This window comes from Puntigrus tetrazona, chromosome 2 (assembly GCF_018831695.1).
Source record: "Puntigrus tetrazona isolate hp1 chromosome 2, ASM1883169v1, whole genome shotgun sequence".
Lineage (NCBI taxonomy): Eukaryota > Metazoa > Chordata > Actinopteri > Cypriniformes > Cyprinidae > Puntigrus > Puntigrus tetrazona.
This window is the reverse complement of record NC_056700.1, coordinates 21708625-21830520: the sequence shown is the minus strand read 5'-3', so window position 1 is coordinate 21830520 and position 121896 is coordinate 21708625. Positions and strand designations below refer to the sequence as shown.

The 121896-nt window shown below is 37.7% G+C and overlaps 7 protein-coding genes and 2 long non-coding RNA genes across 11 annotated transcripts; 3 read left to right on the top strand and 6 right to left on the bottom strand.

Annotated features, from left to right (window-relative positions):
- Nucleotides 1-3288: 3288 nt before the first annotated feature.
- On the bottom strand, nucleotides 3289-11639 carry nlrp1 (NLR family pyrin domain containing 1). The gene is given in 12 exon segments (XM_043259004.1): nucleotides 3289-5314; nucleotides 5398-5508; nucleotides 5767-5856; nucleotides 6079-6234; nucleotides 6329-6472; nucleotides 6570-6644; nucleotides 6724-6801; nucleotides 7161-8904; nucleotides 9116-9218; nucleotides 9425-9481; nucleotides 10039-10139; nucleotides 11527-11639. Coding segments are annotated over 11 exon segments (3819 nt in total). The 5' UTR covers nucleotides 10102-10139; nucleotides 11527-11639; the 3' UTR covers nucleotides 3289-4116.
- Nucleotides 11359-15321, bottom strand: LOC122358999 (PYD and CARD domain containing). The gene is made up of 5 exons (XM_043259049.1): nucleotides 15171-15321; nucleotides 14381-14624; nucleotides 14254-14310; nucleotides 13480-13578; nucleotides 11359-13315 (listed from the first exon to the last, which is right to left on the bottom strand). The coding sequence occupies exons 2-5, from the start codon at nucleotides 14532-14534 to the stop codon at nucleotides 12903-12905; spliced, it is 723 nt and encodes a 240-aa protein (XP_043114984.1). The 5' UTR covers nucleotides 14535-14624; nucleotides 15171-15321; the 3' UTR covers nucleotides 11359-12902.
- Nucleotides 15322-17617: 2296 nt separating this feature from the next.
- Nucleotides 17618-19592, bottom strand: LOC122359002. The gene is made up of 2 exons (XR_006252672.1): nucleotides 19012-19592; nucleotides 17618-18194 (listed from the first exon to the last, which is right to left on the bottom strand). It is a non-coding gene; the product is annotated as an uncharacterized LOC122359002 (long non-coding RNA).
- A 1596-nt stretch (nucleotides 19593-21188) lies between these two features.
- wdr47a (WD repeat domain 47a) lies at nucleotides 21189-35833 on the bottom strand. Of its 3 annotated transcripts, none has more exons than XM_043259016.1 (15): nucleotides 35672-35833; nucleotides 34190-34356; nucleotides 33116-33199; nucleotides 32855-32939; nucleotides 31458-32248; nucleotides 30641-30758; nucleotides 28799-28980; nucleotides 26195-26437; nucleotides 26004-26064; nucleotides 25477-25634; nucleotides 24968-25137; nucleotides 24203-24373; nucleotides 23975-24106; nucleotides 23328-23546; nucleotides 21189-22490 (listed from the first exon to the last, which is right to left on the bottom strand). In XM_043259016.1, the coding sequence occupies exons 2-15, from the start codon at nucleotides 34345-34347 to the stop codon at nucleotides 22348-22350; spliced, it is 2715 nt and encodes a 904-aa protein (XP_043114951.1). In that variant the 5' UTR covers nucleotides 34348-34356; nucleotides 35672-35833; the 3' UTR covers nucleotides 21189-22347. The 3 variants fall into 3 exon arrangements, with proteins under 3 accessions (XP_043114951.1, XP_043114971.1, XP_043114962.1); XM_043259036.1 differs by lacking the exon at nucleotides 35672-35833 and adding an exon at nucleotides 35319-35596; XM_043259027.1 differs by lacking the exon at nucleotides 35672-35833 and adding an exon at nucleotides 35402-35596.
- Nucleotides 35834-36930: 1097 nt separating this feature from the next.
- camsap2b (calmodulin regulated spectrin-associated protein family, member 2b) lies at nucleotides 36931-76116 on the bottom strand. The gene is given in 20 exon segments (XM_043219111.1): nucleotides 36931-38499; nucleotides 39236-39354; nucleotides 39915-40027; nucleotides 41549-41614; nucleotides 41808-41904; nucleotides 42183-42403; nucleotides 42881-43017; nucleotides 43668-44822; nucleotides 44824-45496; nucleotides 46064-46312; nucleotides 46391-46460; nucleotides 46835-46860; nucleotides 46967-47051; nucleotides 47141-47231; nucleotides 48725-48864; nucleotides 50023-50164; nucleotides 51808-51879; nucleotides 57882-58043; nucleotides 70305-70564; nucleotides 75446-76116. Coding segments are annotated over 20 exon segments (4314 nt in total). The 5' UTR covers nucleotides 75585-76116; the 3' UTR covers nucleotides 36931-38202.
- Nucleotides 51217-57702, top strand: LOC122324569 (sterile alpha motif domain-containing protein 9). The gene is made up of 3 exons (XM_043219100.1): nucleotides 51217-51400; nucleotides 52150-52218; nucleotides 52697-57702. Exon 3 carries the CDS (start codon nucleotides 52698-52700, stop codon nucleotides 57408-57410), a length of 4713 nt encoding a protein of 1570 aa, XP_043075035.1. The 5' UTR covers nucleotides 51217-51400; nucleotides 52150-52218; nucleotide 52697; the 3' UTR covers nucleotides 57411-57702.
- LOC122324586 lies at nucleotides 59458-65356 on the top strand. The gene is made up of 3 exons (XR_006247202.1): nucleotides 59458-59773; nucleotides 61472-61577; nucleotides 65219-65356. It is a non-coding gene; the product is annotated as an uncharacterized LOC122324586 (long non-coding RNA).
- Nucleotides 76117-114230: 38114 nt separating the features above from the next.
- ccl20a.3 (chemokine (C-C motif) ligand 20a, duplicate 3) lies at nucleotides 114231-115838 on the bottom strand. Its single transcript, XM_043224622.1, has 4 exons — nucleotides 115045-115838; nucleotides 114739-114838; nucleotides 114548-114625; nucleotides 114231-114442 (listed from the first exon to the last, which is right to left on the bottom strand). The coding sequence occupies exons 1-4, from the start codon at nucleotides 115121-115123 to the stop codon at nucleotides 114400-114402; spliced, it is 300 nt and encodes a 99-aa protein (XP_043080557.1). The 5' UTR covers nucleotides 115124-115838; the 3' UTR covers nucleotides 114231-114399.
- Nucleotides 115839-118428: 2590 nt separating this feature from the next.
- On the top strand, nucleotides 118429-120721 carry ccl20a.4 (chemokine (C-C motif) ligand 20a, duplicate 4). Its single transcript, XM_043256889.1, has 4 exons — nucleotides 118429-119237; nucleotides 120087-120195; nucleotides 120328-120405; nucleotides 120571-120721. The coding sequence occupies exons 1-4, from the start codon at nucleotides 119159-119161 to the stop codon at nucleotides 120590-120592; spliced, it is 288 nt and encodes a 95-aa protein (XP_043112824.1). The 5' UTR covers nucleotides 118429-119158; the 3' UTR covers nucleotides 120593-120721.
- The last annotated feature ends 1175 nt before the right edge of the window (nucleotides 120722-121896 follow it).

Here is a 121896-nt window from a genome sequence, read left to right as displayed (position 1 = left end):
AGCGAAATTACCCCAGAAGCCCAGTTCTCTTTCAGAACGACCAGCTTCAGATCCAATATCTTCAAACCCACAGAATGAAATGAAGACAGCAGCAAACTGATATGCTCATCAAGAGCTGGAGCGCTGCAAAAAAAAAATTGACCACAGCCCATTTTAAAAAACAGATAATCTGCCGGTTAACAAAATCACAAAATCATTATTGTTCTTACACTTTTGCTAATTTTCCTGCCCTGCTGAGTCTCTGTAAGAAGAGTGGCCAGTCAGTGCTGGATATCTCCGATTGTGGACATGTGATGTTTCAGACTGTTGGAAATGATGGATTCTTCTCTGAGGAGCTCAAAGACAAGCTGTAAATAAGAGACATAAAGGAACAGTTGATAACTACTCTACACTCACTATAAGTTATATGCAATTATATTGTATGTGTTTCTTACAAGACATCTTCATGTGTGACTGAGAGGTCAAGTGACCATTTGGGACTCTCACCACTTTCATTCTCTTGAACTCTACCAGTCAGAACAAAGATGCAAAATAACATAAAATAAGTTCCTTATTTTGAAACTTAAAATAACTTAAATTATCAGAATGAAAATGAATGCCATTTACTATAACCCTGTTGGAAATAAGATATTTACTATTATTTAGAAAATTACTTTAATTTTCTCAAGATTTTTGATTCACCAAGAATCTGGATCAAATCTCCAATGTTGTAGAGGTAGTCCACTTTCAGCTTTATGTCGTAAACAAAAATAATTTATAATACATAATACTGGCCCTTTATTGTAAGTCATTTCTTAAACATGAAATATAGTACAATGACCAATCGAAATGTGCTAAAAAAAGGAAAAAAACAGTGTTCAAAATGTACAGACGTTTAATAAAAATGTGTTAAATACAGTGGGTACGGAAAGTATTCGGACCCACTTAAATTTTTTCTCTTTTTGTTATATTGCAGCCATTTGCTAAAATCATTCAAGTTAATTTTTTCCTCATTAATGTACACACAGCACCCCATATTGACAGAAAAACACAGAATTGTTGACATTTTTGCAGACTTATTAAAAAAGAAAAACTGAAATATCACATGGTACTAAGTATCACATGATCCTAAGTGCTGTGACACTCATATATTTAATTCAGGTGCTGCCCATTTCTTCTAGCCCTTGAGATAGTTCTACGTCCAGCTGTGTTTGATTATACTGATTGGACTTGATTAGGAAAGCCACACACCTGTCTATATAAGACCTTACAGCTCACAGTGCATGTCGGAGCAAATGAGAATCATGAGGTCAAAGAAAGAATTGTGACAAGGCACAGATCTGGTCTCTGAGTACTTTCTGTACCAACTGTATATGACAAAATAACTTTAACACAATAATTGTATTTTAAGAAGAGTTAGGTTTTAAATTAGGTTTTATACTCTTCTACATACACACTCACCTTAGAGTCTTACACATACAGAGCACTGGCTGAAGAATCTTGAGTTTCTCAGCTGTTAAATCACAGTTCATGAGGTTCAGGTCTCTGATGTTTGGAGAAACAGTCCTATCAATCTTTTCAAGGAATGAGCTGCTCACCTCTTAAAAAGACCATAGTGAAACAGTATAACTGAATGTATGGGATTTGATCCTCTTTCTCTCAAATCTAAAGATGGCCTGTCAATTATAGCCTCCCATTCCATCAAGTTAAACGGCTTGCTAACTTCACTATAAACCAGAAGGGAAAAAGGCAAAGACAATGGCGTAGAGTGTCAAGGTAGAGACAGGAAACTTAACAGAGGCAGAGAAGCCTGATCTAATATGTTGAGCACAGGCCGGCAAAGGAGGAAGTGCCCGGGAACTGTTTGGGACTAGACACTCATTAAATTTCCTCAAACAGTGACAATAACCAACCAGCCAACTCATGATGCAAACACAGAGCAATATGGGAAAACTGTAACAACAACAGGAGAGACAGGTGAATAACATAGTGAACACAGAAACTAACAACGAGCTGTAGATATTATTCTGAAGCTTCTGTTAAGATATACAAAAAAGCCTAGCAACATAGCAATCACTAAAGCAACATTATAGTAATAATAATTATTGTTTTAAAAAAATTTGGAATTTTAATACTGAGCTGGTCATTAGGCTGGTTTTAGTTTCAACTGGTATGTCCTCATAGTCAAAAGAATCTCAGGCTCTGACCTAGAGAAACATTAACATTAAATAACATAATAAAACATTAAATAACATTTAATAAAACAAAATATCCTAAATTAACTAGAAATAGAGTAACAAGGAAGTTATGCTGTTGCCAGGTCTGTGTGACAATTTTTTTATTTCTTTATTTGTCAAACAAGTTCTTGTACCAATTCAAACAGAAATAAACTCTACAAAGTCTCTAGTATCCAATGTATAATCAAAAGGTATGGTCAAAAAGCAACCTCAATGCATGCAAAAATAATTAAATGAAGAAATATTTACTGTTATTTAACACATTTTGGTTAAAGCTAGCTTTATTATTAATAATCAGATTTTTTTTTATTATATGCACACTGTATGACAAACATAGATTTACAAAGCCTGTTATGAAGTGCCACATTGTCTGAACCAAATACTCAGTGAAAACTCTTTGTGTTTTTTTTTTATTTTATTTAGTTTGATCATTTGAAATGTTCAGTTATTTATATTAAAGAATATTAAGCATATATATAAATATTAAGAATTTGACAGTTTCAGGAATTAGCAGCAGTGCAACAAAACACTTACCGTTATCTGACATAATTCTTCTCATCCAGTATCAAAATTTAAAGTTTACAGTATTATACAGCTATTTTACATGCAGAGAAATGTTTGACTTCATGCAAAAGTACAGAGAATTAAATATGACAAAATTGGTATCAGCTCTCTGTAGAAATCACATTCTATCCACTTTGGTTTATGTCAGTTCAAATTTTACACACTGTAGAGACATACAACAGGTGTACAACTCTTATGTTTCAGTTTTTCTTTCTCTACTGTGTTGTTGTTCTTCTCTTGGATTTAATTTGCATTCAAATGTTTTGCACTCTACTGCCATCTTCCTGCTTTAACTCTTTAACTTTATTCTTTTTCCTGTTAATTCACCCCATTCCAATATACCCTTTAATCTTTTTTAATCTCCAATTTTTACGTAATGTTTTCACCTCTGTTCTTTACATTGTCTGTCTGAACCAGTTCAAGGAATGAAAACAATAACAACAGATATTTTGATAGGAACACAATCAGAAACAGAAATTAAATCAAATTCAGTAATTCCAGACAGTTCCAGCTTTTGAATAGCCAGTAACTGGCTAATAACTTTATTTTATTACCCCATCTACCAGTCATGAATTCAAATAATGTGGCCTATGCAAATGTGAAACTGACACATCCAACATGAGTGAAATGTCTGCGCTCAGCCATAAGTTCATCACAATGGCAAATGCGGAGTTCTTCCAAGGATATGCCACTGTTAAGTATTACAACAACACAACTGTATAGAAATAAACCTTTAAAGAAATATTTTGCGTTCAGTGTTATCAAACAGGAAAATATACTGCAACATTTGTTCTCCTTTCATTTTTAAAGGTGAGCAGAGGATTTGAATGTTCTTCAAAAGGGAATATGATTCACACACATGAAGTCCTTTACACAATATGACAGAGCTGTGTTTAAAATTGAACTGAAAATTAAGTGCTGGTTATCCGGTTCAGGAGAACTGGCCTCAACTGAGCCAGGTTTCTCCCAGGTTTTTTTTTTTTCCTCCACAGATGGGATTTTGGTTCCTTGCCACTGTCGCCTCTTGTTTGCTTATTTGGGGACACTTAATTTCTAGCGATTACCATTCATTTGATTACACAGACCAACTGCATTTAATAAAAATTAAGTGTTTAATCTTGTCATTATACTTTACTATCTCCTATTTTATACTGTTCATTGCTTTAAAACAATCTGTATTGGTAAAAGTGCTACATGAATAAAAGTGATTGTTTGATTGATTTGCTAAAATTGATTTCTCTAAAAACTCCAGTATATTACTTTAGGGAGCATTGTAGTTTACATGTTATTTGTCAAAACATGTAAAACACAACATAGAGTCTCCAAGCAAAAGTTGTTAAGAGTCAGGTAAAGGAAGATGATTTAAAAGGTCGGGAACTTCTTTCAGAAGAATGGAGATGAACATTTCTTTCACAGTGTCACTACCTTTACGCACTACGCTACAGATCTTCCTCATGCTGGCTTCACTGGTTGAAGTAGGACGTGTGATTGCAGAATATAATTCTTCATGAATGATTTGCTTCTGAAGCAGTTTGTCTGCAATTTTATTCACATTCTCAACACTTTTAATAAGAGCACACCAGTTTCTATCAAAAAACTGAACTTTATCAAAGCTGACAGCTAATTGTGGTGTATTTTGGTTTTGTCGCGTTACAAACAAGGCCTCAGTCCTGTTTGGGTGAATGTTGATTAATTCTTTCCAAATTGTTGCAGTCCAAACTGATTTCTGATCATCCACTCGACTGAGAGACATTTTGATGTCATCGACCACAGGATGTTTCACCTGAAAGAAGTTTGGATCGACGTCTCCTCTTAGTTTGATCTCTTCAGGTTGGACAGAAGCACCAGGAACCTCAAGACTGTGTTGTTTCATCATCTGCAGTGGGGTTTCAGGTCTCGAACATTTAATTTGATGACAACATTTTTCTTCTGTTTTAATCTTTTCTTTAAAAAGTGAATCAGATGGGAAAAAATACACATGGAGAATGATGGGGTTCTTTTGTGTCATGAAGATCAGTAGATCACAGTGCACTTTCACTGGTAACCCTAATTTCATAAGCACCGTTTTAGGAGAAAAATATGGCTGGATTAATTTGGCATGAAAACGAGTCAACTCCACCGATTCCAAAGATATTCCTTCTTCTTCAACACTGAGGACCTTTACATCATCTCTGAGGGAAGGATCCGACTCTGCTAAACAGGCATAATGAGGCAGATGGGCCTCCTCCAGTTTCCCTGAGATCACCGTCACATCAATCACAGGACCGATTCTCTCACACCGAAGCCTCTCCAGCTCTGCTCTGAGGAAACCTCCATCCACTGCACGGTACTGGAGAGTGACGTCACCAGCACAGACCCATCGCATTCTGGTCCTGCTGCACTCGAATCGACCCGCCGGAGTGCTGATCCTGAACTCTGAGCCTCCTTCATCTGTACAGACTGACGGCTCCACTTGAACCCACTGATCAGAGTCAACAATGTGAATACAAGACTGACAATAAAGATTCATGGCAGATGGTTCAGAGATGTTCAATCTAGAAAGCAGAGACCATAATGGTAAATGACGTGACTAATATCAAAAACAAACAAACTTTTTACAAAATTAAACTGATCTTACTCTCTCAGCTTTCCCAAAACCTTTGGTTTGAAGTGAATCTCCACTTTGTCATTACAGCTCTGACTCCAGTCCTGTCCTTTGCACTGGTCAGTGGGTTTACTGCATTTCCACCTTGATTAATAGGAAGGAAATCAGAATACACATATACACACACAAAATATACCTACAATATGCTTTTTGTAGGTTTTTGTTATATTCTCAGGGATAAAGGTTTTGTAGATTTTATACTCCATACTTCACTTATTATTATAATTATTATTATTAACATATCAATTCAACAGTTTTTTATTAAAATAATAAAAAAGAGCTTCCATAAACTATTTATGATTGGATACAGTCAAAAACACAACTTTTGAGCAACACACAAACCCTTCAATGTTCACAGCGCAGTGTGGATCTTCCAGTGATTTCTTCAGTAAAATGAGTCCCTCCTCCAAAAGCAATCCGGTGACATTGACACTACAATATTGTACATAAGAAATAACACATAAAGTTACACAAACAGTAATGAGCCAAAAACGTTAAAAATGCATGCTTTATTTTAATAAGTGACATTTCAATTATCTTGCAGCATTGAGAGTGTGAGTTTAAAGTATTGTTTATGATGAACAACTCTATAACGTGGAATAAATTAATAGTATTTTTCAGTCAGTCATCATTTACTCATGCAAATGCATTTACCTGAGCTTGTGTAGACTGGTGCAGGTCTGGATGAGGGAAGTGATCCCAGAAGCCCAGTTTTTATTCAGACTGACCAGCTTCAGGTCAAACGTCTTCAAACCCACAGAGTGAAAAGAGGACAGCAGCAAACTGATATGCTCATCAAGAGCTGAAGAGCTGCAAAAACATATTTGACCACAACATGTTTGAATAACAGAAAAATGTAATGATTCATTAAAGCAAAGAAATACAAAAAATTATATTTTCACACTCTTCTGCAACTTTTCCTGCCCTGCTGAGTCTCTGTAAGAAGAGTGTCCAGTCAGTGTTGGATATCTCTGATTGTGGACATGTAAGACTGATGTTTAATACTGCTGGAAATTATGGATTCTTCTCAGATGAGCTCAAAGACAAGCTGAAACAGACACAAAGACACAGAGGAACATCTGACAACAGCACTGTACAATCACTAACGATATCAAGTAAGATTATGTTGTGCAATTGTTTCTTACGAGACATCTCCACCAGAGACTGAAAGGTTAAGTGACCATCTGGGACTCTCAGGACTGTATTCATCCTCCTGAACTCTTTAAAGTCAGAAGAACACATCACTTTTCTAAATAACTAAAAATATTATATTAAAAATGTCAATATAAGTAAATTTACTGTAGCTCTCGCAAGATTTTTCCTTCACCAACAATCCGGATCAAATTTCCAACTTCTGACAGATGATCTACTGACAACCTTGAGTCAAAAACAAAAGTAATGTATATATATTTATTATAGTATATAAATAATATATAATTATAATATATTACTACTTATATTATAGAATGTAGACAGTCACATAAACATATGGCTAAATAAGCAAAAGAATGACAAATATCTGAAAATAACGAAAAGGAAAGCTCTTTCATATGTATAGAAATGTCACTGACCAATAGAGACAAACAATTGCAGGTGCAGAAACAATTGCAAGGGCAAACAATAAAAAGTATTTAATTCTATACATTTATATATAGGCCTATGTATATAGATTTATGTAAATATTAAAGTACAACAAGCAATAAATTGTATGTTTTTCTACATACAAACACACTCACCTTAGAGTCTTACACATACAGAGTGCTGGCTGAAGAATCTTGAGTTTCTCAGCTGTTAAATCACAGTTCATGAGGTTCAGGTCTCTGATGTGTGGACAGCACTGAAGACAGTACAGCAGCACACGACAGTCTGTGCTCCTCAGAGAAATGTTAGACAGGTTCATGAACCTGTGTTTGTTCAAAGCTTCCCTGACAAATCTTTCATCCTGGAGCTCATACAGACAGTGGAGAGCAAATAACTCTAATTCATACTGCCGTGTCATTGCAGGAATCCGTTTTGCCAGCTTTTTCTTTAGTTGCCTTTTTTTCAGTTTGGTGATTTGAGGAACAGTCCACTTGATCGTTTCAAAGATTGAGCTTGTCGTCTTCTTATTTAAAAAACCACAGAGAAACATCATGACTGAAGGGATGGTATTTGATAGTCTAAGTCTCGAAATAGGAGACGACCTGTAAATTATAGCTTCTGAATCCATCAGGATAAACCGCTCACTGAGTTTCCACCAGGGCTCTTCCTCATCCAGCAAAACACAATAAAGCGCAGCAAAGAACTCCTGAAAGCTGAAATGGATAAACTTGAAAATTGGTCTGGTTTTTTTGCCTCTGAAATCATCTTTATACAAGAACAAAACAGTAGCTGGATCTAAACCAGTCTTGGCTACATCCTTATAATCAAAAAACACCAGACGGTTCTTCTTCCCTTCCTCTGCCAGTTGACCCAGACTCCTCAGCATGGTGAGGACAGACAGACTCTGGTCATGATGATGATCCAGTAGAGTGGACACAAAGTGTACATATATGGAGGTGGTTGTCTTTAGTTCTTTCATTACATGATCATCATCTGTAACGTGTTTCTTCAGACAAGCACAGACCATCCAACACAGAAAAGGCACAGAGCAGGCAGTCAGGAGGCTTTCATTAGTCTTCACGCTATCGTATGTTTTCCTGAAGAGCTGCTCATCCTGAAAGAACTTCTGGAAGTACTTCTGCACTCCTCTCTCAGAGAAGCCCATAATCTCAGTGAAACGCTGAGGACTCTTGAGGAGATTCATCAGCGCATTAGCAGCTACAGATCTTGTGGTGACAAGCATGAATGACTCAGGCAGCAAGAATCTTCTAAACAAGTTCCTAAGAATGACCATAGGTGGCGCTCTCTTGAATGGATTAGTGTGTAGTAACAAGAAGTGAATGGGTGGACAAGATATATACTCATCCATTCCATCAATGAGGATGAGGACTTTCTCTGGTGTAAACTGTAATATCTGTAAGATCTGATCTGATGTTAAACTGCAACCCCAGCTCAAGAGCTCAAATAAGCTCATCTCTTCAGAAACACATTTCAGCTCTTCACATTTCAGAAGAAAAACTGCATCAAAGTTTTCAGAGTAGAGCTCTCCAGAAGCCCAGTCCAACATGATCTTCTGTAACATGAAGGATTTCCCTCTTCCAGAATCTCCACTGAGAATCACAGTTTTTGGTCTGTTTCCATCACAGTCAGGACTGAACAGCTGGTCTATTCTGACGCTGTGACTCTTGTCATTTGATAACAGATGAGATAAAGCATCCACAGACCTCACATTCTCCTGATAGTATTTCTCAGTTTGATCTTTGCTCCTCTGAATGATCATTGGCTCAGTATATCGGGCGGCCAGATCCACAAGTTCATCAGATGGAAGATTATACTCTGTTACAAACTTAAACCTGTCAATAACTGAAGACTTGTACTGACGGACCATGTTGCTCTGCTCTAAGGAAAAAATATGCAAAAACCAGTGTAAATAATCAAGAACAAATTTGCTTAATAAACAAAATGTGCAACAGTGGCACATTCTAAATAACACTTTAACATTAGTTATTCACAGTATACATTAATAGAGGCTATGATGAAATGTGTATGCCTTTTCATAGGCTATTACATAGATTTAATGTAACAGTAATGTAACAGTACTTAGCATTACCTCTTCTGCTTATTGGCATCACCTCACTTCCTATGTCATGTTTGAGTTGAACATTTGTTAAACTTTGTAACTCAAATTTGTCAAAGTCAATGACATCACAAGACTGGAATCACAAAGAGAACAAAAATAATTAACCTCAGTTTGCTCATTATAACTGAATGCAATTTTTAAATAAAGCGTTTTTAGGATATTACAATAATTTAGAGCTTGAGTTAATTAATAATATATATTCATAGTAATGACATAGTAATTAATAATAAATTACTCTTTAAAATAAATCTTTTCAATAATATATTGTTCATTACTTACAGCAGCCATGCATCTGATGTAAGCTTCTCCTTTTATCTTTGAATCTTGAGATTTCCTCTGTGTGGGAATTTTTAAAAGCAGAATGTGTTTTTAGTGGTGCACTAAAAAACTAAGAATCTAAAAATATAAACATACATAAAACATACACATTGTTCCTTTATATGGTTACTCCTATTTTATACAAAGAGTTCACAAACCACAATGACATTAAATCCATATACAGATTGTAATGAACAAATAATTGTTAATGACATATTAAAACGCAAATCACAGTTAAAGGCATTATGATTAAAAAATGAGGAAGCAATAGCATTGCCTAACATCAGACTTCAATAACCTGATTCTGGTCAGAACTACATGGATTTTAGTGTCAATTAAAGGATGAAAATATTAGGTTTTGCTGTTAGATGCACGTATAAAAAACATTTTTCAAGTTTTTAGATTTTGTAGCAGTATAGTAGATTTACTAATTAGAAAACTGTGATTTAAATTTACTTGATAGCAATTGCCAGAAATGTATTAAGAAGTGTGTTAATTTGACTTATCAGATACTATGGCAAATCAGGTATCTACCTGTTTAGGTGTTAACATTAGCATAACCATAACTCCTTTACCGGTTTCTCAGTCCACCTGTCTTCAGATAACACGTAACAAGGACCTTGTTTTTCTTTCTTCATGCCTTTCTCCACCAATTCAGGCAGATCGTTCTTTTTACCTAAAACAGGTTTTGGAGTTAAAGTCTGCCTGCACTGAGGACAGCTGTAAACTCTCTTCTTATCATCCTTTTCCCAGCAGTCTGTAATACAGCTCATACAGTAACTATGTCCACAGGAGATGGTCACTGGATCCTTCAGTTGATTCAGACAGATTGGACAGCTGAACTGATCCTCATTCCATGAATTACTGTCTTCAGCCATTTTTCTTCAGACATGCACACAGCCGAGCTGTGCACGCAAAACCTCCAGATTCAGTCAACCATACCAGTTAATGTCAAAAACATATTCTGAAATGAAATGAAGGTCCTTCTACCAAAAAGTGTGGTCACTAGATTTCTTCAGTCATGGCTTCAGACTGGATCTCGAGAAACGAAGACGATTTTTTATTTGAGAAATGTGTGCAAAATGGGTGTGTCCGGGCGAGTTTGGGCTAGTTAATTTCAGAAGACTGGTACTACTGGTAGATGCTGTGACCACACCATTCTCCATTTGAGTCTTTCTTCTTCATCATCATTATTTTCTCATTCGTCTGTGTACATTCGTGCTCTGTTGTTTTTGCTTGTTCGCAATAATTAATTCACAATGAATCTTGTTTCCAGTTTTTTACTAAAATTTATTTTACTAAAAAAAATTGGAATTGAGACGAAAAAATTAAGTTTTGTTTTGGATCCTTTTCTTTTGTCTTTGATTAATACAATTATACATTTAGTATCCCATTATTTTACTCACATTAAATAATGATTGTCACCAGAGGTCGCCATTACCGGGGGGTTCTGACTTTTTCACTTGAAGGAATAGCTCCCCAAAAATTCACAATTTACTCACCCTCGAGTAGTTCTAAACCTGTATAATTTTATTTGGATTGTACTGCCTGCCTTTGACCCTCTCGCTCAGTTTATGGTTTTCTTATCCTGTTGATAAAACTTAAAAAGGCTATTCGTTTAAAAGTCTCTTGGGCTTTGTGTGCTGTCATTTTCTTGTCTGTCAGTCCCCACATTTAAGACCTGAAACCTTAAGAACCTTATACCATTTGTAACCCTTCTTTTACCCCAAGGGGTTAATTTAATATTTGTCCCAGAAGAATCCTGGATCCCCGACAATTAGTTGGTGAATTAGGTCGGTTTTTTTCTCTTTCCCTTTAATTCTTACAAACTCAGTTTTTCGATTCCCCAATATGTTAACTTGATAAATCCAATAAAATACAAATTTGCAAAGTGGTAAAGAAAAAAGAATAACAAAGATTTATTGTGTTACAAATATGCAAATTAACTCAAACCATATGCAAAACAGTCAAATAGTGAAATGTTTGATCGATCGTACACGTTGGGGCCCAGTTCGTTGGTGCACTTAAAACAAGCGATTCCTTTACGGGAACAAGGCACTTACGTTCTTCCGATGAGAATTTGTGAAACAATCCTATGTTCCTTAAGCACTCCACGTCCTGTCACGATACGTCGGGAAAACACGATGAACAACTGATCCACTCCCCGCGACGAAGCACACAAGTCGCCTCAGTCCCTCACGCACCAAGAAGTTCGGTCGATTCACGAAGAGACTTCCAGAGTTTAACCGTTTATATGGCCGCTAGGCCAGTGTCACACGCGGCATGAGTGAATTATGAACCGTTCTCCGAACTAATTATGAACTTTTCCCGACGACAGATTGCGGAAACACACACTCACACCATGTGCGATAAGTTCTTCCTTATTACGTGACTCACGCCACAACGCAACATTAAGCTCAACAGTCATTGGCTTGCGTTAGCATACCTACATTGAACACACTTTCCTATTGGACAACCCGAACACAACTACGTTGGTTATTTGCTACTTTTTTGGTTCTTTGGCAAACAGGTCAATCAGTAATTCCTCCAATGCCAGTTCCGGCTTGGGCTTCAAGGCAACTGACATTAACTCAGGAATGAGCACAGAAGAGTCAAGTAGGCATCCTCCTGAACCTACTCCTCTGTTAGGGAGGACCCGCTCAGACACAATGAATATCCAGTGTATTGAGCAACTGGAATTTTCTTTGGGTTCTGATTGGAGGAGGTGAGTATCTAGCCTGCTTAAGAAGCACATCTTTAATATGCCCTCAATCCAGGGAACCAGTTCTGAATAGTCCTCTGTAAAATGAGTGTCCCCTTGACATAAGGGTAGGAGTTGCCCTCCTTCTGCTTGATCCACAAGTATATGTGGTTTGTTCAGTTTAAAGAGAGAGAGAAAAAACTCAAAATCTGGCAGCCCTGTTTGAAGTAAAAGTAACAGTCAATATTTCTTTTAATAACCATGAGTTTAGTCACCTATTAGCAAGTTCTGACATATTTTGTTGACCCTGGAAGAACATTTCCAAAAAAATAGTACGTAATTGACCAGATCTCTACACCTAAACCATAGCTTACCTACACCTGAACTAATATCTAAAATCAGAGGAAATGACAGATAGAAGCCTAAACTTCACAAAAATCTGATTGACTAATCACAATGAAGACGCAGAACTCATCAAAATCAGGTTCTGCTCTACAGGAAAATGGATCATATGTAATGGTTATTGGGAGCATGCCAAAATAAGTCCACACTGTCCCCATCCAGGCCTAACAAAATAAACTAAACTGTTGTGTGAGGGGGCTAATGGATATTTATGGGGGTGGTTTATATTCATATTCTTAACAAATTTCTTTATAAAAAAAAAAAATAGTAACAGCACAACCATAGCAAGGGATGCAACACATACTGAGATGGACCTGTTCTAATTTTTAAATGAACTCAAACATTGGTCTTCTTCTTGGGTGTCGGGGTCTTCTTCTTCTTGGGTGCAGGGGTTTTCTTCTTGGGTGCGGGGGTTTTCTTAATCTTGTGTACGGGAGTCTTCTTCTTCTTGGGTGCAGGGGTCTTCTTCTTCTTGGGTGCAGGGGTTTTCTTAATCTTGTGTGCGGGACTCTTCTTCTTGGGTGCAGTGGTTTTTTTCTTCTTGGGTGCAGGAGTTTTCTTCTCTTTCTTTATTGCAGGAGGCCTTTTCTCCTTCTTGGGTGCAGGAGTTTTCTTCTCTTTCTTTATTGCGAGAGGCTTTTTCTCCTTCTTGGATGTGATGGTTTTCTTCTCTTTCTTTGGTACATGGGGTTTTCTTTCTGTTTTATTTATGATGTTAATATGGCTCATGTTGTGAAGAGATCTTTGTTCTAGCATCAGCAACATAAAGCACAAATATATATTACAGTTAGTGCTGTCCACACATAAATTAGTACATTACAATTTATAACATACTGTATGGGTTACATAATTTTCCATATGCCAATGATTGAAAATTATTTTATTTTTTTTCTCATTCATCAAAATCCCTTACCAATTGATATTCTGTTTACAGTGTTTATGTTTGCTGGTAATGCTGCAGAATTTCCAGCAATGTTATGGTTGTCTTGTTGATTAATCCCAGTATTAAGTCCTGTGACAAAGAAGACACATTATCATTTTTTGCTCATAAAACTAGCTTCATACATTACATGTCATTTTTGCACATAAAAAATTGTTCATAAAATATTTTATACATTACATTATATTTTACATGAGCTTCTTAATACTTAATTAAAGTAAGCATTCATGTTTTATGCATTAATCTATTATGGATGTAATTATAAATACTTTTGGACTTTCATACAATATGAAAAGTCAGTTGTTTAATTTCAATATATTCCTCCCATTTGTGGATGCTTTTTTTTTTTTTGCTGTAGTACATAAATCTCACATCAGATGTGTTTGTCTAATAAAATAACATAACACGCCTATTTCTATTTTCCACAATTAATGGTTAAAAACAAAGAACCGCTTTTGTTGTCCGCATGTAACATCAAACCAGGACAGTTGTAACAGTCATTATATTTAAAGTGCTAAACAGGATATTAAAACTGCATACATATTTTGTACACTGAATGAAAAAAATAAAATAAAATAAAATAAAAAAAAAAAAATATATATATATATATATATATATATATATATATATATATATATATATATATGGCAGATATGCATTGTCCCACTTTATCAATAACAGCATGGGACTTTTTAAAAAATATTTTTTTTCAACAAGGACTGTCTACTAATAATAAGGTAAACTCACTTTTACATGGCACTGAGCATTCAGGATCAGAAAGCTTGCGTTTCCTGCTGACACCACCTGTTAACATTAAACACAGTTCATAGTCTGTAACTGTAGTTCTCATAATCTCTTTTATATATTCTCTTACCCAGTTCTTTGAAGAGGTGTTCTTCATTTTCTTCCAGCAAATAATAAAAGGCCTTTTTGACTTCTCTGGTAGTTAAAGATTCAAGGAGCTTTCTCATTCGATCTTGATCTGTTCTTTCCTTTTTGATCTCTGCATATTTTTCGTTGTGCATCATGCCCTTGCTGCGCAGTTCATCTGCTATTGGAATCACCGAAGTAACCCCCTTGAATAAGTTTTGCAGAGTTTTCCTCCACAAACCTGGCCTCTGGGGATAAATGAATATCATGTATTACACTGCAACTTTAATACACATGCAAATATGCAGTTTTGTAGTTTCTTTTGTTCGAAAATATAATAAAGATCATAAAAAAACTGCTAGAACACGCACAGGACTGCTTCCCAATCCTACCTAGACTTCATTTATATCTCTTTTATCCAGATACTTTTTTTTTTAATTACATAAATCAGTCCAGTACTCAAACAAGTCAAATTACTTCAGTTCAGAGAGGACAAATACTCATGATAATTATAGGTAACTGAAGGCAACGTTTATATGGCGTGGAAAAATATATACTAGAGGCTATGGAAGCAACCAGCATTATTCAAATTGTTTCTTTTGTGCCAAACAGAAGAAAGAAATTCATACAGATTTGAATCGACACGCTGGTTTTTGGGTGATCTACCCCTTTAAACTACACAACTACACTACATAAGCATTATTGTTGAGCACTTTATTGTTTAGCCTATAGGTTGTGTTATTAAGTAGCGCAGTCTAGACCAGAGCTGATTATATACAGTATAATTCTCGTACCTTCGCATAAGTCCAGCTGCTCTTCTTGTTTGTTTTCTGCCATTTTTGTGGGTAACGCACGATTTCAGATTATAATCTAATACTTATAATTGATATTACTATTATAAAATTGTAACGCTTTGTTGCCACACATAAACGAGGTGGGGTTTAGTAAGAGAAAACGAAAGTGATTTGTTTCAGGTAAAAGGCGATATGATTGGTCCAGGTGATCCTAACTACCGTAGCTCATAAATATCACAATGAGGTGATATTTGTTAAATGTGAGCCAAAATCATCACATTTAAAATACAAACTCCTTCAGTCTGTGTGCACTGAATTTAATACAGCAATGTTACAACTCTGTAAAAACATCTTCTGCCTTCTTCATTCACTCCCCATATCAATACACCCTTTGTTCTTGTTTCCTAATTCTTTCATTATGTTTTCTGTTCTTCATATTCGTCTGCCGGCACATAATAAGCGCATGTTCTAGTTTCTAATACCTGACAATAATCAAAGACCAGTAAGGTGTTTCTTTAGAAAAACTGGGACCGGAAACGGTGTACTGGTTGATGCCATAACTACATCTTTCTGTATTGACATCCATTGAAAAGTAGCAATGTTAATAGCTGGCTATTACTGCTTTAGATAGATAGATAGATAGATAGATAGATAGATAGATAGATAGATAGATAGATAGATAGATAGATAGACAGACAGATAGATAGACAGATAGATAGATAGATAGATAGATAGATAGATAGATAGACAGATAGACAGACAGATAGATAGATAGATAGATAGATAGATAGATAGATAGATAGATAGATAGATAGATAGATTAATTGCATGCTTACGACTTTTCTCATTTGCTAGTTTTAGTCACAGCATATAATAGTCCCTTTCTAAGCATATATTGAATTGACAAAAAACAACCAAAACAAAAAAAGCTTCGTAGATCAAGGGAGTTTCACAATACATCTGTGCTTGCTGTTTAATAAACATTCTAAGCTGGCAGCTACAGCATTGATATTAAAGGATTTATATCGAACTTTGTCTTGGAAACTATATATAAACTAAAGTATAGAATCAATTCGCACGTTGTGGAGCATTGCTCTGTAAAATGAATGGGTGGATGATTCAGCTGTGGGCGCCATCTTCTGGCGGGAAGCAGGAATTCATTCTGTGCTCACAGGTCACTATATGTCTATTTTCTAGGCAATGAGCGAGCATTGTTTATACACTTGTGCACTGAATCATTGTATCACTGCCTCCTTATATTATATTTGACATGATATGTTTTTATTGTAAATGCTGACTTTTATTGGCTCATTAAAATACCACATAACAACAAACATGAAAATTCACACTAGGGGAGTAGAGCAACATTAAGAATTATACCTGATGTCTTCATTGTAAGCTAATATAATGAATCTTGAGATGAGACTACTAGGATTGCTGCTATAGTCCTCAATACTGGCAAAACAGAATAAGAGATAAAAGAAATAAACCTCAAATATCAGCATTGATCTGCAAATAGTAAGAATAGAAATAGAATAACAAAGTATATGAAAAAATGTGAAGGATGTATGTCTCCATTAAAATATTCTTCATTTAGTGAAAATAGTGTGAGAAAATTTGAGATTGACAAATGAGACAATTTAATTAAATAGTAACATTAATTAATTTTCTTACTCTTCTGCTAAATTCTTGCTGAGTCTCTGTAAGAAGAGTTCAGTCAGTGCTGGATATCTCCGATTGTCATTTAATAACGTCTCTCAAAGCAATAAAACAAAGATAAGTCAACAAAATTTTTGACCATTTGCAATCCATATTACACATTTTAATCATTAAACAGTGCAACAAAAACACTTAAAAGTTGTAAAAACACTTAAAGTGCCTAACAATAATACTAATATATCAAATTCAGTAATTGTATTCCTATAAGGGCGTGACGTCACGTGAAAACTATCAATAATTATTAACATTTTCTTTTATTGAGTTTCAAGCATTTTCATGTACTAGATCAGATTTACACTTATGTTTAACAAATGGATACATTTCATCATAAGTCAAATGAAAACAAAAAACCTATTAAGGAGATAGAAAGAGATACATTTACTTCAGCGTTAAGCATGAGCAGTATAAAGTATTAAGCATTAAAGAGATGATATGACACTTTTTTTTTTTACCTGTTCTTCATAGACATGTCCACAGTGCACAATAAAACGCAGAATTAATTTTTTTTAAATCCCAAAACATTCATTGGGTGTAACCCCGGTGTCCTCCAAATAAGACTTGCTGCAAACAGCAACATTTAACTAAGGGACCACTTACAAATCATCTGTTTTGGTCTTGGAAGACTTTCCATGGAAGATTTCTCTAAATGCTACATTTTCAAGTTCAATCTTAAGGCAAATGACATCGTCTGACATTAAGAAACATGAATAAGCACAAACACACATAAGCACATTCTTCAGTTTTATTATCATGATCATTATCTTTGGTGTATGGCACACACAGATACGCACCAGTTATGTGGAAAAGTCTGTGTTAAGTAAAAAGCTTTCAAATTTATTTGGGTCCCGATCAAATTGTGGCATAATGTCACATCTTACCCCAGGGCATGTTACGACTTATCCAGACTAGGGCATAAATGATGATAACATTTCCCTTCTTTCACTTTTGTTTAAAACTAAACATGCATTTTCTGTTTGCGCTATAAAAAATATATATAATAAAAGCCATTTAATAACACACTTGTAACTGGTGTGAATCACATTTTGAATGCACTGGCTTAAAAGAACTGGTCCTTATAGAACTGTTTTCTGTTTTACCGTGTCTTAGTTTAACTTCACAGTTCACAAAAACACACACACACACACATATGTGGCAATGATGACAATGAAATTGATAACAATTGTAATTTGTATGAACTTAACGAGATTTTTTTAGTCCCTTATCTTCAGCTGCATCTTAATTTCCAAGTGACCTTTCCGTGTCTTTGGTTGCAGGGGTCTTCGGTCTCCTGGGTGCATTCATTTGCTGAAGAAAGATTACAGGATTATTACTAACATTGTGGACGGTATTAAATAAGCCTATTTGTGATTTGATTAGTTTGTTTTAAACTAAATCAGTAAAATAGACTTTTGACTGCACAAGGTAATGCAAATTATTTGCTCAAGGACAAGACAACAGCAATCTTATAAACTTTGCCTGACTCCCTTCCTCGCGCATGCGCGAGTCGAACTTGTCCGGACTTGTCTAGCGCAGGCGAGAAGAAGTTCGAGTTCGGCAACATCTAGAATAGCGGAGTAATACGGACTTCCCTGGCTTTGATTATTTCTTTAAAGTCTGTTTTCTATTGTGTGGTGTTGCTGTGCGTTGATAATTCCGTAAGTAACTATATCTGTTATCATTGTAGATGCGTTTCAGAGTGTGTTATAACGTAATTCAGTTTATTCTACCTCAGATTGCGTTATTACGATTGCGTCATTACAAATGCAATAGCGGTAGTTCTTAGGCATTTGACACGTCATTCGATTGTTTGCAATCGAAGAGTATAATTTATTTGTATAAAGTATCGCTTGTTGGGTACTGTTGTAAATATCGATCCAATCAGCATTACATGGAGCACCCGCGAGCGCTACAGCGTCATTTGACACCGCAAACAACAGCAGCAGCAGCAGCTTCGGTCTATTTAATAAAGCTACCTATGTGCTCATATGTGACAAGAAGCTCTTGTTTAGTTTAGTTCACTATTACCTTAGACCAGACATCTCAAACTCAGGCCCGCGGGCCAAAAGATGATTTCAAATATGTATTACATCTGGCCCGCCGGGCCGTTATACAGCGCACGTACCGCTAAAGGTGCCTACACATTGAACGCGTCATTCATTGTGTATGTGCGTCGTCAGCGACAGAGCACAAGTCCTCGCTGAGGCGCAGAGCGTCGCGCAAGGGTGGCGTTTGACTCCCGATTTAAAACATTTTTAATTCGAGCGTCAAAACGCTGTGACGACATCTACGCGCGGCCAATAGGAGAGCAGCCGGTGCCGGGGGCGGGAGTTCCCTATGTGGAGCGGAAAGCTAAGCTTAGCTGCTGCTAAGCGATAGAAGAGGCACTTCCGTCCGCGACACTTTTCGTTCGTGTCTTAAAAACACGAACGGAAGGGAAATGGAGCAGGCTCGATGTGTGGCAATCGTCCCGCGAAATTGCGGCAGCATTTTTCTACGAGTGCCGGATCAGTCTGTTTTGATTGTCGAAAATGCCGCGGCATTGGCGATACTCGGGGCTCGAAGTGTCAGCATTTTATGTGGCCGTTTTTAATTTTTATTTTTTTAATTATTTAAAATGGATAAATATTATTTTATTTACTGATGGCATGGTCTGTTCAAAGTTGAAAGATATTTTTTTTAGGTGTTGGCCTTGATGGTCTGTGATGAAAAGATTTAGGTTACAATTAAAATGAATAAAGTTAAAGATATAGAAGCCTGATATTTTTTTTCAGTTTTTGTTTTTATTATTTTCTTAAACCTGTTCTGGTTTCAGTATTTAAGCAAAAATTCAATTGTAATATATGAGGATGCTTAATACAGTAGTTTACTGTATCTTAAAGATAATAAAAACATAAATAAATAAAAATAAAAATTGGTCTGGCCCTCGACAATGTTCTTTTTTTAATTTTGGCCCTCTGTGAATTTGAGTTTGACACCCCTGCCTTAGACAGTTATATAGAGTATGTTGTATGTTATATCTGTATCTTTGTCATCTCGTATAATCCATCTGTATTTTTTCTCCACCACACACACGTTTTGTACATATCCACGCCAATCAATAAACTTTGATCAGAGTTTCAGCCACGCGACTGCGCGCAGAATATCTCACAGTAGCCTTCATAACATGCAATTCAAAACAGGTTTCACTTACTATTCAGTTTAGCTGTAGCTTTTTTAAGTCGCCATCGACGTGATCCACTGCATCACCACCTGACCTCAGCCACACAACAGGTCACGTTAGACTAACCATACAGGTAGTTTCGAGTTAACTTAAACTTATTTAATTACCACCAGCTGTATATCTCTTACCAAGGTCCCTGAAGAGATATGGTTCGTGATTTTTCAGAGCATAGAAAAAATCAATTTTCACTCTGCTTCCTCCAGCATCGAGGGCTTGTAAGAGCGATCTCATTCGGCCCTGGTTGGTTTTTTCTGCACTGATCACTGAATACGTTTCAGGATGTATCATGCCCTTGCTTTTTAGTTCATCTGCTATTGGCATCACTGAGGCAACTCTTTGAATGAGCTCAGCGCTCATCCTATCCACAAATTCCACCTCTGGGCATTAAAAAAATACAGTACGATTAAATGCGGTCATTAAAACAACGTTTTTGTATGTCCTCGTTATGCGAATAAACAGTCTGGTTAATAATAAAAAAAAAGTGTAATGTTAGCTTAGCTAAACTGTTGGAGTTTTAACTTTTTGACTTACCAAGTCTTTCCGAGTTCATCGTGTCGGATAACAGACCGCGAATTAAAATGAAACGACGCTCGGCCAGATACGTTTAACGTTTAAATATACGATATCTAACACTTAGTCGTAAAATTCTGCCTATATAATCGAATTCCACGTAAAGAAAAGTTGCACGCTCCCTTAAAAAACGAAAGCGGTTATGATTAAATGACGTATACATTACGTACACATTAGGACGTGACGTGCACCGCCCAGCTTCGCGCCATTTGCAGATGAGTAGTATACTGCATCGCTTATAGCCTATAAAACTGGTTTATTTGCTAGTTCCAAAGGTCATACGACTTTTTTCCCCTATTGTAGCGCACAAACGGAATTTAATTCACTATAGTGTGTAACATATTAAGTGTAATATGCAAGGAGTGGCACTGAATGTTACTTATGAACGTTGCATTTCGACTTTGAACACATCTGTTCAAAATGCTGACAAACGTTATTTGGACACTTTCTTGTCAGGCGTTAGCAGAAAAGAGCAACTAGTGCTTAATGCAAGCGAACGGAGGCTTCTCTGCAGAGAATAGTTTTTTTTTTATTCAGACACAAGAGCAGCAGACTTGTCCCAGGAGCCTTAACTGTAGTCACCGATGTCTAAATATGACTTAGAAAAGATTACAGGAAAGACACGATATTTCACCACATGACTTCAAATGAGAGCTGCTTCGATATGCGTCGACGTGTTAGTTTGGCTTCGTTTGAAAATTAATAACATTAATAACAAAAAGTTAAGATTAAATAATAAAATCTACATCATTTAAAAAATATATACAACATAACACACAAAAACAAAAGTGCTATTGAAGAAAGTGGATGTTAAAAAACAAAAAGTGCAAGGTCATAGTATCAAACAACTTCACCTGTTTAACAAACCTATGTGCCAACACCCAAAACGTTTCATTTGATGTATAGACTGACATTTATAGGACAGTTTCCCTTCATCTACATGTAAAAATTCAATACTTTGAATCATGCCATCAGTTGAGAGGCACTCACAAGGGCTGCAGACAGTTTCAAGCAAAAAGACTACAATTCAGACATTAACCGCTTTAAATGAGACTTATTTGACAGCATTTACAAAGGCAGTTTACGTTAACGTTGCTTTTGATATTTGCACGAGCAGCTGGATTTCGATACCGTATTTGCAGCAGGTCATAATAATGTCCATATCACAGGCAAGCACTGGACTGCATGTACATCTTCCACTTAAACACGTTGCATTCGTACGGTTTGCGATGATATATCAGAAATGACTCGGCTAATGAATACTGCATCTATTTCCAGAGGCTAGATTCAAACAGGCAAATACAGATGTGTGGAGAGCAGACACACAGAGAGAGGAAGGCCACAGTATAGATTGCATGACACAACTGAGTCTGTGGGAGGGACGGTTCAGTGTTTGGTAAGGGTTATTGAATGGGAAGCGCGTACATTAGCAAGCACACTCTAGCAAAGCGTCACATCCCTGCTCAGGGCCATCAGACACATTGGCAGTCAATCAGGTAATATGTACAATAAAAAGGTCTGCACTTATCTCAGGCATTCACCGATAAAGAACTCAACTTCCAGGAACACAAAATAAATACACACTCATAACGCACTCAAAACAGAAGCACAGCGCACACACATACTGTATATACATGTGCCGTTTCTCTCTAGTGGCCAGAGCTGGCTCTATGTGGCCTGCGTCCAGAGTGTGACTGTTCGGTCAGCAGAGGAGGACAGGAAGGAGAGGTGGTGTGTGTGCCACCGGCACTGAATCACTTTATCAGCATGCTCTCCTGCGACGGTCAACGGCAGCTGCTTTGTCAGGTCACCTGTGCACACATACAATCATCCAAAATTAAATGCTTAAAAATGTTACAATACATATTTACGTTTATAGAACTTAAATTATAATTTTTTTGACTATGTGAAAACTGATAAAATATTCTGTGCACACATTTAATACATGGGGAAAATATTATGCAAAAAAACCAACAACAACAAAACATTTCTTCTCCATCATGAGTTTTCTATCAACTACGTACAACCAGGTAAAATTAATTTCTACAGTTTTTTTGGCCAGCATTATAGGGATAAGTAAAAAAAATCTAGTAAAATAAATAACAATTGTTTAAAAAGTAGAAAAATAAACAACATTTTTCGTATTCATTTAGTGTAAATTGATGTACTGAAAAAAAATAAAATAAAAAGCTGTACAAATGTAAAAACAAAAACCACTACATTTTTTAAATTATATAATAAAAATATATGAACGTTATTACAGTTACTAAAAAAACCTAAAAACATTTGTTACTTCAAATCAACTTTAACTGGAAGAAATAAAACTAGTGCTGTCAAACAATTATTTATGATTAAATCGCATCCAAAATAATTTTTTTTACATGTGTGTGTACATTTTGTATATTAAACATTTATATATAATGAAATTATTAATTTACAAAATATATACTGTATGTGTATTTATATACACATAATAAATATATATACACAGTACACACTCATATTTTACATAAAAAAACTATTTTGCATGTGATTAATCGTTTGACAGCACTAAATAAAAACAAAAATAAAAATCGTAAAATATTTGAAAAATACATTTAAAAACAAAAAAAAATGACACATCATAATTCTACAATGAAAAATCTCACCTTGTAGGTCAGTGACGATGACCTTGGTGTCGTAGGATCCTGTGAGCAGGTAATGAGCTCCGGGGGAGAAGCGCACCGATCGGACATCACTGGAGTGCGGCCGGTACGTCTGAACCATACGCCCCCCTCTGATGTCATACAGCATACAGGAGCTGTCCTCCTGCCCTGCAGCCAGCAGGCGCCCGCTCGGGTCCACTGCCACCGACGCCACAGGACTGCCTGCTCATTCATACGCGCATAAACCACATGAACAATCACACACGCTACTAGATGTGTAAGATTCACAAAATTCTAAAATAACACTGGTCTGAAAGTCACTTCCATCTCGTAACATAAAGCCAAAATGGCATTATTATGTAAAATGGTGGCCACGTAACATTTCCAGTGAATCAGGTCAAATATACAGTTTCCTTACAGAGGTCATACCATCTCAAAGTGGTCAAGCTGACCTAAACACTTTATCATAACTGTTTCAGCCTTACCAGCACTTGGTCAACCATCTAGACCAGTCTAAACCAATCAGTAAGCAGAAGTGACCAGCGCAGACCAGCTAAAAACCACGTAAAATCAGCTACCACCAGAAACAGAAAAAAAAGTTTTTAAGCATACAAAGTGCTAAAGAGACAAATAAAGCAGGTGATGCCCACCTGCGCCGTGGAAGGCCGTTCCCACCACTCTCACACAGCTGGGCACTCGCAGGTCCCAGAAACGCACCGTCTTATCCTGAGACCCGGACGCTATCATCCAGCCCCCCCACGTGTACAGAGACAGGATATGACCTGAGGAGAGAAAACACGCGCCAATCACATTAATTAACACATTCATGAGAATCTGTGTATATAATATAAATGTCATGTTTTTGGGGGTGTGTGTACCCGTGTGTCCGCTCAGCGCGTGCAGGCCCTGTCCTCTCTGGCAGTCAGTTGTGTAGATGTTACAGTCGCCGGCTCCTGCACTGATTAAAATGGCCCCTCCGCTCTCAGGACCCTCCATAAACGCCAGATCTCTGATAGTCCCATCATGCATACTGAACTCCAGATCAGGACCTGAAGCAGAGAAAGGGTCATAGAGGATGTGTAACTAACAGATATCATCAAATGCCCCCATTTGATTGATTACATTAAGAATTGTAAAAATAAAAAAAAAAGTTTACATTAACATTTTTTCATTTAGCTGCTCGTAATACCGAGTTGAAGGCACTGTTCAAAAAATACAGGGTAGACTGGGTATTGAGTAAAGCAATTTTTTTTTTTGCTCATTTAGGATGAAGTCAGATTCTTGTTATATTGAATATATTTTATTTGATATTCATTTTATGATATTTCTTTACTTTTTATTATTTATTTATTTAGGTGTTTGTTCATGTATTATTCAACTGATTTAATTCCTAAAAAATTCTCAAACACCTCCAGAATATAAATAGAAATGGTTGGTTTAAGCAATTAAGTGCTACTGAAAAAGATATGTTAATTGTAATTGTATCTAAATCTAAATCTTATAGGAAAAGCTTGCCCAAAAATGAAAATTACGGCATATTTTACTTATTCCCAAGCCATCCTAGATGTATATGACTTTTCCTTTAAAATCGGCTAGTGAATGACAAAAAGCCAGTAGTGTCATGAATATTTGTTTGCAATCACCTGTAGCATTGCAGGCTTCAGGGTTGAAGGGCAGCACTTTGACGTATTTATCATTGGAGCCGGTGGCCAGTAGCTGTCCACACGGACTCCAGGCTACACAGTATATAGAGCCTTTGTGATGCTTGTTCCTCTTGAAGCGGATTACAGGAGGTTTACTTGAGCCTGAGCCACTAAAAATAAAAAAAGAACAAAACAACTACAGTATTTCAACATTTAATGACTGAAAAGATTTTGATTCTCTATGAATTAACAGAGCGGTTCACTCAGAAGGGAAAATTTCATCAAAAGAAAAGAAAGAACAGAAGAAAGAAATTCATACAGGTTTGGAAACATTACAAAGACAAATAACAGGAATGTGTGTTAATGTCATCTAAAAGCACAAACTTTTCCTATTTGAGCATTTATAATCTCATCTGTATAGCTGAAATGAGGAATTCGGCTTGTATCTCATCATCTGTAACACGTTTGATGATTTAAACAGGTTTTAATGCAGCGTGTTGGCCTCTGACCTCGTGTCCAGCGTGTCAGGATAGGCACACACACGCAGCATTTTAGAGTTGGAGCCGACAGCGTATAATGCCCCTGTGGGGTGGAAGGCCACGGCCCGGACCGCCTGCGTATCCTCCAAGGTGTTGACCATCACAAACTTCGATTTAGGCTTATCTTTCTGCAACATAAACATATAAATACATTCAGCATGTGAGAAGAGTATTTTACTGCAGTCAAGCGATTAACTGCATTCATTTATTATGCATATATAAATACACATACATGCAAGTATACATTTTGAAAATATGTCAGTCTATACCATAACCAGAAGGCAGTGTTATTATACTTCACAATGTTTCCTAACAGGCCTTTTGCTTTGTTAAAAAAAGTATAAACTATCAATCAGTTGACAGAAGGCATGTAATAGGTTGTCTGCAACAGATTTTTCAGCAACACCGATCATGCCGATAACTTAGTGGGTTTAAAAATATACATATCGAATATGATACAGTCGGCTTATTATGTTGAGCTGTAGGGGGCGCTGTACCTCTGGCGTTTTAGAGCGGGTCAAACTGCTGTCATTGTGTCCAGTTTTGTCTCTTTGGGCACTGCAGGAGATAACAAACTCTTTTTAAAAACCTCTTAAGAACTCAAACAATAACATACTGGAAACAATCTTACATTACTGATGCACTGATACAGAACTCTTTCAATGAAGGAAAAGCGATTGATTCTGACCTCTGGGGCAGGACAGGAGACTGGCTAGGCGGAGGGAAGGCCGCTTGACCCGCTGACCTCTGAGGAGTGCTGGTGACCACGTCGCCGGCTCCTCCGCAGCCTTCCTGTATCTGAGGTGAGGATGAAGCGTCTTTCACTTCACTGCTGTTATCACTTCCTCCATTGCACTGCTGAGAGAGAGCCTGCACCTCTTCTCCCAAATCATCCATTCCCACATTTAGTTCTTCCAGTCTCTGAATAGATCTGCACACACACACACACACATAAAAACATGACGCTTAGTCACGTAATGCACACCACACACAAAACAAGTCAGCAGACTTCTCAAAACACACAAATACAAATTTAATTTAAAAATTAAATTTTTATTTATATTTAATTAGAAAGTAATAAATGAATCTTTATGGAGATTTCTTTTACAGTTTGCGAATTTTAAAAAGGTTCAAAATGAACTTTTTGCCAAACTAAATAAATGAAACTTTCCCAGCAAATACGTTTCTTACCAGCCATGAAAATATGTGGTATTATGCAGTATTCTAGTAATAAATAATCATTTTTCACACTCTAAAGATGTGTGGTGCAGTTGACACCAGCGGAAATCCTCCTAAATGGTGCTACACAGATTAATTGTTCAATATTTTTATTTTTGTCTTTTTTTATATTTTTTATTTTTGTCCCTTCATAAAGTCCAGATTGAACCACTGATGGCAGGTTGACTATTTTGGTGACGTGTTTCATATTTTTCTGAACCTTGCCAGTGTAATTTATTTGGCAGTTAATAAGACAGTCACAGGCCTCCCAGTTTTCATCAAACAAAACCCATAAACTGTGTTGAACTATGCTTTTACAGGTTTGGAAAAAACATGGGGTTAAGTGATTAATGACAAAATGTTCATTTTGGGGTGCAGTAATCCTTAAATGTACTTTTACAGTGTGACTGTTTGGCAACAATCAAATGTAGGAAATAATACTGTATATAATACTGTATATAAATAGCAATGTCAGCAACAATGCAGCTCTACAGCATGTGCAGATTGTGAACGGCTCTCCAGATGAATGATTAATATCCAAAATAATATTACGAAAATATAGTATCAAAATATGGGCTTTTTTGATAAGGAGGCCTGTGCCCCCTGGACTGATTGAATTATTTTTTTATTGCACACATGCACATCAAAGTGCATACAGCTTATAAAACGTATTCGTGTTTTCTTTGGGGATTTCTTCACCCACTTTAAGGTGCGTAGCTGCTCGCGGCACCATCTGTAGAAGCCTGAGATTCATCTCATTAGCCTTTCTTTTGATATTCATCTAAAATCGCTGCCAAACACCTCCCACCATTACCAAACTGGTCATTTCCCAGTGGTCAAGGGGGTTCCCCCCTGAAAATCCCCTGAAGCTGGTGGCCAAAGGCCAGCTCAGGACACACAGGCCATGCATTTTATTAGTCTTTAATCTATTTTAAATTGAATTTCTCCAGCATTATAGTAAACTCCTAAACTTGTCCTCGCTGCCAGCAAGGCTTCTGGTGACAGAACAATAAGTGTTTCTTCTGCCCTCCCTTCCTCCGCATTATTTACGGCTTTAATGATGACATCACCAGTGGAACAGCACGGCATGGCTCCAAAACCTTTGTTATGATTCTGTTTTACAAGACCAACGTAACCACAGCAACAGAAGAACTAGAGAGGCATCAAAGTCGAACAAGAGACGAGGGCCCTTAAATGAGTTCAGCGATTCTCAGATTTCAGTGTTTACAACTATTAACTTTCTTGTAAATTATTATGAGTGATGCATTAATAAATATATTTATACATAAAAAATATCCTTTCACTTTTCAGACAGAATTACTGAAACATTTGGAAGGACAGATTTATTGTATTTTTTACAATAAGTCCATTATGTTTAGGCTTTAACCTCTCCTTAATCTTTATGAATCTCTCATCTCTTTCTCATTATTTATTGACACTTTGAAACAAACACACATCTGTGATTCAAGTGCCATCGAGTGGGATGAAAACCTGGCACAAAGGGAGGCTTACAATCTACTAATAGATAAATATAAGGACGGAAGGGTTTTAAAATGTAAAATATAGCTTAAATCTAGAACTGGAAAGTAATAGGATTTCATACATCGTATCACGTTCTGTCACTAAAGCAAAAGAAGAAAAAAAATAAGTACAGCCTTCTTGTCAGGCTTGAGGGGACAATTTAGCGTTGGGAAGCCCGAATGCAAGCTACTGCCCTGTCTGGTAATAAATAAAACACTATGTAAATGGGAGTCGAAAGTAGGCAAATGTAAAACCGGTCTAAGAGCATGTGTGTATGTATGTGTTTGTTTTCCCAAGAGAATTCTCCACCCACTTCGAGCTCCCTGGCAGCTCGCTGTACCATCTGTAAAACCCTGAGGTCATTCTCATCTACATCTCATTAGCCTTTCATTCGATATTCAACCTGCCTTGCCTTATTCTCTGCATCCTTTCCTTTTGCTTTTATCGCATCAGATTTCTCCTTGTGTCTTTGTGTTTGTAAACCTCAGCGCCGTCAGTGCAGCTCTACAACAAACGCTGACCTTTGGATGTGGTGACATGGAGCTCGGCTGACCTGGTAAGGAAGGCTTCTGTGAGGTTGTGCTTGGCGGCGGGCGGGGCCTCGTGCTGCTGGACTCCGCCCTCTCGTAGCATCTGCTGGTAGAGTTCCCGTTGCTGCTGCTTCTGTTCCAGATGTTGCTGCACACGTAAGCGTTGCCGGTAATATTCCTGAAACTGCTCTGTGGAGTCCCGCAACTATACAGAAACAAAGATGCGTTTCAGATGTAACTGAGAAAGAGGTACGCTAAATGATGTGCCTCCAAAGCATTCAATAGCGCCCACATAGGGGCGTTTTCAGAAAAACAGCTGCTTAAAAAAAAACACTGGTAGACACAACTTCTTACTCTCATTTCACTTAAAAGCTTCTGAGTAGACAGACCCTTTCTGGTCTGATGAACAGATGTAATACATGACAGCTCTACGGTGATTACAGATATAACAGATTAAAAACCCAGACAGGAAACTGTGTGATGTTGTCACAGAGCTCAGAGCCTCTTTAATCAACTTTCTGTAATCCGAGATATCAACAAATCCAGACTGCTGACCATGGGCAACAAACTACATATTTCTAAAAAAAAAATATCCAAAGCATTTGGATGAAATATTAAAGTAGATGTAAAATATTCATTTGCTTATTACATTCAAATACAGTGTTAAAGTGTTGATATACAAGTATAATTTTAGCAAGCCTAAAACAATATTTAGGGATATAATAAAAAAATTGATTCCCAGAGTCAAGGAGAGCATATCACAGCTAGCATGACCACAACTGCTAATGCTCGTCATAACTAATAATTCACATTACCCTCTGTATGTTTGTGTGTCATCACAGAGAAAATGAAGATGAGTGGGTTTCCTGATGGGTTGTTCATGTTTAATAGTCCTGATTACGTTAAAATGTCCAGATCAGAGTTTTTATAGTTAAAACTGCAACCACAAAACACAAAATAAAAGAGCTATTTATAATATAATAAAAAAAGTTACATTTAGGTTATTTTAACTAGTCCCCAAGTCAGCAACCAAAAACTATATAGACATATTTAAAAAAAAAAAAAGTCCACCAAAAATAAACATGAATATATAAAAAAGGAAAATAGAAACATGAATGCAAACTACAACCGCATCTAATGATGCTAAACAAAGCTGGTCTATATCTCAAACTCTATGTCTATAAAAAAAAAACTAAAATGTCAGCATTCTAGAACTCCATTCACAACAGTGACTAATGGTAAATATTTTAGACCTATTTTCACCACAACCTGTGACAGTCAACATTCTATAGCCCTTCAAACAAAAGAAATATGTAAAGGTCAAAATACTAAAGTTCTTCGCACAAAAAGAATGTGAATTTATCAATCGACATTCTAGAATATTTCTAATGACATTCCCCCACAAACATGTGCCTAGAAACTGTAGCTTGGCGACAGGCCATGCCCTCTGCATCTATGCAGTGATAAAGTGGAAGCAGTAGCTGAGCCTGCCAGTTATTTATGACCCTGCTCAGGGCTGCAGACCGTTTCTGAGGGAGGAGAGAACACATGAAATCTACTGCTTAGACATATAATTACATGGTAAGCTGTAAAACAGAAGCAAACATTAATCAGGAAGTCACTATAAATGATCCAACTTGAATGCTAAATTGAAATATTACTTGTTTGGCATGTTACTTTTATTAATTATTAGATACTTAACTTAGTTAAATTTAGTTGTCTATTTATTAGGGGCGTCTTCTACAGGTGTTTATTTTAATTTTAATACTATTTAAATAAAATTAGGAACATCAACAGCAGAAGCATATTGAGTGCTTGATTTAATGATGAGGAAATATCAGTGGATTCATTGGAGAGCAAAGTACCTCATTCTTCTCTGCAGAACCAGGGGCTGGGGCATCCTGACCCGGGGCAGAGACCGGGCGAGAGTTTTGAGGGCCGGGTGAGCTCAACATTTTATCAGATGGAGTTTCGGTTCTGGAGCTGCAAGACCAGAGAGTCCACATTATTTTAGACACACACCTTACCTTTGTAATTATTTTGTTCTGAAAAGATTGTGCTTTCAAGTTATTTTCTGTTATGCCACACCCATCTCAGAACTTAATATGCCTTGAATATGCAATGCACACTGGCATATTTTCACAGGGTGTTTTACACAATTATGCACTACCTTCAAAAGTCTGGAATCACTAAAACATTTTTAAAAAAGGTTTTGATTAAAAAAAATATTAATATTCTGAAATAATTGTACAATTTAAAATAACAGTTTTGTAATATATTTAAAAAATGTATTTATTCATAAAAGGCAAAGCTATTTCTCTACTCTCTAGTAGAAAGCTTAAAAAAATAATGTTGTAAACTTTCTATTAATCAAATAAAATATGCTGTTAAAAAAAACTAAGCATCAAAAACTGTTTTATAGTGATAATATTATTACATTATATTATTATTTAGTGCATATATATATATATACACACACCACACACACACACACACACACACATATATATATATATATATATATTAATTTTATTGATTTTTTTATGGCTTTGTGGTTTTAATAATTACATCTAATTTTCTTAAAATCCGCTAAATTTGTACTTTTATTGTATTCTAAAGTTTGTTTTAAAAAGGTCTGCCGCCTCAATTTCCGATACTACAGATGTATAAGGTCATGTTTACCTTTCCGGGGACTCCTCAAAGATGCTGTGACATCCTGAATTCTCCATCATCACACTGCGGTTCATGTGCTGAAAATTAGCAAATGAGTGTGACATGGGTGAAGTTTTCCCACCGTCCGTTCCCGCTGCTCTCTTCTCTTGGCCAGACAGACCGTAGGACAGGCCATCCAGCGCCGGGTTCAGAGAGCGTGACATGTAGGTGTCCGCAGACTGTGGGCGGCGAAGAGGAGAAGCAGGATACGGGGAGAGCTTGCTGATGAGCGGAGTGAGGAGGTCTGCATAAGCGGCCTTGGCGGGTTTAACAAGCCGATCCACGTGGATATTGAGCATCTTCTGCTCAAAGGCGCAAGAAAAGACACTGGGCGACAGGTTCTGCAGCCAAGAAAGCAAGCTCAGGTCGAGATCGTCGCAGCCGTTCCCACACAGCATATCTATTCCTAGAAGAATCTCGCTCTCTGTGATCTCTTCTCCGGTGGCTTTGCTCTGGCAGAACTCGACGCAGCATTCGTACAGAAGGCCTTTAATGAGAAGCTGGAACAGACGATTGGAGCTGGCGCGGAAGCCCGCCTCGCTCAGCTTTCGGTCAGCGGGAATAAACTCCGCCACCATCCCACAGGCCTCTTCAAAACACTGCACGCGTGCTGTACTCGGGTTCCAGTCCTTGAACTCGGCATGGTTGGTGAGGCGGGGCAGCGTCAGGAGAAGGCAGAGCTTGCTGTAGTCCTCTTTTGATGGACAAAACTCTTCCAGAGCATGGAGACACTTCACAGCCTCCTGCATGGTCAGCTCCAACTGGACATAGAGAGACGAGCCAGAGCCATTCTCACACAAGCCCTAAACAGTTTCTCACATGCCGTTACTATGGTTTTTTGGCCACGATACACTTACAAGATTGCCATACCAGTGGAATAAGCTTAACAAAAGCCATATAAACCAAATTGACTTTGCATGTATGTGTCTTTATCATCTACTATATTTTTTAAATAATATCTTATATCTTGTTCGGCTGTTTGGGCCTGGTCAGCTTTTTTAATGTATTTGAAATCTCACCAATAATAATGTATTCGTTAAAACCAAATAGCAAAAAAGTGAATTATTATTGCACTTTACACAACTGTTTGCTATTCTGATACATTTATGTGTAATATATAAAATGGAATTTATTTCTGTGATTTATTGCAGCACATTTAATTTTCATTAACCAATACTATATTAATCAGTGTCACATGAGCTTTCAAAAATATTTCTAAAATACTAATTTGATGCTTAGGACACAATAAAACGGTCTTAACTCTCCTTTTTTTAACAGTATGTACAGAAAAACTGAATAAATCACATGTGGCAGCTCATCTGACATCTTTCTGTGCAGGATCTAATGATGATGCTGATGTTACTCACATGTTGTGGCTCATCCTCAGCAGACATAGCGTTGTTCACGCACAAAGCTTCCAGAAACTTCTGTTTCAAAACGATGTAGCGGAACCTGGGAGGACGTGGAAAGATGCAGCAATATACGAAAAAGTTACACCAACAGCGTTTCATTTTATTGAAATATTCATCTAAATAATATCACATTTTATCTTCTTCACATTTAAATGCAAGTCGACTCCTATTAGACACAGCATGCAATCCTAGAAAGAATCTCAGCTGATCTCCCACCTTTTCCTGTCAAATTTATCCAGACACTCAAGAGGCTGAATAAACTGTAACACTTCATCCCACTGTCCATCCAGAATGAGCTGCCTGCAGGAGAAAGAAACGGTTGAGGAAGAGGGAGGGAGAGAAAGAGAGCTTAAACTTGGTGACAACTGAGACAAGGTCAAATATAACATTTCAATATCTGACTGGTAGTAACATTGTATTACACTAAGTAGTATATCAGAGAGTATTCTGCAATATAAAACACGCTAAATCTACAGAAAGCATTATGAGATTTAACATGATGAAACTCTGAATTCGACTTATCAGTCTATTCCTAACTGTATTCTGGAGTTAAGCAGGGCTTAGTTCTCAAAAGCACCTTTGTTTATAAGGGGCCCGGTTTCTGAAAAGGGACCCAAACGCTCTTGTACGGATTTAATTAGTAATGGACAGCTCTAAAAAGAGGACAAGTGAGCTATCGGCTGCCTGTCGATTTAAAACGAATATCAAAACGGTCAATACTCATGAAAATACGAATGAAAAAAGTTCAGACTGCAAACCCAATCATTATATAAGGGGTGGGCAGCCTATGGCACACGTACCAACACTGATACGGATAAACAGCACACGAGCAATAGCAAAAGAGGTGTATGTTTTCCATAAAAATAAAGGTCTTCAAACCTGCATAACCCTATTAAAGAGCTCTGAAAAACCATCCATGCGTCTGCTGTGCTTATTAGCCGCTGGGAGTTAAATGCGGATCAATGCCAAAACGTGCCTTTGCCTAGGTTAAGTCTGTTTCACTGTCGTTGTGCTGCACAATAAATAGCTTAAAGTTTATTCAGCATTTGTTACTCTTTGCTATCAGAACAAAATATTTAACGCAATGGATGTCTGAGATTTTCAGTTACAGAGTTCCTAGCATTCCATAAATGAATCACAATGACTACACAAACCAGAAAAATATAACAATGACACTTCATGACCGAAAGCTCGCTGGCTCCTGCATTACATGATTGGCTCATAATCATACCACATGATGTTGACATGAATTTAAATTCAGCCCGAGTATAGTGTGTCGATGGATCAAACCTGAGGAAGAGCATGTCGTCTGAGTACAGGCCGTTGATGACGCCGCTCTCCTTCTCCAGGGCTAGCATGCTAATGTGCAGCTTGCGGGAGTTCAGGAAGTCCAGCATCACCTTGATGATCTCCACTTCCTTTACATTTATGATCTCCTCAGCCGTCATGATGGCAAGCTTTCACGGAAAGGATGAGAGAATGAATGTGACGATGGTTTATCTAAAAACAGCTAAAATATACACTTTATAAATCAACCAGGCTATCAGGCCACTGCTTATGCTAAATAAAAAAGAAACAATTTTATTGGTACATTTCCCTCCCTAGAACTAGACTAAGCTAAGCTATAAACTATAGGACTGTAGGGTTCCTCTTACCATAGCACTTATTATAAAGTTTATTATAAGTAATACAACATTTGCATTACTTAACATTTACTAATGCATTATTGAAATCGAATGTATTGTGTACAGTTTCATATTTATCACCTAATGTTAAGACACTTAATGAATGCACTGCTATGTAAAGTGTTATCAAAAATCATTATTTCTGTTTATAAAGCCCTGTAATGTAGCTGTGAAACACTGCAGTGCTTGAAGACCACAAGTGAAAAAGTAACAACCAAAACTATCTAATTAAAATACCAAACCAATGTTAGGACAAAGAAAAGTCAACATACCAGAAAATGCAAATGAAAACAAACAAAAGCATGGGAGGAGGTGGCCTGACATTCTACCAAAACTAAAACAGCCTGTTCCTCGATATTATCACATATAATCACATCACATCCAACTTAACATATTTAAAACGATTTGAAATAATTCTAATGAAAATATCACTTAGATTGTTGTTTTAAAAATCCACACTATTCCTAACAGCTAAAGAAATTAGTACTGTATTAAAGGGAAAATAATATTAATATATTACTTATATATAATATTATTACTTTAAGAATGCTATAATTTGAAATGGGTTGAGACAACTAGGTTCAATCCACAAAAAAATATCATGGAGATTTAGATTAGTAGACATTAAGGAAAATTTGCAAAACATACATTCACGTTCACCCATGCATTTCTACAACGAGCACAATGGTAGTATCTTATGAATTGCTTTTAGGGATTCGAACCTTAAACCTTACAGTATCAGAAGCTCGATCCTTGGACCGCTAAACCAAGCCACCCCCAAACACGCACTACGGGAAACGCAGATTTGCTTTCTCACTATTTCCAACTGCCGAACCCGCACGAGTTCATTGCAATGCCTTCATACGACCGCGTGCACCGATCACGTCCTAAATTAGCCGCATTACACCCCACCAGGCACCAGCGAGAGCGGACATCCACCCATATGCACCGCGGACATATTCCGAAGCTGCGGGGGGAGAGCGTGTCATCCAGTCGGCGCAGAAGCAGCAGCAGCAGCAGCCTCCCCGGCCTCGCCTATCCTCAAAACAACGGCGGCAATCGTCGCGAGGAGCGATTTTGATCTCACCTGATCATCTATACATATAAGCGAAGTGCAGAAATCCTGTGCGGGTCCGCCGAGGGTGTGTCGACAAGCGCCGTCTGGTGTTTTTTCCTCCGTTTTCGGGGCGACAAACCCTTGTTGTCCCTGGCGCTCGCTGGTTGTCAAGCACAAGCTTCCTCTGCGCTCTCCACCAATCCGCGCTCACGCAGACAAACCCCCGCAAAACCCGCCCAGGCCCGCACTGACCTGCGTGTTATTCAACAAACCGAGGATTAACGGGGATGTGCGATTAGCAGCATTATGTGCGCATTATACGATGTGTGTAAACTAATACTAAGCCCAGAAAGCAGCGGTTTATTGGGACGTGTTGGGTTCAAGCGGCGGAATTGTGAAGTTTTTTGAATTATGTATGTTTTGTTTGACGGAACTGTAAATCATTAAACATAGAAATACACACAGAGGGGGACGACACACCTATATCACAATATCCAAATAGCACATTACAAATAATACACAAAAATGTAAGAATGCTACATGATTAATAAGCGACATTTGATTCAAATGCTGGTTTAAATGTTTCGAATGGGGACAATTAATTACAACTGACAAATCCAAAACAATAACGTTAGTTCAATATTAAAATTTTTGAACAATTTAATTGGTTTGTGAATCAGCTATTTTTGATTCATAATTTCTTATTTTTTCCGTTTCTTTTTAACAAACCAAGTAGCTCAACTCCCGAATAATTGACTCTTATGAACAGGTTATTTTAAGGAATCAAAAATCAATGTAGAGCGACCAGTGCCGTCAGACTCTTGACTCTTTTGAACCGATTCTTTTTTTAGTGAGTCTTAAACACACAGCGGGATTATCCTGGTCCGAATTCCGAACAAATGAAACTTACATATTTAGAAAAACAAAATGCAGACTCATTAAAGAGTCTGACCGGTCAGACTCTTTAATGATTCACTCCTAAGCACCGGTTCTTTTTAGCGAATCAAATTTTGAGATTCACTGTATAGACATCTTTTTCATATACACCTTAACCACAATATATCCAGTAGTTTCTGTTTATACATTATAACATATTAAGTAGGTTTGTTTTATTAGTTTTTGATTGTGTTCAGTTTTTTAATAGTTCCATTAACAATTATCATACTGCTCCTAAGGAACCAGAATGGTTACTTTTTGATTAACCATAATTATTCACTATCCCAAATTTTCTTATAAGTGAATAATGCTGCTACTTGATCATAACAGAAAGAAAAAATAAGTCAAACAGGTAAGGTTTTGGTTGTAAATCTGTATTTATGTTGAGGTTAACATTCAAATACAAACAGACAAAGCATATGATGAACGAACAGCGGACATGACCTGGAAAAAGATTAGACAGCGTGTGGAAATGAACGTCTCTCAGAAGCGCTAACTTCTGCTCTTATCACATCCCATCGTACTTGCACCTGTTAAACGTCATCTTTTTCATATGAAAAATATCAGTAATATTTAATGGCTTAAAAAATATGCTTAGTATGTAAAACTATTATCTGTACAGCATCAATAAATTCAAACGATGATTTACTTCACTTAGTAAAAATAACAAATATCTTTCGATTCTTTTGCACCTGAAGACAAAATGTGTTACCAGACGACAGCCTGCCCAAATAATCCCAGCTCTTTAAAATGCACTTCATAATTAAAAACGAGTTACCACATGATTTAGCAATAATATGCACCATCTCTTTGAAAGCTTCATAATATGATATTCAACTCAGTGTTTCCTCTGTATAGTTTTTATGGAAATTTACTCAAACAGTCAGCTAAACTGATCTGTCTCTATAAAATGTATGTTTCAAACATACATGGCACCCAGATATTCTGGATCGTGACACTAGTGACAGGAACATACCTAGGAATGTATTTTTTTTTTAATTCTAGCTAATATGTTTAGTTTTGGTCCTCAACTTCATCAGTTAAAGGCCCCATCATTACGTTTACGTCACATACAGAGTAACAGAGTCTTGAGCGAACAATTCTTATTGTAGCTAATTTTACACACGTTCCTCCGGAGTAGCGGTTTTCGCAACAATTATTACGAAACCCACCCAAAACATAATAACGCAGACATTAAATAAAGCAAAAAACTTGAGGTTCCAGTACATTAGATGCTTCTTCAACCGCATGGCCATCTGTAAAGTTAGTCTTCAAGTGTAGCGTGTCCCTAATATTTTTACACCTGCATTTCCACGAACACAAAAGAAGCAGACCGCGTATCTTCATACGACGCAACGACTTGCTCATAAACTCATTAGCTGTGCGTTAAGCATTGCATAAAAGACACAACAAGACAAGCATAAGGCCACAAAATCGAACGTTTCAAATAAAAAAAACGACTTAAAAGCGCATCCGTCAGTGCTGCAAACAAACACACACGAGTGTGTGCGCGCATACTGTAGAACGAAAAGTTTCAAATTCGCCACAAATGAACATCCAAAGCCCGCACGTGTTTTCTTTACATTCAGGATGTGCATCATAATGTCTGATCGTGAGCTGTGAACTTATTTGAGGAGTTTTTTGGGCGTGTTTTGCTTCTTGTTCTGCCAGAGGTGGCTGTAGATGGTGATGGCGTCCACGCTAGCTGACATGGTCTTGGCGGGGATTTTGCTGAACAGTTTCTTGTCCGAGCTGTATTTGTAAAGGTTTTCGATCATTTTGGGTGTGATGGTCTTGGGCCCGATGCCAGCCAGCTTGTTGATCTCCTCCGCCTCTGGGTAATACGTGTAAAGAGAGCGAAACTGGCAGCCAGAGTCTCTGAACAGAATCAGGAAGTTGTTGGCTTCGGTTTTCTCCATTTCCTTGGAAAAACAAAACAAATGCGTATAAATATAGAGTAATTAATAATAAAATGACAATGTATGACAATCTAGAGGCCGCTAGAACAAGTAAATAAAGAATGATTTATTTAAATAGATTCTTGCAATCTCTTTATATTCTACAGTCCCAGATAGATAGATAGATAGATAGATAGATAGATAGACAGATAGACAGACAGACAGACAGACAGACAGATAGATAGATAGATAGATAGACACATAGACACATAGATAGATAGACACATAGATAGACAGATAGACACATAGATAGATAGACAGACAGACAGACAGAAAGACAGACAGACAGATAGATAGATAGATAGATAGATAGATAGATAGACACATAGACACATAGATAGATAGACACATAGATAGACAGATAGACACATAGATAGATAGACAGACAGACAGACAGAAAGACAGACAGACAGACAGATAGATAGATAGATAGATAGATAGATAGATAGATAGATAGACACATAGATAGACAGATAGACACATAGATAGATAGACAGACAGACAGATAGATAGATAGATAGATAGATAGATAGATAGACACATAGATAGACAGATAGACACATAGATAGATAGACAGACAGACAGATAGATAGATAGATAGATAGATAGATAGATAGATAGATAGATAGATAGATAGATAGATAGATAGATAGATAGATAGATAGATAGATAGATAAAGACAAAAAACTATTCTCCTCACCTCCAGGATTTTGTTCTTCTGTCCCTCGTTGACACGGCCCGCGAGGCAGCAGTGAGCCAGAGCATTCTGGATTATGTATTTATTCGATTTAGCACTGGGCTCCTTGTACAACTTTGGCCCTAGAGTGGAAGAGACACAAGAATTAGAGGAAGCGATCAACATTTATGTGCAGATGAGGGTCAGTTTATTTATGTATTTTAAATGTTAACATTCAGTGTATTTAGTTTAATATTTAATGCTGGATTTGAAATCACTTTTTTTTGTCTTTGCAGTTCATTAAAACTATTGAAAATATAAAAAAAAAAAATGTATGTACAAACATTGCATATACATCATTCGGAACACCATTTGGAAATTTAGGGTCAGTAAGACTTTCAAAAAAAAGATCTAAAAAAAGTGACAGTAAAACACCTTTGTTAAAAAATGCTGTTCTTCTGAACTTTCTATTCATCAAAAAATAACAAATGCGTTACCGTTCTGAAAATTGATAAAAAATGCAAATCAGAATGATTTCTGAATGTGATACTGAAGACTGCTAAACATTCAGCTATGCATAACAAGATTTTGAAATTTGGAAAAGTTGGAAAATGGTAAACACGTAATATATTTCACAATAATAATTTCACAATAATACTCATATTTTTAGATGCTATACAGCATGGCAGGACCGTCATGTCACCTGTGTATTCTGCGTTAGACGCTGCGGATGATGTTGTTGATTCAATCTCCCAGTTCTCCCCGTTTCCACTTACAGATGGACACGGTGACAGAAAGCCCTCAGTGGACTCTGGCCTGGGAATAATCAAATATAAACACTTAAAATAGCTCTTTTATAAACCCTGAACTACCAACTTAACAGGTGACCCTTACTGCTGCTGTAAAAAGCAAACAGTAGTAAGCATAGCTCCACGCACTGATGTTGAGAAGCTGAAGGCAGAAAAAAGAAGTGTAGCATGGATGAAGCAGAAATAGGCTACTCATTGCACAATGTTCTAACCAGGTGCAAGTTTCCAACAACTAATTTAAGTAATTAAAAAAACCCTCAATGAAAGCAAAAACTCCGCATGAATAGTCATAGACTTTAAAGGCATAATCAGAATTAATATGATGGTTTTATACAGCGATGCAGAGCAAGATTCAGATAGACTGACAAAATTTGTTGACGGTTGTCGTGCGTTAATGGACATAAACTAACATGAAACAGGTCCAATTTATTGCTTGCGCCTGGTTAAAGGGACATCCGTTATCCATGAAGTGCTCCCAAAAATGATAATTCTGTCATCATTTATTCATCCTCATGTCATTTCAAACCTGTATGACTGACTTTCTTCCGTGGAACACAATGGAAGATATTTTAAAGAATGTTGGTAACCTAACCTGGTCCTATTGACTTCCGTAGGATTTTTGTCCATACTATGTAAGTCAAAGGAACTATTTTTTTTGTGTTCTACAGAAAGAAAACTCATAAAGGTTTAGATTTTTTTTTCATTATGGGGGGCACTATGTATGGAAGCCCGTCTCTTACACTGAATAAAACATTTTTAGACTTGAAAGATAAATAAAAAAGGTTATTGTGACTTTTTTTTCCTCAGAATTGCAAGACACAAACTCACAATTCTGACTTATTTTCTCAGAACTGTGAGATATAAACTCCCAATTGTAAATTATAAAGTCAGAAATGCAAGATATAAAGTTAGAATTATTAAATAAAAAGTCAGAATTGCGAGTTATAAAGTCAGAATTAAGAGATATAAAGTCAGTAGAATCAATGGAATTGTGAGATATATATATAATTTCACAATTCTAAGAACATGTCAGTCCTTTTTCCACTCAAAACTGGACTTTATAACTAACATTTTAACAACTGCAAGTTTATATCTCACAATTCTGAGTTAAAAAAAATGTAGAATTGGCGCAATAATCTTTTTTTATATTTATTCAGTGGCGGAAACGGGGCTTCCATACTATCCCTTTAAGACAAAATGCTAAATTGAGTTTCATGAACAATTGCTAAAAGATGAGGCTTTTTAATTACTGCGATGATAAAGTAACCAGCAAAAAAAATCACTCCAAAAAAATCTAACAAAAAAAAATACACACTGTAACACAACAAAATATGAACATAAGAATATGAAAACTCCCAACTAATTATACAAAGATGATAATTATATAACAGTTTATGTTCTACTAATATGCTGATGGACCATTGAACTGATCTGTCCAAGCGAATGAGTCCAGCGCTCAAGCTGAAATGACAAGCCGTCGGAGCCCCGTGAGCTAATGACATGGGTGTGATGCTGTCTGCAAACTGACCTTCCCTTTCTCCCTTTAGGGGAGCTCAGAAAGAAACACAGACTGCCAGGAGACAGTCTGCTGCCTCTGAGCAACCAGAGAAAAGACGGAGATACCGTAGAAAGAGGAGGACAGAGGGTTACGAACAAGACAATAGAGATGCATGTCAGTACTGATTAATACAAGAGGGGGACATAATCTCAGCAAAAACGGTCAATATTTCCTCAGTTTTGAACGATCTTTTAGAGGGAAGGTAGGAGCGGAGTGAGCATAGTCTCACCTGGATGTCCTCTTATCTGATTGGACACTCTCAGTGTCTGCCAAATTAAGAGAGGCGAGTGATAAACTGGACACAGAATATCCACGAGGTCGTGACCCTAAACGAACAAATAGACATAAATATACACGCACGTAATAGGCATACAGACGGCAATTTAAAAAACAATTTAAAAAATGTTTTTAATTAAAAATAATGAAAAAATGTAAAAAATAATTACTTATTAATGTAATAAAATGTAAATACATTTTTTTATTTTTTTATGTAATAATTATTTCTTATTTTATTTGATTCTAATAATGTCAAAATATGAAAATATTTGTAAAAAATATAAAAACAAAAAAACGGACTCAAAGGCTGACAGATATCCCATCATACCTGTGGTTGTCCGTGCTGGAGGTTTTGGAGACTCCATGATGTCTCTGTGCATAGATTTGGGGCGTGGCTTCTTCTGCTTGACACTAGGGGGGCGTGGCTTAATAACACTGTCCATGTCCTCCATCAGTTTGAGCTGCTTCCTCCTCAAATATTCATTTTTAATGAACTCCCGTCTGGCCTTCTCCTCTTCCTTCTTCTGACGTTCCTCTTCCGTTTTCAACCTGATTGAGGAAGCATAGAGGGAGAGAAGCATGACGAACAAATCTCCTTAAAATCTTGCTTTTACAAACCATTTTCGAAACAGGCAAACATTGGATGGTGCAAAATTCCCCAAACTAGTAGCTACAATGAACAATGAACATTAAATTTGTGTCATCACTCAAGGATGTTCTGGGAGGAAACCAGCTAAAATGCTTTAAAAGGTTTTTGTAAATATTGCATTTTATTTTTATATGTTGTGTCCTGCTGAAAAGAAAAAGAATGAAAAGAACACGGCTTTAAAAGAAAATTTTTAGTGTTATTTCAGCATAAATAGAGATTTACATATAAATAAACAAGAAAAAATATTTTAAATAGTTAAAACTATAATGCATATTTTAAATATCTTTTGTGCATGTTGTGTGTGGCATGTTAAGTTAGCTACAGTATCTGTGATTGTGTAGTTTTCTATTATTGTGTGAGGTTAGGGTTTTTCATACCGTGCTGCTTCCTTCTTTTGTTCTATCTCAGCCTCCTGTTGCTGTTTCTTGATCTGCATCTCTTTCTCCCGCCGTAGCCTTTTTTCCAGCAGAGCTGCTTTCTTCTGTGCAATATCCTCCTCTGCCTTCAGGTCATCCTGAGTCACAGCAACACAAACAAGCAATCATTTAATCTGACACAGAACCTCATGTGCAGCTGAGTGTACGAGTCATTGTCTCTCAGAGTATTTAGTTGTACTTTAGTTGACACATTTTCAAAATATAAAGAGTCTAAAATCAAAAATAAATGCAAATCTCAATTGAATACATTTGAAAAAGGAGTAAGGCAATATACTATATTTAAAAAACAATATTTTTTATGTATAAAGGCCCAATTCATACAGTTAAATTTATATTATAACTGTGTGTAAAATATTATTTTAAAAATGATTTGTTGGTTTTATTTTTCTATTGTATGTATTTGTTTTTAAAATTTTTAAATATATATATATATATATATATATATATATACACATATATATATATATATATATATATATATATATATATATATATATATATATATATATATATATATATATATATATATATATATATATATATATATATTTTTTTTTTTTTTTTTTTTTTTAATTCTACAATTATTTTGTTTATTTGTTAATTTTCATTCATGTTATTTTCTAAACCGAGGAACACAGATTTAGGCAACTTTTCTTTATATAGTAAATGGGTGTTTTCTGCTCTCTGAGTCTTCTTAATACTTCCTATGTAAATATCTGATTCTCACCCTATAGAAGAAACCACAGCACATCTTCTGATCTGGTCCAGATTCTGGTCCAGTCCCTGTTTCTCTGCTGCTCTCCAGATCATGCCCATCCAGAGGCTTCAGAACAGAGAGAGGAACCTCAATCAGATCCTTCTTCTCATGCAACTCTTCTTCATCTGTGTGTCCACTGGCCATTACCGTCGAATGGTCCATTATTGGTTGAGACAGAATTTCAGATGTTGTCCCACTCATGGTTTTGTCACTCTTTCCGACATCCTGTTTTTCTTTCTGCTTTTCATTCACCTGAGCGGATGGCGAATTTGCAGCAGCTTTTTGTGCGTCTTTGGGCTCTTGCTTACATGGCTTTTCTCTAGCTGTGTGGTCCTCGTTTGAAGGTCGCTCATCATGCCCTAAATAGGCGAATGAGCTGGATTGTGACTGACTCGGCAAAACGCGTCTAAGTCGAGGCAGGCTGTCCACTGACTGTGGCGTGTTGAGCATGCGGCTAAACGGGGTAACCTTCAGATCATTGGGTCTTGGTGTTCTCGGCGTCCTTGCATGGAATGATGCAGATTTCCTTTTGATGGTAGAGGGCGAGCGGTGAGTCGTGCGAGGTGAACCAGTAGACGATAAAATTGGGGAGAGCGACCCCACCGAACCTCGACCAACTACGCTGCTGCTGCGTAGTTCACGCAAATGTTTGCGTGGCGACGGATCCGGTGGAGAAATCACCCAACTTTGGTGTTCGCGCATCTGCATGATGCGTTCCTGCTGCTGCGCCAAGCGCTGCATCTCCGTCTGCAGGAAGCTCAGAGACGTGTTCAGGCGCTCGATTGATCGCGTATACTCCGCCATGTCCACTTCCACGGCTGCTTCCTCCAGAGGCGATTTCGGCGGTGCGCCGTCTGGTCGACATCTTTCAAGTCTAGAATCTGGGTCATTGGAATTTAAAGGGGTTTTTAGGGGTTGTGGGTAGCTGGTTTGTTTTTCCCTACCGCCTGGGACTTCATTGTCGCCCCCTAGTGGTGACACGACTCCTTTACGCCTGACCACGTTAAGGAAGGCAGTCCTGCCCATGCGCTGCCTGTGACGCGTAAAAGCTGCTTCAACTTTCTTCTTTTGTGCCTCAATGGCTCTGCGTTTCTCTTCCAGCTTCATCTTCAACTGCACCATCTCCTGACGCCAACAGGTGTGAGGGGTCACGAGGGGAGGTGACTCGAGAGGGAGTGCGTGCATCAGGAGTAATTGAACGGACTGTCCCGGTTGCTCCTGGGGATGGGACGTTTACGTCGCCGCTCTCAGGCGTGTTACCGCCGCTCCCGCTGCTGCGGCCATCGCCGTGGTTTAGTTTACGGAATTTCTGCTCAGCAAAGCTGGTCATGCGAACAGCCGAACCCAGTGAGGAGGCCATGCTGGTGGCCAGGGAGCGCGTTTCCAAAAGGCTTGGGCACGGGCTGCCTGTTGTCTCGGGAAGTGGACAGGAACGAGCTTCGTAGTCTTGGTCCATGTCTGAATAGTCCTTCAGGGATGAGTCCTCATCCTGTCCGTCCTGGATATCCTCTGTACGGACATGGATTCCGGTGTCCATGTCAGTAGAGGTGGAATTTAGGTCCGCGTCTTCCGCTGCTCTGGCCTTGGAAAGCGAGTCCTCTGGATCGTTTGTGTCAGATTGGGAGTTGTGGGAAGATGGGTTGTGTAGGAAAAAGGCGCTGTCCCCAGATGGGGGCTGCAAGCTGCTGTGGGGTCGCTCAGAGTCATGGATGATCTTCAGGGCTTCTTCTATACTGGGGGTGTTGGGCTGAGGGTCATACGGAGGGCTTGGGTTATCTGCCGATACACCATTTGAGTACCTGAAACATAAGATATCCATTCAGTTTTAGTGAATTCTTAAAATTTAGATAACTATTACTTCTGAATAAAACAGAATGACTGAATATAATAAGCCTTCTATATTTCTACCATCTAAAAAGATATGAAGAAGCCAATCTACAATGAAAATCGAAGCCATGGTTTACAGTGCATTTACATTGAAGCTGGCTGAGTGTAGAAGCGCAGGCATTTTTATAGCATTTCTCTGAAGCCAAGTTTCATGCTTTTGTGGTGGATTGTGGGATCAATAACAGACTGGATAATGTGTTAAAACCATTCAAAAGATGAGAAATTCTCAACTTCCTGCAAACAGCAGCAAATGTCTGCAAGGTTGAGGTAATGGTGTTCATCAAATGTTTTACACTAGTATGAACTGTGTATGTTGTTTTCCCTGTGCTTTTGTCATTTTGATAGTGTCCTTCTACATTCAGGTCCATTGAGTCAAACTTAATTTGTGTTTAAAAAAATGAGTTTAAAATGAAAATGAGAAGTGGGTAAATAATTTTTTCATTTTTGGTTGAACTGACAAAAAGGCAGAAAAGATTTACCCAGCATAGTTTCCCAGTCGATGTCTGCTGATCTGTCTGTTGGATTCCTCATCATCCTCCTCACGTATTTTGCTGTGGGCATTTCCGTTAACGGGCTGGAACGAGAGGTTCCTTCGCATGCCTCGGGCCGCGTGATGAACTTTAAAACCCAATCCTTCAGTGCTCGCCGATCGACTCAGTCCACGTCCTGAAGATGAACTCATGCTGTCGTCAAGTGGAATCTCAAATGATATCCCATGAGCTGAAGACCTGAGGAGAAGACAGACAGTAACTCATCCGCAGCATGTAAAGAGTCAAAGGAATAGAGAGTGTGTAAAATGCACAAACCGTTTCTCTTTAGGCCATGTCCCCACACATCCATCCACATACGACATGGAGGATGACCGCCTGATAACTGCTGTGAGATAAAGAAATACCCATTTACTTACATATAAACCAATTATGTTTATTAAGCGCATTCAAGCTTTAAATTGTATCAGTGTGTGTGCCAGAGACATGTTTTTCCAGTTGATCTACACTGTAAAAAAAGGTTGTTTCAACTTGAAATTTAGGCAGTTACCCCGCTGCCTAAAAATGTTTAGTTTAGTTAACTAAAATATTCCAGTAGTCACTTAAATTAAGGGTAAGCCTTGAAATTTCAAGTTGACTAAACTGCTAATTTTTAGGCAGAGGTGTAACAAGTTATTTTAAGTTGAAACAACTATTATTTTTTACAGCGTACAGTGTAAATCAAATTGATTTAGAGAAAAATAAGTCTTTTATAAGTCTTACCTGAGCTGTCATTTTTAGGTTGTGACCTAAAAGATGAAATTGTATGGAAAATAAATTCAGACTTGCATAAACTCATGATAAATAATTTAAATTCTTTGTAAATCTCAAACTCGCATTGTAATAAAGACAAACCTAGACTGGTCTGGACTGCCTGGTCTGTGGATCAGGTTTTGTTTGGTTATTGGAGCCATTTTATTAGACTGCGATGGATCAGATGCTACGAAAGAAAAGACAAATAAAATTGGTGTTAACAAAATGCATGACATATGCATCAAATATAATGACGCCAGAACAGACAGACCTTACCTTTGGTATTGAGTGTTCGAGGCTGAACAAAAGATGGTTTCACAACTTCACACCACCAGAATAACTCAGCCATAAACACAAGGTAGTTACTCTGAAAACAAACACACACAATTAATGAGAAGAAAATACCTTTAAAACCTTTAAATGATCTCTCTTTAATCTTTAAAAACACAAAATAAATTGCAATCTTGCAATATTCCTCTATAACCACAAGGTGTCAATATTCTCCTAGAGATTGCAATAGACTCTTACTAACTTCAAAAAAGCAAGATAACGGTATAGGGGTAAGGAATAGTAAGGATGGTCATGTGATCTGAACATCGTAGCAGTGAAGCCTAGATTATGATCACTCAATAGGCATCATATGATTCTGATGTGACAGAATACAGTAATTTAAATAGTACAGTAACTGTGCAAAATAACTGACTGTCCTTAGTGTATAAAATAATATAGAGCGTTTATTGAAAGCAATAGTGCAGCAAAGAGTCTCTTATAGTGCCTTAAAGGCTGTTCTCATCCGACAAAAGCAACAAAGCAAACGGGGCAGGCTGACACGAACAGAACAGAACCAGCACTCTCTGCTGATTTATTCAGTCCTGATACCTTTATTTCCCCACAGTTAGTAGCTGTTAGCCTCATGAAAAAGCCCTCATTTAGTGAAAAACACACCACTTAAATCCTAAATGGCCAAAGAATCAGACGTACCTCTGTTATACTGGAGAGCATGTGATTGCCAGTTGACAAGCATTTTAACCTGGTTTATATAATTGAGCACAGACTCAACTGACATAATGGCAAACGCACAGCTGCCAGTTTGGAAAATGTAACACATTTTGCTAAAAAAAAATATGCCATGATGACGGCTGTGTGAGGTAACGGCTACACATGGACTGTGTTTATCTAGACCCACCGCATAACTAACATAACTGTTTGAGGCGATCCACTCCGCAGAGCTCTTAAATACACACAAACAATGACTCAGTCATCCCAAACCGTCAGATTTAAAAGACGCACTGGTCGGCTTTCCTTTACTGCCTCAGCCCTGCTGAAATTCCCTCTAATACTCCACTGATCACTCATTCATCTTGGCCTCAAACTAAAAAAAGCATATTCAGTGGAAAATCACCACAGAAAGTTCTCCGAAATCTGTATCCTAGAAACCATGTAAACCCTTCAATACTGAACCAAATGAGAAACACACATGCCATTTATTGCATCGCAACATCTGAGAAAGCTTTTGATGCTTAGTCATACCAACAAAAAAAAGAGATAAATTCAACACATAAAATTAAATTACAGATTATCAGATTATCTGAAGACAATGAGAACGGTGGTAATGAAAACGTGTCAAGATCAGCTATAAAAATAAAATACATCAATAATTATTTTAGTATAACAGCATCAGTAAAGACATTTCATTTATTTACAAAAAAAGCTTTTCTTCTTTGCATTTCTCCTCTTGTCTATCTTGCTTCCTAATCTAGTTGGCAAATAAACCTGGTCAAAAAGTCATTTTGGATAAAAGCATCTTGTTAAATATAAATGTAGTAAAGAGAAGTTAACTGTATTGACATCAGGCTTTACCTTAATGGTGGTGGAGGCATATAGCATATCCTCCAGGGTGAAGTGACAGCAGTTGTTGAGGTTTTCTCTGCAGAACTCCTGGATCAGCTGGAGATTGTACAGACTGTCAGCCAATGACATTGTTTCTTTGACGCAGATATCTGGATGGGGAGGGAAGAAACCGCATAACAGCCAATGAAGTTATGAATATATCTGAGGGGGCGGAGACAGAACACAAGCAGAAGCCAATGGAGCTTCATAAAGCCTGCGAGGGCGGGACCAGAACGTGTGATGTAACGAGAAGAATCCTCAGAGTCACGGGGTGGAGATGTGTTTATGTTTGAATAACTGCTCCTCTGTTCTCGCTCAAACTTCCATTCACGCACTCCTACTCACTCTGTCTGTTCCTTTCGCTCATTTCTTCCTCCACCCTCAAATACCCTCAGCCTTATGAAGAAATCATGACTTTTATATAGCACGGATGCACTAATTTGGAATTGAAAAGTGACAAAGACATTTGTGGTGTCATCATGTGGTTTTAGCAGCAGATCCAATTGTCCTTCGAATCAAATTTAAAAATAAAATCCCTGCTATTATATCACTGTTGAGTTTGGTGTGAGGCAGAGACTTTGTATCTTTCAGATGACTCTAAATATCTGAATCTTGTTATGTTTGTGACATAAAGGACTTCAGTGAGTGTTTCACTGGATAATGTAGTTTTCCTGAAGTTGTTTATGTGTGTGTCTGCCTGTTATCTAGGGGACCAGATTGGGGGCAGAGTATTCTGTAGAGGGTTTATCTGTACAGTACTCTGTTACATCATCTCAACTACACCTCCCAATGAAACTAAATTAAGACAGTAAGAATGCAGTCTTCCGGACTAAAGTATTTTGCCATTCTGTAGGTTATTTCCCTAGACAACATTAAAATAAAAAATGCCACAAGAATCTCGCTTTATCATACTTAGTACAAGATTAGAAAATCACTACTAATTATGCAGTTTAATGTCGGAGGTGTGATCTAGCAGTACTATGAAAAAACAAGCCTTAGTGATCTATTAAAAAAATGAATTACATTAATAGATAGACAATTGAAAAACTAAATTACAATTATGTTTGTTCTTCGCAGAAAGCTATTGTATGCATTCACAAGGCCTGGAATTTAGAGAATGAATCATATGGACTACATTTTTGCCCTTTTTGAGAAGTTACAACAAACTGGTGTAGACACTGTAAAATACACAATGTAGTGTGAGAAGGCTGAAACCTTGAGAGAAACAGATCCATATCTCATTCACAGTGATTTTCCTGCGGCAGTACCTTCCAGTAGCACAGCATCAGGACAGTAGAAGTGCAGTAGTGCAGCCAGCGCGCAGCCGTCTGTGTTGTCCTTCAAGAGATTGTCCACCAGAGGGAGAGAAAGAACCGGACGTGCTTTTGAGTCCTCTCTCCTGTACCGCCCCTGTGGATTACGCACGAAGAGCAGTTGCCATAACAACAAGAAAAATGCATTATAAACTGATCCAGTTAAGGGGCACTCAGAAATTCTTCTTCATGTTATCCAGGAGGCTGAATTGTTAAATCTGTCTTTGGTTTATTCCAAATTCAGAATTCTGGTGGATACAGACTCGTTTAGAAGGAGGGCGCGCTTCTGCTGGCTTGACATTGCGTATTTCCCAGTGGCCATGTCTGAAGGTTTCTCTTTTTTAATACTATATTATTATTTTATTTTAAATTTTGAAGTAGCTCATTAAAATATACATGTTTCTTTATGCATAAAAATGCGATCACTGCTGGGTACATGATGACAAAATGCAATTATATGGCTGTGCATGCACGTCTACTGTGAATAAGGTAATTTAGATATTAATGTCACCATTTTCTTATCCTCTAAGCTATGTTGGAAGAGGAAAACAAGGAGAGAGGCAAGGATTTTACTCAGGAAACACCTATTCAGGGTTTTTGCAGTGATTGGTGTAAGATGCTGGAGGAATAACTTAGTATCAGTTGCAGTGATGAAAGTCTCATAAATATCTCACGATTATTGTTAGTGATTCTGATTTGTGATTGACATGTTCGTCTACTTGCTTACTGAATGTATTTTATATTATTTACACTGTATAGCACTGACTTTGACAACATATCAAGCCTACAAATATAAAATACTTTACATACATATGCACACATTGTCTCTTGAATGCTACAAATGTAAGAAATATGTAACCCAGCAAAATTATTTTAATTAAAGTTAATTGAGAATGTCTCTCTTTTGTCTTTTAGTCGTGTGTGTAGCCTACATAACAAATATACAACATACACCCGGTAATAAGTCTTTCATAAATAAATTATGTATAAATAAAAAAATTATCTTTTTGTTTAAAAAAAGGTTTATGAAATATAATCAAATAATATACAATACTGAGATTTATACTTATTTAAATAAGTATCATTATACATTTATATAACTATCTGTCTTGCTTCTGCTAGAAGTCTCCTCCCATTTCCACTTCCTGCTGCCAGTGGCAGGCACTTCCTGTTGACTCATTCAAGTTATTTTAAGTGGGTCAACGTTACAAAGGCAGATACGCAATAAAACTGTCCTGTGGACTTATACAGAAGTGTTTTCAGATGCAAAATAGAGTACGAACAAGATGAAAAACAGCACCCAACAACACATGAAGAACACAAGGCTTATAGCGTAAGTACTGCTGAACTTTTCATTGTTTGCTCAGGATTTAGAATCAGTAAAAAAACGGCTAATAATGTGTGCTGGGGAGTATTTTGAATAAATCTGAGAAACAATCCAAATGAAATCTTAAGAGTTACATTGGTATAAGGTATAGGAGCTTTGAAATGTTCTTATTTTCAAATGTTTTTATTAAAGTGTTATCTGTTCATTGACTTTGGTAGTTTGTCCTAAACATCTGCAGGGCAATTTATGACACAGCGGTACGATTAGGATAAGTTTAACCTCAAAAGAATTAAATATATGTCTCTAAAGTAAACAAAGACCCGTCACTTATATTTTATATTACCATACTGCAAGTTCAACAGCACGCAAGCATAAACAAAAACGGCTTAAGGATGCAATGAAGATCTCCTCACCTTTTGAACCACGCAGGGTTCTCCTATATCTCTTGGTTCTTGGGCCAAAAGTTCTCTAAGATGTTCATTTACCTGCATTGGAAAATGAATGTGTACAATAATCATGTAGCCTACACAGGGACACACGAGTACAAATAAACAGATTAATTCACAAGATTTTTTTCTGTGCAGTTTGCGAGTCTCACTGACTTGAAAAAAAAACTTTATTTACATCAAAACTATGATTAAAATCAACAGCCTTTTTTTTAAGTTAAAGGACAGCTTTCAAGAAACCTTTAAGAAACCTGGGTGGGGAAAACCTTTGTGGATTTAACTCTGATATGTATTTACTTGTCTTGTCAGCTGGGTGCTTTGTAACACACAGTGAGAAAACAAGGAGGGACAGAGCTTAGAGAGTGTTTTCCATAAAAGGTAAGATAAACAACATAGCATAGGCTACTATAGTCTAAACAAAAGGAAACATTTAGGATTTTAGTTTACAACATGATACGATAAAAAGGCCTAAATTAAATATGTTTATATACAGGTGGTCATATAATTAGAATATCAGAAAAAAGTTGATTTATTTCACAGATTTATTTGATTTTATTTCTTTGTATTGGTCTTAAGTAATATTCTAATTTTCTGAGATACTGAATTTGGGATTTTCATTAGTTACAAATTTAAAAGAAATAAACATTTGAAATATATCAGTCTGTGTGTAAACATTAATATAAGTTTCACTTTTTGAATGGAATTAGTGAAATAAATCAACTTTTGACAAGCACCTGTAATGTGATCATGACTTTCCCTTGGCTGTTGTATACTGTGTATATGTAAATCAGATATGTTTTATCTATATATTTTTATAAATATATTGTATATATTTTTGTTTGTTTGTTTTTATTAGTATGGCAACAGCAAGTCAACAGACAGAACTTCCTCTTCGAGTAGAGGAGTGGACGAAAGAGCAAGTTTACTACTGGCTGACTGAGGTGATTAAAGTGGATAAAAAACATGCAGACAAGCTGTACGAAGAAGAAGTATCAGGGGAAGAACTAGTCTGCTACCAACCCAAACATCTGCAGGAACTTGGTTTTAAACATGGTCCAGCTGTTAGGATTATCACCCGGTTAGAGAAGTTAAAGAAAGAACAACAAGAATCTCCAAAACCACAAAAAACTGAACCTTTAAAGAAGCCCCCTTCACAAAACATTTCACTTTCAGAAGCTTCTATATCCAGTACATCTTCGAAAGAAACCGAACCAACAGACTCAGCTGACCCTAAATCATCAAACATTAATGCCAATAAAGTAGGCCTAGTTGAAAGAGAAAAGCACATGAGAAAATCTCGATCCATAAAGCACTCATGTAGTCTCTATCCATTTGATCAGAACGCTGCTTCTCATCGATATATTCAAAACTACACTCTCCCACCAGAAACAGGACCAGGGAATCTTACCGATCCAGTTCATGAGTACAAGTTCATGGGCAGAACAGATGACATTGATGTGATAAAGAAGAAGTTCAATAAAGAGGTGTTTCGGTTTGCTGCTGGGTGTATGAACAGCCGCACTAATGGAACCATACACTTTGGTGTAGCAGATTCCAAAGATTCCCAGTATGTTCATGGTGAGATTATTGGGGTCACTGTCGACTCCAAGGACTCCATCATTGATCACTTTAATCAGGGTATTAAATCATACTTTGACGAACACACAGATAAAGCTAAACAATGCATCAGACAACCACGCTTTGTAGAAGTGCTCTGCGCCGACAGCACAATATCTGGCAAATATGTCATAGAGGTGGATGTTGTTCCATCACACATCATAGTTCAGGGTGAACTGTTTTACATACAGACTCTGGATGAGACCAATCAGTGGAAAAGAAGCAAAGGAAAATCACTCTTCATCAGAGAGGGCGCAGCAACACAGGATATCTGTAAAATTGGTAATCCAAGAGATCTGCAATCTGAAATAGCCCAAATTAGTAAAAACATAAATATTTGGGATACTATGAGGAAAGAGGCAGAAAAGAGGCCTCTGAGTAAAGGAACATCAAACCAGGGTGAAAAGCTAAAGAATCTGTTGACATGTGGAGGAAGCAGACTGGATTATTATGAGTATTATATTATAGTTACAAACAAAAGCCACCCTGAACAACTCCAGCATCTTCAGTTCATAACAACATTGAAACGGTTATGCGTGTTGGACTTTGATCCAAACTCTGCAGTAAATGGGTCCTGCCACAACTACAGAGATGTTCAGATTGCAAATCTTCACAAACCAAGCCAGTTCCGTGGAGACCCAGGAACAATAGTTGAAAAACTGAATTTATACACACAAACAAGTTGGGTATTCTGTAATGGCAGAGAAGACCTTAACACTGAATCTGACAGGCCACTTCAATCAAGCGAATGGTTAAAACACAAAGCTGGAGAGGTACAAGACGTGATTTCATTCCTCTGCAACAAAGACACACTTCCAAGAGGACGGTTCTTAGTCATATTCCTACTCCTCTCCACTGTCGAGGCCTCAGTCGATCCAATTTTTGACACATTCATGTCATTTTATAAAAACCTAGGAGGTACAGAAAACATATTAAGTATTTGCACTTCAGATCCGTCCTTCCATAAATGGAGGGATTTCATTCAAGCCCGATGTGATGAGGACATCAGTCAACGTAGCATATATGACCTGGAGCTCAGTGAAATCAATGGCACAATACTGAAACTGGGCCAGAGCAAGCAGCATGCTCAGAGACTTCTTCCATCTGCTGAGGGCAGTACAGTGATTCTCCAAATGAAAGACGAGAGTCTTATGACATCACTTGATATCTTGTGTGAAAACGAATGCGAAGACATGTACGATGAGAGCTCTGCAGAATTTGAAGAGTTCAAAATTAAAACAAAATCTGAGTTTTATAGAGGAGGAAAAGTGAAATGGTGGAACTTCTATTTCTCAGAGCAACCTGCAGCGAAGCCATTCATAAAACGTGACAAACACTCAAAACTAGAGAACAATATCAGATCTCAGACCAAAAATACCAAAAGCACTTGCAGCACTGTGAACCTGTTTCATCACCCAGGGTGTGGCGGCACTACCATGGCCATGCATGTGATGTGGAATCTGCGAAAAGAATTCAGATGTGCAGTGCTGAAAGACAACAGCATTTCAAAGGAAGAAGTAGCCAAACATGTTTCTCATCTGATAAAGTGTGGAAAAAGTGAGAAATCCTTAAAAACACCAGTCCTGCTATTAGTGGAAGACTCAGAGGAAACCGAAAACACACAAGTACTCAAGCACTTATTGAGGACGATTGCAGGAGAAACAGGGGCAAGTGTCATCATCTTAAATTGTATACGTACAAAAACCCCACAAGACAGACACAAAAATAGTGTAGATCAGAGTGAGTTCATTACAGCAAAGCTATCTGACAAAGAAAAACATGCTTTTGAAATGAAGCTTAAAGAACTTCAAGAAACCAAGTCTTTCACAACTGAGAACTTCTACAGTTTTATGATCATGAAATCTAATTTCGACCCAGAGTATGTTGCAAATGTTGCAACTAACATTCTGAAAGATTTCAGAGTTTCAGAAAGCAAACAAACGGGGCTCTTCTGCATATTGGCTTTGCTGAATTCATATGTTGCTGATCGAGCCATCTCACGATCTTTATGTGAAGATTATCTGGGCATCAAAAATGCATTTTGGGGAAGAGAGTCTGTGCTGGAGAAAATGGAACCTTATTCCTGTTTGTTGATAGAAATCGACGCAGAAGAATATGGGGGATTCAAAGCAATTCGCTTTGTTCATCAATATCTTGCAACAGAATGTGTCAAACAACTAGAGAAGACACATAACTGCTCCAGAGCAGACATAGTTCTTGACATGCTGCATTGTGATGCCTTTTTCAAAACCTTTGCCGTGAAGGATGTTCTTGTACAATCAATGAAAAGCATGCTGATCACTCGTCAACGCAAAACTGAAGGTGATGAGAAAGATACCCTGTTTTCACCACTGATAGAAGACATAAACTCAGGAGAAGATGGTCTGAATAAAATACAAACGATTTTTATTGCAGCTTCGGAAAGGTTTGATAAAGACTTCACAATTCCTCAAGCTCTAGCAAGACACTTGTACCTGAAAGAGAAGAACTTTGCTGAAGCTAAGAGGTGGGCAGACATTGCAAAAGCCATCAAAGAAACTTCCTACACTGTAGATACAGTTGGACAAGTTGCAAAAAGTGAATTAAAACACAAGCTGTGTATAAAGCAAGAGAAGAAACCATACACAGCTGAAGACCTGAGTGAATACCTTGAGTTGGCAAGCACAGCCACCAAAGCTTTCAGAAAAGCCCAAACCTTGGCAAAGACAGATGATGCCCTAGAAACTGAACAGGAATTTTACAGAAAGTTAAGCCCATATAACATATCTGGCTACATGGGTGAAATCGACACAGCCATGACTGTTTTTGACATCATTAAAAAACTGCCATTGTTTAAAAATGGTGATCCAATGAAAGATCATTACATCAAGAGCTTTCTTAAAGGAAATCTGCCATACACAAGCATGCCAGTGAGCCAAAGCAAATCCAATGATGAATTTGTTGCTGTTCTTCAGAACCATGAACCCTTCCTTAGATCTTTAAAATCACATGTGAAAGAGGCTTTGGACTTCCTTGAAATGTACTTCACTTACATGAAAGAAAAAGGATCCGGTGAAATGAAAGATGCAAAGATTCGCCAGAGAATATCAGAACACTATGAACACTACATCTCATTATTCTGCACATCTGCAGAGGACAAACAAGAGGAAAAAAAGAAGAAACCAACGCTGAGTTTGAACATGGAGATTGAAGAGTGCAGAATGTTCCTAGAGAAAAACCGGGCGGATACATTCCCAGGCCTTCTCCAGTTTTTGGAGCCCAAAAAAGTGACAGTAGAACAGATTGCTGAGAAATACTCATTCATATATAATAATTCTGCCATCAAAACTACAAAGGACAAAACAAATCATCTGCTCGCACACCTAATCCTCCAGCTGATTTGCTCAAAGTCAAAGTTAGCAAAATCCACAGAAGAGCTCAATGAGCTTTTAAAAGAAATTCTGCAAGATGTTGGCATACAGCACCAATACCCAGAGCCTTTCTACCTTGCCATACTTTTGCTCTGGCCAGGAAGAAATGTCAACACTACTGGCATTAAGACATATGTTGATAAAATCAGAAGCTCAGCGAGAAAGAATCTCTCCCATATGTACCGTACCAGGTCAACCATTGCGCACTTCTTCTTGGGGACATCTGATGGAATACAGAGGCTGGTGACTAAAGTTTCCCTTGACAGATCTCAGAGTGTCAGAGATGTTAAGAATCGCAACATTCTCTGGCAAACAGGAGAAATCTTTAAAGAAACCCCAATAAATAGCAAGCTCCTCAGAGTGAGTGGTACTATTGAGCAAGGAGATGTCTTCACAGAGTATGGAAATCTTAAGATTCCATTGCGTCCTGCATTTCTTGGTGGAGTGAGAAGTGGCTACAGCACAGAGAATGTGTCCTTCTACATCGGCTTTGCCATGGATGGACCTCTTGCTTATGACATTCAGTATGAAAATGACAGATAGATCATGACAGCAAACTATGCATATTTCTAGTCATGTAGAACCTATAAAGAAATCTAACATTCTTATTTAAATTTCAAAATCATCTTAAAATAAACACGTATGCTGATTTGACCTGTTTGTACTTGACTGATGTTATACAAGTCATGTGTTAATTCTGGACTTCTCTCAACTGAAAAAAAAATCCCTGTGGGTTATTTTAATAATGTAATGTCCTAACTAGTCATAATGTAACAAGGTTCCACCAACAAGCCATTAGTCTCCACCGAACATGTTAAATAAAGCACAAAACAGCATGTGAACAGTTCTCTTTAAATATACTCTCTCACAATCCACCGCACAGCTACTATGTATAGTATTGTACAAGTCGTTAGACATTCTGCGTAATCTGAAATCAGATTTCAGATATCATTCACTAAAGGTTATGTGCAGGCAGTATGTTTACACATGTAATGTTAGTTGCAGGGATCTCACCTTGTTGATCCATGATATCACGGCCTCTTCAGCATCATAAGGGAAGTCTTCCTCAGGAAGGAAAGGAGTAAATTTCTGTATGCAGGTCATCACTCTCTCCACACTGACCATTTCAACTGTGTACGCCATCATTAAAGTGTCAATCATCGCCAAGTGGGAACTCTAAAATGACAAGTGAAAAAAATGCACAAAAAACATAAGCGGCTTCTTCAAAATTCTGTTTGTAAAAAAGACCTTATTTGCAAGGAGTACAAAGAACATTACAAACACAATGTGCAAATTCATGTGAAATTAGACTGAGAAAGTAGTAAGTAGTATTTCCCCGAAGGCATACAAGTTAGTTTTATGACGGATATATTCAATTTATTCAATTATATTCAATATATTCAATATTCAATATATTCAATTCCGAGCTTGGAAGCGTCAGGACAAAAAAAACTCTGATAGACTCTAATAGAATAAAGTCATATACCATAATTTTCATTTTTGGGTGAACTATTCCTTTAAGATATTTACTTTTGTTTCCAGGGGACAAAAATCTAAATTGAGTGCATTTTGCTTAAAACAAGTAAAAATCTTAAAATGGACCACCGTAGTGAGGTACGTGAAATACTCTTGTTTTAAGAATATTTTTTTCTTACCCCACTTCAGATGTTTTTACTTGATTTAAGCAAAATTTTGTCATGTGGAAACAAGAGTAAATATCATTTCAAAGTTTCATTTTTTTCGTATTTTGACTAGAAACGAGACAAAAATACTAAATAAGCCACTTTTTGAAGTGTTCAACTACTGCTAGAAGAAATACGGCCTCTTCCTGTCTGCTAACTAAGTCACCTCTAGAGGGTGCTATTGATTTTGTGGGGATCAGAAACTGATGAGTGATAGGGTTAGGGTTTGTTAGCTACATTTAAAGAGCCAATGAAATGGCTTGACTGTAAGACAGCTGCAGTTTTTTTCTGTTGTATTTCCTAACTGAACATGAAGACTTGGTGGGAGCCCCTTAAAAAACCCAAAGTCTTTAATTGTGCTACTATCTAAATGAACATAATAAATGAAAGAACTGCGACATAAACTAGTAAAGATTCACAGACATTTACAGTGCACAGAGCATCATGTGTGGCACCAGCTGCTTTAAAGGAATTGCCAGAAATGAAATTCTGTCATTAATTGCTCACCCTCGTTTCCTTCCAACGCTGTTGGACCTTCTTTCATTTGCAGAACACAAATTAAGATATTTTGGATGAAATCTGAGAGCTATCACAGCTTCCATGGACAGCAAAGTTCTACCAGGTTCAAGGTCCAGAAAGGTACCAAGAACATCAACAAAATAGTCCACGTGTCATCAGTGGTTCAACCGGAATTTTCGAAAGCCACCAAAATACGTCCACAACTCGTCAAATAATGTGCATGCATCCGTAATAAAACGTGTTTCAAATGGCTCCAGGAGGTGAATAAAGGCCTCCTGTAGTGAATCCACACATTTTCATGAGAAAAATATCCATATAATAAACACTTTTCTCTCACTACCCGGGAGCCGCTCTGTCAGATTACGTAGGATGTATGCGCAGCCCGCACGCCTCTGAGATATGCTAGTCTTGCATGTTTATACATGAGCAAAGGAAGCAAAGTTTCTTTCCCTCCAACATTTCTCTTTCTCATGTTCTCTCTCTGCATTTGTCACTAATCGAGCTGTGCATACGTTCTACGGTTCACAGTGAAAGAAAAGTGTTTGAAATATGGTTATTTTAATAAATTCGCTGCGAGGCTTGTTTTATTATGGATGCGTGAGCTTCACGACTTGTGGACTAAACCTGCTGACTTAAATTTTTATTGTAACACTGACTGGATTCAACTGAAAGAACAATGTCATATACACCTAGGATACCTCGAGGGTAGGTAAAACCTGCTAATTTTATTTTTTGGGGTGAACTAACGTTTAATGACAGAATTATTTGGGTGAACTATCCCTTTAAGTATATAACACATCCGCAGCAGATTTGCCGGTTGCTGTGAGATGTTACGTTACTTACAGAGGTCACAACAGTGAATGGCTATTTAATAGGTCATTTTCTAATGTAAACATATGTTTTCATGGCTTAGTTTATCATCAATCACTAATGAACACTAGTGCATCTTCCTATACACTGCCACCCAGTGGCCAGCTCTTGCATGTGGTCTATTTTTCTCCTTCCCAAAATTGGAACTCTTGCTGGAACAAATACAACACATTTTGCAGGTAACATCATATTAACAACCATTACCGAACAGTTCTGTATATTAAGAATGTAAAGATTAAAATGACTTTGGACCTGAATCCAGATTGCATCAACATTACAGTCACAAACATGTTATAGGTTTTGGTGGGGCTCCAGGAGCCTTAAAGAACACTAATACTAAAGAGGAAACACAGGATTTCCCATCCTGTATCTTAAACTTTTATATTAATGAGATTTTTTTTAATCCTCTTAAATTAAATCACCTAAATCTCCCTAGAAATACACCAAAAGTAAAAAAAAAAAGCCCACTCAAAAAAATATCTCAATCTAAAGGAGATTCTTTAATTCTAAACAAGTTTGTTTCGCAATTAAGTAAATATATAAATAAATATTCCACACAATTTGTATTACGTGTTACATATTTAACATTGAGGCAACGTCAAGCAACATCAAGCAAATGTATGCTGTGACCTAAACTCTCCGTGACCAGCTTTAAATTTCTAATTAAATTTTAAAAAAGGACATGTTGCTTAATCAAACAATCCTTAAGCAAGCGAAATGGACAAATAACAGTTTAATCCAAGGAGATAAGCGAGTCTTGGCTTTTCAACATCCCTAAATAACGAAGAAAAGATTTAGATCTTTGAACCCAAACATGCTGTATAAATCGATCTCAGAAGGTACACAGATGTGCCTATGAAGCACGCGCTCACATTTTGCCTATAAGGCGAAATAATAACAAATTCAATATGCAAAATAAAAGCGCGTCTATGAATACAAACAGATGAGAAGCATTTTAAGTTTGTACTCTTTTAATCCGTCTGGGTGATATTAAGCCCAAGAAGCTTACCAAGCATTTAACGTAAGCATCCAAAAATCTTTCTTTGGATTCCACCCAAACATTCAGCACGTCTAACTGAGTGCTGCCACGAGCAACAGTTATAAACGGCACCGCGAGAGACCATGCAGCTTGTGTAGATTTTGCATCTGCATGACTCAGGTGTTGTTTACAGGGCTCCTCAGCAAAATTATCTCAAAAGCTGGAAAAATACTAATGTGGGCTCTTACTGAGCTCGTAATTGGCTACCTCCCTGAACCGTCATTTTTCATTAATGTCAAAATTCAAATGTGTTAGGTTAGTGTTTTCCATAGGACTGCTATGCAAAAATCCCAATGTTTCTTATACAAGAAGGTTCTAATATTTGTTAAAGGTTCCACAGACAGGATAGAATCAAGTAGTGGATAACCAATACGATTTTTTTCTGATTCCACAAATATCTCACAATAAATTACAAAGAAATGGCCGGTTTTTTTTTATTTGAAAAACATACTCCAAAAAACCTGGTGAAAAACCCCAACATTTTTCGATTTTAGAAATGGGCTCTGAAAACTGACCCAGCTGAGCGTGCATCAACAGGAAGTGCTTTGACATCATCAAAGGCTGAAAGCGGCAGGTCTGGAACTGTTTCTGAGGGCTCAGGTATCTCTTACAACACAATGTGTTGATGTATGTGGTGCCTTTTTCAGAGGGTTTGTGCTTCACTATGCAAACATGCTTTTCTTCTCTCTTTCTCTCTTTGCACAAAGACTAGTTGTGTTTGTCCCTCATCTTTCTAACTTTTTCAACTGAAGGGTGGAGCGCCAAAAAAAGAGTGAGAAAGAATGAAAAATGTGAATACACAATACACTGTATACCCGGTATATGCCCATTTACAATGTGGTTATGTTTTCTTATTTTTTCATAATTATTCGTAAAGTATATTCATTATGACTTATTCTTCTATGGTTTTATTACAATATATTAATGTATTACTTATATACTTAAGTTACGTTTTATATATATATATATATATATATATATATATATATATATATATATATATATAGTTACTAAAGCAATGTTTGGACAGGATGTTGGAAACTTAATTCTCTGCAAAAATATTTATATGCAAGGATGTAAAACCACAACCTATGTCTTTATTATTTTTATCTTACTTCTACTACTGCATATCATAGGTCATAATGAATAAAAATAGTAAAAACACAAAAAAATATTCCAGTATGCAAGACTCTAGTGTGTGTGTGTGTGTATATATATATATATATATATATATATATATATATATATATATATATATTCAGTTTGGATGTTGTATCCATTTAACCATTTCTAATCTTTTCTTTTAACTTTTATTATTTATATTTAATCATCTGTAATCTGTCCCACTTATACACTGATTATTGATTGTTAATACGTTTATTGAAAGATTTCATCTGCCTGAAACTCTTCTCAGTGCATCAATACCTTGTACAGTGGCCTCAAAGACTTGGTCATTTTGGACAATTGCATAGCACTGTTTTTCTTAGAATTAACTTTTCTGAAAAACTTCTTTAATTATTGTTAACCAACTGGTCTGGTCATTTTTTTATGAATCTAAGAAGTTAGTTCATAGATGTCTTACCAGTAACCACTGGTATTGTTTATTACATTAACGATACCAGTGGAGAATATTTCATATTTAAAAATACAGATCATGAAGTAAAATGAGGAAAAAATATTTTATATTCTGCACTAATTCTAGGTGCAATATCTAATAATTAAAATCATTTATGACAGTACTCATGTGAATCCTTTGCTCTCGGTTCATCTGAAATCGTTATCATCAGGTTTCACACAAAGAGTTTATGCAGCTTGACTGCTGCTCTTATTAAAGCAAAAGGGACAAACAAAATACTAATACATTCTTCAATCGTAATTTTTGCTATTTAATTTCATGTTATAATACAATTTAAAATGCACAATGCCAGATTAAATTAGAGGAGATTGCAAAATGAAAGCATTTTCATTACTCCAGAGCCTTTATGTACCTTTATCACCTTCTGTGTTTCACCTGCTTGATTGAGAGCCTATGCGCGGTCGACACTTTTCTCTCAAATATGCTGATTTACGTGAAATTCATCAATGCAGTTTCACAGCAGTACAGACCCCTCCTCTCCAACACACACACACACACACCTCGACACACTGCCGCAGTGCTAATCGCCATGCCAACAGACACACCCACCCATGTGCACACATAAGCGTGCGCTAGCACAGAAACAGCAGGCTAAGCTGTGTTTTCCAAGTGAATCCTAACCCTCACATGTGCTTGTCTTTTCCGAATAACCCTGGCAGTCATAAACGCACACACTGTGGCTGATGCAAAGACTGATTACTGTGTTTTCATTCTGGAGCTTAATGCACGCAGGGTGAATCTGCAACTATGCCAGAGCTGTGGTAGTGTGTGTTTGTGTCATAACAGTGCGTGTTGTGTCTGTGTTAAATCAGATGGTCTAGACTGAGCTCTGCGGTGTCGGAGAGGTAAAAGCACCTAAACTGAACACCGAAAGGATACTGAGTGTTACTGCAGAGAGAGAGAGAAGGGGAGAGAGAGTGAGAGAGTACTGCAATGCAGACATCAGCAGTACCTACTACGGCAGTGTCCAGTCCTCCACCCCATTCACCCTACACTTTACACCCTTAACTGAAGTGCACGCACAGACACCAAAAACAGCACAGTTTGCATTACCAGTTCAATACCATGCCTTAAAGAGACAGTTCACCCAAAAATCTAATCTCTATCATCAATTCCAAAACCATAGAAGGCATTGTTCATCTTCGGAACATAAAAGAAGAAATTTTACATACAATACAAGAGCTTTCCATTCATTACCAAATCCAAGGGACAGAAAAGCAATAACATTATAAAATATAACTTAATAAAATAGTCCATGTGATAAGTGGTTCAAAGGAATGCTTTTTGAGTGCAAAAATAACAACGTTATTGTGTTTAGCAGCGGAATGCACATAGTACTGTCTTGAACACATGGAAGAAAAGTCATTATTTTTGTTTTCTTGCGCACAAAAATTAATTCTCGTAGCTTCATGAAATCACGGTCGAACCACTCAAGTGACATGGACTATTTTAACAATGTCATAACTACCTTACTGGCTCTTGAACATGGTAGTTTTGCTGCTGTCTATGCAGAGTCAGAAAGCTCTTGGGTTTCACGAAGAACGTCTTCATTTGAGTTTTGAAGATGAACAAAGGGCTTTTTGGAGCTTCATAAGGGTGAATAATTAACAGAATTGCAATTTAACAATTTGTGAACTATTTGTATAACATATAAGAGCAACAGCAAGGAATACATCAAAATTACAACCACAACAATATAAATCCCATAGTTTCCTAGCTTGTTCTATGTACATCAATGAAGATGTTACATCAGACATATAAAAGCTTTAGAGATGTGATAATGAAGTGTAAAACAACAATAACGCTTACTGCATAAGTTAAGCACTTCTTTCTTTCTTAGTCAGCTGTAAACATTAAGAGATGGACATAACCTACTGTGTTTACCAAAATACTTGGCAAAAACAAATCTGCAAATGATGCGCGTGTCGAACCATGGGGACTTGCCTGTACGGATCACGAATCATCTACAATCCTTCACACCCCTAGTTAATAGCAATAAGCCGGGCAACTAAAATACTATACTATTTTGTCTAAATAATTAATAATAATTAATAATTTAATAAATCACAAAATAACAAGCTAAAAAGCTAAAAGCTTTTTTTTAAATATGACATGTTATGATGTTATTAAGTTAGTTGGTGTTTTTAAACATTAAATTTAATTGAGAAACCTAGAGATATAAGAAAAATATCATTTTGATGGTTTAATTTTTTCAAAATAAAGAAATTTTTAGCTATTATTATTAATATTGTAATTTGACACGTTTTTCATAAACATCTGATTTTGTTACTTTACAGTGAAATATTAGCAATAAAGTAAACCTTTTTTATTTTAATTAGATTAGATTCAATTAGATTTCTTCACCAAACTCCAAACTAGCATAGCTATAGTGTCTACATATATATATATTGTGACGAGCGTCCCGAGGACGGATCAGCGTTGCCCTGGGAACAAACCAGGAACACCTTCACCAGCCACTCAACGAAGGATTCGCCACACCTGGAGCTCATCAGCCGCGGGCCAGATAAGCCCGGCCAGGCGACGGCTTCAGTGAGCCACGAGACTCGGGTTGCACACTAACTTGTTGTCTTTCTTTATCTCCCAGAAGCCTCACCGTGACGAGCCTACCTGAGCTAATTCCCCGATTGCCTCACCGTGGACTCCCTCACCACTCCGAGCACTGGAAAGCACTGAAGACAACGCTCCGCTGCACTCACCGGACTCACCGCTACACTTCCCCGACGCACCGCTGCATTCCCGCACGCCTCGAACTCACCGCGCACCTTCTGTGTATTATCTAATAAATACACCCTCCGGGGTTTCACTGCACCTGTTTCTCTTGTGCTTCCTCTGCCTCGCCACAAGTGGTGGAGAATGCGCGCAGTTTTAAAGCGCCAAGAGAACAGAGAAAACAAAGAGAAAAAGGAAGAACGCTGTCGCCGCTTTATTAAAGGTCCCCACAACATCAACTTCTCTCTTTGTTTTTCCCCCAGGAAAGCGCTCGCTTCCCGGCGAAGATGGAGGAGTTCCTCCAACGCCTCTCAGAGGTTTCTATTCGCCAGCAACAGATCGTCGAGCATTTGGCCACCCGCCAGAATGAGACCGAGCAGGAGCTCGCTGCCCTCCGTGCCGCCACTCGACCACGCCCGCCGTGCCTGATCCCCGGATGCAAGCCACACAGCTGATACCCAAGATGTCCGCCAGCGACGACCCCGAAATCTATCTTGAGATGTTCGAGAGCGTCGCAACCACTGAGGGATGGGACCGGCGGGATTGGGCACGGGATTGGGACCGGCGGCCGACCTGGCGAAGGGATATGATAACCTGAAGAAGGAAATCTTGGGCAGGGTCGGTCTGTCACCGGTCTGCGCAGCCCAAGCCTTCCAAGAGTGGGTCTTCCAGTCTCGCCAGCCGGCAGGACCCAGGCCCGAACTTACTCGGCTGGCGCAACACTGGCTCCTGGACGGGACACCAACCCCGCCATCATTGTGGAAAGAGTGGTGATAGACCGGCTCCCGCGGCTCTTCCCAAATTATCGCCAGGCGGTCGGTATGAGAAACCCCAAGAACGCTGCGGAGTTGGTGGAGGCGGTCGAGCTGGCGGAAGCCGCCCAGCGTCGAGAGGCCGGGAGCGGGCGCCATCTTTTCCCGGAGGGTGTCCCAGGAGCGGCGCGCGCGCCGGAGGGCACCCGCGACCGATGGAGAGGGCGGCGGTCCCGACCGCGAGAGATGAGCCAATGCCAACCGAAGAGGCCTCAAACCCCTAGAGCGTGGCTGGCAGGCTGCAGCCTCCACCGGAGCTTCCCCACGCCGCACCGAAAATCCCCATCGGCCTGAATGGACAGAAGTTCAGCGCCTCCTTGACTCTGGCAGTACCATTAGCCTGGTTCAGTCCCGCCTCCTACCCCGCAAGACGGAACCACGGAAACAGCTGCCACTGACCTGCGTCCACGGGACACCAGGAAAGTTTCCACCCGCCTCATCACCGTGGACGACGGCCGGAGGAAGCTGGCCCCTGGAGGTGGGTCTCGTCACGGGATCTGCCAGTACCAATCATCCTTGGCGGGACTGGCCGGGCTTCGAGGAGGCGCTACACACCGCGACACAGCCTGTCAGCCTCAAACCCTCGCCGGAAGAGGCGAGAAGGGAGAGGAAACCGCCGCCTGCCGTTCTCCTAGCATCGGACAGCGGAAGAGATGGTGAGTCCCCTCCTCCTACAACTAATGTTTTCTTTGATGTGTTCCAACAGGTAGTCGGAGGGGGCCTCGTTCGGCCGGGCTCAGCGGGAGGATGACCGGCTCAAGAATTGCTGGAACCAGGTACATTTCATGGATGGAGAGGAGACGCGGCCCTGCCCCCCATCCTCTTCCCCACTTTATTGTGGAGAACGGCCTGCTCTATTGTGTCGCCGGCGGAGGGGGAGGAGAAACGGCTCCTGGTGGTGCCCCGAGGAAAGTGGACACCATTTGGAGCTCGCCCACGCCCACCCGCTGGCCGGACACCTCGGGCCGCCAACACTATCAAGAGGATCCGGGACCGCGTTTCCACTGGCCGGGCTCGACGGAGACGTGAAACTTTTCTGCCAGGCCTGCCCAGAGTGCCAGAAGACCTCGCCCCGGCCACCTCCCCCTAGTCCACTTATCCCGCTGCCCATAATCGAGGTGCCCTTCGAGCGCATCGGGATGGATCTGGTGGGCCCGCTGCCGAGGTCTGCCCGCGGCCACGAACACATCCTGGTGATCGTGGACTACGCCACCCGGTACCCCGAAGCCATCCCACTCCGCAAAGCCACCGCCAAGGCGATCGCCCAGGAGCTCTTCACCCTGTCCACCAGAGTGGGGATACCCGGGGAGATACTGACCGACCAAGGCACCCCGCTCATGTCCCGGTGATGGCCGACCTCTGCCGGCTGCTACGGATCCAGCAGCTGCGCACCTCAGTGTACCACCCCCAGACGGACGGACTTGTGGAGCGGTTCAACCAGACACTGAAGCAAATGTTGAGAAGGGTTGTCTCCGAGGACAAACGCGACTGGGACCAGATGCTCCCCTACGTCCTCTTCGGGGTGCGTGAGGTGCCCCAGGCCTCCACCGGCTTTACCCCATTCGAGTTGCTGTTCGGTCGACAGCCGCGAGGCCTGCTGGACGTGGCAAAAGAGGCCTGGGAGCAGCAGCAGCAGCCGGATGCCCAGAGGTCGGTCGTGGAACATGTTCAAGCCATGCGGGACCGGATTGAACGGGTGATGCCTCGTCGCGGGAGCACATGACGCAGGCCCAGCAGCAACAACAACGGCACTATAACCGCCCTGCACAACCCCGGGAATTCCAGGTCGGCGACCGGGTCATGGTACTGGTCCCCACCAATGCATGCAAATTCCTGGCCACCTGGCAGGGCCCATATACCGTCCTGGAAAAGATCGGCCCGGTTACCTACCGAGTCCGCCAACCAGACCGTCGACGCATGCCGACAAATATACCACATTAACTTGTTGAAGAAGTGGGTGGGGACTAGGGAACACCTATCCGCACTCACCGTTCAGGAGGGCCCGGTCGTCGACACCAATGCCCTGCTCGCTCCCGCACAGAAGACGGAACTCCAACATCTGGTCGGTCAGTTCTCGGATGTGTTCTCGTCCACGCCCGGGCAGACTAACCTCCTCCAGCACGAGATCCGGACCCCTCCCGGCGTCATCGTCCGGCAGCGGCCCTACCGGATCCCTGAGGCTCGTCGGCGAGCTATTGAGGAGGAGGTAAATCAGATGCTGAAGTTGGGGGTGATTGAACCATCGACGAGCCCGTGGTCCAGCCCCATCGTCCTGGTTCCAAAACCTGACGGCACCCTCCGCTTCTGCAATGACTACCGGCGACTCAACCAGGTCTCCGAGTTTGACGGATATCCCATGCCCCGTGTAGACGAACTGCTGGAACGTCTTGGAAGGGCCCGGTATATCTCCACCCTCGATCTCACCAAAGGATACTGGCAGGTCCCGCTGTCAGAGGAAGCCAAGCCAAAAACGGCTTTCTCCACCCCCGGCGGCCACTGGCAATACCGGTCCCTTCCCTTCGGTCTACACGGGGCACCAGCCACCTTCCAGCGACTAATGGACGTCTTACTACGACCCCACCAACAGTACGCCGCAGCCTATCTTGACGACCTTGTGATCCACTCGGAGACCTGGGAGGACCATCTGGAGCGCCTGCGGAGGGTGCTTCGCGATCTTCGACGGGCTGGACTCACCGCCAACCCCAAGAAATGTCACCTGGCGCTCTTCGAAGCGAAGTACCTGGGTTACCGAAAGTTGGGAGAGGACTGATCCGGCCACAGGAGAGCAAAATCGCCGCGTCCAGGAGACCCGAGGCCCACCAACAAAACCCAGGTACGCGCCTTCTTGGGGTTGGCAGGGTATTACCGTTGTTTCATCCCCGACTTCTCCTCCATAGCCGCCCCTCTGACAGACCTGACCAGGAAGGGGCAGCCTGAACGGGTTCTGTGGAACCCTGACGCAGAGGAGGCGTTCCGGAGGATTAAGGCCGCACTCACCTCGGACCCTGTCCTGAGAGCCCCGGACTTCGGCTGCCCCTTCCTGCTACAGACGGATGCTTCTGATGTGGGTCTGGGAGCCGTACTGTCCCAGATCCAGGAGGGTGAGGAGCATCCGGTCCTATATATCAGTAGGAAGCTGACCCCCGCCGAGAAGAACTACGCCGCGGTAGAGAAGGAGGCCCTAGCCGTCAAGTGGGCAGTCCTGGAACTGCGGTACTACCTCCTGGGCCGGGCGGTTCACCCTACTACCGACCACGCACCCCTACAGTGGATGGCCAGGGCTAAGGACACGAACGCCAGGGTGACCCGCTGGTTCCTCGCGCTCCAGGACTTCCACTTTGACGCAACACCGCGCTGGGACAGCCAACGCCAACGCCGACGGCCTATCACGGATGTGGTCGGCTTTTGCAGGTCTGTCAGGGTCACTCCCCACCCACCCCAAATTTCCCGTTACTACGTTCTGCTTTATCCACCAGGACCAGGACAGCGCTGGGGGAGTGTGACGAGGCCCCGAGGACGGATCAGCGTTGCCCTGGGAACAAACCAGGAACACCTTCACCAGCCACTCAACGAAGGATTCGCCACACCTGGAGCTCATCAGCCGCGGGCCAGATAAGCCCGGCCAGGCGACGGCTTCAGTGAGCCACGAGACTCCGGGTTGCACACTAACTTGTTGTCTTTCTCTTTATCTCCCAGAAGCCTCACCGTGATTTGAGCCTACCTGAGCTAATTCCCGATTGCCTCACCGTGGACTCCTCACCACTCCGAGCACTGGAAAGCACTGAAGACAACGCTCCGCTGCACTCACCGGACTCACCGCTACACTTCCCGGACGCACCGCTGCATTCCCGCACGCCGAACTCACCGCGCACCTTCTGTGTATTATCTAATAAATACACCCTCCGGGGTTTCACTGCACCTGTTTCTCTTGTGCTTCCTCTGCCTCACACAATATATATATATATATATATATATATATATATATATATATATATATATATATATATATATATATATATATATATATATATATATATATATATATTTATAGAGATGCCTCAGTCTTAAAATAAAATCCATACACTCAAAATCTGAATGTATTTCAATTTTGTAACAGAAAAAATTAAAGTGTAGTGTCAAATGACTTGCCATCTGTATAGGGGTCTTGCAGAGGTCTCTCTCAGTCACGAGTCTCTCCTGGTCAGTGACGTAGAGGCCTTTCTGAGCGAGGGCCTGGATGACGGCGTTGTGACCCAGCAGAGGTTTAGCCGCATCGCTCCTGAGGATCAGACTCCCAGCACGGCAATACAACTCCGCGGAAAGCAGCAGAGACACAACGGGCGGCTTCACATGCTCCTGATCATACTGGTCTCTGTAGAATGGGTCCTCCAAATCCACCGGTACACAGTCTAAACAAAGAACGACAGGGATTGAATGCACCAAATAGTGATTATTCAGGAGGACAGGTGAGGTGGGTAAAACCTATACTATATTCGTTCTGTAGGTGAAAAAATAACTTAATGTGCCTTGATTCGGTATCAATGCTTGGTCAAACAGAGTAATGTGAGGTCAAAGAATGGAGCTTGAAGAGAGACACAGTTTTCAGACTAATCCCATTATGACTCCCGCTTAATCTGATTTGCTGAAGATCTTCAGAATAGCACCATAGACTCAAAACACACACAAACAGACAGGTACAGGCATGCATGAATTGAGTCACACACACATACACACCGCAAACACAATTACACACGCACACATTAACGCACAAGTACAGGCCGGACAAAAAATGAGTCACATGCACTTTTCCAAAAAAACAAAGCAGTCGTGATGCACACAAACAGAAAATAACAGCATCAGGACGACAACATCTGCAGACTGACAATTCAGCTCGGTTCCTGACGCTGAAGTGCGACTGCAGATGTCTGAGTTTAGAAGGCCAAGGAAATTCCTGGCATCCCATAATGCTTCAGTGTGAGTCAGACTACAGGCGTTGTAGATTCCTGCTCTTCCCGGGTCATTTCCTTTCAGTATGTCTTTGTGTGTGTGTTCATTTTCAGAAGGAGTCGTGTGTCTTAAAGGTGCAGTTCAGTTTTGCGGCTCTTCCTGCTTAAAAATAAAACATTACAAATAAAAATCATAATAAATCAATATTTACTAATTAATTAAATAACATTAAATACAATTTTGCATAAATTTTAATTAATGTTTTAATTTTTAAAAAATTCTTAAACATTAAAAAGACAAAATAAAAAAATACATTAAAATATAAGAACTATAATTTTTTTTATAAATATGCTAAATAAAGTTGTACAGTTAAATAAACAAATAAGAACAACATTTGACCGTTGCATAACTAGTTGACGATAATTATCCATCCCTATTAAACATTTATTTCCAACATTAGCATTAATTATAACTACTGGCGACAGTGTTTATGTGTATTTTCAATATTTACAGAGGCATCAGAAAACTCTTAAAACCATTCCCCTTAACCTTTATGAAAAGCTGCTGCGTCAATGGAAACCCTTTCTCTGCCAGTCTCCGCTCGTTCAGAGCCAGAAGCAAACACACACACACACACACACTTCTGTTAAGCTAACGGTTTTTCCTGAACATGCTCATAAAGAGCTGCCTGATTATGGAAAGGTTTTTCCCCCCACGTTTCATCCCAGCTAGATGGAGGACAGAGGCAGGAAGCGGCTCTCGAAGGCATGACAAACACAGGGAGGAAGTGAGGGGTCAGAAAGAGAAAAGCCTGAGGCAGCAAGTCAACACGACTCACAAAAGCCTTTCAAAAGTTCAACTCTGCCCTTTGTGAGTTTAAATGTTACTGTAAGTAAACATAACTCTGTTTCTTTATGAAATTATTATCTTAAGGTCATATCGAGGTATTTACAGCAGATAATATACTACGTTATATAGAGTTCAGAAGATATTGCATATGCATATAATAATCAAGTATAACGACGCTGAACATTACAAACTTGTATATATAAGGACAACACGAAATGACAATTACAATCATCTTTTCTTCCCTACTGTGAAACGGCTTCTCAAGCTATTAAAAAAGAAGCAGAACAGGACTTGATTTTGTCCATCATTAAGTAACTGGATTGTTGTCGTTTGCTAATTGCAAGCTGGTTGGTTCCGTCACGATTTATTAAAGGTTGTTTGAAAACCTTCCAAGATTTTGACTTCGATACATTGCTAAAAGCATTATTAAGGATTCCTAAACGGTGCCCTTGTGCACTATATTGCATGTAATATGGAGCCATATGATCACAGGCCAAAATTCCAAAATGACCAAAATGTCTACAAAAAGATTGTTTTGTCTGCTAGTTTAAACTCAAGAACTGGTCCAATTTGTAAATGAAAAAAATCTTATAGGCTACTTCCATTCTACTTTTTTAGCAGAACATATACACACACACACACACACACACACACACACACACACACATATATATATATATATATATATATATATATATATATATATATATATATAATTCAAGTTTTGTCAACTTTTGATATTTTTAGTCCTTAATAACAGTTCACTGCGAGAATAAGACTGCACGTGTAAACATCACACACTCCCAGCGCTCCTTAGGCCTCAGTGACGTAACAGAAACGAACGCTCTCTGTCGTGGTATGTGCAGAATGCCACAGATGTTAGGCTGGAGGGGAAGACACAGACAATGTCCATGGCACTCAAAACAGCTGTTTGTGGCCTTGTTTATTTTTCATTTCCGAGAAAAGTATCTGGATGAACAGACATCCACCAGACTCTATTTTCAATCTAAGGATGCCTTGGATTGGTTTTCCTGTGTTTGTTTCTTAAGCTGATCGGCAGTTTCATTCTGCTGCGAAGAGCGACTGATGAGGAGATGTTATCACCCGTACAAAAAAACTACCAGAGTGCTTTGATGTCTGCCCTGAGTATATATACATACACCATGGTATTTACGCAGTACTACCATGCAATATGTGGAGAAAAACATATTGCATGGTAAAAATACATGTTGCAGTATTTTCACAGTCCCTTGTGAAAAAGTACACTGCATGCTTTAAAAAGACACTACAGAAATAATATAGGTTAAAGAATATACCGTAGTACAAATGAATGTAATAATATTGAAGACTTAATTGTATGTCATTTGCAATTAAATGAAGATTATTAAATTCTATTAAGTGCAATCATTTGAACTTAAGAGTGTTTTTGTGACCCACTTACAGTAGTGCTTACGGTAAGCACATCTTTTTGTATAATTTTATAATTGCCTTTGAAACCCAGTTATTGCACAATACTGACAGCCATTAATAGCAACTAAATTACACTTTAATGTCATTTCTGAAACGTACACGTCAAATCTAAATTGACGTTTAACATAATATTGAATAACACGACAGTTAGTAATTAAATTTACTCTTTAGAAGCACAATGGAGGATTATAATATCATGTACTTTAAATTAAAATCTTATCTGAAATTAATCCGCACTCTTGAAGTGTGTTTATGCAAATATACTCACTTGCAATACACTAAAGTGGAACTTTCATTGTCTGCAAGTACAGTTTAAAATATACTTTCAATACAATTAAGCACACTTTTTCTTCTTTCACAAGAGATGCAACGTTCAGAAATGACGGTATTAAGCACAATAGTAGTTTTTGTTAATGTCACTGACTCAAATGTAGGTGATTCAGAGACATCTGCAATAGAGATGAGAGTAAATCCATGCTTCATCAACCACATCAGAGTTCATGTACCAGCAACTCCAATGAGAAAAGCAGACTTTTTACAGAAACACACACACACACACACAGACACACACACTTCATCTTGGCCCTGTTGCGTTGCACTCCACAGGCCTTTCTGGTGTGGGCCGGGCCGCTCTAGCAATAAAAACCACACTGCTAAGGCCATGCGAGTTTGATAGTCTGTGTTTATGTTTATTCCAGCATCCTCCATGGGGAGCTATTCTGGAAAATTCAATCCTATTACTGTGTGCAGAAGTGGGCTATCTGCTTTGAGCATTCATTATGGACTGTGGGGACGAACTCCGAGCCATAAGCCAGACTGTGGCCTTTCATGAGTCTATGTAGGGATCTAGGCTAATGGTTTCTGCAGACATGGCAACAGTTACCGCCATGTAGAGTTTTTGTAAAAATGCACTGTTTGTAACCTCGCCGTGCTGCTCCTTATGAGACACATATGCACTTAAAATTAGAACTCAGAACCTTAGAAATTGCCGAACTTATGTTTATGTCTCCTAAGAGAACAACAAATGAGTTATCTACCCATAATTGAACCAATTGTTGTTTTTTTTCAACAAAATTCCATTAACTAAACACTGCTAAATTGAAAACTATGCCCACTGCATTTTTAAATACTGTTAAGGGAAAACAGGCATGATGACACACTTTTACTCCAGCCCATATTTCTCTAAGTAGGTCTATTTTCAATATGAAAGCATGCTTTGATGTCTTGTCAAAGAAAAGGCAACTGAACATGTCTCCCGTCACTGCCTAGGAAAAAATAAACAGTTGATTGAATATATGGTGAGCAACAGCGAGGTGTCACACTATATGGGGTAACTCGTCACAATGGAAACTGCCATTGAACAGGCTTTTTCAGCTAAATGTACAGTAACAGTAAGTTATGAAAGACTGAATTCATCAGTATATATATATATATATATATATATATATATATATATATATATATATATATATATATATATATATAGGGTTTTTCGACCTTTTAAATGCCAGATCCCCGAATATGATCATCCTCAAACATGGACCCCATCCTAAAATTTAAAAGGCATCTAAACAGTTTGTATAAAAACCCAAATTATTCAGTGAAACATTTCTACTATAGCTAAATATATCTATAACATCAATTGGACGATACTTGCTTTCTCCAAAGTTCCATTATTATTCATTGTAACAAACTCATTATAGCGCTGTTATTGTACTGTACTTATTTTCTCATTTGTTTACTTATTTTAACCAAAAATTATTATTTTTGGCTTTGATTTAATGTTTGCTCATTCATTTATTTAAAAAAGATTTTTTCATTATTTCATTTATTAATTATTTTTAATGCATACTTTATATTATTATTATTATTATTATTATTATTATTATTATTATTTATACTTTCACTGCATGGCCCCCCTGGTCCCCAGACCCCTGTTTGATAAAGCCTATATTAAGCCACTGAGATAAGGCACAGCCCTTGTGACAACTTGCCCCATCACTCAAAACCCTGATTTTTCTTACCAGATCCAAAGGCTTTGGCGATGAGCCACGTCAAACTGCACGATATCTTGGCCCTGGCGAAGTCGTAGTGATCAACAGATTTGATCGCGGGCACGATGAACGTCCTCCTGCTCTCCTTGATCTCTGCGGCATCACCCATCTTGACATCTACTCCAGACTCAGTTTTATTTCAAAAGCACTTTCAACACCCCGAAGTGGAACCAAAGTGCTGTACATAAAAACGCAATATAAAAAAGCATGAAAGTAAAACACAGAGCGGGTCGATGCATCGCGTCCCGCGGAACTATGAGATCAGAGCGGCGATGTGAAAAATAACGGACTGGCCCAAGATCTCTGCTCTCATATATTAATTATATAGAGGGAAAACAAACCCGACCGCATCCCCGAGCGCCAGATTCAATATCCAACAAGCAATTCCAGGCGACTGCGGTAGTTCTCATCCATTTCCCGGCATTATATCCTCAAGTTGGTGTGGATGGCAAAAATCAGTATTTCATAGGTGACACGAGCGCCGTGATGAGCGATGTCAAGCTGAGGGGCGAGGAGAGGCGATCGACGAGTTCGCTGTTCCGTGTCATGATTTCTCGTCTTCTTTAACTTTTGTAACTGTCCTTCCTAAAAATCTCTCGCTCTCCCTGCGGTCCGCCTGCCGCACTGGCCTGGAAAAAAAGGAGAGAGACGAGTGCGCATGCGCGAAACGCCCAGACGCAGACAAGCACTGCCGAGGCAGATTCACGGAGCTGTCAAATAAAACGACATTTTACACACCTCATCATTTTTACTTATCTACATCTACACTGCATTATATTTACACATTTGTCATTTTAGTTCTATAAATATTCTAATGTGTCTGTAGGCTAAGATGTGTAAAAAATAATAGAACTACATTTTTTGACAGCGTATGTTGTTAATAAATAATCTGGGATTAATTGTACCATTTTATGTTTATTTTATTTCTTTATTATTATTATTATTATTATTATTATTATTATTATTATTTTAAATAGAATACTTACATATTTAAATGTAGTGTAAACATAAAAAGGAGTATGTTTATATTGGATCGTGTATAAGTTTGTAGTAATATATGTATATAAAATTATATTATTTTAATGTATAAAATATTTTATGTAATTGTAGTGTGTATACAATTATATCCTTTATAATATTATATTACAGGTGAATATTTTATATTATAGCTTAATTTTAAATATAATGTAATATTAATATATTACGATAAAATACATTATAATTAGTAAAACTATATGTAAAGGGGTTCATTTACTTTTGTGACTATCAAAATGTAAAAATAAATTTATTTTATATATTAATAAATTATTAGCAAGGTATTGCTTACAGCAAATGTTATAATTGTCATTTTTTTTATAATTATTTATGATTTATGCAACAGCAAAGGAAGAAAGGAGATTGCACCCAAACATAGATGCCCACAGTATCTCTATGTCAATCAGGGAAATGTTTTTTTATTAAATGTTGGCTTGTTCAACCAATAGAATAAATATATGATATTAGCATCCTTTGAGACTGATGGGTTTGTAACTCTGATACTGAACCAGTAAATTAGTGATTAGGGTCTTAACTGTGAGGTGTTGAGGCAGATTTGAGTCCTCAGGTTGTGTTACTCAGAAGCAGGAGTCATGGATCAGATCTGTCAGACAGGAAGGGGTGTGACCACCGCTGCGGCCAAGGCCTCTGACTATCAGCTCTGGAGAATAGCTGTAATTACTGCCCTCTGCCCACATACACAACCCTTTCATCAAACACACACACACTCACACAAGCCTTTCATGTGAGAGAGCCAGGCTTCTAGTTCTCAAGCACAAATGGAAGTCATTTACTGAACTCAGACCAATAAAGAGAGAGGGAGGGAGGGAGAGAGAGCGATGAGAGAGAGAGAGAGAGAGAGAGAGAGAGAGAGAGAGAGAGAGAGAGAGAGAGAGAGAGAGAGAGAGAGAGAGAGAGAGAGAGAGAGAGAGAGAGAGAGAGAGAGAGAGAGAGAGAGAGAGAGAGAGAGAGAGAGAGAGAGAGAGAGAGAGAGAGAGAGAGAGAGAGAGAGAGAGAGAGAGAGAGAGAGAGAGAGAGAGAGAGAGAGAGAGAGAGAGAGAGAGAGAGAGAGAGAGAGAGAGAGAGAGAGAGAGAGAGAGAGAGAGAGAGAGAGAGAGAGAGAGAGAGAGAGAGAGAGAGAGAGAGAGAGAGAGAGAGAGAGAGAGAGAGAGAGAGAGAGAGAGAGAGAGAGAGAGAGAGAAGTCCACCCAGATGTGACTGAAATCTCTCCTGCTAATTTTAGCAGCTGGCTTGTTACTCACTGTGAAAGCTTCTGAGCCTGTCTGAATTACATCACACTAGTGAAGTCATCCTGTATTTTAAATTAGATATTAAAGAACCATTTAACTTCAAATAAAACAATTATAATTATAATATAATAAATTATATCCCTATAGCCTACACATGGCCACCTTTTTGTGCTTAACTGCAGAAATCTATGCCAAGTGCGAACCCAGAGTAATGTCTCCCTCTAGCGGACAGCGCCGCACACTGCACGTTATCTGAGGTGGATGGGAGCTTTTAAGCCTACCACATTTTTGCAACCTGCAAAACTTCACAGTTTTAAGGTATCATTATCTACTATGCACCTTTAGCGTTTGCACCCTGAGTTTTATGCACCGCCCCAATAACAGCTTTGTAACTTTTGACAAAATAAATAAATAAAAGAAATAGAAATAATATTTTCACTACTCATAAGCGGGAGAGAGTTCTTAAACTTCATCGCTATAAATAAATAAATAATATAAAGGTATTTAAAATTATGTTAAACAGGTGGAAAAATATAAAAATGCATAAACTATAAAATGCATAGCGATAAACACGTACTTAGTGAATAAATAAAACCTTTACATTTAGACTCGTTTTTTATTGCTTTACATTAAAACTGCTCGGGGTTAAGCTGCGTTGTTGTAATTCTACCAGAAGATGGCAGCATCAATTTTCCATTTATTCCTTTCTTTACTTTCATTCTTCCTTTTAGACTACAAAAGAATATACTAGAGAGAGAGAGAAGAGACAGAAAGAGACAGAGACCTTGCAAGCCACCTAAATGACCAAAATATAAAACTATCATATGTCAATTAATATCATGAACACGCAATGGAGAGAAACAAAGAAAATAACCAATAAAAAAAAAACTAAGTCCTACATTCTTCATCAGTCCCACAGATACACTGATTTACACCACGTGTAATTTTATTAATTTTAATAATTATTTTGCCCTTTTAGCCTGTCCAAACCAGATATTACCATTTGAAAACATAAACTTAGAATTTTAAAAAATCTAATTATAGTTAGTGTACTAAAGGTTTTGTGAATTATCTCAATAAAGCCAAATAGGCCAGCAATTCGTTATTTTAAAAAAAATTATAAGAAAAAGTGAAACAGAATCATGATTTATTTGCAATCTTCTTTTCTGGGTAACATTACTCTATCAAGTCTCTTCTTTTTAGGCTGATTATATTGGCCTATAAATGATGGTGGAGCACATGAGTAATAAGAGAGCCAGTCCATCATAAACATTCAAGAATGTGTTGTGATTGCGAACATCAGAATCTTTGATTATTCATATGACGTTCAATTCAAAATGCGTGCCATTATCATGCTAAACGCTACCAGCCTCATCCAACCCCCCGAAACCACACGCACATACACACAATGCGCTGCATATTTCATACAAAGATGCCTTCACACAAACACAACATGGGCTGTGTGTTATCCACTGCATCTATTCGCTGACCCCCACCCCGACAGGCCCTACACCCACCCGTGCACAGATGAGCCCCATCCGTCACGAAGCAGCACACAAAAGGACAGTTCAGGCCGTCGCTCATGTCTGTATGTCTATGCATGCAGAGCAGTGTGCGCTCTTTGCTCCGAGCTGCCAAACTGCTTCCAGATATGACCCAGCCGACGTCAGCGTTATCGCAGGGTGTTTCCATAAACCCTGTTAACATTCACAACATAGAAATATTTCATTCGAAGCGTTTGAGGGAGGTCGTCGTTGAAGCGAACCGGTCATAATCACCTCTTTTATTTGTTTCGTGTCATACACATTGATGCATGCAAACACTCGATTTTCACAATCTCTGGTCATTTTTTTTTTACCAAAAAACCAATTAAGAAATAAGAATTTTGCGTTATTCCCATTTTGCATTATAATTATTTATATTTGTGCAAAAACAACGATACGTTACTGTTCAAAAGCTTGTAAAAGGTAGGATTTTTTAAAAATAAATTTTTGTATTTATCAAATTTACCTTACAGTAAAAACAGTAACCTTATGAAGTATCAATAAAATGTAAAATAACTATATTAATATTTAAAAATGTATTCCTGTGATGGCAAAAAAAATATTTCTCCTTATTTCTGAAAATAGTTGTGCTGCTTAGGATAGATAGATAGATAGATAGATAGATAGATAGATAGATAGATAGATAGATAGATAGATAGATAGATAGATAGATAGATAGATGGTTGGACATTTCTTATGGACATCACGGTCAAGTTCTCCCCTTGTAGTTCACCTTTGACGTATATATTGCCATCATTATGTAATCAAAATTAAAATAATTTTTTATTATTTTATTTCAAGTTATCTTAATGTACAGTATTTGGACCAAAAAAGGATTTTTACTGATATCATCCAAAACCACACTTTGCCACAAGTGTTTCCATACATTTGGAGGTACATATATCTATATATACCTTTCAAAACCTTCTTAGGTTTTGTTTAAAGTGCTTCTAAATTTCTTTAATATAACAGCATTTATTAAAAAAAAAAAAAAAAAAACATTGTAGACATAGGCCCACACTTCAGTTATGTGCAGAAAACACAGGGAGGAGACGGGGTGAGCATGGCAGACAGGATCGCTCTTGTGTTTGGGTCACTGTGGGGTATTTTTAACGCACACAGACCTCAAGGCTGTAGTTAGAGGGTGGGGTCACGCTGGCCTGCGCTTCACCCACTGGCAGAGCAAACCTGTATTTATCTGAATAAAATCCAGAGGGGAGACCGGACCATATGCCCTAAGTTTATCCTCTCTTAAACGTTGTGACGTTGCAGCAGTGACAGAGAAAACCGCACTGGATCTGGCTTGTTTTGTGGATTTGTTATGAAACAACGGGAGATTCCAGCGTACTTCAACATCTTCTCTGAACTCCACCATCTTGAAGCTACAACTTAAAATGTCCAGGAAATAAAAGCAACTTAAAATGCACTTAAAAAGCAACTTTTATATTTCATGCAGTGAATGAAAACAACCTGTAAAGTTTTACATCTGTAAATGCACATCGTATATAACTATTGTCTCTGAAGAAAGAGTCAAATAGTCCCAAGCCATCTCAAGTTAAAGCCAAAATGAAACATTAGCATATTGCGCCCCACTTGTTGCGCGAACATTACTGGGAAAGCTATTTTGCGTTGGTCTGAAAGAAAATGCAAACTCATTCTTTTGCCTCTAGGTGCCGCTTTTGGAGCGTTAACACTGATCGACCAATCACACGCAAAGGAGGGGTTTGGAAAAATGAATCGTTGAACGAATCGTTTGGGAGGCGTTGAACAAATAAGCATAAAATGCATATTCTAAAAACAATTAACGTGTATTTTGACCTCGCATGCACGTCAATCTGTTGTTTGGGACTCCTAAAACCAAAACGTTTCATAACCCATAACAGGGGCGCTTAGAGATAGATAACACACTCAAAATGAAAACTCTGTCTTCGTGTTGTTCCAAGGTTCTGTGCATTTCTTTCTTCTGCAGGGCACAAAAGATGATATTCGAAAAATGTTGAGAACCAAACGAAAATGAAGCCTGCTGACTTTTGTTATACAGACAAAAGCACTGAGATTTTTTTTCTTCTTTTATGTTCCACAGAAGAAAAAAAAAAGCCGTACTCTTTTGGAACGACGTGAGATTGGGTAAATGATCATTTTCACTTTTGGATGGACTAATGGCAACTCCTAAGAAGGTTACATTTACAATATAACTATAACTTTAACAACAGCAACAAAAAAAAAACATGCAAACCGTTCCGTTTTAACACGATTCTTAGACTTACTATTCTTATTTAAAAATAGATGAGTTAAAGAAAGACAAATTAGATTATGAAGAGAGATGGAGAATGAAAGAGAAGGGTAAAGAATGACACAGATTGCAAGAGAAAGAGAGAGCATCCCTTAGGACTTCTGCCGAGTCTTTTTCTGCATGCATGAACAGTAAATGTATTTTCACTTGCTAATTAAAAGTTCTGTTGTGTTTATTTTCATTTGTGCTGCTCTAGTTCTGCTTACACATTTTCATACGGCCTACATTTTCCCTGAATATCTCTATACTCTCCTCTGTGAAATGACAGCTAGTGTGACACAGAACAGACTATTTTCTGAAACAAACGATGATGGTGACAGATTCTCAGTTCCAATATTGACTGCAATCACATTTCAATTGATCTTCCGAAATAAAGTAGTTTGATGTACTTTTAAGCAACTCAACTTCCTTCCCAGTCCAAAAAAGCATCAAACTAAACAGCGAACACTTCACAAGCAGCCAAAAATGATTCATTTAGTCATATCAAATCCCTTTGGATCAACTAAAATCAAAATTTCTTTCGGTTGCTGTAAAAGTAAGTCTTTTGGCATTGTGTTCAAGTCATTAATTTGGTAACTGATATTTACTACAATGACTAAACAACCAGCAGTGCGTCATTCTTAAATATCTTTAAAACTAATTAGAATTGGGTGCAGTGTGAATCAAGTCAAAACAGACTAATCTGTGACACATAAAGATGAATACATCACCACATGACATGACCGTACACATACTCAGCTCCAACACATATGTGGTATTGGGTAACTTGGCTGACTTATTCACTGCGAAGGAAAAAAAGGAAGTAGAATAGGTGCAATTATCCCTAAAGACCATAGCACAAAATTATTTTCCTAGCTGGTATTTAATGATAAGAGTAAGAGGCAATCTCCACCAAATATTATGCTGTTCTGGACTCACAAAAAGTACAGCAGAAATTTGCTGTGCTCACCCTCAGGCCATTCGAGATTTAGTTTCTTCATTGGAGTTTGTTTCTTCACTGGAACAGAACTGGAGAAATTTAGCATTACATAATTTGCTTACCAGTGGGACCTCTTCAGTGAATGGGTGCCGTCAGAATGAGAGTCCAAACAGCTGCTAAAAAGATCATAATAATTCAAGTTATCCACATGACTAGCAAAAATCTAATCTAATGTTTTAACTTTAAACTGTCCATAATAAAGACTCTGTTCACTGCAGAGGATCCATGGGTTTGCAAGTGATGCAATGCTAACAAAAAATGAAGAAACAAAATCTTATACATATATTATATATATATATATATATATATATATATATATATATATATATATATATATATATATATATATATATATATATACATCTTGGATGGTGTGAGAATGAGTTTATTTCATTACATTTTAATGTATGGTGAACTATTCCTTTGAGATAAAATGGACCAGACAGACAACCCACAACCAAGCATTGTTGCTCACTTCAGACGTAAAGAAGGCGTTTGGATTTCAGAAAAAAAAAAGATTAAAAACACACTGTATGATATGGCCCCTGAATGCCTTGTAAATCATCAGAGGAAGTGTTTTCATGTTACATATGCTTCCCATTTGAACTGCATACAGGAAGTGGGTACAGCCTCAGTTTTTTTGTAATTGTTTAGGACGTGTTTAGGAAACATTCATTATCATTCCTAACGATTGAGTCTACTGTGCGTTTAAGTGCCACTCGAGTTTAATGAAACTGTTTACTCACACATAAACAGGCATTGATTTTGTTGTTAGATGGGTTGAGTCAGGACGTAGGGTTTGGTCTCATGCCTGCGTGGCAGAAAGCTTGTTAAAGAAGAATGATGAGCAGCTTTGTGTAAATTCTCAACGTCGCTCTGGGACTGCATCATATTGCGACAAAATCTCAAACCACAGTGCTCGTACAATACAAGAGAGCCATGATGACTAACTGAACTTCTAATATCAGCTCTTTCCATCACCCTGGACACTGACTAGAGATTCATTCAACACCAGTTATGTCCCTTTTCCCCACACTCATATGTTTTACTCAAACTAAATAATAATCTGTGAAACTCAAAGATGACGCCGTTGTTTATAAATCTTGAGTGTAGAGGCATGGGCAAAAGCTTTCTGCATAGAGTTTGCTTAATTGCTCAATTAAGATTCAGTGAAATTTGAACTTTATCTTCATAAAAAGATAAAATAACTGAAGATAGTGTATACTTATATCCATATTAGTACAATGAGTGAGGTAAGAAAATAGAGCTATAAAATGAACGGGCTACAGGAGTCATCATATTTAAGATTAGTGAGTTATTTAAGCAAATGTCATTATATACTCTTTGTTTTACATCATCATTCAAACGTCTGGTTTCTGTAAGATTTTTAAATGTTAATAAAAAAAAAATTAACACATTTACTGAACACATAAATGTCAATACATTATATTATTGTATTGCAGATCCACAAAAACATTTTCACAGAAACATTAGTTAGTGTAAAATAATTGACCACATGGACAATTGAATACTTTTTAATATATTTTAAAATATAATTTATTTTCCTTATGCAAATAGGAATTTTCACCATCATTACTCAAGTCTTCAGTGTCACAATGCTAAGAATTGTTCTAATATGCTGATTTACTGCTCAAGAAGCATTTCTTACTATTATCAAAAACAGTCATGCTGTTTAATATTTTTGTGAAAATCATGACAATTAAAAAAAGACCTGGTCTCATGGCATAAATTTACCTGGGTGCAGTTTTTAGTGAGACATGCATACCAACAAGCACATATCCCTGCAGCTACCAAAAGAAATGAACAATAGAGGCAGTAAAACTTTGACACCTTTTCTATTCCTTTTCACACAAATTGGCAGAGTTTTGATTAATGAAGTGTAATTTTTGCACAATTACCTGAAGAATATCATGTTACGACTTCAAAACTGATGCTTTTGAATGTTAGCATGGCACATATTTTTAATGATAAAGCATTAACTTTTAGCCACAGTCCCCACATATTTGAATACGTATCCTACCTGGTGCTATGTTATAAAAACACAGCAATACGTAGCTATAACAACGTAATAAAAATGTGCCAGGGTTTATATATTGAACCTGCATTTTAGCACTACCCAGTGGACACTTCTCTTTGAAATGGCGGCATAACATATACAGTAAAGTATGTAGAAATGGTGTTGCACAAAAAGATCACAGAGGTACCTGTTTTTATGAGACCAAGTTTAAAAAGACGTAACATAGAGATCTCAATGAGCCCAATTATATATTTCTCTATCCACATTTAGGCATGCGAGCATTAACAATACAGCTATATACCGTTCGTGAGATCGTATTGTTAACACTTCACGCCGGCTTCAGGTGTGTGACTTTAGTTTGTCCGCTATGAAACGGCGAGTGCAAAACGCTGAAGCCAGCGGGCAGATCTGCTCTCAATGCAAAGCCACCGTCAGCAGCAAACACCAACACATACAGTCCGCTCACTTATACCCCAATGAAAAGAGTTAACCCGAGCATTCAGTAAATACCACAGCAAATCCTCATCCTCCTGCTTGCGTGTGTGCGTTTTCACCACTGATAAAGCCGCCGGTTGTGCTTACCTCCTCTCATCCTCAGCATTATTCTTCATACGTTTTTTTGCCTTGAATAGTCAGATGTGTAGGAGTGCTGAGCCAGAATCTGTTTATATGACTGAGATTGTGCCAGGAAAGGGGAAAAATCTGATTCGAGATCAGCACTTTACTGCGAGATGCTTTGTGAGGCGCAGAGATGGGGAGAAATCGAGACGGTGGGAATAACGTGTTCATCAACAGTATGAAAGACGGCGTTCCTCGCGTCAGCAGGGACGAGAGACACTTGTGTGGACATACATTAAAGAAAGTGGACACAGATGCATACGTGCCCATAAACGCACATACTTATATACAAAGTCACATATGTTGCTCTAGGATGGTCTTCGGGCCTGTTGGCTGTTTTGAGCCGCTTATATAAGCGCAAACTGTCCGCTGTGATTAGGGTCAGTCCACACAGGCACAGCTCACGCACACAAGCGTGTCACTTCCTGTTTGCCCACCTCTCAGCCTCCCCCATGGGCTTCACAGTTCCTGGAGTAAACAACACACACAATGCAGCATTACTGCAGAGGTCATCTCATTACCAGAGAAATGATATTGATTTTCCAGCATCTCAGCATTTGATAAACTACATGTTCAATAATCAGTCGGATTCAAGTTATAACAGACTTTAGTGTCGGGTGATATTTCTAACTTACAAAATAGGAATTCACATTCAAGTTTTGAAATAAGCCTGGTCAGTATTTATTACCATCTTGACTTCATTACTAACCATATAATATTTGATTGCCTTTTTTTTCGGGAATGAAGCAAGGGCTGTGACAAGAGACACATTTCCATAAACGATTCATTTTCTGGCATGGCATCGGTAGCATCTTTTGTTGCCTACAGCCAATCAGTAGGCAGAGATCACAGATAAACTAGGTTAACTTTTTCTATGAAAGTCAATGCATTATATCATCATTATGGATCTCCAAAAAAATATTTTACATAAATATTAAATAGTGTACATTTTCTTAACTTAACTTGTTTCCTGTGTGTGAACCTTGGAACTGTTTTATTTTTCCAATTATTTTTAAATGGTTATTCCAATCACACGAAATAAAGAGTCTAATACATTTTGTCTTTAATTCATCTATTTTGCAGTGGGTACTTATACTGTTTTTACAATCCCATTGTCACTGTCAGAACCACTGTATTAATGCTAGTACAGTCTAAAAGGCATATGGCAAACATTACTTTGCTACCACAATACACTTAAAAAAAAAAAAGACTAAAAACACAAATTATATACTGCACTAAGTGTCACAGCTTGTATCCTAGCAGGATCCAGAAAGAAAGGTTCTGGCATTGCTGCACCGGCCACCTGGCATTTAGGATTGGATTTAAATTGCATTATGCCTTTTTGTTCAAAAAAAGTTCTCAGCAATCTAATATATCTTAGAGCTCCTGATGAAAAATGTTTCAATCTGCGTCTTTATATCTTGTGTAAGTAACATCTGGAAGCCTGCTTCACTGGAAATCTGCCAGGGACGCTTAGAAAAAAAGAAACAAAAAATTATTTAAAACAATGCTCTAAATCTCATTTAAATCAGATTAAATAATCCTTTCTCTGAATTTGTATAAGGTCTTCTCCACAGGGTATTTGTAAACCTAAATCCTCAAGCACTACAATAACGAACAAGATACATGCCAATAATTATAGCGTACAGGTGTCGCATTTAAGCGTATTATTCTGAGAGCCGACTTCTTGATTCTAGAGCTTTCAAGCTTCATCCACATCTACTTGTTATGGACTTCAGGCTTTTTAAACTCTGATGCAATACTTTGTCTTGACAAGCTGTCCTTTTTAGTAGCTTTTGATTACAGGGATACTTGACATAAACTATTCTGTTTGGTGACATTGTGAACTTTGACATGTGAATCATATCCCATAAATCTGTGGAGTAAATCAAAGAGACCCAAAGGCCATGTGAAACCGTATTGTATTTCTCACAGTGTTTATATCTCACAATTTTGATATTTCAAATGTTTCTTGCAAATTCTGACTTCTTTACAGAATTCTTTATAGTTTCTATCTCAGAATTTCAGGCATTTTTGAATACTTATTTCTTGAGGACTAAGTTTAAGTCCTTATAGAAAGTAGAAAATCAATGCAAATGGCTATTTGGAAATAGATAATCAATGCAAACAGATGCAGAAAAGACTGAGTTGAAATAAATAGGTTATTTCTGAATCCTTGGCATACGTATAATATCACTGAACAGCATGAAAACAGCAAAGACCATCTTTGTTACCATCTTTCTTGCTGTCAAGACTTATTAGTCACGACCAATCAACATCGCTTTGCTCAATCCTGATTGGCTAAACCCCTGTCAATCAAACTCAACTTCTGTTTAAAGCTGCTTTTGAGTTGTGCGCTTCTAAATACCTGCTCTTTGACCTTTTGAACTTTAAGATTAAATCAATTTCAGCGGTTCGTACATCTCGGCTCAGTACCAGGAAAAAAACGAATGTTAAAAATACTTCTGATACTAGCTGCTATGACAGGTGCGCATCCGAAAATTAAAAGCCAAAGTTCTAAAACTGACAAAGTTTAAGTATATGTGGAACAAGAATATGCAAAGATGAGGATTTGTTAATATGTTCATGCTAAACAATTCATAAAACCTGTGTGTCCATCTGGAGTGTTGAGAAATAGTGACAGACTAGAGTAAAATGCAGCCAAATAAGTGCTTGTCATATTTTTGGCCACATTATGTTTCAGACGGTAGCTGTCCTGATATACATCCAATATTAATAAGATGCTAATGGTGAAAAAAAAAAAACACTTTTCAGATGGCTGAAGAAATGCACCAGTGCTGATATTAAAAACATTTTTGCTGTACTTAATATGCGTGTTTGAGACCAGGGCAGAGCTATGAGCACAATACTGCCATTTATTTTTAAAATAGGCTTAAATTATGCAGCAACAACATGGCATTAGCCAGAGCGTGATCGTCATTATAATGCCTGTTGGCAGCATCCTTAATCATGAGACGTTGATTCAAACAAGACGGAGAAGAAGGATGATGCACAGAGAGATGCATCAGTGATGTTAGATTTGTGTCTGCAGTAAGAGAATATGCTTGGCTGAGCATGTAGGCCAAGCCAACAACAATGCAGAATAACCCCCACAGCAGACCTCCAGCCGTCTAACTGCCTGCATCTTGTCCACACGTCGCGCCGCGCTTTCACATCAGTGCGACAGGCCCGGCGCCCCAGAGAATATCGCAATGCTCACTGCCTAATTCTGCTATCAGCACCTTTGTCAAGCGGCATGGGCTTTAAGAAAGGGCCTGCGAGGCTTGAATTGAAATTAATTAAAAGCAAAACAGAGTTTGTTGAACACGTGATTCAGTAAAATGTGCGTTTTAAACAGGCTTTTGAAACAAGTACGAGTACGAACTACTGAATTCATGGAGGTAGTTGTATTTTATGCTCTACAAAGCTGCATTTTTAATTAAAAATAAAAAAAACTATTGTAATATGAAATATTATTACAATTTTAAATAGCTGTTTTTTACTTTAAATATATTCCAAAAATGTAATTTATTGCTATATGCCAAAGAAGATTTTTTTTGCAGCCATTACTTCTGTAGACTAGAGTCTAATTCAATCTAACATGCCCCTTATACTATTAAGAAACATTTTATTAGTTATTATCAGTGTTGAAAACGTTTTCTGTTTGATATCTTTGTGGAAGCTTAATGTATTTTTTTTTAAAGAAAGCAATTCTATTAAAAAGCATGTACTTGAAAGAAATCTTTTATACCATTAAACTTGTCTTTATTATCAGTATTATGCAGTCTTGCTGAATAAAATTATTCATTTCCTTTATCATCCCATTGACCCCAAAACCATGGAAGAATTGATGGATGGATGGATGCATGGATCTGGTTCTGTCTAGACACACATATAAAATCAAACCCTAAACACTAATTCAGGATCAGAGAAAGAAAATTTTGTTTGTCAAAAAGGGCCTTAATGTAGTTTCACAGTCACTTCCTCTTGGTGGGTCAGAACGTCCTTCCTCCATTAATGCTTGAAGCGAACAGTTGCATAACTGCTTCGTAAGTAACCGTCAGTCACCCCGAAACCCAGACATGTTACTCAGCATCTCCCTCTCTATCAGACACACTGTTCTGTTACATTCAGGACACAGGGCCACAGAGACCGCAGTAAGAGTCACAGGTGCTGGATTACCATTAAATGAGAAACGTTGGACAGGGAATTCTGGGAATTCAGCTTTTTTCTACTGTAAATTATATACAGGAAACTTACCATTAACCAAACATTTTCACTGTAGAATTATTACAGTCTTTTAAAGGTAAAATGGCAATCAATTCTTACAGTGTACAGACAACAAACAGTACACAACGAATCTGTGTTTCTCTTTATATGAAAGACAAACATTTCATATGTCCCAAAAAGGATAGCATAATCGAATACAGTTCAATTAAATCAAAAACCATGGGTCTAATAAAAAAATTACATTTTAGATTTTTTTAACAGTTAGGTAGGTATAAAAATAATACAAATCAGTGGAAAATCCCCACAATGACAGACAAAGCAAACAAATGTCAGTATGTCAGACGTGGTTTGTCACTCTGTCACTCATGTCACTCCGGGATTTGATGATCGCATTTGAGCTGTATATAGGATGTCATAAATCATACCCACACTCGTCGTCACTTACATGCGTACAGGAACATCCACAACTAAACACCTTATTGTTCGATTTGTTCGAAGAGTCTCTTATGCTCACCAAAGCTGCATTTATTTGATCAAATATACAGTAAAAACAGGAATATTGTGAAATATCACAATGTAAAATACTATCTTTTGTAATTTGTGATGAATCCCGTTTCTTTGATCTTCGTTTGTTTATCGTCTGAGGGATTTGGTAGCGCTCATTATCAGCAGCTGACTTTGGCAATGTGTTATTGGCTAAAACAGTGGGTGCCTAGTTAAGGACCTCTCCCCTCGTTAAGACCTAATCACTCCAATTAGCAAACATCTGCCCTCACTCAAGGCATGTCAGCAATCAGCCAGCCATTCTGAGATCCGACACAGAGCACCTCCATCCCCTCAGCCACACAGAAAAGAATAAGGTAGTCTGTAGTAATAGGCTCCACCCAAAATCACATATATTCTCTACTATATAGTAGAGAACGATTTAAAATCACAGTGTTCGTAAAACTGTAAGTAGTAAAACTGTAATTTCTGGCAAAGTGCACATTTGATTAACACTTATACTATATTACAGTATAGCCATTAGAGAGCATTTGTGAAAAACAGTGAAGCGACAAAACAGATGCTTGTATGTTACATAACAGTGAGAACATTACGAATGCAGAACGTCCAGATTACATTCATACTACGCATATTCAAACTGTATAGAACGAACTTTCTTAACGTTAATTATTCAATCAATAGAAGCGCCTACAGCAGTCCAAAAGGGCACCATTCAATGGAAACAAGCCAAATCACAACGAAATAGAAAAGAAAATCACAACACAATGAAAAAAATCGCTACACAACGTAAACATGCCACAACATAACATTAGCAATCTACGACACAAATAAAATCTTTGCAATCTTTGTTGCGGAGATTTTGTTGTGTTGTAGCGCACTACTTGGCCAAAGTTAGTACCTAATTAGACAGTATACAATTTTTATATTATATTATATTATATTCATCATATGTATACTTTTTGTCTTTTTACTAGGACAGGACATTATAAGAGACAGAGAGGGGTGTGATTGGGAAAGGTCCGCAAGCTGGGATTTGAACTCGGGACAACCGAAGCACAACTGCGCTATATGCCATATGTCGCTGTATGTAAAATATTATCTGCCATATTTTCTTTGAACGCACACAGAAATGTATAACTTAAATGTGCAATGCTCCTGGTGTCATCCATTTCAGTTTATGTTTAGCTGTCCATCATGCTGCTTGATATAGCAAACCGGTATTTTTTTAATTAATTATTTGTATCATTTTTTTATCGTTTACTGCATGTTAGTATTCATATCAGCTAATAAATTCACAATAAATGCACATCCACAGACAAATATCTCACTTCCATGTTACAAAATGAGTAACGTGATTACAGATACAGACACACATACAGATTCTGTTCTCATTCTGTTTTATCATTTCTAAATATGCTTTCTGATTGTAGTTATTATGCACTGCTATAGCTAAAGCTAACTGATTTGGTTTTGTTGATGCACACATAGAAATTTGCACTCTCTATAGTGTTTGGCACCGATACTGCTAAATCCCTGGCTTTGGTAGGTTGCCATGGTAATCAAGTGTAGCAGATCAGATTTCCACACGTGATGACAGTGACAAAAGGTGGAACAATCATTCTGATCACACACAAATGGTGTTTTCGCATCAGCACGGTTATAAAATTACGTGTCGTCCCAATTTAAATTGATTTACAAAGGCATCAGAATTTATCCAAGAGTAATTTTAAAAACCCGCCTGGGTATATATTTAGCACATTTACGTGATGCGAAACAAGACTTGAATTGATTCTTGATTCCAGATTTCGAAATGGCTTTTTGGAATTTATGGTAATAATGAGTATGCGTGAGTTTCTCTCATAACACAATTCATGATGTGGTCTCTAGTCTGCGGTGTCAGGCAGATAACTGTGAAAATGTCCTGCCTAAATTTAGCAATAAATTCCAGCACTGAATACCATCCCAGTGAAATGTTTTTACCCACATGTGAACGTCTATGTCAAATCACCATGGAGACGACAGAAACCAGCCTCTGCTGCACAAACCTGCAACACTTTCATTACGGATTATCCTTTAGCGGGAGCGAATTTATCAACCCTGCAAATAACTACTGAGCACATGAGTGTGTGTGTGTGTGTGTGTGTGTGTGTGTGCGAAGAGGAGAGATTAATTTTCCTTCACACTGTCTACCACATCCTTATAAATTGTGGTTTCAACAGACAACATAATAGACATAAATGTGTGCAGTATTACGCATAATTCTATGAGCCTATGGGGACAGAATGTAAGATGAGCTACAATTTGAGAATTCATCTTTTTTTTTCTTTTTTCACAATGATTTTTTTTTATTGTACAAGCATGTGTTCAAAAGTCGAATACTGTGATAAATATATTTTTGAAAGAGTATATTGAAAACACGCATGACTTTCTTTTATGGAACACAAAAGGAGAAATTTTGAAAAATGACCGCTTTTTTCCAGGCAGTACAAGCCATAAATATGTTCAACGTGACTTCTCACTTCCTTTTGCTTACCATGGAAAACAAAAAGTCATACATGTTGGAAACAACATGATGGTGAGTATTAACAGTGATTTACAGATCTGTTTGATCCTGATAGCTTTGAGGAGTGACTCTCGTTGCTCACAAAAGGAGGACTGAATCCTATTTTGAGTTTTCTTTTGTAAATAATTCACTGAAATGTGTCACAGAGCTCTGCGGTTCAGCAGAAACAGCACAGAGGAGAAGCACTCTTAATGTTTTTCATTCCTCTTTGTTGTTTTATAGATCTTGGGGAACCAATTGTCAATTAAAATTTAATCTTTTCCAGATGATGGCCGAAAGCATACCTCAATGGAACTGTTTAAAGGATTCTTTAATGCTTCCTTCTGCCGTCCTGACCAGAAGGAAGACAAATGAGTCGATTTAAAAGTGTCCCTAAAGCAATACTCGTTCTCCTTTAAGCCAAGCAAATTCATTCAGATTTGTGGTTAGTGGAGTAAACAGGAAGTGTACCATGCGATGCATGACTATTGTGTACACACTGCAAAAGAAAAAAAAAAAAAATGCTTGCTACATTATTTAGTGCGTTGATCCAAACTGTTTATTATATATATATATATATATATATATATATATATATATATATATATATATATATATATATATATATATATATACTTTGTTAAATATTATTTAAATATTAAAACCATTTTATTAGTCACATTTTTCTTTGAAAATGCTGAATGATATAACTGCATTAGTTAATAGTCTTTTGCACTACAAAATAATAATAACTAACAAATATAGCTTCACTTTCATGAATAATATACGTTTTTAAGCATCTTTAGGATGGAAATCTCCACACTGACAGACTCGCAGAAAATGTGGGCCTTGGATTTCTTTTCTTTTTTTTTTTTTTTTTTTCTGAAGGACCCCACCCACCCACTATTCCCCTTCACAAAATTCTAACACACGCTGAACTCAACGTCAAATAGCTTTACACTCAACCAATCGCAATCAAGCGCATTTGGCAACCTACATCCCAGTGGCCAATCATATGTTCCACAGGCCGTCATGTGACCCAAAGCCCCGCCCTATTTGTGGAATCATTGAGAGCGCGAGTGGAACTACAGCGATTCAGCGGTGACCGGCGCAGATCCAACCAGCTGGAGGATCCGGAGAGATTTCTGAAGCGATTCCAAAGCTCCTTACGCGGACTGGCTTCCTTTATATCTTCTTAAGATTTTAAAGACGGTATGTAAGCCTTCACTTTGCTCTCCCAATGCACGTGCTGCAGATTTTGTTCCTAAAACCAAGGTAAAATCAAGGTAAAAGCTGGTGGCAGCTCCGCGTGAAATAGGAACTGTGTCACCAATAACTTATTCATAAAAGTGCTTTATCTGCAGGTTGATCGATGCGTTTCTGCTAGACTTTCTAAAGTTGTATTGCAGATTATTTCGATTTTTTTATGCATTCCATTTATTTAGCACGATAGATTTATCTATAGTATTAGAAATGGCATAATAGCTTATAAAAGTTAATTCCGATAGTAAAAAGCTTCTGTTTGTTTTATGTTGTAGCATGACATACACGCAAAGATCTTTAAAAGCTACTTTTTACCTCTCAGGATGTAAAATCACCATGGATGGTTTTCTTTTACCTTTATTTAATTATATATGACTGTTCCCTTTATGTTTATTGTCATTAGTTGTTTCACCAAAACCTCTGTAAAAAACCTCACCAAAACCTCATCTTTTTATTGAAATAACGTCGTCTTTCTACATCATTAAATTGGAAATAATTATTTTTTGTCATAGGAATTCTCTTTTGTGATTTTAATAATTAATGCAATTCATGAAAGGGCTAAATATGAAAAGTAAGAAAAAAAATATTACAGTGTTCTTCACGAAAAAATAAGCAATTTCAGTGTTTCTGCTTTAAATTTCAAATTGAAATTTCCTTGTAATTTATTTTGAAATTCACTAGCAATTTCTGAGTGCAAATTATCTCTCACTAATTGCAAATTGTCACAAATTTTTTTTTTTTTTTACATGTTTACCCCTCTACGTTTCTTGCCATCTCAAACTTTGATATAGCATTCCTAAATGAGTCGTTTAGAAATGTACATTACCCCTAAACCATGCACGTTTATAATAAAATACAGAGAGCGCTATTGTTACGGTTATCCCCAGAGTGAGCTTTAATTAAAAACACAGACGTTTTAAATTACTTGCATTAATTTACTGTGGCCGTCAAATTTCTTAATTGTAAACCTTTAAATTTTTTCCAAGTGGTAAGCGTATTAACGGCGATTTTGATTAAAAAACGGAAATAAAATAGGAAACAAATGTAGGTGTACACACTGTCCCATTTTCAGCAATCTTTGCGGCTCCGGTAGATGTATATCGGAAAGTATTACAACCCTCCCTCCCCGTCTGCCCAGAGATATTTCTAGTTTTCTAAACGTGTAGATGAAAAGCTCGCTCCAGATCACCTGGATTTCACCTCTGGTGTATGACTGCTTTCCATTGTCGGCCTGATCACAGACGGTGACATGAGTCATCTCAGCGCCCAGACTCTCATCTTCACCGCTGCATCATTAGATTAAATCAGTAAACTGATGCTTGCATGTGGGCTGGAGATAAACTTGGCTTAGTGACAAGTTAAATGTGCATGATTACCTTTAATCTGGGTTTCGGTTTCGTTGTTCTCTGCGGTTCTTTCTACAGTAAACGTTACTTATTAACTGTGCGCTTTGTGTGGACGAGTCGCTGTTTAAAAGAAAAAGTAGATTACTGAATCGAGCTGATCGCTTAAATCCGTCTGGTGTTGTTGACAGGATCCAGATGTGTCTAATTGCAATATACGAAATCTGTTTGTTGCCGTTCCGGTCTGCAGTGAGATAAAGTAAGGTCATGGAAAGCCGCAACAGACCGAGAGAGGCGACTGTTAAATATATTACAGGCTGTGTGATTATATCTGTACCGGAAAGTGAGCCCCCTCAATGCACACACACACACACACACACACACACTCCACCTTCTTTGTCTGTCTCCCGGGTTTATCTCCACCTACTGCCACCCTCAGAGACACCTGAACACAGACGTAATGATCAACAGCAACGGGCGTCTGGAGAGAACACCCCCTCCTCTCTTTCTCTGTCTCTCTCTCTCTCTCTCTCTCACACACAGCAAACAGGCCCAAAAAGCGTCAGAAAGGGCTTCTATTCTTTTATCAGTAGGACACACAGTGTGATAAGACACACAAATCCGATGTTTTTAATGTCAGGTATACCTGCAGGGTAAGATACACTGGTGTCAGAAAGTATCTGAACGTTTAATTATGCCGTTGCATGAATGTCATTTGAATAAAAAAAAAAAAAAAGTAAATTAAAAAAAAAAAAAGGCAAGCATGGGTATTTTAATTCATGTATTTTAAATAGCACGGCTTAAGCACAATTATGCAAGAAAAACCTTTCACAAAAAGAGGCTGTTTGAGCTTTAGGTTGGTAGAGAACAAAAATATGTTGTGAGATGTGAAAAGTAATTGTGAAAATATTTCTGAAAAGTAAAATTAGTTCTGAGGGAAACCCAATGCCACTTGGTTAATAAAAAAAAAACTAAACACCATTTTAGTTTTGTAGGAACTGTTTTTTTTTTGTTCTTTACAAATCGTAATGAAATAAGCAACCGTAATGCCTGCTCTGAATTTCGAGTCTTCTAGTTATTTCATCAATTATATTCACCCAAAAATTTGTACAATCAACAAAATACCAAAACATGTACTGTGCGTGTACTATGACGTTATATCCTCAGACTGCTCGCTGTGAGTCTCTCCAGGTCAAGCACAAAAAAATACAATGGAAACATACTTTTATGTTTTTATGTTAAGTGGCTCCTACTGCTTTGTGTTGAGCTACGAGTCTTAACATTTCTTTATATAGCATATTTGTGGAATTGTAGGTTTGCAAGTTCAGAATGCTGTCTTGCACAAGTACATCTCAAACATACAATATCATTAAAAAGTTTGTGTTTTAAAAAACAAAGGAAGGCTTTTATTCAGCACGACTGCCTTAAATTGATCAAGAGTATTCAATGTTAAATAAACTATGTTCGTCAGACAATCTCGAAAAACGTATCACTGCTGTCACACAAATAGTATTGGTTTCTGAATTGATGATAAAAAAAAAAGTTGCGTAAGGAGCAAATCAGCATATTGCAATACTTTTAAGAATCATGTGACACTGCAGACGATTTTGTAATAATTATTTGTAATATTACAGTTTTTACTGTATTTTTGATCAAACAAATGCAGCCTTGGTATGAGTCTTTCGAAGAATCTAACAAAAACCACCAATCACAAACGTTTGAACACGTAGTGCACAAATGTATTTTAGCTTGAGACCATTTTGGTGTAGCGCTATCTCTGTATAGCAAAGAGACACACAACAAAGGACGCTACAATCCAAATAACGAGCGACAGTTTTGTGCTGCCCACAGGGTAATTTACTGGGTGTGTGAACATTTTTACCTTTACCAATATTATAAAACCGATAGTTTGTGTGCAGCTCTTTTTTGAAAATGTCCCAGAAATCCACAACCCCCTGCAGGAGCTAAGCATATTGACTGCTTTTCAAGTGAAAAGTAAAAGAAGTAGTTTTGTTCAGAGGTGTGCGGTATTAAGCGGCGTAAATGTGGGCATTCATTGCAAACAGTGAAAGGCAGTCACCATTCAACTATAATTTTCATACATGCAGAACAGAAGTCAAGGCAGCTCTAAAATACGGGATGTCTTGAGGGAAGCCACGCCCATTCTCAACATAATCCACCCACACACACACACACACACACACACACACACACACACACAGATATCATACCTCAATGTGTGGTTGGGGTGTTTTGGGAAAAATATCCCAGAATGGGCTTCGCTTCAAAGAGATGTTCATCCATTCTGTCTGAGGAACTAAAATTAACAGAAGCACCTCGGGGGGAATATGACACCAGCTGCTTTTGTTCTGACGCTTTTTCTGGGTGCGCTTGAGCGTGTGCGCTCGCATATGTAGAGGCTTCGCTATTTCCAGGGCCGGGGATGTGGCATCCACAGTGTAATCTTTTGAGTGGAGAGGATGTTGAGATGGATTATTGAAGCCCCAGCGTGCTGCGGGTGTCATTACCGTGGAGAGATCAGCACAGCGAGGTTAATGAGCCAATCTGCATAAACTTTGTCCCCATCTGGAGCGTTTGGGTGGTGTGGGGCAATGCGTTACCAGCGTTCCTGGATCTACATCACCAACAACCCTTAACGTAGCAAATGATTTATGCTAACGATCTTTCTACTCTTCACTGAAAACTTACAACACAAGCTCAGGCTCCCTGGAGCATGACTGCGGTTGGTTGGTAAAAATCGCACTAAAACGGCATGGTTTTGGCTGCAGCGACACATTTATATACAGTTAAAATATGGGATATTATGTACAATTTCCACTACCTGCTGCTCAGTCATAGTGTGTGATTGTACACTTTATGTACTTTTTAAAATGAGTTTGGTGTTATAATACCGTCTCATATACAAGCTTAATGCTCTGAAACTAAGAAGCTTTTTGAAAGTTAATTTCTTCGAAAACTGTAAATAGTACGTCTCTGTGAGCTTCGTTTTTGAATAACAACTTTGTTTTAGTCAATGGAATGAGCTTAAAGTGGGACTATCTGTTTGCTGAACAATGGCAGATGGAGAAAACGGAAATGGAAAGCGTAATTTTTGCAATTTCTTTTAGTGTCACTAGTAGCGTAATAATTACATAGCAATTAAAGTAACCGTCATGGAATTCGAGTGGAACAAAACTTGCTGGTTTTGTAGAAAGAGCTGGATTAGACTGCAGAAATCGAGTGTATCAGTTCTAGGTTGTAATATGAGCACGCTTTTAAAAAAATAAAGGTTCTTTGTTGGCATCAGTGGGGCTCTTTAGATTAATTAGTAAAACATTTTATTTAATATTTTTAAAAATGTTCTTCACACTTGATTCAATGATCATGGATAAATTCGTTGGGGACCCAAAAACCTTCTTTTGGAGCCTTTATAGTTAAGACTCTATAAAAACACAACAATTCAAGTCAGTTTCGCTCCCCTACACGGCCAAAATAACTACACATTTTATCAGCGGAGTTATGTCTGAAGGCTGACTGTGACAGATGGGTTCGGTTTGATTGCGCTTGGAAAGAAAACCAAATGTGAAAATTGATATCAAATCAAAGTTAATCAAACAAAACTCAGCCAATCTGCTCAGTTCCAGTTTTGGTGTAGTTACTGCTTTTTTTTAAAATTTAGGCTGTTTAAAAAGTTGTCAGCCGTTAACGTCATCATTTTAGTTTCCATTCACAGGTTTTTTTTGTAGCGTAGTGTTGAAAATTCAGTCACACTTCTATACTGACAAGTGACGTTCTGCTTTCGCACATGGTGGTTGCAGATATACGGCGCAAGACCTTTTTAGTTTTGCGAAATGTAGGCGGTAATTGTAAGTGTGCTTTCACAAATGAGCTCTTAAGATCTTGAATTGTCTCAAATATATCCACAATCAGTCTTTTAAAGACATCCATTTGACTCGTATACAGCTTCTCTGAAAGTTGCGTCATAGTTGTGATGAAATAATGTGAAATCTTTAAGCCGTGTTTAAGGCTTAATTATACATCATTTGTCTTTGATAGTTCTTTTTCCCGAAACCCATGGGAAAAATGTTTAATCAGAGACCATTTCTGATACAAACTCACATTTATACACAACTCCCAAGAGCTACATTGAAGAAACATGCGAAATTGATTTGAGCTCATGCTTTAACTTAAACACTGTCTTGAGAACATTTTTTCTAAAGGTGCTGACTGTAGAATATGCCATGTGTTTGTGACTGAGGATTTAACCACAGACATCTTACGCAGCGGTTTCCCAAAAAGAACACCTCTGCAATAGGAAATTAAGAAAAAACATTAATTCCAATAATAATAAAAATATCCGAGCGGCTAAAAATGAAATCGCAAGAAACCTCTGTATTGTTGGCTGTGATCTGTGATCTGCAAACTCAGTAAGTTGGAACCTTTCGAAGGGCAACCACATAAACATGCAGTTAAAAAAACATTGTGTTCTGCTGAGTGTCTATGGCATAAACAGAAAGCAACGATTCCTCTTTTTTTTCTCTCACTTCTAAAAGACAGCCACCCAGCTCTAAACCATTAGAACATTTCGTTTTTCCCCCTCTCATTACCCATAATGCTGTAAACCCCACTGGGCACAGTGTGGGACCCTACTGCTGTAGGATGCACAAGCAATGAGCCGTTCATTTCTCTTATTTCGTTTTCCTCTTCTTTCTCTCCATTTCTTTTTTTTTACTTCTTACCCCTCTCTGTGTGAAAAATGAGTGAGGATTGTGAGAGAGTTTAATTCATTTTGATTATGTCAAGGAAAAAGAAAAAGAGGCTGTTTTGTTCATTTAATCTGCTTAGAGACAACGTGATGGAACTGAATATTTAGTTGCGTTAGTTTAGTTTTTTTATGTTAATGACTGTGGTTGCGGTTTTTTTACTTAATTTTTAAACATTTTCCTCCAAATGTAGTAAAGCATATTTTACAACCTTTCCACTTAAAGAGAACCAGCTCGTTTCAATGGGAATGCCATTTAACTTGTATTGTATATAAAGTGCATGAGCTCAAGTCTTTATGTCACAGCATTGCATAAAACCTGCCAGGGCTGAGTCTCGGTTTTGGCATATAGTGAGTTTTCTTTTTATTTCTTATTTTTCGTCTTTAAAGCATGTCCTTTTTATAGACTTCTCAATTTGTCTTCAGTAGAAGTCACCGATTTGTCTTGTTTCAGCAGACGCCGAAGCAGATGCTGCTTTTAGAACTAAAAACTACACAATGACTCAAATTTTGGGGCTCTTACAGTATAGTGCACCCATACTCGGATCCCTCTGTAGTTTTGAAAGGATACAAAAGTGTAGTACGAGACATTTAACGATTTGGCTCGCGTGACATGAATAGTTTATTTATTTATTTTTTTCTCAGCATAAAGTGCCATTTAGTCCAAAGACGATGTCTGTACTTATGGTCAATATAATGTATCCTGTTTGTCATTTTCCGGTTCAGAAGAGCTCATGAGTGCCACCATTTAGCTATGTAGAGTACTAACCGGCATCACTGAAAAGAAAGACCAGGTGCAATTTGGAATCAGATCATTGGCAGTAGTCTAAGAATATCGGTAGCATTACTTTATAACTACTATTTGGTTCCCAAATGTTTTTGAAAGCTTACTGAACCAATATGATTCATTTGTGTACCATTGTTCGAGAATACTGTTACACTCCGCATTTTCCCATCTCTGAAAAGGGCAAAAATTTCATACATTTTGATTTGTGCCCTGCTATACTGGATGCTCGCTTCTCTGTGTTTCCCAAAGTGGACAAGAAACACTATATTGTTTGATATTGAGAGCGTGATGAGTTTGTCGAGGGAAACCCTTCTATACCTACGCATTTCATTTATACGTCCATATGGAGACGGCATGAACAGGAAATGGCATGCATTCCTTTTGTCCGATTCAAAAATAAACTCCAGCGTGCACTTCCTGCAGAGGCGTTGAGAAAAGAGAGAAAAGAGGTGAAGAGGGAAAAGAACAGAAGCAGAGGAAATAAAGAGTGCAGTGTTAAACTTTAAACGGGCTCTGTTACACTCAAGGGTCTCCGCTGTGATTCGATGAATCCTCGCGTGGTGCTGTTGGCTTGTAAATCACACAACATGTTTCCTTCTTTTGTAGGGAAGATTAAAGCTCTTTGTGTTGCCACATACATCCCTGCAGTTCTGCACTTCCTGTCAGCAAGACATGTGATTGTTTGAACAGTGTGTGAGGTTGCCATTTGTCATGGGCGTTGTGACTTTTTGCGACAGCCCTGCTTCCACCTTCTGCTGCCTTCTGGAAAGTTCACCTGAGGCTGTGTGAGACATGTCCTGGCGTGAGGTTGTTTATTGAATATTCATAGTTTAAAGAGACTAATGGTGCAAAGATATGGTATCTTCAGATTTAATATAGCTTTAATGATTATTCACTAGCTGGATAATATTACAAAGCTTTTTTTGGAAAAGTTCTGTTGCCTGCTCTGCTCTGTTCTGTTCTGTTCTCGAGCTTTGAGACAAGATTTTGATACTTGAAATTCATATTGTGTCCTATAGGGCTAAAAATATGCATTGCGTTAGCAGAGTAATATATAAGTAATTAATTATTTAATATAATTATGTATAATTACATAAATAATTACGGCTATATTTACAATGTTTTTGCTGATTACATCAAATTAATCAACATCTTTTAATTTCTCTGGTTTAAAGTTTAATTCATCTTCATGAATCAATTTAAACAGTCTTTTCAGATAATACAAATGGAAAGATCCAATTAAGTCCAACCAGATATTTTCCATGTTTAAATATTTTGGCAAAAAAAAAACAAATACAGAAATATTACTGTATAAAAATATATATATATATCTTTGGTTTAGTTAACAGCTATGCGAACAACAAGCCTTTTTTTGATTTAAAAATGTCAAGATGCTTCTTTTTTTTTTTTTTTTTTTTTTTTTTTTTTTTTTTTGCACTTCCCTAATTATGAGTGTATGTTTTATGAGGTTCTTTCAGGCCAGGCTGTCTTGTATCAGTCATATGGTTTTCTGCAGTACTCTGTAATCCAGGGCTTCATCTTTTGTGGATGTGGCTCTGGTGCCCGACGGTCTGTCCCCGTCCTTTTGTTTAAGCCAACCATAGCTGTGCACTTTCTCTTTTATGACCATATTGTCTGGCGGCGATGCCATGTGATTTTCCTTTTACTGTGTTTCAGCTGCTCGGGGGCCAAGAAGTTCGAGCACGATCATGTAAGAGTGTGACTTTTGTGTGTTTTTCAGAGGCTGCGCAGGACAGTAGAAGCAGTTGGAGTTTTGACTGTGGGTTTGCGCTCTCCCTCTCACCCACGCTCTGTCTCCAGAAGCTGCAGGGGTTTCGCTGAGTTGGCAAAAACGCGTCGCGACGCAGGAACAGAAATAAACTGTCGGCCTTCAAGAACTCCCAACACACGCACATCTTGTCCTCATTGGACCTCCAAGTAAGAGCTGTGAGGATAAAATACCACAGTGTTGAATAAGAAAAACAGTTAAATTATGGACTTTCCAAGAGTTGACATTCTGTAGATATATTTTACATAAATGATTGTTTGGGTTTTGGCTCCCGGCCCTTAATATAAGGGATTTATTGTGTTCCAATAAACGTGTTCCAAGAAAAACGAAGCTATGTTGCATATAAGGGCTCCATACATCCTCATGCAAACCCTGACCGTAACTTTATTTAAAAATGACTATATAATGGCTTTCCATGTATAAGTTACGTCAGTGGAACAGCCTCTAATAAGCCGTGAATCAAAAATGAGAGAAGAGGGAACGATGAAAACCATTTCTTGACCTAAAAAGCAAGGTAGAAGACATCATCACATCTGCAGGGCTTTGGTTTCTTTGACTGACAGCAGGTTTATTTTCTTTAATACGCTCATACACATTCTTGCATGTCCATTCCCACAGATTTATGCCCTTTTAATGTAGTTGCCGCTATGTGAGGGAGGCAGAGTGAAAGCTTTATGTCTGTCTGCTGTGATCCGTGGCGTAAACAGTCTCACTGTACGCTGGAATCCCACCAGTCCTACAGGCTTTAGAAAAAGGGGCATTCAGGGTGAAAGGAAGGGGCAGTGTTCTGATGTATCTTAAGTCTAACGGTTTTACGTCTGGGCTGTTTGATTGATTGATGTTTTTAGGTGGGGTTGTTTAATTGGTGCTTTCAGATTGGTAGTTGGTTTTAAAGTGGGGTTTTGTGGTTTTCATTGGTTAATTTTTTATTTATTTTTTTTGTTGTATTCAAGGAGAGCTTATAATACAAGCTTTTTTTTAAGTTAATGCTTTTATTCAGAAAGGATACATTACATAAATACATTTATGATGTTACATACATTTTCTTAATAAATATATTTAGGTATAGGGTAGGATTAGGGATGTAGATTAAGGCATAATTTGGACTAATAAATGGCTAATATTCTAGTAATATGCATGCTAATAAGTAGTTAACTAGTTACGGGACCCAAAAAAATAAAGTGTTACTGAACTTTCTATTCTTTAAAAAAACCCTGAGAAACAATGAACAATGGTTACCATAAAAAAATTAAGCAGCACAACTGCTTTTGACATTGATAATAATAAGAAATGTTTTTGAGCAGAAAATCTGCAGGACCAATCAGATTAGCATCACCTTAGAAGAGGTTTGGAAATCTTTGAGCGAATTGTTTAGGAGTTGTTGATATATATTATTTTAAGTAATATAAAAATAAATGCTTATTATAACACAATTTAAAGTGTTTTTTGACCTAGCATGCAAATAATAATGTATTTATGTTGTCTGTAGAAGGTGTAGGACCCTAAAATGTTTGTCCAGTCGTATTCCCCGGTCCGAGAACTAACATAGGCTTTCCTACCTGCTTGTCAGTGTATGTATTTGCATATCTCTGTGCACTTTGTTTAGTGAAGATATGATGCCTCATCATTCCGTTCTATTGCACGTTTACAGACCAAACAAGATTGGAAAGCATTATTATTGTAATATTATGTGCTTTGTACTCTAATGTTTTCTCACCAATGATTATTTCACTTGTTAGCCTTTGGTCTGCCTGTGCATGTTCATGTGTTTTAACGGAGGCATGGCTTTGGAGAGTAATTATGCAGGGAGGGTGGGATCTTATGTTTCCAGAGCTGGCTCTAGCCTCTCTGAAATCTTTTACAGTACCTTACCTTTAAGTGAGCAGATGTTGCTTTTTTTTATCCAGTGCCTTACAGTAGTCCTTGTAGTTTAGTTGGTAGTTTGTAAATGTTCTAGTCACTAGCCAGCTCTCTCTTGTCTCTCTGTGTTGCTGTGTGAGGGTTTTGAATGAACTCTGTGGTGATTAACAGGAAGCTGAGTGTCTTGAGTGGTGATTTACCAGAGATTGAATGGGTTGTGGGTTGTCCAGCCACTGATTTTTACAATAGCAAACATTGTGCATAGGCATGTCTGACAAACATCCTTTTGTCTGCAGTGAAGAATAACAGCTGTGTGTGTGTGTAAATCAGTGTTTGGGTGTGTGTGTGTGTGTGTGTCTGCTGGGGGGAGAGAGTCAAAGTCCCAGACGGTCTCTGAGTTCAGGTCTGTAGCAGGTGACCCGTAGAAAGCCTTCGGGCTGATAGCAAAGCCGACTCACTCAAAGCCTGACAGCACTCTAAATGCCTTTTTGTAGACACACACACACACTAATGCATGCATACACACTCTCTCCTATGGTGGTTATTGGAACAATGCAACCAGCGATTCAGGGCTGAATTCCTAAAGGTTTAGGGGTCAAAGGTTAAACTGGGGTTTACCTTTTTGTCCTATAAACTAAAATAAGCTTCAGTGGCAATGAACTCGGATAACCTGAGAGCTTGAACTGTTTTCCTCAAAGATAAATGTCTAGAAAGTTTTTCACAATATGACACCTTTCCCTGTCTAGCATGGCACAGAAGTCTCTGAAACCGTCACGTCTACTGTTCAAATGTGTTGTTTTCTGCCTGGTTTCATGGCATAAACGTACCTTGGTGTACTTTTTAGCAAGACACGAAATGTGTATCACTGCAATTTCCAAAAGAAATTAACACTAGAGGCAGTAACCTCTAACTCCGACACCTTTTGTTCCTTTTCACACAGATTTACTGAGTTTTGATTTTCGCACATTTTTTGAAGAATATCATGTTATGACTTCAAAACAATATTAATATGTTTGGTTATTTGACAACTGATGCTTTTGAATGTTAGTTTCACACACATCCAGTTTGATATCTATGGGTTTTCGTAGACGGTAGGTTTGTTCGGTAGTACAAACATGCACTTGATAAGCAAGGAACTCTGGTTTGAATCCTGTGTAACTACGGTTCAACAGAACAATTCAAATCTGCTTAAAAGGAAGTTGAAATGGCACGGTTGCATCAACAAATGCCTTTTTATATCAGTTTTGTATCAGCATTTGTTAACACTATGAGGTTGGTTTAGGATTGCATTTGTTGTAGGGCATATTTCAAACATGAGAGAGCATTAGCTTTTAGCAACAGTCCATGGATATTTCGACTCCAAACCACTGCTATACATGCATATTAATGTAATATAAATGTGCTAGGGTTCATGTATTGAACCTGTGTTCACTTTGGTGGACATTCGGTGGACATTCACTTTGAAACTGTGCAAAAATGTGCAGTAAGGCACTTAAAAACAGTGTTGCACAAAAAGTGCACGGAGATACGTATTTGTATGAGACCAGGTTGTTGTTTTTTTTATAAATTAAATGCTTTTAATAATTGAAAGTTATATTAACAGCGTTTATAATTATACAGAAATCATTCTGTTTCAAATAAATTGTGTTCTTTTGAAATTTCTATTTGAAGTATCCTGAAAAAATGCATTCTGGTTTCTACATTAAGCAGCACAATTTTTGAACACCATTAAGCACCCAATCAGCATTTTAGAATGATTTCTGAAGTATTTCTGAAAGACTGGAATATTGATGAAAATTCAGCTTTCATTATGTCAAAATAAACCCCAAGCTGATGATACATGGGCCAATTTTGCCTGCCAACAGTTTTTTTTTTTTGAGCAAAGTTGATTGGGCACTTTCCCATAAAGAATGGGTAAAAAATCTGGATATTTTAGATCAGTCACTGGCCCTGTGTCTCCCTTGGTTGCTCAAAACATTGCTACATTGCTCAAAAAGTTGCCCTGGGTATCATTGTATCATCAGCCTGAAATGTTCATCATGATTCCGAACCAGTAACTATTTTTTTTTTTTTTTGGTTTGTTTTTTTTCGCCTGAAATGGATAATGGCTGCTACACTGATATAGACTAGCAGTTATTATACAAAAATATTTGAATGTTCATATTGGCCAACCAGCATTGTAATATTATGTAGGATAGGATATATAATTAACCTTACTGAAGTATTAGTTATAGCATACAGATATTTTTTTTAATTGTTTTCAAGAGGTACAGCAATTCCTACAATTCATTTTCTTTATTTGAGCTGTCTTCTTGCTATTGTCATTCCTATCAAGGCCTGATTAGGTTAACTGGTTTTCCAGCCCCCTGCCTCATTTCCAGCTTAAAAGTTGAACCTCATGGCACCTGCGGCACTGTGAGATCATATCGCTGTGGAAACTCAGGGAAGCTTCTCTTTCATCTCATCAGACCGTCTGGCGTTCCGTCACTGTCCAGCGGCACATCTCCCCCGAACAGAGCCACGCAGCTTCAAAAGAGTGCCTTGTCTTCAATGATCCTTAAGAGGCTGAAGCTCAAACACAAGAATTTATAGACACAGCGAAGACAAGAGAGATGCCGTCACAATTATATACTTGATTCTGATTGGTCAGACGCGACATTATAAAACTGTAGCGATTCACCAAAATGGCTTTATCTCATCAGCACAGCAACTACTAATGAATTAGTTTGAATTATGAATTATTTACTAAAATGAATCAGACCGAATGAACCAAATCATATGAGAGAGTTAGAAGTAGCAGTCTCTTACTGTGAAAAACTTCACTGTTTTGAAAAGGTTTGTTATGATATTTATATTCCTTTCCGTTTAATTACACTTAATTACATTCCTGTTTACTTTGATTAGTTCTCTTCAGCTCTGGCACGAATTCATATTTTGTAGGAAAGAGGAAATCCTAGGACATCACCTAGCTTTCCTCTCTCACAGTAAAGACACGTCCACAGTGCTGGAATCCACAGGTGGCTGTAGGGGACGGAAGCGTTGTGAGACACATCAGGGGTGAACGCGTTCCTGATTGCCTCCTGTCCGCAGCAGCAGTGATGTGTAATCAGCGCTGATAGACGAGCTGCCCAACCGTGGCTTGATGCAGGGTATTTTAAGAGCTAAAACGGGGCCCCCTCCCAACCCCCAACACCCCAAATTCTGTGGAAGACCACAAGGAGACGCACTGAAAAAGGCCACATCCACAGTCCACGTTAAGATCAGACCACCACGTCTGAAAGCCATTATGGACTATATATTAGACATATACGCGTATATAGGAAGGCACATTCTTTCTCTCTCTTGCTTGGACCACTTTATACCACCATAAGTACTCAAATAAGGAATGAAAGCTACTCTACAGGCTCTGGTATTTTAGTAGAGGTATTGGTTCACGAAAAAGGACAAACTGCTATGGGACTGAGGGTGAGTCGGAGTGAGTGTCTATTTTTAATGTTGTAAATACTGTTGTGTCCAAAGTTCTGAAACCACATTTCACTTTTCACATTTTATTTTTAACCTTTGTACATTTAAAAATCATTCAAAATATTTCAGTTTTCTGAAAGGTGTTTTGTATCAGACTTGTACGAATTAGATGGCTTGTGTTTTTTTTTTTTTTTTTTTGTCCCACTAAAATAGTGGATAGATTAAATAGACTAAATAGCTTTGAATTAGATGGGCTAAAAATATATTTAGAAAAATATTCTGAACTTGGACACTAATTGATTCACTAAAATGAGCCGAGCACAGTATTTATTAAAATACTTTGATAGGCCAAATCTATGTCAAAACACCTGTGTAAATGTAGCTTGACCCACATATATAATTCAGATCATAGATTTTTTTTTAAAGAAAAATGAAATACATTTTAATTGGATAGGCCGAAAAAGATTTTATGTCGGTATGAATGTAACTTGGGTCATGAATCAGTACTACATATTAATCAGTACATATTTTGTAAATGGAACAAGCAAATTGATTAAGTAAATTGATCTACCCTAGCATAATTATCTATTAGAAATCCTTACAAAATATAAAAATAGGTTTGAATAGATAGGGCAGATGTTTGATCCTGATTGTGGTTCATTAATCGATTTGCTTAAATGAATCAGACATCCAGCACTACATATTACTGGTATATCATGTTTTTAAACAGAATAAGATTATTTTTTTTATACTGACTAGGTGTATTCCGGGTATAAAAGACTGAATAAATAGTGTATATTGCTGGGAACCGATCACACAAATGTATAAAAATTCATATGAATATCCTGCTAAATAACTGATAATATCCGGTAACTGCATGAGAACACCACCAGAGCAATGTTTTGTCATGCAATATAAACTACTTCCCTTTCATTTGTGGTAGTATAAAGCCTGAATGTGTTCTGTCTCGTGATAATGTAATGCTGGATTCACAGGGGATCCCCGTACACACACATCCACTCTACCCACAATCCCCCTGGATTATCACATCCCTCCCTCACACCACTGTTGCCATAGGAAACCCTTTCACCCCCCATGGTCGTCTGAAGAGGTGGTGCGGTGTGTTTGAATTCATCGTCCATTGTGTTTGAAATGGTAGAGCGATTTGGTTGAGTTTGGTTTTAGTGCAAGTCTGCCTTTTGTATGAAAAAAGAGTGTGTGTGTGTGTGTGTGTGTGTGTGTGTGTGTGAGATAAACTAATATTTCTTTGAACAAAATAAAATAAAAAATTTTTATGCTTTTCAAGAACATCACTTTTTATTCTTTTATGATGAGATTTTTGACTTGGAGCATTTTCTCTATAGATTCTGGTTTTGTCCTCCACAACAGTTGCTCCTCTGGATTTTTATTAAAAGTTTTATTTGTGCCACATGAATATGATCGCACATATTCTATTTGTTATTTTTGACAGGAGCTCAGTTTTAGCTATGGCTTTCCTTTAAGGCAAGATGTGCAAGGTGCAAAAATAAACAAATAGTCTGTAATATTGTGAAATGTTATTACAATTTAATAATAATTGTTACTTGATTCAAATCAGCAAAATATTTAGTGTTAACAGGTTGTGCTGCTCAATATTTTAGGAAAATGTCATGCTTATATTCGGGATACTTTTTATTAATACGTTTAAAAGAACAGCGTTTATTGGAAACAAATTATAAATGCCTTTGTTGCTTTCAAACAATGTTTTATTTGTTTTATCCGTGTGTTATCCTGGAGCCACCAACTGTTTTTGTCTTGAGTAGCAGCTAATATTCTTTGTGTCTATCTATTCAGTCAAGCAGTTTTTCTTATTTAGAATTCCTCACTCATATTCTCATTTTATCTTCTGGCAGAGACTCGGCTCAGCATGGTGACGGCTCTTTCTGAAAGCTCTGAGGACGCGGAAGACCACATGACAAGGTTTGAATGAACTATTTCGGTCTTTCCCACCCTCTTGCTGGTCTTGTTGAACATTCAACGCTGTCGGTGAGTTTCTGACATTGAAAAACCATCGACCGTTGATTGTGCCGTGAGACCACGCCCTCTTCAGCCAGGACACGCCCATCCCCATAAACAAGTTCATTTCTACAAAGGTCATAATCAACATTCATTGCTGTCGGTGGGTTTAGTTTTGTAACAGCTCTCTGAACAATGAATGTAACTATGGCCCAGATTCCAGCCTGTCATGCCAGCGTACATTACACCCTACGCCAGTAAAGCGGAGATCAGCTTTTCTGTTCCTTTCTTCTCCCGCTCTCATCCTCACGGATCTGGAGTTCTTCAAGGAAGACGCAAATAGAAGCAGCCGCTCTGACTGCTTCCTCCTGCATCTAATTGGTGGTTGTGTGTATATGTGTGTGTGTGTGTGTGGAGCGGATAGAAGGAAATGGAGGATGAATGTGTAATCATTTAGATGTTCTTCTCATTTGGCTGTTTTGTCTCTCAAATTATATACTGTGTTCACTGCAGCCTGGAATGAGCCTAAAACGGCACTTGCTGCTGAATGCTGTGTCCTCTCTGTCAGCTGTGTGTCTGTTTGGTGTTAGCTGGAATTTGTGCAACTTTTTAGTCTACGTACATGAGATATGTAGCGCGTGCATGCGCCTCCGTCGCAGACATCAAAGAAAAAGCTTCGGTCTTAAAATCTCCAGATACCAAATCACAACAACACAGCCATTGTCTAATCCCGTCTGCTTTTCTGTCTCTTTCTTTGACTACCTTTCATTCTTCCGTGTTCTCGGTGGAACATTATCTGAATAAAATGTCTGCATAATAAAGTCTCTGTGGGGCACTGCATCTCTGTCCTGATTTTGAGTGTTTGTTGTCTTGTCGTCTTGTTGTGGAGAAGAGTCTCTTTTTAAAAACAGTGCTCGAGCACGACTGACAGCGGGGAGCGGCATGCGAAATATGATTTTTACCAAAGTACGTCGTTTCTGTCAACACCAAGAAGGGTATTATCAACTGAACATACATCTTAACTCTGAAAAGTGGGTGAGGTTAATGCAGTATTAATCTTATCAGGCTTGGCTCATGAATATTAATCAGGTGACATAATGTCTGTCCAATAGAGAGAAGTGGGTGGGATCTGGAAATGGAAATTCCATATATTTTTCTGTTTTTTTATTATAACTAAACTATCAAAAAACGTGCATACTTTGAGCATTGATATTATTAACTGATGGTATATATGGTTTTGTTGAAGCCACATTAATTCAACTTATTCTTAAAATATAGTATTTAAGTGCAGAATTACTGGTATAAAAAAAAAAAAACCTGAATCTGCAAAAAAATCTTTGTAGACTAGTTTTTTTCCTTGTTGAAGCTGTTAAGGCACGGTTGTAGGTAAGTCTGATTTTTAAATGTTTTTTGCTTCAAATTAAAGTTCATTGGATTAAATTAGCTTAATACTCTTTTTAAAAATACCTATGAGAAGTATGGATGGGAAAAATATTTTGGGGTCGAAGGCCACTGTGAAAGTTGCTAGGCACTTATGCAAGTCCTTGCTAAAATGCAAGTACAGTAAGTGGTGACTAACATGGTCTTAAAGTCTATTTTAAACCTTTCAAATTACTGCTTGTTTCCCAAAAAGATGACAAATATATATAAAAAAAGTGTATAGTACGGTTCTACCATATTTTGGATATGATACTGTCATTGTTGGATATATATCATAATAGTGCTATTGTACCATGAAAATATCACAGTATGTGAACTTAAAGTGTTCATAACTGTTTTATGCCCCAATCTGAACCTTACTAAAAAATTGCGAGCAACGATTGGCTGAGCAGCAGTATTCCCTTTGCGTGAATCTATGAGAGCAAAGTGACCCATACTTAAATTAAGCTGAGTGAACTCATAGAATTGCTTAAGAATGATTGCTATGATTTGGTTTCGTAATTTTATTAGTTTATAACCCACACAGCACAATGAAATATTTCACAATGCTGTGAAGATAAAGATGCATTGACACCTATGTTGTAATAACTGTTGTCATGAGTCAGATCAGTAAACTCAGCAATTAGGATTTTATGAGTCCTAAAGGAGTTTGTTGCGCGGCTCTGTGAGAACAGATCCTCAGCCACGGGATCAAACCTTCTAGCCTGGAGATGAAATAATCAAACATAGCTAATGCAGAACGACGCTGTCTGTCTGAGTTAAACTCAGTGCTAGTGTATTCTTTAGGCCCCATTGAATGCCCTGCAATAAGCTTCAGTCATGACCCAAGATTTCAACACAGAAACTCTGAAATGGTTATCTTAGCTCTACATTTTCTTTTTGGCCAATATGCACAGCAGTTAGACATTCATACGTGTGTAAGTTCATGTACCGGGGGGGAGTTTGCCGTTCAGATTGCGATTGCGTGAAAGGGAAGATTAGAGCTGGGCAGCGGAGCTGTTTTGTTGCTGAGTTCCTGTTTGTGTGTGTGGGTGTTTAGGAATGTGTGTGTTTCTCCATTATTCAGCAGGAAGCCTTCTATGTGTGCAGCAGTGCAGAGAGGACCGAGGCAATGATGTCATTGCCAGTCATGGTTTGACTGGAGAGCGTCGCTGGTAATTAAACCACTCAGCAGCTGCAGGAAGTGTGTGGTTGTAATTTGAGGGACAAAATGGCTTCGAAATTGTCCCTAGAAGCAGCCAAAAATTCATTTTGGGGAAGCTGCGAAATAGAAAGTGGACCATAAAAGAGTAAATAATGCGTTCTACAGCATTACAGAAATCAAAAGTCGAGTTTTAGTGGTTAGCGTAGTCATGCTAGCAGGCTAATACTTGTCTTAAATGTTCACTTAAGTGCGTTCAGTGTGAAACAGCTAAGATGCAGGCCTGCTTGTGAAAAAATATTGTGTAGTTTCTCTCTCAGTATTTGGACGGTTATTCCATTAAAATCACTGAAATGTTTTAGCTGTTTGCAAGGCCTTCATCAGAACAGCTTCAACGTGTTTTCAATACCAGCCTAACTATGGAGCTGCCCTCTCATACAGAGTGAGTGTTGCATCATATCCTGAAAGGTCTGTGTATCACAGGAGAAATACGGGTTTAGATCAACGACAGGGTGAGTAGCCTACAAAACGACAGGATTTTTATATGTGGGTGAACTATGTTATTAAATTCAGCGTTTATAATTTTTGCTGCACCTGTTATTGTTTCTAAACACAAACAATATAATTTGCTCCTGTCAATTTGCAAGGAATTATGTCTTTCTTCCTCGTTCTTTCTCACTGGGAGTTTTCTTTTAATTAGGCAAAATGTGTTAGACGTTCCCCTCATAATCATTTTTTGTTTGTTTGGGGGTTTTTTTAAAAGAAAAAAATCCGGATACGTTTATTAAGGCTGATCATTTTGAGCACAATGTATGCCCGCTCGTACTGAGAAAGCAAGAAAAAAAGAAAAGACCTTATAAATGTTGCTTCTCTGATTCTGCCCAGAGAAAGTATAAAGTAACAACAATCGATGTTGTTTTTGTTATTATTAATCTCTCCTATGCTGAATATGAGCGTCGATGGTTTACGTCGATACAATATAGAAGAGGGCGACGCCATGTGGCTCTTCTAAGTATTTCATGTTTTTTCTTAGTCTGGCTTTTTAAAACACTAACTTTAAATTACTTCACTAAAACTATAAACTTCAACCTCACATCTAGCCCTGTCGTGAATAATCTGAGGACTGAGCTGTCTGTAAAGTATATGGCTCGGAGAATGGCCGGGTAATTATTAGATCAAGTTCGACACAAAAGAGAACACTAATGCGTGTGTAAGTGAGTATTAGTTTGACAGATTGCATTTCAAGGTTTGTTCGGGAGGTTGTTCTGCATTCCAGCCCTTCCTTTTAGATGACATCGATAAGGTTGTTTCCTAGAGCTGAGGCACGTATACGGGGAAGTTTTGTCCTAAAGCCTTTAATAACGTTTGCTTTTTTTTTTTTAAGTAAATGATTGAACGCAACTCATTTTAATCCATCCACAGACTATTTCTCAACTATTTCAGTCTGTGCGCTTTGTGTGAATCACGCGATAATGCACAATGGAAAAACATGATTTTTGAAAAAAATATAGTTATCTGTTTTTGCAAATAAACTATTTATATATTCTTTTAAAAATATACATTATTTGTTGTTGCTCCTTTTATTGCGTGTAATTTATTGTTTCCAGAGTACAGTAAGTTCATTAAGTTTCAGGTATACTTCAAAGCAACCTTAGAGAAAGTGCATATTTCTGCAGTATGACTGTATAACATCATAATGATTATCTTATTTCTTAGTGAACCTATTTGTGTGTGTGTGTGTGTGTGTGTGTGTGTGTGTGTGTGTGTGTGTGACTACTAGTATACTAGTATAATATACATTTTTATTATTATATTATTACCGTAACATTTTATTGCATTAAGTCTGAGTCGTAAAGCACATTAAATACAAGAGAGAATTTTTCGCTGTACATAGAAAATTATTTTAATGCATTTAATTAAAAAAAGCAGTGTAGCAGTATAAAAATAACATGCATATACAAATATGCAAAGTAAATATGCAAATTCCATAAAGAAATAGATCCTCCTCCATGTAGTAACATCTGTTTAGTCGCAGAAGCTGTAAAGTTAGACTTTTGAATGTTTTCTGCTGATTACTTGCACTTTTTCCCTTAAAAAAAAACAGAAAAGACATAACAGAATAATTAGCTTTCATTCCAATGCTGTTCAGTTAATGTTCAGGTTCTTCACAGCGATCACACATCTGCAAGCTTACTTCAGTTTACGGATGCTCTCCATCACCCAGATTTTGGAGGGGTCCGTGCAAACGTTCCTGCCTCCTTTCGTGTGGAATCTGTGAGGTAAAGCAGCAACATTTGGTTATGTTTTTCTCAATGAGTTCATCATAATGCAAACAGGCAATCGGTACAAAATGCACCAGGTACATAGAAAGCATCTTATACTTACATGACAGCGTCTATGTGACAGTTTCTTGTCATAGTCTGAATGGAATATCCTTTGATGATTGCCATTGGTATCTGTCCTTTGGTATACTTTCTGCAACATGCTGTAAACGCAACAATAACAGTTTTTATTAACTTTATTAAATCGTTACGAAAAAGAGATCTTCACAGCACTAATCTCAGATTTTTTTAACCTTTATCAGTGTCTCCGACTAACAAAACAGTTATCTAAATGAAGGAGCAAAACCTAACTGTGCAAATAGCTTTATTATCAGTTCAGTTCTAGAAAGAAATAAAGAAATGTACTTACACAAAGCTGAGGCGTCTGCACAGAGCACGCTGAGAGCTGCAACCAGCAGCACCATCGCTGTAACTGAGGTTCGAGTCATCGTCTCTGTCAGCGTGTTTGAGATCTTCAGAGCAAGAGTCAGATGAGAAATGTGCTAGACGGAGAGCAGCTCTCTAGTATTTAAAGGGTTGGACATGGAAACACCCGAGACAGGGTTTTCCACGCATACGTAAAAAGTACATGTGTACAAACTAAAAAAAAGTAAGCCACAATGAGATCTTATCTGCCCTGTCAGTCAAGCAGGTGCAACAAGGAAGAACACAGAGCAAAAAGCAGCCAGAGGGAAAGCACAGAGCACAGACTATTGCTGTTTACTTCCCTGAAAGAGAGAGTGAACCATCGACATGGTTGAATTGTTTCCTACTGGCAAATTAATAGAAACAATGCTGGAAACTCCAGGAGGCCTAAAGTACAACTTGAAGGTCGCTAGAACAAAGGAAAAATTCAGTACTGAAAAATAAAATATGCTGTAATATAGCTTTATATTATATAATCAGTTGACTACTTCTGATACTCTGACTCTGCTCTCATTACCTTTGTTTATTATGTTATTATGTTACATCATATTATATTATTAGTAATGTGTTATATTGGTAACACTTTACAATAAGGTTAATTAGTAATTGCATTAGTTAAGAAGAACTAAGAGTAAACTATATTTCTGCATCATTTATTTAATTTACACGAACAAACAATGAATTAATGTATTTTTTAATAACTAACATTAACAGAGATTACTAAATAGCGCAAGACATGTTTTGTTCATTATTTATTCATGTTAGTTAATACATTAACTAATGTTAACAAATGACATCTTATTGTAAAGTGTTACTGTTACATTATATATTTCAAATAATGAAATATCCCCATGCTCAGTGTATATATATGATAAGATTATTAACTATTTTTTTTACAATTTTAGGTTTTTAAATAAATAAATAAAATAAATAAATAAATAACATAATATAATTTAAATATCTTTATACACTATACGTAAAATGTAGTAGTCAACAGCATCTGCCCTTGGAAATCAAACACTCTCCTTCCGTGCAGAAGTAAAGAGAAAAAAAAACTAGATAAAAAATTAAGCTAATGAAATTCTCTTAAATTTTCATTTTAACATATATAATTTTTAAATGCTATGTATAAATATAAATATATGTTATAAAATTGAATTGTAATTTTTCACTTAAAATAAAATTTAGGAGAATCTCATTAGCTTTTTTTCTGTTTACTTGTGCATGGAAAGAGAGTGTTCGAGTTAGATTTAAATGAAAGCAATTAATGTTATTTTTAGCTACATATTTTAATTTAAAATAATTCAAAAATAACTGTAGATTGTTGAATAGATACCCAAAATGAAAGTTTGCTGACAAGATGTAGATCAGAGCAGATTAGGAGAAATTTTCAGTTGCTCACCGATGGATCCTCTGCAATGAGAGGACAACAGGTGATAGACTTTTTCAAGAAGCATTATTATGGATTTTAGCCAGAAGAAAGAGTTTAAATATATAACGTCTTAATGATGAGTTTGTTTCTTACACAACTTTTCACTTCACAAGACTTTAATTAATGGACAGGTCTTATATCGATTACTTTTGGAAAACTGTGATGTCTTTATCAGCTGTTTGGACTCTCATTCTGACGGCACCCATTCACTGCAGAGGATCCATTGCTGAGCAAGTGATGCCAAATTTGCTCAAAATCTGTTCCTATAAAGAAATAAACTAATTTTAATTTTGAATTAGAATTTTGAAAGTGAATTCTTTTTCAGCATATTTTACTTTTTTGGGTGAACTGTTCCTCTAAAATTACTGCTGCATAAAAAAAAACTTTCTCTATTTAATGTGTCAGTGATCAACATTTGAATTTGTTCTCAAAGTCACTGCCACACATGGAATATTTTACATACTGTAAAACCGCTTGGAATTACCAGCTCAGATAATGATTGATAAAGATCCACAGTGCGTGGAACTTTTGAAACCAGGAACTGGGAATGACCACCAGGACACGGCTCAAACCATAACCTTTTGCTTATAGAATGAATGCATTATTAAATTATGATTATATTGTGTTTTACGATTATATAACATCTTTAATAGATAAAACGCGAAGGGATTATTCTACCCACATGCTCAGTGGCGTCCTCATTTTCCGTACGCTAACATGTGGTTTCTTGTGGGGGTGCAGAATTTCATATATTTTCTAGGTCATAATGTTTTATGTAACTCATGTCCTAAAATCAAAAGGGTGAAATAGGTCATAAGAGTGAGAACAAAGCCTTACAGTGGTTCCTCTACCAATGAATCATTTCCCTCCAAACCCACAGCCTTCGCTTTAGTCTTAGTGTCGCTTAAAAGCATCCCTTTCTGTGTTGGTTTTGCTAAAACATTTTCACATTCTTTCATTTACACCCCCAGGTTTAGTGAGGTGTCGTGACATTTCAAGTTTAACTTCTATGAAACACACTTAAGATCTTTTAAAATGGGGGAGTGTCCGGATTAGAATTAAAGCAAGGTTTAAGTCATATCAGGTCAAATGCAATATTGTTTTTTTCACACCAAAACTCTGATCTGATCTGAAGTTGTGATAAGCGATGAGTCTTGATGAGTGTTTGATTTCCAGGAAAGACGAATGCTCTTGACTGCTGAACGCTAGTCTAAATCTTCAAACCGATCTCATGGAAATCCGTATAAATAGTACGCCAATTAAAAATGAAAACTCGCAATTTTCACTAGCATATGGTAAGAAATTTGTTGCCGTGCAAATGATACGCATCTACCTCGCAACCCTAATCATACCCATCATGTGGCATAAACACACCAAAGTCATTTTTTTCATGTCTATACAATGAGTTTTTGTTTTTATTTGGCACACTATTTATAGGCGCATTCATGAGAGCAGGTAGCAATGTTTGCATAGATGTTTGTAACGTATTTCAGTTATTCTGTCTTGAAAGTAGATGCGTAGACATTTTATTTAACTCATCAGAAGCTTAACTTTTATCCACAGATTGAACAAAAAGAGCAAAAATAATATCTTAGCTGTACTCACTGTTTAATGTTTACTGAACATTTACATGAGATGAAGTCACACAAAATGCAATACACCGCACAAAAACACCCATTTTAAGACACAATTCTAATTTTGACAATTATGTTCACAATTCCGAACGCAATTATGATTTTTTAAATAACTTATATATGTAATATAGTAAAATTTAGTACTTGTGTGATATATATATATATATATATATATATATATATATATATATATATATATATATATATATATATATATATATATATATAGTGTGTGTGTGTGTAGTGGAATTATTGTTAAATTAATGGTTGAAATCTAGCCTGGATTTCACAGAAAAGGTTACAATTTTTAATAAGTTTTAAATAGTTTAAGGATTTCTTCAGTTTTTAAAAATGTTTTTAATAAAGCAATTGACACCTTAAATAAAACTCATCTTATATGTATTTAATTTATTTTATACATATATACTTAAACTAAAACCTTTATGTTGAGGAAAAACGTCCATCTACATGTTTACTCAGGTACAGTTTTTAACCTTATCTAACTTTTTTATTATTTTTAATAACTAATATTAAGATAATATTTTCTTATAGATAATTTTTCACTTTTTTATGCACCTACAGATTAGTTTCGATTTTATTTTGAATTCCTCAGATATGTATTTTAATTAGATTTACCAGCACTGTGAGGGACCAAGAAGTCAGGAACAAGGAACATAAGCGTCTAAACCAGTACACTTGTGATAAAATCACAAAAGGTGGCAGATTTAGGTGACCTACTAATATTTAACTCAAGACACCTTGATTTTCCCCCAGTCACTCAGTGACGTTGCTGTGTGGTCCACAAATTCCCCTCATCAACAGCTATATAATGTAACTTTTGGGGATGCCAGATAGCATGGACTAGAAGAGCTCCACATCTTCATCATCGCCATCATCAACACTGCTGCCGCCGTCCGCACAACTGTCATCAGCTTGTTGAATACTTTTTATCAATTTGATTTTTCTTTTTCGCCGGGTCTTGTTTCCCTCCCATGATGAGCCGACTCGTCCTGACGTCATCTGCGCTGCTGCTGCTGCTGCTGTGTGTCTGGGTCAGCCTGAGTCAAAGCAGTAAGTAAAACAGTCTCTTTGGTATTTTAAGTGTGGTCCCAAGACTGTACTTGACATGTGGCCACATATAGAATTGAGACCATCACATTTGTTATATACGTAGCTGAAATGCTGCCATGCTGCCATGCTTAATATTTAGGGATTTTTCATTTATTTTTATGACTTAAATGAGGTATATGATGGGTTTATGTCTAAAATCGAATACAATCTGCGTCTTATTTGAGCGTTACTGACATGATATGGCTTTGACTTCTGTAATGGTACTAATAATCCGAATTTTTTAAAATTCAATTTATCATCACTAAATCCAATTTGCTTCATTTTAACTTTAATTTAATATTGCTTATTCCGCATCTGGCCATGTTTGAATAATTTCCACAATTATTCTGACAATTTAAATAAAAAATTTTTTAAATAAAATCAAACTCATGCTAAAGGTTAATAATATAGGCGTATTTTATTTAAACTAAAAAGGCCACGTACAGGTTTAGAATGACACATTTATGATATAATAACGAACAAAATATATATTCCAAATAATTATTTAGATCTTTAACTCAAATTTTTACATTGTTTATATTTTTTTAAGATACCATTTCACATTAACAACAAGTTTTACAGAGATTATTTTATAGCAAATTTATGCCCGCGTTTAGCAGATGCTTTTGTCCAAAGTGACTTAAAACAGAAAAACTATATCACAGAAGTCAACAGATTTCGTGGCACACAACGCCAAGTTTATTCAAAGGCCAATGAGCAGATGAATGAATCTTTGAAAAAAGCTATGGGTCAGGATATTCGTCCAGGTGTCATGAAACCACACGAACTGATGATTTCTCTTTTGTTAAGGTCCGATGAGGTGCTGTACCAAGTATTCATCGCAGCCTTTCCCTGTCCTCCGACTGAAAGACTTCACCCGACAGGACTCCACCATGACCTGCAACATAGATGCCGTCATGTGAGGAGCAACACTTATTTCCTAAATAGATGAAAATAAAATGTCTAAGATATAAATATTCTTACATAACCGTGTAAGAGAACATTTTGTAATATTTGTAATATTTAATCTATAACATTCTCTCTACTGCAGATTTACTACGGTGAAAAACAGACAGATCTGTGCCAACCCTGATGATATGTGGGTTCAGAACGCCATCTCGCATATCCAGTGAGTTCAGCGTTACATACACTTACATTTATGTTGCTTGGAAATGGCAATAAGCACAAGGCTTCACCTAGCCTATAGTGAATATGTATCCTTATTTTGGTTTTACTGGTGATGTTAAAACTTGAGAATCACCTCCTAAGAGTTTCATTTCATTTTCTCTTACAGAAACGCAAAAAAGTCATCGTAACATGGGCACCGTCACATCGATGGAAAGCTGCCTTAAGCTGAACAAATAAACAGTAACGGAAATCCTCCAATAAAATGTATTGATTAAAATTTATTTTTATATTTAAATAATAAATGGTTTTGACAGCAACAGTGTCATTTGTTTTGTTTTGTCTGCAACATTTATAGTAATAATTTTTTTATGCTCACAATGCTGCTTTGACATAACAGTACCCAAAAATAGATAATCACAGCAGTAATAAACCTGTTTGTGAGCACACAGAGTAGCCAGCAGGTGGCAGTAGTCAAAAACCAACCACAAAATACACACAAAGCCTTTAATGTCTTGATTATTGAAGACTTATTCAGTATTTATAAAAGCATAATAAAGCTGTTTAATAATGAATCAAATGCAATCTCCTTTTGCCTGACGTTTTATTTTATTTATGTATGCCACAATGTTAATAGAAGTGACCACAGTAATGCAGACACAGACAATTATTGTGGTTTTAAAAGATGTTACTTGGTTACTAGACTTATGTAATGTCTGAATTGAGGATCGTGATTTAGGTGAACTGAATATCTACACCCTGAGGAGAAAGTCTTACCATGATGTTGTGATAGTAATGACTTATGAGCTAAAAAGCTGGAAGAACTGCGATACAGATGATACAAACACATACAAAGTATCAGTCTTTACCTGACAGAGTAATACATAATCAAATAAAAGCGGTTTTGTAATTTAAAAATAAAAAGGTTTTTTTTTTTTCATCATTTTAGATGTTTGTGAACTAGTTTTCTAATTGTTTACTTCTGGTTTGCTAATTTTGCATATTAAAGCAAAGACAGACTAAGCTCCTTTTTTGTCAAATGCATTGTAATAGATTTCAATAGCAATTTGTATAAAACCATCAAGTTTCATATTATAGATACATAGTATAAATTCTGTATTTATTAGCATATTTAGCACATAGATATTTTATTGAAAACAAATCAAGATCTTTGATTAACAAAGCATGCTATGTTTATTACAACAATGTGGGTAGTAAATACAATAACTAAGTACTAACCCTGAACATACTTTTAAACCTAACACTGCCCTATGTAGCTTTCTCATATTAAAATACTTTCCTAGGTAAGTACACATGTAAGTACACATACTGTAAAATAAAGTGCAACCACAATGTGTTAATTGTCATGCATATCGGGACATTGGCAGTAAATTGTTAGCAAATTGTAACATATGTTAGTTCATATGTGTTATATTTTTTAAAAGAGCGCATTGAAAATTATGAGAATTTCGACTGAAGGTCCAGATTCTGCTTG

Excerpts from the sequence above, each read along its gene's own strand:
- ccl20a.3 (XM_043224622.1), bottom strand. The coding sequence starts at position 115,123 with ATGACTCGAACCTCAGTTACAGCGATGGTGCTGCTGGTTGCAGCTCTC. Across the intron at positions 114,626-114,738 it reads TGTCACATAGACGCTGTCAT|ATTCCACACGAAAGGAGGCA; the intron begins GTAAGTATAAGA and ends TTTACCTCACAG. Across the intron at positions 114,443-114,547 it reads GAGAGCATCCGTAAACTGAA|GGAAAAAGTGCAAGTAATCA; the intron begins GTAAGCTTGCAG and ends TTTTTTTTTAAG.
- LOC122358999 (XM_043259049.1), bottom strand. The coding sequence starts at position 14,534 with ATGATGCACAACGAAAAATATGCAGAGATCAAAAAGGAAAGAACAGAT. Across the intron at positions 14,311-14,380 it reads ACACCTCTTCAAAGAACTGG|GTGGTGTCAGCAGGAAACGC; the intron begins GTAAGAGAATAT and ends TAATGTTAACAG. Across the intron at positions 13,579-14,253 it reads ATGCTCAGTGCCATGTAAAA|GACTTAATACTGGGATTAAT; the intron begins GTGAGTTTACCT and ends TCTTTGTCACAG.
- ccl20a.4 (XM_043256889.1), top strand. The coding sequence starts at position 119,159 with ATGATGAGCCGACTCGTCCTGACGTCATCTGCGCTGCTGCTGCTGCTG. Across the intron at positions 119,238-120,086 it reads GGTCAGCCTGAGTCAAAGCA|GTCCGATGAGGTGCTGTACC; the intron begins GTAAGTAAAACA and ends TCTTTTGTTAAG. Across the intron at positions 120,406-120,570 it reads AACGCCATCTCGCATATCCA|AAACGCAAAAAAGTCATCGT; the intron begins GTGAGTTCAGCG and ends TTTCTCTTACAG.
- LOC122324569 (XM_043219100.1), top strand. The coding sequence starts at position 52,698 with ATGGCAACAGCAAGTCAACAGACAGAACTTCCTCTTCGAGTAGAGGAG.
- wdr47a (XM_043259016.1), bottom strand. The coding sequence starts at position 34,347 with ATGACGGCTGAGGAGATCATAAATGTAAAGGAAGTGGAGATCATCAAG. Across the intron at positions 26,438-28,798 it reads ACAGAAGCCTTCCTTACCAG|ATCTATTCAGAGACTGGAAG; the intron begins GTCAGCCGAGCT and ends GTGTGTGTGCAG. Across the intron at positions 24,374-24,967 it reads TGAAGCCTGCAATGCTACAG|GTCCTGATCTGGAGTTCAGT; the intron begins GTGATTGCAAAC and ends TCTCTGCTTCAG.